At 49.2% G+C, this 121,896-nt stretch overlaps 4 protein-coding genes across 7 annotated transcripts in view; 1 reads left to right on the top strand and 3 right to left on the bottom strand.

Moving 5' to 3' along the window:
- Window positions 1-21,761: 21,761 nt before the first annotated feature.
- Window positions 21,762-35,423, bottom strand: RIBC2 (RIB43A domain with coiled-coils 2). Its single transcript, XM_087814026.1, has 7 exons — window positions 35,310-35,423; window positions 34,440-34,521; window positions 32,107-32,451; window positions 29,000-29,118; window positions 25,526-25,753; window positions 22,850-23,016; window positions 21,762-21,864 (listed from the first exon to the last, which is right to left on the bottom strand). Exons 1-7 carry the CDS (start codon window positions 35,421-35,423, stop codon window positions 21,783-21,785), a joined length of 1,137 nt encoding a protein of 378 aa, XP_087670152.1. The 3' UTR covers window positions 21,762-21,782.
- A 344-nt stretch (window positions 35,424-35,767) lies between these two features.
- On the top strand, window positions 35,768-84,008 carry SMC1B (structural maintenance of chromosomes 1B). Of its 2 annotated transcripts, XM_087814974.1 has the most exons (25): window positions 35,768-35,876; window positions 37,926-38,114; window positions 41,426-41,538; window positions 41,627-41,830; window positions 45,092-45,330; window positions 46,572-46,830; window positions 47,993-48,133; window positions 51,621-51,703; window positions 52,261-52,468; window positions 54,653-54,838; window positions 55,370-55,549; window positions 61,111-61,257; window positions 62,672-62,809; window positions 63,102-63,218; window positions 64,725-64,831; window positions 66,820-66,961; window positions 67,777-67,922; window positions 69,918-70,071; window positions 73,311-73,409; window positions 75,196-75,352; window positions 75,850-76,004; window positions 77,026-77,177; window positions 79,015-79,084; window positions 82,619-82,729; window positions 83,907-84,008. In XM_087814974.1, exons 1-25 carry the CDS (start codon window positions 35,768-35,770, stop codon window positions 84,006-84,008), a joined length of 3,708 nt encoding a protein of 1,235 aa, XP_087671100.1. The 2 variants fall into 2 exon arrangements, with proteins under 2 accessions (XP_087671100.1, XP_087671101.1); XM_087814975.1 differs by lacking the exons at window positions 77,026-77,177; window positions 79,015-79,084 and having other exon boundaries at window positions 75,850-76,008; window positions 82,623-82,729.
- Window positions 84,009-86,430: 2,422 nt separating this feature from the next.
- On the bottom strand, window positions 86,431-109,952 carry SIRAL2 (SIR2 antiphage like 2). 2 transcript variants are annotated; one of them, XM_087814973.1, is made up of 9 exons: window positions 109,884-109,952; window positions 98,285-98,340; window positions 97,323-97,572; window positions 94,391-94,612; window positions 91,880-92,008; window positions 90,433-90,739; window positions 88,721-88,783; window positions 87,857-87,934; window positions 86,431-86,875 (listed from the first exon to the last, which is right to left on the bottom strand). In XM_087814973.1, the coding sequence occupies exons 2-9, from the start codon at window positions 98,329-98,331 to the stop codon at window positions 86,856-86,858; spliced, it is 1,116 nt and encodes a 371-aa protein (XP_087671099.1). In that variant the 5' UTR covers window positions 98,332-98,340; window positions 109,884-109,952; the 3' UTR covers window positions 86,431-86,855. The 2 variants fall into 2 exon arrangements, with proteins under 2 accessions (XP_087671099.1, XP_087671098.1); XM_087814972.1 differs by having other exon boundaries at window positions 88,721-88,750; window positions 90,454-90,739.
- Window positions 109,953-118,444: 8,492 nt separating this feature from the next.
- UPK3A (uroplakin 3A) overlaps window positions 118,445-121,896 on the bottom strand; it is a 5,464-nt gene continuing 2,012 nt past the window's right edge. Inside the window, exons 4-6 of one of the 2 annotated variants that reach the window (XM_087814024.1) lie at window positions 120,984-121,066; window positions 120,130-120,262; window positions 118,445-118,604 (exon numbers count right to left, since the gene is read on the bottom strand). In XM_087814024.1, coding sequence (XP_087670150.1) covers window positions 118,445-118,604; window positions 120,130-120,262; window positions 120,984-121,066 — 376 coding nt within the window. The remainder of the gene's footprint in view (window positions 118,605-120,129; window positions 120,263-120,983; window positions 121,067-121,896) is intronic. The other variant, XM_087814025.1, reaches the window with a different exon arrangement.

The raw sequence follows: 121,896 nt of genomic DNA, 5'->3' as shown, positions 1-121,896 counted from the left end.
GGTTTCCCAGTTTATGGGGCTGACTTCATTATGGCCATGTTTTATGTGCTCTCAGGTTTCAGACCACCGAACGCCTCTAACTCCCTCTGGGATTTTGGGGGTGACGCAGGGCACAGGTTGGGTGGTCTGTGGGGCCACATCAGGCTGCTGGCTTCCTCTCCTCCCATTGGCTCCCCTCTGGGCCTCCGTGGGCCCTCCTCCCCTGGGCCTCAGGCGGCCAGGCTGTCCCGGCCTTGACTGTTCACCCATCTCTCTCCCCACTGGGTGGGCTGCCCTCTGTTCATCTCGGGGAGCCCCGCTCCAGGCTCGCCCGGAGAAAGTGCACATTTACCCTGAGTTCACCCACGTACAGCATAAGTAAGTGTGGGGAATGAATGGACAAGGCTGACTTGTATACCCGTCTAATCAGGGAGCCCAGCCTGCCCTGGGCCATGTGTTTGTCCCTCCACCAGTGGCCTGAGGCTCCGCAGCCGCCATCCCCTCCGGCCATGGACTCCATGCTCAGATGCAGGCTCAGCCGAGCTTGAGCTCGGCAAGCAGCATGCAGGGTGGCCCAGTCCTCCAACAGCCCGGGGGCAGGAACATTGTGCCCACTGGACCAGTGGACAAGGGCTCAGAAGGGCCAGGCCCGGTGTCCCCTTCCCCCTCTCTCCTGGCCCCACAGCTGCAGCTCCACCCACCAAAGCACCCGAGGTCAGACGGAAGACTCGCCGGTCCGCGTGGTTAACCCTCCTGACTTTGTAAAGGGTCTCAGCGGGGAGGGAGACGCGGACCAGGCGAGGCGCAGGGACTCTCCGGGCGAGCAGGCCACCGCTGGGGTGACTCAGTGGATCAGGGGGGCAGTGACCCCTCGACAAGAACCCGGACACCAGCCTGCAAGCTGACCTCAGCAGAGCTGCGCAGCCACGCCTGGGTTTCCAAAAGGATATTTTTGAGAATTCTTTTTTCTTTTATTAACCCTCGCCCGAGGATATTTTTCCATTGATTTTTAGAGAGAGAGGAAAGTGGGAACGAGGGAGGGAGGGAGAGAAAGAGAGAGAAAGAGAGAGGGAGGGAAACATCAATGTGAGAGCCACACATCAGTTGGTTGCCTCCCCAGGAACCCTGACCAGGGCCGGAGATCAAACCTGCAACTCAGGTACACGCCCCGGACTGGGAATCAAACCCGAGACACTTTGGTTGGAGGGCTGGTGCTCTGACCACTGAGCAACACCGGCCAGGGCTATTTTTGAAAATTCTATAAACCACATTTTAATCATATGAAAGGAAATCAAAACCAGAAGGGAAAGTGACAGTCCCACCACCCCACCATCAGGCTGGTTTTCCCATGTTGCCCTCTGGTTATGTTTACTTGCAAGGAGGACTTTTACACTAGTTCTGGTGGCGGAGGTACAACTGTGCACTTAGCTTTTTCACATCAGCATGATTTTATAAAAGGCAAAGACAGGTAAACTCTGTAGGAAACATTCCTTTTATACTTCTTAAGTTGGAGTAAGTAGCAGGTCATCACAGGTCAAAGGTCCCATAGCACCAAAGAGAAAAATGTGGATAAATTGCAAAAATCATATTTTTAAGGCCTCAAAAAGCTCTGGAAGCAATGAGGATTAGACTAGATTAAATCCTAGGATTGAGAGACTTTGAGGTGAGCTGACGCCCTCCAGCCAAGTGCTCGTTCTGAGGACTGAGGACTGGGCTGCTCCTGGCCGTGAGCCTCTGCCGGGGCAAAGAGAAGGCAGCAAGGATTCGTGTGATCACGTGGAAGTGCGGCAAGGAAACTTGAGGGGGTTTGAACGCACAGCCCACTTTTCCTGGTGGCACATTTGCTGATTCTGGTGCTGTTCAGGGACCTGGAGAGCCAAGAGGAGGTCTGAAAGGCAGAGTGGAGCTTAGGACACAAAAGACCAGCCTGGGAGGAGACCTCCCTCAAAAACACCACCAGTCTCCCCGCTCCACATATTTGCCAGGTGTTGAAGCTACTTGGACAGGAGGTGGGAGAGCCGGGCTGGAACCACTGGAAGACAAACCTGGCTCTCCTGTCATCTTTCAGGGCTGAGGAGACCAAGTCCCCCCAAGTTCTCAATAAAAAAGCTCAGAGGGCATTCCCTGGACACCTCAGAGACAAACAAGTAAGCCTAAAACTACACCAAGCTCCTTCCCAGCTCAATTTCTGGTTGGATTGAGGTGAAAGGCCCCTCATATTATTTATTCAATAGGGACAGTGTTGTATTTAGCTTTTTTTTTTTTTTTTTCCACTTAAGTAGGAGAATTTTTAGGAGGTGAGGAAGAACCATCTCCAGAGGGGAATAAAGTCACCCGGAGCCTCCTTATTGTTCATACACAATGTCCAGCACTCAATCAAAATTACTAGACATGCCTGGCCACGGATAGCTCAGCAGTTGAGTGTCAACCTAGGATCCAGGAGATCCGGGTTCAATTCCCAGTCAGGGCACATGCCCGGGTTGCAGGCTTGGTCCCCAGTAGGGGGCGTGCAAGAGGCAGTCGATCAATGACTCTCTCATCATTGATGTTTCTATCTCTCTCTCTCCCCCTCCTTTCCTCTCTCTGAAATCAATAAAGATACGTTTTTTTTAAAAAATTACTAAACATGAAAAGAGTGCAGGAAACGTGACGAGTAACAGAGAGAAAGATAGGAAGGATGCACAGCCACAGTCGACCCAGACACTGAAGTTGACTGACTGAGACTCTAAAATAACAATGACTCATACGTCAAAAGAAATAAAGGAAAGTGTCAGCAAAATAACGAAAGGTAGATTTTTTCCAACAGAACATTGGAATCTTTAGAGAAAAAGACCAAATGACTAAAGTGAGATCCCAGAGCTGAAAAATTTAGAGCTCAGTGGAAAGCTTTAGCAACAGATGGAGACACACAGAACATGAGAAAAATGAGCTCCAAGAGGGGTCAATAAAAAAAAATATGCATATTGAAACATAGGTGAAAAATAAAAATGGACAAAACCCAGAGGCCCAAAGGCCTATAGGACAAAGGCAAAAGGCCTAACGAACATATATGCAAGTCTAGCCTCAGAAAAAGAGGTGGAGGGGACAAAAGCAATACTCAGGTTATGGCCAAGAATTTTCCCCAAAACAATGAAAGACGCCAACCCACAGAATCAAGGAGCTCAATTGACCCCAAACAGGATAAACACTCGGAAAACCACGTTTTAAGCACAGAACAGCAGACTGTGGAAACAGAAACACAAAGAGAAATCTCACGAGCAGCTGGGGGTGGGAGTTAGGGTGAGGGAAATACAACATGTTCAAAGGAACCTTGACAAATCGGGGTGGGCAGAGGCGGGGCGGCGGGGGACACAGAACACCCTGTGCTGACCGCGGGGACACAAAGATGCCTCAGACATGGTCCCTCCCAAAGCAACTCACAGGCGAGGAATGAAATAGGCTCACAATTCAGTCTTCGCAGTTCACGCCACATGGACACACAGGGAGACAAGGAAACCCAGGGGAGAGGAGGCAGGCGACTCAGACAGACACACAGAATAGTCTCCCAGAGGGACCTTCCACCTGGAGTCCTCAGGAGCAGGTGGGAACCACCCAGGGAGGAGGCAAGGATGTTCCAGGCAGAAGCCTCCCCCGACCTCCAAGATACCACCTCACCCCACAGCCCGGGGCCTCCGGGGGGGAGGGTCCCTTTTCTTCAGGATCCCCCAGAACATCCCCAGGGAATCCGTCACCTCCAGTACATTCTGAAAGGGAAAGGGAGCAGCCACAGGCCCTGCCTGGGAACTCCACAGCCCCATGGCTCTCTTCTCCCCCACGCTGGGCTCCCTCGCTCCCTCCGAGCAAGGCAGCTCCTTGGATTTCAAGGTCGGGTCCCTGCTCTGAGTTCCAAAGGTTTATTTTGGAAGTGAAGGCAGCACAGCATCCTTTGCCTCGAGGCATGGGCCCTACTCCTGGGAGCCATCCACCTAACACCTCCAACTGTCAAACCGCCCCAAATCGTCCATTTAGCTGAGAGCCACTCAGCACCTAACGCCGTCGGACACTGAGCTAGGGACTGAAAATTAAGGAACAAACAGGTCGCAGGCCTGTCCTTGGGGAAGATACTTCGTGAGGAACATTGGGGCCAACCATGGGGTAGATGCCTTAGGATGCTCTTTTTCTTTTTTTTTTTTTTTAATGTATCTTTATTGATTTCAGAGAGAGCAAGGAAGAGGGAGAGAGAGATAAAAACATTGATGATGAGTGAGGGAGAGTCATTGATCGGCTGCCTCCTGCATGCCCCCTACTGGGGGTCGAGCCCCAACCAGGGCATGTGCCCTGAACTGCGATCTCCTGGATCCTAGGTCGATGCTCCACCGCTGAGCCACGCGGGCCGGGCAGGGGACGCTTTTTCTTTGTTCCCTCCCCACAGGGTTGGCTTTTAAGTAGGTTCAGCCAGCTCTTTTAACAACCTGCCCTGCTCCCAGTACTTGCTCCTTATTGGCGTAAAGAACTTCGGGCCCTGGCCATGCAGCTCAGTTGGTTTGAGCATCCAAGGTTTCGGGTTCCATCCCCGGTCAGGGCACATACAAGAGTCAGCCGAAGATGCATAAGTAAGTGGAACAACAGATCAGTGTTTCTCTCTCAGATCAATAAAAACAACAACAACATTGGAACCGAGACTACCCAAAATGCAGGAACCTACATTGGACGTATCCAATCTCATCATTTTATGCCTCATCTCAAACGAAGCCCGTTGTCCAGGTTTCAGCTGAGACAGTTTAGCGTCATGGTGGGGACGAATTCCAAGCAGGAGAACAACAGGCCCACGCTAAAAAAGAGAAAAGCACATGTGCCTATTAAGGATTACCATTACCTAAGCGAAACCGGGCCTGAAATCAAACCCGAGGCCTCCCCGGAGAACCCGTGTGCTTCTCACAGCAGGTCCTCGACGTGCCTGATCTGTCTCTGCGCATGAAAATCGCTTCAATAAAACCTCCCCGCGCACTCATGTTCCAGCAGGAGAGCATCTGTTGGCAATTCGGAGGTCTCATGACTTCATTCTGAAGCCAGGGGAAATTCAAAATATACTTTTCAAACTTTAATGGGAAAATGAAACAGCCCATAAAGATAGGAGATCTACTTCAGAGGGACAAGTACGAGTTTGTTCATAGTTACACAGAATTCGTGAGACGCGAGGACCGATCCAAAACAAACTGTTTTAAACACTGAAGTCACCACGGAGACTTAGGAGGGGCGGGGCTTCCCACTGACCCCCGGAGCTGGAGCAGGGCAGGGCCACACCCCTCTGAGGACCCCGGGTGACTGCTCCTCGATGGAGGTGTTTGGAAACGACCCAGGTCAGCGCCAGCCATTCCGCCCAGTACTGAAGCTTATCCTTCCAGCGACAGGCCCGGGCTTTCTTATTTGCACTAAGCGATCCCACACAGTCATCCTGAGCATGGGGCCAGGTAACAGTTTCCCCGGCGGGAAAGTGAGAGCTCTCCGGGTGTGACTCGGCCAGTTGCCTGTAAGACCGTGGTGTCCACACGGGTCTTTCTCAAAGGGTGACCTAGGGGCCGACCTCATCCGAACGCTGGGAGGGGCCGGGAATCTGCATTTTAAACTCGGTGGGTGACTCTTTTCGTTGTTGTCGTTGGTTAATCCTTACCTGAGGATATCTTTTCCCATTGATTTTCCGAGTGGAAAGAAGGGAGGGAGGCAGAGGGAGAGAGAAACATGGATGTGAGAGACAGCAATTGGGTGCCTCCTGCACATGCCCTGACCTAGGCCGCGAGTGAACCTGCAACCCAGGTACGCGTGCCCTTGACCGGAAATCGAACCCAAGACCCTCTGGCGTGCGGGCCGACGCCCTAACCACTGAGCCACACCGGCCAGGGCTTAATTTGACAATTTTGAGTGGAAAGTTGTCCATAAGGTAGACTGCATTTCCACGCCTTTAGAGCCCGAGTGTGAGCTCACTTCATTTGACGGATTCCCTTTGATGGTTTCCGGTCATTATGGGGACAGTGCGCAGGCCCGAGGCTTCAAGGACAGGACTGCATCTGCCTCCTCCCTCGGCACGCGGCACACGGCCCAGCCCAGGACAGACACGCAGAGGAGGTTTGCTGATTGACCCTCTCCAGGGAGCGAGACTCAGAAGATGAAGACCCAGGGAGAGAGGCTCCAGCACTCCAGGGCGGTGGCCTCTTCTCACTGAATCTGCTCCCCAAGCACTGGGCGTCTGAGCGAGGGCATCGAGACACCCAGAGAGAGAATTCCAGCCCGTGACCCCTGTGGCTGGCACGCCAGGAGATGCTGTCCCACCAGCAGGAGTCCTACCTGGATGGATGGGCTGGTGACAGTGACGTTAGGCATGACCCACCTGCCTGTGCCTTTGGATAAGTCTCCAAGCACGATTGCAGATTGCTCTATTTCTTCTTTCAATTCTCTCCCGCCCATTTCGAAGCCCTGGTCTTTGATGCACGCACATGTAGGACTGGCGCGTCCTGTCGATGGGCTTGCCCTCCTATCATTACATAATCTCTCTCCGTCTCTGTGACTTGCTTTGCTGTGAAGTCCACTTCACCCGATGTTGATAGATACACCGGCTCCCCCTTTTTTAATATTTGCACAGTCCTGTAGATCTTTTTCTATTCTTTTGATTTTTAATTGCCTTTGTCACTGTGAGTTTCTGGTAGGCAGCCGATAGTCGGGCCATATTTAAAATTTGTTCTGCCAATTTCTGTCTTTTAATTGTGTGTAAATGGTAAATGTAATGGTAAAATTCGATTTCATGTCATTGGTTCATTTATTTGGGCTTAAGTCTGCCGTTTTGTTTTTTGGGGTTTTTTTATCTGCACTGGAGGATTTTTTTTTTTTCTTCTCCATTGCTTTTCAGAGAGAGTGGAAGGGGGAGAGAGAGAGAGAGAGAGAGAAAGAGAAACGTCGTTGTGAGAGAGACACACCGACCGGTCGCCTCCCGCACGTGCCCCGACTGGGGCCAGGGATCGAGCCTGCAACCGAGGTACCTGCCCTTGGGTACGTCGAACCCGGAGCCCTTCAGTCTGCGGGCCGAAGCTCTAACCACTGAGCCAAACCAGCCAGGGCATTTTCTGTTTTGCTTTTTGTTTCTCCGTTTTCTCTTTCCTGTCATTCTGTGTGTTACTTGAACATTTTTTTAGAATCCCATTTTCAGTTATATAGTGTTTTGAATATATTGCTTTGTTTAATCACTGTAGTAGTTGCTCTAGGTACATACAGCATTATATGCACATAACTTACCCCGTTCTGTGGGTGCCGTTTCACCAGATAGAGTGAAGTATAGAAATCTTATCTCCCTTTAGGTTTCTCTGCTCTCTCCTATTTAGAATTGTCTTAAATATTTCCTCTACAGCACGACTGGTGTGGCTCAGTGGTTGAGTGTCAACCCATGAACCAGGAGGTCGCGGTTCGATGCCCGGTCAGGGCACAGGCCCAGGTTGCGGGCTCGATCCCCACCCAGTAGGAGGCGTGCAGGAGGCAGCCGATCCATGACTCTCTCTCATCATTGATGTTTCTCTCTCTCCTTCCCCCCTCCTCTCTAAAATCAATAAAAACATATTTTTTAAAAAATACTTCCTCTACATATATTTAAAACCACACCTGACAATGTTATACTTTTTGCTTTGAGTGTCAAACATAATTTAGAAGAAAAACATACCTTGCCCCATATTTTTACTTACTGTACTTTCCTGATTTACAAGCTTTCTTATTTTACCGTTTCCCTTCTGTTTAGAACATTTCCTTTAGCAATTTTAAAGGATAGGTCCACTGACAAAAATACCTCTTTCAACATTTTTTTCCTGTCTCTAGTTTTCGGGATTTTGGCTGAGGTGTGTCTCGATGTGGATCTCTTTGGGTTTATCACATTTAGAATTTGCTCAGCTTCTATAGGTTTATGTCTTTTGCCAAACGTGGGAAGTTCCAGTTATTATTTCAGCTCCACTCCCTTCCTCTCCTTCCAGAACTTGATATAACAAATATTAGATCTTCCGCGAGAGTCCCGCGGGCCCCGAGGCGCTCTGTTCACCTCCCCCCAGGCTATCGTATCTGGGTCGTTCACGTCCGGTCATTTCCACCGTTCTACCTCCTAGCGCACCGACGCTTCCCTTTTTCTCTCTTCCATTCCTGTGCTGAGACTTCCTATTTTTCCATTTGTCTCGAGCACATTCACAAGTGCTGGTCGAAGCGTTTGTGTCACGGGTGCTTCGAAATCTTCGCCTAACAGATAATCTCACATCTGTCGTCTCAAGGCCGAGATCCAGTTACTGTCGTATTTCACTCAGCTTGAGATCTTTCTGGTTCTCGGTCCGATGAGTGATTTTCAGCCGAAGCCGGGCTGTTCTCATATTACACAGGAGGTTCGGGTCTTATTTAAACCTTCTGTTCGGCTGCCTTCCCCCCCCACCATGGCCCTGCAGGGGTGAGGGGCCCTCCTCATTCCTGCGGGGGACACGGGCGTCCTGGCTTCCCACTCGGCTTTCACTGACACCCACGGAGGGGTGCTCCCCACTCCCACTGGGTGGGGGTGGGATCCTGGCTCCCCAAGAGGCCCCACTGAAGCCTCTCTGGCCGGGAGAGAGAGAAGAGCTTTGTTACTTCTCCATCTGGAGCCACTGGGTGGGGGAAGGGTGACCCGGCTCCGGCCAGGCCCAGCGAAGGTCCCGGCTCTACTAGGCCTCCTGTGGGGGAAGCGGGAGGGACGCCTGTGGCTGCCGAGTTGGGTCGAAGCCTAGACTCCCCGGGCGTCCCTGCTGACCCTCGGGAGAGGGGCCTCGGGCCGGGCTGGCAGGAGCGAGTGCCCGGCTGCCCCCCGGCCTCGCTGACACCGGCCCACAGGGACGCCTGGCCGGCCGGGTGTGGGCAGGCCCTGCTCCCGCGAGCAGCTGAACTAGGGCAGCTATTGTGTGAAAGTCTTCGGTCCTGCCAGGCCCTTTCCTGGTCCCTGGCTGCAGACAGCCGGCTCCTGTGGCTTTTGTCCCTCTCTGCCTGTCGGCGTGTCCAGCAGCCTCTTTTTCAGCTCCGAGACTGGGCCGCACGGGGCAAAAGAACCCCCAGGGGACGCCCCGCCAGTCCGCTCTGCGGGTCCCCAGGCCCCGAGTCAGCCCATCTGCTTCTCTCCACCTTCCAGAATCTTCTCACATTTGTTTTATATAAAGTGTTCAGTTTCCAGTTGTCCTTAGCGGGAGGAAGAGGGAAACGTAAATCTACCCCACCTTTCAGAAGCCGAAGAGTCTCTCTGTGCTTTTTTAATCTCACCAGAGGATATTTTTTCCATTGCTTTTCAGAGAGAGTGGAAGGGGGAAGAGAGAGACAGACGGACATCGATTGCTTGCCTCCGGCACGAGCCCCGATGGGACTGAGCCTCCAACTGAGGCCCATTCCCTTGGCCGGAATCTCACCCGGGACCCTTAGGTCAGCGGGCTGACGGTCTAACCACTGAGCCAAACCGGCCAGGGCTCTCTGTGCTATTTTTCAACTCCCGGTGAATCTATCACTATTTTGAAATTAAATGTTAAAAAGAAGTTCTGACATAGGCGTCTCACCAATTTGCTCAAATATCAGAATCCAAGAAAGATATTTACTGAGAGAAGAAGCCCATCCTTGGGTTCCAGTCAATGTGTTAAATTCCAAAGGCTGGGGGGGGGGGGGGGCGGCCGGCTGGCATCGCCAGAAGGGGGTTTATCGAGGCAGCGGGACCAGAACTGTAAGTCACCCCAGCGGCACCCGGAGAGATGGGGCTGGGCAGGCGACTTGGGACAGGCCGGTGGGGGGGGGGGGTGTCTCTGAAGATTATGAAGCACTTTTCAAATTAAAGGCATCGTTCCTGCTGACCCCGTGGGGTCCTCAACGCCTGGCTTTGATTCTGGGCAGTCGCAAACCTCGGAGGCACACATGTGGAATGCGGAGCGGGAGGGGTCCCTGGGGACCATCTGCCTGGCCCGCAGGAAGCGGGGCCACAGCCGCGCAGCTGGAGCCGGGCGGAGGGAGGCCTGGGGGAGGCCCGCCGCGGGGCGCAGCTGCAGAGAGGGAGCATCTGGAAAGCATCATGTGCTTCGACCAATCAGTGTTTAAAGGCCAAACAAAGCCACAGCGAGCACAGCCAGGCTGCGTTTTTTCCCCCGTCCAAGTGGAACGGCGCGTCTGGGTGTTTCATTTGCTGCCACGGGGCGGCCCCGGGGAGGGCACGGGCCTCTTGCAATCCAAGGACACCTTTACCCATCTTTAACTGCCAGAAAGTAGACTGATTTCATGAACACAGAAAGTCACAGCCGCCCAAGGAAAACCAGACGTGAATATTTCCATATTTCAATGTATCCCGTTCCTGAACCGGGCCCTGGGGTGCGTGCTGGGGGCTGGAACAAAAGCAAAACTAAGCCTCTATCCCAACCATCCGCCGGCTTGTGGAAGTTATGAAATGGCATAGATGCCAGACAGAAAAAGGTGCCCACCCCCACGCAGAGGCCATTCGACACGGTGACCACATCCTCTGTCTCAAAGCCACCCCTTCGTTGGGTCCCTTCGGTGACTCCACCCTCCCCGGCTCTCCTCCTGTCCCACCGGCCACAGTTTCCACCTGCTGTCCCTGAGCTGGGTTCCTGGGCGCTTGGTCCCGGATCTCTGCTCTCCTCCCCCCACCCCCTCTCCGGGACCCGTTCCTCCTCGCCTGTGGCCCCCCTCGCCATCTCTTTGTCTCCCTCCCAAATTCACAGCTCCAGCCAAGCCCTTCCCTGGACCCAGACACACACATCCAGCATCACGGAGGCGTTTCCAGCGTTCTCAGGACTCGGCCTGATCAAGCTGCAGGCGTGCTCTTAGGGGCTGAGTTGGATCCCCCCAAAGCCGTATGTTGAAGCCCTAACCCGGGGACCCCGGCATGCAGCTGTGTGTCTTTAAGGAGGCGATGAAGTTAAGATGACGTCATTAGGATGCACCTCAATCTAACCTGAGTGGTGTCCTCATCGGAAGAGAAGATTAGGCCCGGCAGGCGGGGTTGAGCGTCAACCCATGAACCTGGAGGTCACGGTTCAGTTCCCGTCAGGGCACACGCCTGGGTTGTGGGCTCGATCCCCGGGAGGGGGTGTGCAGGAGGCAGCCGATCCATGGCTCTCTCTCATCATTGATGTTTCTATCTCTCCCTCTCCCTTCCTCTCTCTGAAATCAATAAAAAATTTTTAAAAAGAAAAGAAGATTAGGACACGCAGAGGGATGACCATATGACGAGGCAGGAAGAAGACCGCCGTCTACAGGCCAAGGAGAGAGGCCTCAGAAGGAACCAGCCCTGCCGACACCTCGATCTTGGACTTCTGGCCTCCAGACAGTGAGACAATAAGTGTCTGTTGTTCAAGGCACCCAGGCTGTGGTCCTTTGTGAACAGCGCTGAGCAGGCACAATGCACACGCTTGCACCTCAGGCCTGGCTGGCTCGCTGTGCTTCCTGCCTGTGAAGGACACCACCCACCGAACTGGCCCCCAAGCCAGAAAGAAACTTGAGATTCACTCGCCTCCTCCCCATCACATCACCCACAGTCAGCCAGGGTCAGGTCTGGGTAACCGGGCTCCCAAACTGCACTTAAACATACTGGGTCCCCTCCACTTCTACAACCCCTAAACCGCCCCCCCCCCCCAAGGCTAGTTGACCACAAAACAGGCACGACTGTGGAGCTCGGTGTCTCTCGGGACCTGGAGCCCCGGCGAGCACACGCACACACACGGCCACAGACTGGTCATTTATTCTGTGGCGACAGGGGTGCCACCCAGGCGTTACTGCCTAGCCGTGACCACACACCAGGGCGCCACAGTGCTGTAGCATTGAGAAGCGGCACCAGGGACTCGGGCGCTAGGCCCAACTAACACTTTCTGCAGCCAGACAAGATAGTTACCCTGCAATTTCAGGGTGAAGGGTGTAGGGGTGTAGGAGGTCCCTGCGGTGGCTCCTCTCAACTCAGGAGGCCCTGGCCTGGGACTGACAGAATGCTGTCACCACGAGCCCGAGCACAGGCCCGTCAGGAAGCGGGAGACTGGGAGCGCTGTTCGCCAGACACCCCCACCCGCCACCCGGGCATTTCCTGGGCTGCTTTGCTGAGAACACAGCCTCTAGGTTTCTTAAATGAATGGAGTGTCCATAAGGTTTACGTTTCCACGCTTTTTCTCCCCAGGCCTCTACAGGGTCATTTCACACGTGCCCAGGACACCGGCAAACCAGGGGCACTGAGCAGGTATGAGAACAGGATAGACGAGTCCTGTCCTCCAGGAGCTTGCAGCCATCAGGCCCGGAAAGATGCTCTTTTAGTCTCAGCAAATACGAAGTTCACGGTCATGAATCACCCACAGAGCACACTTCCGAGGGAGCAGTTAGATGTTAAAATAAAATCCGCAGAATTTCGGGAGTGGATGACCCGCATGTGTCTCCTCCAGCTCTGACCTGGGCATCGTGTTCAACACAGAGCTGGAGCCCAAGGAGCCTGGTCTCCTGACGCCCCTGCTCTCAGTGCCCCCGCGCCCCTGCGGCTGCGGCTCCCTGTGAGTGGGCTCGCTTTTCTCATCTAGGATGTGTGGTGATGAAAACAGCACCCACAGCACACGGCGGACGGAGCCCGAAGGGAACGGCCCGCGGGCGTCGCTAGCATGGCACAGAGTGGGCATCCCAGAAACGCCCGTCACTGCTGTTCCTCAGAGGAGCGGAGGGGAACAGCACAGAACTTCTCGCCACACCACGAATACTAGGAGGTGTCCTTTCACCGGAGATTTATTTTAATTAGCGAGCGGCAGGAAAAGTTGACTCAGGAATGCCAGCGCTTGATGGTTTCCCCAGGTGGTAGGGAAAATATTAAATGACAAAATCAAACTCCCAAACGTTCTTACGGAAAAAAGAGAGAGGAGTCCTGCGAGCAGCTCTGTCTAAAAATAGCCAAGTGTATTTTTGTAGATGGTTCCCGAGCCGTGGAAGAAAATACTGCTTCCCCAAGTTTCCGTCCAGCTCTTTCTTGAATGGAGGTGGCCAGCCCTGGTGGAAGCGTCCAGCTCAGGGAGTGTCAGCCCCATAAACCCAGGCGCTGGGCACCGTGTCTGGTGCAGGGGGCCAGGCCTAATCATGCTCCAACCTTCCCATAAAATCCAACGGAGCCGCCCCACAGACCTTGCCTTCCTTACCTCGGACGGGCTTTTTTTGTAAGTCTGCATTTTAAAAATGAAAAGATGAGCTGGGCTCCACAAAGGAAGAGGCAGAATTTAGTGAAAGCGTTTTGCAAACGAATGGAGGGGGGGACCCTGAGCCCCCTGCAAGCGCCTAATTGGGACCAGGTTTCGGGGGGCGTCTGCAGGGAGCCAGCCACGTGGTCTCCGACTCCGGCCTCCCCATGGGATTCTTTCCTCCAGTTTCGACATGAACCCTCCCAACACCATGCAGAACCAATTACGCTCCGCCCGGCCCGCAGAGGAGGCCCCACTGCAGCCTCCAGCAGGGGTGGGTGCTGCCTCCGGGCGCCTCCTCTGCGCAGGGGGCCCCAGGGCCCACAGCCCTGTGATCCGCCCGCGCCCAGAGCCCAAGCCGGCCTTCCCAAAACAAAACTACACATCATTTATCACGAGGTCGCTGAAACGTCCGAGCCTTTCGTGGGTGTTCAACAAATGATCGGCCACGGAGTGGGAGCCGCGATGGGGTCAGCGATTGGAAAGGGTGGGGGTCCATTTACAGTAAATGAGTGGAGTGAGGACTTGCCCTCCCAGATATCAACTTACAGCTGCCCAAGGGCCTTTAGCGTGACTCTGACTCCATGGGGGAGGCTGTGTGGGACCTGAGTACCCAGCTTTCACGGAAGTCTGCATGGTGTCCATGCTGTCCTGACCTTGTGCCGGGCTCCGGGCCGCATGGTGACCTCAGTCTCCGCTCCAGGTGCTCACAGGCCAGGCGGAGGGGGCTCAGGTGTGCCCTGCAGGTCAGGGCAGAGAAAGAAAAGGTGCGACATGCACCCCCAGTGCTGGGGAGGGAGCACCAGGCTTCACACGGGGACCCTGCCCGGCGCCCCCGCTGACCCACTGTGGGACCCTGGGCCAGTGACTTAGCAGAATAGGGCCTCAGTGGCTCACCCACAGCAGGGCCTACCATAGTGGGGCTCACAGGTTGCTGTCAGGATTACGGGTAATGATGCGAGCATAGGACAGCGGGGCCTCAGAGGGCACTGGCCATCAAGATCCTACCAGAGTCTTCACCAGGGTGACAAAAACCACGCTGAGCCCCGGTTCCCTCAGCCCTTCGGGCGCCTCCGGGCAGACGGGTGGGGAGCTGTTTTAGGGAAGCGGGGGGGGATGCATTCACCCAGCAAATATTTATTTCCTGGCTGCCTTCTAAGAACAAAGTGGAAAGAAGCAAATGCATACAAATCTGTTCTTCATCAGAGCCCCTGAGGCTGCCCCAGGCAGGCCTCCCAGCACCACAGGGAGGCTGGCCCGGGCCCAAGCCTCCATCCCAGGTGAGGGGTGTGGGGCCCAGGGTGGTCTCTGCCCCCTCCCCTCCAAACCTGATTCCCGGGCACAGAGTCCAGGCAAAAGGCCGCTGTGTTTTGGAAAGGGGGTGAGGGAGAGCACGCAGCCTGCCAACCCACTGTCCGGCTGAGGCTCTGCCCACGACCCCATCCCGTGGCACCCGCCCAACCTTTGGCCTCCTCAAGCTCAAGGTTCTTCTCAAGCCGGCCCTGCCCCTCTCCGGTCCCCCCTTCTGGAAACTTTCCTTTCAGTCATTGCTAACAACGGGTCCTGAGACCCCCTGCGGCAGGGACTGCGTCTGAGTCATCTGTCTCCCTGTCTCAGGCCTTGCCCAGCACAGATGCCAGGGTCCTGCCACCCGACCATCAACTTCATTGCCAGGACGTGATGGACAGGAGGGAGGGGCACAGTCTCACCCAGAGTGTCCTGGTGTCGGGGCAGTTCCTGGAAGGCGCCCCCCCCCAATACTAAATCCTACCTATGAGTTTATATGGTTGTTATTTGCATTTTTCTTGGAAGGTGGAGAAACTGATGGATTTGGATTCCAATTCAGTTCCCAAAAAGGGCCACAGCCAAGTGGGGTCTGGGTTTTTCCAAAGAGCGCCGTGGCTGGAGGGGTGAGGAGCGGGCTGTGGGAAGTGGGTGAAGGAGGCTGCTGTGATGGCCCAGACACTGGAGGACCCCAAACCAGGACAGGTCCCGGGGGGCACAAGAACCAAATCAGAGAGAGAAGGGCCAGCACTTGATTGATGTGGGGGCGGCGGGGGGGCAGGGGGCCGGGGGAGATGGGGAATGACTCCCTGTCTCTGGCCCAGGACCAGGGGGCGCCTCTCGTCGCTGTGGAATCTGCAGAGAGAGGGCAGGTTTGGGGGAGATCATGAGTACAGTGTGGACGCCCCGAGTTCAAGGTGCCTGTGGGACACCGGGTGGACATTCCTGGCGGCAGGAAGAGGCGGCGCTCGGGGAGGGGGGCCGGCGGCCCATTGGGGCTGCGGGGCATTTCCTGCCCGGCGGTGGCCGCCACCCCGGCGGTGGCCGCCACTCCCGACGCCCGGAGAGAGCAGGCAGGAGCCCCCGGCCTTGCGACATCCCGGGGAGATTTATAGGCAAAGCGTCCTGTGTGTTTGTTTCTCAGCCCTGCCTTCCAAGAGGCAATCCAAAACCCCAAATTCTCATCCTAAGTGTAATTTCCAGTCATTTCCACCGACAACATGTGGTTCTTATTATCGAACGATACTCACCCAGATGTAGCATTAAACTCTTGGCTTCGCCGGGTAAAGAAAACAAGATAATCTGAAGGATTGCAGCAGCCCTCAGACATTTACGATTCCAAGAAATGGTTGCTGGATATTCCTCTGGAGATCCATTTTGCAGTGTTTCTGGGCGGAGGAAAGCCAGGCCCTTGGTAAATGTCATCTGAGCTTTCCATCGGGACGGTCCTAGGGCCTTAGGATGGTGAATTCCTTGGTGACAAAGACCTGGGCATCCCTCCCCACCGTCCCCAGACCCAACACACTTCCAGGCACACAGATGGTGCTCACTATGGGTCTGTTGACTGAGAGAAAAAAAAAAAAGCAGCTGAATGTCACGAGTCAGAACATGCTGGGTTTTCTCCTTTGACATTTCCTTCCAAAGGCTCTGCGGACGGAAAGGGGCCACGTGCTCACCTGATGAGCTCGGGGAGGCCTGCAGGCGGCCTCGAAAACTCAGAGACCTGAAGTAACCACATAGGATGGTCTGAAATGAAAACTTTCAAACTAAAAAGCAGTTTGCGGTGGGTAGTCATGTCCTAGGCCGGCATCTTCCCTGACAAAGGTCCGTCTTTACCCGAACTGAGCCTGTCTGTTGTCTTTTTGCATCTAGGATAACATATCCTTGGAATGTCAAAGTGATTTTCCTTTTTCGGGGCCCCGCAAAGCACAGGCACTGCTCTGCAGAGACCACAGATCCCCTCATTGTTACTGAGTGAAGTGTGGACTGTTAACTACCTGCTCCCCCCTAAGTAAAGAAGTGCAGGTTTCCCCGCTTCGCTCTCTCCCGCCCCCCTCATCCGTCACCTGTGGATTTCACGGAACCCCCTTACGTCTCCTCTTTTGATTGTGATGCATAAAACAAGGTGCAAAACCGCCGTTCTCCGGGGCATCACCTCAATCCGTTGAGATGCTGCTTCCCGGCAGCTGTACACAGTTTGGCTCAAAAAAAACTCACAAATATTCTTTGCAGGTTTGAATGTTCCCCAGTTTAACAGTTCCAAGGGCTTCTTACAGGCCGAGGTGGCCTCTGTGAGACAGAAATGGGAAAACACTGATATAGAACCAATGTTCTGAACTTCAACGGAGCGCGATCCTTGCCTCGGTCAGGTTTGATGCTGGTGGCTTGGAGCCCTTTCAGATGACATCACATCCCTGGTATCACGTCCTCCGCTCAAGAGTCCTGGGCAGCCCCAAATATGTGTTTTTACACATTAATAGCTAACCTTCTGAAGATCATCTTATATGCCAAGCACTTTAACAAATTATCTCATTTAATTCTCGTAACTCTGGAATGATAATGTACTTACTACCCCCATTTTATAGATGTGGGAACGGGGCCTCGGGAAACGTGGGTCATTTTTCCAAGGGCTCACAGCTGGTGAGAGGCAGGGCGGGGAGCCGGGTCTGGGGAATGTGGCCACGTCCCCGAGTCCTTCTGCGAGCCCAGGGTGAGCCAGGGGTGGGCGGGGATGGGCCCTCACATATACCCATCTACTTACTCCTTTCGGTAATCCTGAGAGACAGGTCAGTGTCATGATCCCATTTTATAGCTGGGAAAACAGCCTCAGAGACATAAAGTCCCGTCTGAAATTACGGGACTGGGATAAAGGGTTAGAGGCTGAGCCTGAGTCTGAGGGGCCCCGGACCCCTCTCTTCCCTCTGCAGCCCCTGGCTCCCACCATGAGGACCACACAGGCCCCGACAGACAAAGGGTCCCCAACAGTCTCACCCCTGGGACCCTCCAGGACCCTCCCAGGCCTTGGCGATAACCATGGCTGCACCAGGCATGGCTCAGGCAGCCCTGGAGAGGAGGCAAAGGGACTGGACCACGTGCAGCTAATTCCACGTGAAGGAAGCCCAGGTCCCAACACCGGTGCCCTCTTTCACCCCCCCTCCCCCCCCCCCACGCTGCTCATGTGCATGCGGCCACAGGAAGGAATTGAGAGGGATCCAATTCTGTCTTCTCCTGGGCTGGCCGGCCTAGTGGGTCTGAGCAAAGGTCAGGGAGGCCTGGGCTGACATTCGCCCTAGGGTGAGTTTTCCCCTGGCATCTCCTCAGTTCCTGGGGGATTCAGCCCCCTGGCTGAATGCCCTGAGTTTGTCTGAACCCAGGTGGACTAGCTCAGGCTATGAAACTCAAGCCCCACAGTTCATTCATCCAGTGCAACAAACATTTGTCATGCGCTGTTCAAGGTTCTGGGAATAGAGTTTAGAATATACTCTAGTGGCCGGAGAGGACCAGTGATAAATATACACATCAGGGGATAGAAGACAAGAAAGCTGGGAAGGGAGAGTGCTGTGGAGGGCGGAGGCCTCCCCTCCACAGGGAAGAGCCTCACTGAGATGGTAACTTTGGAGCCGAGTCCCTAAGGAAGTGATAGAGTCAATCACATGGTTATCTAACGAAAGAGCATTTTAAGCTGAGGGAGCAGCAAGTGCAAAGGCCCTGAGGCAGGGATGTGCTTGCAGTGCAGGGAAGGGAGTGTGATTGGAGCAGAGTGAGCAGGAGGAGAGGAGATCAGACAGCAGGGGACCAGGTCCCATGAGCCTTAAAGGCAACTGGCTTTACTCTGAGTGAGGGGAGCCTCGGGAGGGTTTGAGTGAAAGGACAGGCTGCCTGGCTTGCACTTTAACTCCGCCTCGTGGCACTGTGCTGAGAAAGAATGTGTGTGGACAGGGGGAGAAGCGGGGGCCCCGGTGAGGCAGCTAATGCAATAGCCCAGGCGGGCAATAATGGCTGGACAAGGGAGTAGCCACCGTGAAGGTGGAAAAAAGTGTTCGTTTCGTGTCTGTTGATGTCTAGCCAACAGGATCTGCCCAAGGATTGGATGTAGGACGTGAGAGAGCGAGAAAACCCAGGGGTGAATCTCAGCTTTCTGACCTGAGCAGTTGGAAGAGTGGGACTGCGGTTGACTGAGATGGAGGCGACTTTGGGGGAACAGGGACAGAAGGACACCCGGAGCTCTGTGCGGACACGTTGATTCTGACCGACGGTCCACATCCAAGCGGGGCCATCGAGGAGGCTTGATGCTGAGCTGGAATCCAGAAGGCCGCACTGAGAGCCGCACTGAGAGCCGCGACCATCTCCGCCACTGAGGCCTCCAGACACTACTTCCGGGCACCGTGGGGAGGTCAGTCTGTGGGGCCCGGGAGTCCACGCCCGGCTCCGCCTTTAACTGGCTCCGGTGCCTCGGGAAGGTGAGTTCTGCGCTTTTCCCCGGACGGTGTTGCTCAGTGGTTAGAGCATCAGCCCTCACACGGAGGGGCCGAGGTTTCGATTCCCAGTCAAGGGCATGCACCTGGCTTTCAGCTTCGATCCTGGGCCCCAGCTGGGGTGTGTGCGGGAGGCAACCAATCCATGTGTCTCTCACATCAGTGCATCTCCCTCTCCTTTCCTCTCCTTAAAATCAATAAAAACATATTTTAAAAAAACAGAGAGACCCACTGAGTCACAGGCCTTCCATCTGTCCACGTGCCCGTCCCTGCCTCCATCTGCGGGGGTGAGCAGTGCTGGGGTTGGCCTTCATTTGGGAACAGACCAGGACGGCAGACCCACCAGACACAGGGCGGCTGAAGCCGACTTTGCCAGCTCTGGGCAGAGGGGTGGCTAAGTTCCAAGATGGAGCGGCATGAACTTGGGGCCGGTTGGACAAGGGTGTGGGGTGCCGCCCGGGCCTTTGCTGGGTGGTGGGGGGGGGGGTTAAGCGCAGAGAAAGTCCCCACCTGGCAGCTTCTCACGGTCTTGCTCTTGCTTGGCTTCCCCCAGCTTCTTTCCACCATTGTCTTTCATCATCGGACACAGTACAGACGGTCGAGACATTGCCTCCTTTGAAAAATGTACTGTGGAGGCTCCACTCCACTCTCCCACCCCCACCACGTTCCCACCCGTGACCACGAGAGAAGCGTGGGCCCAGCCGCCTCACTGCCTGAGCACCCTGGGGCGGCTGTCACAGTGGGCTACGGGCCTCCTCTATCGGCCCAGCGAGACCGGAGGCACACGTGCCAACAGTGCGGCCAGGACCCGGGAGCCTGCAGAGGTGGCCCACGCGAGGCCGAGATGCCACCTGCTGGTGGACAGGGGCACCGGCAGGCGGTGACCGCTGGGCGCCTCTGGTTGCCGGTGGGTTAGGGCCCTCCCTTTGCTGCCGGCACAGGGATGGGGCGGGAGCACCTTTGTTTTTTCTGTGCATTCCTATGAGTCCGTAGGAGTGACCTCACGCTCCTTGGCAGTCAGCACCCACCGCCCCGTCCCAGCAGACACTGGCGGCGTAGTTTGGCTAATTCTAAAATTTCACGTATGCGGAACTGCAGTGTGCGCACGTCTGGGTTGGGTACGGTTTCTGATGTGGTTTCTGATTCCTGCGACGAGGCTGGCTCGGGGGGAGGGCGGTGGTGACGGGGACCAGCAGGGTTTTGGGCTCAGGTTATCTGCTCAGAAACCAGCTGTGCGACCTTCGGCAAGCCTGTGACTTCTCTCCGCTTCAGCCTCCTCTGCGAAACGAGGGCACGTAGCAACCACATTTCCTGTGCCGCTTGGTTCTAGGTGTCTCTCTTGTAAGCAGCATATATCTGGAATTTTTAAAAGCCAGTCTGGGCAGAGACAGGTAATGAGGCGAAGGTGAATCGTAGGAGCTAGGTAATGGGCATTTGGATGTGGACTTTACAACTCTTTCAGCTTTTCTGTATGTTTGAAATTTTTTGTAATAAATTGTAAAAGTGAAACAGGACAAAGCCCTCTGGTTGTGTGTGTCTGTGTGAAACCACAGCGGGCTGTTCAGAGAAAAGGACAGGGCTCCACACCTGGACGCCGGTTCTGCCTTCCAGCAGGGAAGTTGCTACAACCTGCCCAGCACCAGGCCTGGGGATGGTGGTTTTAGCCTCGGGGTTCCTTTCCCTGCCCCAGAACCATGGGGAACGTGTTGTGCTGCTGGCTGCCAGCAGAGAGCACACAGCCAGTATCCCAAGTTTTCGAGCCTGGCTTGTCTTTGGGAACCTCCTTTTATAACCAAGCAGACCGAGTGAAAGCCAGCCTCTCCGTGCTGGCCCTGCCACTCCAGGCATGTAGGTGCATCACTGACGACCGCAGCGGCCTCTGGGCTCTGTCTCCCCTCTCACCTGCGCCTGTGGGCTCCAGGTATGATTCCACCTCCCGCCCCTCTGCTTCTGCATCGGCTTATATGTGTCTCCCACGAGACGGCGGGGGCTGCTAGCAAAGCAGGCAGGTCTTGAGGGGCACTCACTGTGCCCTGGGTGAACCGACGTCACCTCCCATCTCCCACCTTGTCTCCCTGCCCAACGCGGGACAGTCTGTGTGGGCTGTCACTGTCCATCACCTGCGCTCCCCTGAGGTGGCTTGTGCAGCCCAGGCACCTGGATTACCCGGGAGGCAATGCGACCAGGTGCCCCTGGAACACGTGATAAAAATACCCACCGCGGGCTGCGGGAGGCTGGAATTAGTTCATCCCACCTGAAGCGTAGAGAACGGTGCCCTGCACACAGTTCAGGCTTGTGAGTGTCAGCTTTGCGGCAGCCGAGCCTGGAGTCCAATACACAGGCCCAGCCCGCGGCCTCTCTCTGGAATGGACCTCGGCAGGGCCGTCTGGCCACCCCCACATCCACAGCACCCACAGCTGCTCCAGAGACACACTCTGAGCCATGCTGAACAGAAACCACTGCTCCTCATAGGAATACACAGGAGAGGTTGAATGTCTCGTCCACGGTGGGAATGTGAAGGTACTTCTGGACCAACTGGTGGGTGTTTGTTAACCCTCCCCCGAGGGTATTCTTCCCACTGATTTTTAGGGGAAGGGAGGGAGGGAGACACATCGATTGGTGGCCTCCCCTATGCACCCTGACCAGGATCAAACTCGCAACCCAGGTATGCGCCCTGACCGGAACTCCAACCCACCACCTTTTGGTGTACAGGGCGACGTTCCAACAAACCAAGCCACCCGGCCAGGGCAGGTGCATTCTTTTAATAAATGTGACCCTTCAAGGTCACCGTGTTTTATGCATGAATGATTCAGGGGGAAGGAAGTGTCTTTCATTATCGACTTCTTGTATTAAACTGTGCGAAATAATCTTCAGTGGGAGTGTTTGAATAGACTTCTTCCTTCATAATTTTTTTCCTGATAATAAAAAGAGAAACACAATCAGCAAATGCCTGGCTTCCTAGTCTACATTTCTATGCAGAAAAGCGCCCGCACGTTTTATCGGTGCCATCCCCAGGGCGTGCTGGGCCCCCGCGGGCTCGGGGTGGACGGGGGCATGGCGTCACTGCAGAGCAGTCGGGCTGCAGACCCACGCAGGGAAAGGGGGGGCCTTTCAGAATCCCATCCCCACAGGCGTGACTGTGAAGACATCTGCTCATCCCGCCTGAGCTCTGTCACATCGCGTCCTTAAGTGCTCCTTTAGGCCCCAAAAGAAGTGACCGGGCGACGAGGGACCCGCTGGTAAACAGGAGTCAGATGTCTGACTGGAGAAAGTACGAGTGGGTCCTTTCTGAGTTCCAGCCACAAGCTTGATGGACGGACAGATACACAAGTAAATACTAATGTGGGTTCAGTGACATAGTCACCTGCTGACCTGCACCGCCTGCCTGTAGCTGGGACTCAGAAGCTCAGAGAGCCCTCCCTGCAGCGGGCGGCAGGCACCGTCCTCTCCGCCTCTCAGACCCCCCTGGGGCCCTCCCCTGAACTCCTCACCAGCATCCCTGTCTCAGCCGCTGGGGGCCCCCAGGGCCCAGGAGAGGATCCCCCAGGGAGGCGTGCTTACGGGATGCCAGCAGGATGGGGTCTCAGTCACCTGCTCTGTGTGGGACCGGTGGTTTCCAGGCCCTTAACTCCTGGCCTCCTAGCTCTGGGCCCTAGTGCCATGGGGGCCCCGGGCCCTTTGGGTGGGAAAGATCTGGGGGGGGGACAGAGAGCCAGGAGAGCACAGAGCCTGCTCCACGGGCCCCGCCGGTCAGCACCCCCACCATCCCTCCTGTCCCCCCTTGACCTAGCCTGGTCCCGGCGGCCTCTGCCTTCTCCAGGGCCCTGCCCAGCCCCTGCCCAGCCCTGCCCGGCCCCTGCCCGGCCCCCGCCCGGCCCCCGCCCGGCCCCGCCGACTCACCGCATCAGCTGCTCCTCGGCCAGGCTGCGGTTGCTGCCGTCCAGGGCTCTGCGCAGGTCCCGCTGCTGCCGCCGCTGCTCCCGCTCCAGCAGCAGAGCCGCACGGGCGCCCTGAGCCCTCTGCCGGGCCCAGGCCCTGTCCCGCTGTGACTCTTCCTCCTGGAGCCTCTGCAGGGAGCAGAGGTGACTCATCACCACCCGTCCCCACGGAGGCGCCCCGGGGAATGGGCTCGGAGAACCGGCCTTCACTCTCGGGTGGGGGAACCGAGGCTCGGGTGGGTGGGCAACGCCGTGCAGGAATCAGGGCAGGCCCACCCTACCGACCCAGGTGGCCCCGCTGGGAGGCCCCGGGCACCACCAGTGGGCAGGCTGCTGCTCCGGGCTGACCACCAGGACCACCTAGTCGCCTCTAGAACCTACGGAGGCTGCAGCCCCACCAGGGACCATGGGCTCATGATCTCGGGGGTGAATGTCTGCATCTCAGCTCATTTCTCGTTCCCTTCCAGACCCTTCTATAAAAACCACTGACTCCTAGGAGAGAAAAATGGATTAATGCGGCCCCGAGAGGTCAGCTGCTAACCATGGGCAGTGTCATCAGCCGTCCTGAGTGACTGTCAGCTCCGCTATCTCCACCCTCCCTTCCTATGTGGGCAGGAATGGGGGTTGGGAGGGGAGCCCCACGGGCTGCCACACTGACACGCCCACTCTCACCCCGCCCCCGCGAGCTTCTGTCCACGCCAAGCCTCAACTAGTGCCCTCAGCCCCCTGCTCTCCTGCTGCCAGGGGACGGCTCCAGCAAGTATCTCCTCCATGCATCGCTCTCGTGGGTGACAAGCAAGCTGCTATTTCTATGACCAGAAAAACAATTAAACAACGTTCCCGTGAGCCCATGTCCCCCACAAGCTACCACCCCGTTTCTCTGCACCCTTTACAGCAAAACACCGTGAGAGAGTTGTAAGCTTGTCTCCACTTCCTCCTGCTCGCTCGTGCTCTTCCCCCATCAGACAAGCTGTCACCTCCAGCCCTCGGCCACAGATGCTCCTCACGGAGTCCCAGCGTCCTGTCCGCAACCCAGCAAGGGTGTCTGACCCTGGGGTTCCACTCCTTCCAAAACGCTCCCCTCACTTGGCCTACACATCACAAAGGCTCCCTCTCTCCTACCCCTTAGCTGCTCCTTCTTGGGCCCCTTTGCTCTTTATAAATGGAGAGGGAGGGTCCCAGGACTCAGTCCTTGGATGTTGTCTCCTCTCTACGCTCATTCCCTGTGCGACCCACCCCGGTTCACCGCTTTAAATGCTCTCTCAGTGGTCATGACTCCACGTTTATGTCTCCAGCCCAGACCTCGCTCTGAGCTCCAGAAGATACATCCAGCTGCCCACTGGGCAGAAAATATCACTTGTCCCTGAGTAGCCACTTTCCTTCTTCCTAACGGAAGTCACTGCCTGGAGTAAACACTACGCTTCCAGGCTTCTTAAAGTCAGGGACCACACTGACTAAGTGCTGAACAATGAATGGCAGTGTCCTTAGAGGGTTCTCCCCTGATCCTTCCTCCTGCTCACTGGAGTGTATGTGTGATGGCAGGAGCTCAAGCAGCCACCCTGCAGCAGGAGGTGGGAGCCAGGTGCTGAGGATGGCAGAACTGAGTCGACCACGGGACTGCCGTATCAGCCTGCGCTGTTTTCCTAAGGATGCGTCTGCGTGCGAGATGAAATTCTACTTTAAGATACTGTTGTTTGGGGTTCAGCATGTTCAGGAAGCTGAATCCTAACAGACTTGGATGTCTAGTGGACACTGCACACTTAACATAACTCGAATTGCACTGATCCCCACTTCCCCTACCCACGTACTGCTCCAACAACCTTTCCCACCCCCATAAGTAACAACTCCATCCTCTGGTACTCAGGCCAGGGCCCGGAGTAACCCTTACCTTGTCTCTCATATGCATGCCCGACAGACCCTCCAACCACTCCTGTGGGCTCTGCCTTCAAAGTAGATCCAGAACCAACCACCTCTCAGCACCCTCGCCACCAGTGCCCCGGGCCCAGCAGCATCAGCTCTCACCAGGACTGTGCAACAGCCCCCCCTGCCCCCCAAGGATCTTCCTTCTACCCTCTCTTCCCTCTGGCATCCAACCTCAACACAGTGGCAAAAGGGATCCTGTCAAATGTAAGTCAGATGATGTCACTCCTCTGCTCCACACCCTCCAATGTCCTCCATCAGTCACAGAAAAAGCCAAACTCTTCCCGATGCCCACCAGGCCCTCGACCCTCCACCTCCCGGACTTCCTCCAGGCCCTCCCCTCACTTACTCTGGCCAGCAGGCTCCCTACTCTTCTCTGAACAGGTCAGATGGTCCTGCCTCACGGCCCTGGCCTTGCAGTCACCCTGCCTGGTTGTCCTTTCCCCAGGCGTTGGTGTGGCTCTCTCCCTCCCCCACTCAGGTCTCTGTTCCAATGTCACACTCCTCCATCCCCCGGTGACCCCCCTCTGCCCAGCACCCTCCATCTCCTTCCCCCAGCCTTACTTTTCTCCCTGGCACTCACCATCCGAGCTACATCACACGTGAACAAGATTAGCCAGCCTTTGTCACACACATACCCCCGAAACGTAAACCCCAAGAGCAGCTGTGACTAGATGCCCCCGCACAGGACAGAGGTGGGAAGGGAGGGGGCAGGCACCAGCTTCTCCTGCACTTGCTGCTTCTGCACCAGGCGGATCTCCTCCAGCTGCTCACGGGTCATGCCCTTCCAGCGGTCAGGGGCCACGCGGTGGGGCCCGAAGGAGCTGGCTGCCTGCTGAGGGTCTTCAGAGAGCAGGTCCCCGCGCAGCAGGCTGGAGATCTCGGCCAGGTTGTCCTCTTGTTCTTGCTTTTTCTCCAGACTTTTCCTTTCCGCCAACTCCGAGGCCTGGGCAGGGGCAGACATCAGGGGAGATGCTCCAAGTGACCCAGGGGGACAGGCCCAGGCCCGCAGATCTCCCTGGGGGTCCCTGCAGGGAGAATGGGCTAAAGGGCAGGGGACAGCGGGGCGGCAGACTTGGCAGGCAGGGCTGCAGGCTGTGCGCTGGGCTGAGGGGGTCGCCACCTGCTGGCTGTGTGCAGAGTAGCTTCAGATCTTCCCACCATTTGGCCAACGTGGAGAGGGGCCCCCCTGGCAAAGACATCATGGCCCCTTCGCTTGGCTCACTCACCCCGGGACAGGGCTCTATGCCCCTCCCTGTGGCCCTGGTCACCCTGATATGGCTGCAGGCCACAAAGAACACCCAACAGAGTGATTCGGGACCGTGGTGACTTCAAAGGTGAAAACACATTGTCACCACAGTGCTCCTGGCGCAGCCAGAGGCCGGGTACCAGTAACTTCCTGGTTCAAATCCCTGCTCAAGTGAGGGTGGTTCAGAGCAAATGGCCCCGGCCATGTGGCCTACGAGTCACCTCCCCTCTCTGGGCTGCAGTCGTTTCTCTGCCAAGTCAGGGATTGGATTAGACATTCATCGGTGTTACCAGTTCTCTTTAGTGATGGGCAGACAGGGCACTCGGCAAGGTGCCAGGCGCACCGCAGTGAGGTGGTAACTCAATGGCATCACATAAGTACATGGTTTGCACTGGACAGGCCAGGTTCAAACACTGGACTTGCAGGGTTTGGAAGCGCCATGTTTGAATTGGCCAAAGCAAATCAGATGAGTGCTTGGGTATCCCTAGGAAAGGCAATTCCCTCTGAGCCTGTTTCTTAATCAACTAAATTGGGTTAGTCATACCCCTCTGGTAGGGTGTTGAACACATTGACTAATGAGACCAGCTAGCTGTGGCTAGGGTTAAAAATAACAGCCACCGTTGATGAGTTCTGAAAACGTGCTCAAGGTTCCAACACGTGACGTGCATTTCCTAGTTTAATCCCACCACCTCACCAGCGAGTGTGATCGAATTACTGCTGGTCACGAAACAAGGCCAGTGCTCTTTCTGGGCACGTGGCAGAACTGTACCTCCCGCCTGCTGAGTGAGTGTGGCCCTGTGGCTGACTCTGGCCAATGCAGTGTGAGCAGAGGTAACTGGGACACTTCTGGAAGGACACAGTGGGTGGGTGGGGGGGATCGGGCACACGCCTGCTCTGTTGAGCTGCTAGGGGCCTCCAGCTGATGGCTGTTCTGTCCCAGGGCCTGGGCTCCAGAGCGAGGAGGAGGTGCGGAGCCCCTCCGCCCACTGAGATGGACATGGAGCATGGCGAATACCAACTGTGTATTTTAAGCCACTGAGAGTTGGGAGGTGCTTCCCATTCTCACTGGCACAGGTAGGTGTCATTATCCCCATTCTCCAGATGATAAAACTGAGGCACTTAAGTAGCTTTTCCAAGGCTACATACAGGAGCCTGGTCTTGCACCTGTGCAGTTGGGCTCTGATGCCTGCACACTGAACCCCAACACCACAACCACAATGTCTCTCTAGTGAAACAAGCACCCCTCATCGTGGAGAATCAGGGGCTCCCAAGTGTGTGTCTCCCCTGCTGAGTTTGCCTGAGCTGCTTGGAATTTTCTTTTGAGGACAGTCATCTAGACCCTTGTATTAATGTCCCAGGCTAATAAACAGAGCCTATTTATAGTCCGGAACAGAACCGATGGCTCTCCCCAGCATGGGGGACATTTATGAAGGAGCTGCCTCACTGCATCCACGTGGGCAGTTGGGGGACCGGAAAGGGCCGGCACATTGTAGGTGCTCACTAAAAACCGCGTGAATGAGTAAACAGATCGATGAATGCAGCAACACGTTTCGGCAAAAAGCATGCCAGTGCCCGGCAGGAAGGCTCAATGAGCACCTGCTGAACTGATAAATGAGGGAGTAAAGGAGCGGCTGGATGGCCAGACGACAGTGGACTAAGAATCAAGAGCTCCGTTCTGAACTAGGCTTACCAGGGGGATCACTCTCTAAGTCATATAAATGTCCAACCACCACGCCATACACCTGAAACTAACATAACATTGAATATCAACTACAATTGAAAAAATTTTTTTAAATTGTTTTACATTTTAAAAAGAGCCCCATCATGCCATTAATTTGCTTTAGGGCCTGGAGCAAAGGAACCTGCCCTCTCTGGGCCTCCTCTGCAAAAGGAAGGGCCAGGTGCTCTCCAAGACCTCTCGCAGCTGGCTGGCCGGTGACCTGGGCTCCAGGTGCCTCTGTGTTCTGCCCTTTGGCCTCCCCTCCGCATTCCTCTCCCTGCTGTTGAAAACCGACGTTCTCTCTGGTATCTGGTCCAGCATCTCCAGGATTTTTGATTGCACACCCCCATTAGCAGAACACACGTGAGCCTGTGTCTCCAATACAATTAGTTTACGACGTGGTACTGTTAGACCATAAAAATACCACGTGCTCTGTAACTCACACACGCGCGCGCACACACATACACGTGGGAATTAAAAATGACGATGTTAAGAATGCCAGTGAGCAGAGCTCCAGTGTCTTCTTCCTGCTCTGCAGTGGCCCATCGCACATGTTCTACTCTGCAGCCCACTGCTCTGGTCAACCAGCCCATCCAATCAATGAATCCAGGCTAAACTCCCTCCCCACCCAGGAAATATAACTGCATTTGAAAAGGAAACCTGGAGATGAACCTACTTTCCAAAAGGAACAGAGAGCTTGAGGCAACGTCAGCATGGGATGGGCGGGGAGGAGTGTTTGTGAGGAGTTGGGCGGAGTTGAGGGGGGAGAGAGCTGTCAGGAGACCCCCGAATTTGCACTAATCATGGTCACAGCGGCTCCCACTACTGAGTGCTGTGGACCTGCTCCTGTGAGGAACAACTCTGAGGGGTAGTAAAGAACCGAAATAAGACCTAGTATCAGGGCAGTGCTGGCTGGTATCTGTCTAGGTGAATGTCACTGTCCTCATACCAGAGAAGCACCTGAGGTTCAGAAAGGTGAACTGACCCCCCTGCCTCAGCTTGTGTAGCTGGGTTTTGCTTTCACACCCAGATTCAGAGCTCGGGAGCAGAGGCTAGAACTCAGCTGTTTCTGTGACTGGGCAGCCCTCCACCCTGCTCCCCTCCCGTTGGGGCTCAAGTTCATGATGTGGCCCAGTGAATGGGCTCAGCCCAGGACCAGGGGAGCCTGGGCATCTAGGGAAAGCGGCTGGGTGCTTGCCCCAACCCACAGCCCCAGGTTTTACCTGGATCTTGTTGAAATCTTCCACAGCTGCACACAACGCCTTTCTGGTGGCCCTCTCCAGGTTCTGTAAATGCTTGGCTGTCTCATCAAACTGCAGCCTGGTCTTCGTGTAGAGGTCCTCTGCGGGAAAGCAAACACTGTCACACCTGTGTGCCCACCCAGGGCTCCCTCCAGGCGCACAGAGAGCCCGAGTGTCTGTTCACACAGCTGCTTCTTATCCTGACTTCATCCACAGAATGGGGTGCCTCAGGCTGCTGGGAGACCTGGATGAGTTAATTCAGGTAAAGCTCTCACATCTGTGCCAGGGGCTGAGTGTCAGCAATCGCTGCTGTGGGTCAGTGACGTCCGCTGTGGGTCAGTAATGTCTGCTGTGGTCCTGGGACCGGGAGCAGTGACTCCTTGCCATCCATGACCTCTCAGGCCACTACATCCTTACAGTCAGGAAGGAATGATGGGAGCCCAGAAAACAGGGAGCTCTGCCACGGAACCAGATGGGGCTCCCCAGAGGAAGGGGGCGTCAGGTAACATACCACGGAGTGGCAGTAGCACTCTGCCAAGGAGAGGAGAGGGGGAAGGGGTGAAAAGTCAAGCATCCAAACTGCACAACATAAAGACTTGGAGTCAGACAGCCTCCCAGTCCAGCCTAGATGCCTCCTAGCTTTATTACTCAACCTTTCTAAGCCTCTGCCCTCACCTGTGAGGCAGGACAACTACTACTTTACAGGGTTGTTACACTAAAAAAAAAAAAAAAAGCCAGTAATCAGAAGGTTCTTCCTATGGTGTTTGTATCCGCAGGTCCCCCATCCATCCCCAAAAACAAAGGCCAATATACAGATGATGGCCTATAGAATCGTACACCTGAAACCTATATGCCTGAACTAATCAATGTTGCCCCGATAAATTCCACTTAAAAAGGAAAAAAAGACCCAACTCTTTAGTGGTGAATTCTGGCCTCTGCTCACCTTCAGCTTTGCCCCTCCCCTTGCATTGTTAGTCTGGTCATTGGTTTAACAGAGCTATCGAGAGCCTCAGGGGGGCCAGCCGCACACTCTGCTAGGAACCCGGGACGGAACCGAGCATCCCGGAGATGAGCCAGGTAACAAACAACATGGAAATAGACGCACTGCTGCAGGCTGGGCCCGTGCCTCAGAGGGAAAGGCAGCCAGAGGGGAAATGTGGGGAACACCTGACTTAGGCAGCTGGACGGTGAGGACCAAGAGCTTCCCCAGGAGGCAGTGACACTGAAGCGCAGTCCTGACGTGCTCACGAAGCTGGGTGGAGAGCAGGTGCAAAGGTCCGGAAGTGGGGAAGAACCAGTTGGGACCCTGAAGTGAAAGCAAGCCCGAGTGGCTGGGACACAGGGAGTGGGCTGAGGGGCACAAAGGGATATCGGAGGGTCGGGCAGTGGCCCCAGCATGCAGGCCTTGGAGGCTATGGGCAGACTCTGCACTTTATTCCGTATGTAACGAGAAGCCATTAGAGGGTTTAAGCTGGGGTAGAGGGAGTAGGAGTGACACTGTTCACCTTGACATTGTTTAGAAGGGAGCATTCTGAGTGCTATGTTGAGAATGGACCAGAGAGGGGCAAGAAAGAAAGGGGAAGACAACTGGAAAGCCCTTGGTGTGGTCCGTGCGGGTGAAAAAGGTGGGGGCTTGCTTCACAGTGGTGACAGTAGGGACGGGAGACGTGGACAGTCCGAAATATCTACAGGAGTTAAGAAGGGACAGGAGCTGAGGATGGCCTGGAGACCAGCCCTGAAGGACACACAAAGGAGGACCCCCAGGTTTCTGGCTTGACTAAGGGAAGGTGTCGCTGAGCGCAGGAGGAAGCTGGAGGGAGAAATGCAGGATTTGTTTCCAGGACATTGTGAGATGCCTGGTGAGATGCTGGCGAGGAGGGGGGAGGAGGGCAGTGCTCTCAGCCAGAGATGGAAAAGTAGAGCACCTGGGAGATGGGTGGGATTCTGAAAGCCCCATCAGTGATCATTTCAACAAATACTTACCTATGTGCGAAGAACTAAAGACAGCACAGTGAATAAGACACAGAATCTCCTGCCTTCATGGAGCTTAGGAGATGGTACGGGGAGGGATGGCAAATACGTAACCACATAGTACGTCACTGAGCAATGCTATGGGGGGAATGAAGCAGGGACAGGGAACGTGAGCCACGGAGGGGAAGGGTACAGGGCTGTGACTTGTAATAGTGGTCGGTGGAGGCCTTACTGGTAAGACAGAATTTTAGCAAAGACCTGAAGAAGGAGAGGGAACAACCATGCAAATATCTGGGGAAATGTGTTTCCAGGCAGCGGGAACTGTAGGTGCAAAGGCCCTGAGGCAGAAGTGAGCCTGACACACGTACATTCTAGGAACAGTGACAAAGTCAGGGTGGTGAGAATGGGATGAAGGAAGGACAGCATCGTAGGGGACAAGATCAGACTGAAAGCCTTGCTGGTCCTTGAAATAAATGTAGTTTTTACCGAGTGAAATGTAAAGCTATTGGAGGATTTTGAGCAAAGGAACCAGCTTCACTGGATCATTCTGTTTGCTGGGTTCAGAAGAGATGAGGTGAAAAGGGGACAAGGGCAGAAGCAGGGAGACCAGCAGAGGCTACTGCAATAATCCAGCTGAGAGAGCTGATAACTTAGTCCAGAGTGGTGATGGCAGAGGGAGTGAAAGGTACTTGAGATGTGGATGACCTCCTGTTGGACTGGATGTAGCATTTGAGAGAAAGAAAACAGTCAAGATGACTTGGAGCCAGGGCCTGGGCAACTACAAGAATGGAATTCCCTTTGATGGAGGTGGAAGGCCAGGTGTGGGGGGATCACAGTGTCCTATTGGACTTGTCCTGACACAGGCTGGACCCATGTGGTTCCCTTGGTCTCCCCAGCAGACTGTAAACACCCTAAAGGCAGGGACTGGTTCTGAGTGATGGGCCTCCACCACCCACTGGAGCCCAGACAGAGTGCAAGCTCAGAAAGTGTTTCCTGCATGACTGACGTGTGACTGGAGATGTTTAAATCCTGGGACACAGGTTCTGACGTTCCTCTCCTCCCACAGCCAAAGCAGCACAGAAAGCATTGAAATCAACGCGTGTGTTTTGTTTCATTACCTGCACATCTTTGGTTGGCCCGAGCATCCTTCCATTCCCTTTGCTGCTGCAAGGACCATTCTCTGCTTTGCTCCTGTTGGAATCTCTTCCTCTCGTGGAAGTTTAAATCCTCTCCCATGAACCTCTGCATCCCCGACACTGTGTTCCGAACGTCGCTGTCTGACTGCCGGGCTGGAAGGTCTTTCCACAGGGCTAGGGGGTCAGAAAGGTCAAATTCTCGACGGGTTTCTGGCCTCTGAAAGCTCTGCTGGAAGTCGCTGATGGCTTGGCAGAGGTTTTTCCTGTCTCTTCTATTCCGGTTTTCTAAGATGCATGAGGTTTTGTCATTGTGCCTCATTTCAGCAGCTACAAGAGGCAGAGGTTGTCCATAAGCTTAAGGTTCAGGGGGGAAAATAAATCTGATTCCATTTTAAAAAATAATTTTCAGTGATTCTAAAAGTAATACAACTCTCCAAAAAGGTAACATAACCATTAAAGAATCAGAATCCTAAATGTACAGAGCACACCTATAAATCAGTAAAAAAAACACCAACCCAACCAAAAATGGGCAAAGGATAGAAACAGGCAAATAAACTTGACTAATCAATAAACTTGTGAAAAGATGGTCAACCTTACAAATGATTAGAAACATCCAATAAATTGGCAAAATATTTAAAATGCTAATAATAGCACATATTCAGATGTGGGGAAAGGAGATTCCTCACTCACTGTTTGGGGGAATGTAACTCAGTACACTTAGCACTTTGGAAAGCAATTTGCCAATATCCTATAAAACTGAAAACATGCATATCCTATGACCTCACAAGTTAACTTCTAGGTATCCCCCACTCATGTACACAGGGACATAATGCAGAGGTAGTCACTGCAGCATTGTTTGCAATTATTAAAAAAAAACACAAAAAAAAAACAAAAAAAACCCTGGGAAAATAAGAATCAGTCATCAGTGCAGAAACAGATAAAGAAACTCTGCTTAATTCATATAACAAATTATCAGAAAATAAATAAAATGAATATTCTATATGTAGATCATGGATTAAATTTAAAAATGCAACACTGAGCCCTGGATGGGTGACTCCACTGGCTGGAACATAATCCTGTACACCTAAAGGTTGCCGGTTTCAGCTCCAGTAGGGGCACATACAGGAGGCAACTGATCAATGTTTCTCTCTCACATTGGCATTTCTCTCTCTCTCTCTGGAAAAAAAAAATCGATAAAAACATATCTTTGAGTAAGGATTTAAAAAATACATTTTTTAAAAAGTTGAAAAGGATCCATTCAATATTATACCATTTATGTAAAATTTTAAAACACACAAAAAACAATTTTAGACTGTCATGGATACATACATAAATGGTACACACACAAAAAGCTGGCCTGGGAATGGTTCACACCTCTGAAGAGGGAGGGAGGTGAAAATGGTAAGGGGGGGAATATACGTATATTTTCAAAAAGAATTCTTAAGTATACCTAAAGCCAATTTGGCAAAAAGTTAACATCTATCTAATCTAGTGGTGGGTCCGTACATATCTGTCACATCATTTTTGTAAGTTTGACTTATTTTTAAACTAAAAATATAAAAGGTAAAACATTTAGAAAACACAGAACAGGATAAAAAAGAAAATACACTTCACTCATAATTTAATCATGCCAACATTACCACCGCTAACATTTTGGCATATTTCCTTCCTTTTTATAAGCGTACCTATCATGTATTTTAAAACTTCACTGAAAACCCATTGTATAAAAAATTTGTACCCTGCTTTTTTCTATTTATTTTGAAACAGGAAAAAAATAACCAAATTTATTACAAATGTATATATAGGAGTTTTATAAGAATATGGCGCCCCCTGCTTTCTTCTATTATACAAATCCTTACCGTGCTTTAACAAAATAAGCTGAAATTGCTGCACATGATGTGGATTCTATTTGAAAAGTTTATCTAAAAGCTAGAGTACTATTATTTGAACCATGTCTAGTTCTCAGTCAGCTGGGGGGTGGGGGGTGAGCTGGGAGTTTGTGCATGTCATCTAGTGTGAAGAGAATGTTTGTGTTTAAGGTTTTTCATATCCAGTTTTGTGAGGGTTTTTTTTAGAAAACAGGAAAACATAAGTTTATCCTTAAAGTATATTTCTTAGAACTCACATAGAATTCAATAGCTGTTTTTCTTTTAACAGAGGAAGAATTGGGGCGTTGTTAATTGAGCACTAGGAATTGTGAAATTTTAAAAGGAGAAAGTAAAAACAACAAGCTCTTACATAGGTAAAGAAATAAGGACTGGAGTCTAAAGACACGCAGCCCTAGAGCCCTAGGTACGCATTTAGGAAATGCTTACCAAATGTTTCATGTCTGGCTTTTTCAGTTGCTTCTTTTATCTTCTGGTCACGAACCTGAATATCCCAGGCTTCTTTATCTCCCTGGAATAGAAAACGAGAGGAGATGAGTTAGAGCCAGATAATTTTATCCCGTTATTAACAATCCTACCTATCTATCCCTACCCCACTGTCAATGCACTCTTAGGTCCACACCATGTCTTTTCATACCTGAATGCCCTTGCTTACAGTTAGCTCTTCAACCTGTCCTCTTAACTTTCCGCAGAGCTCCCTTCCCCCTTCCCTTAGTTAACAGATACTCATCTGCACAACACTGCTTAGGCATCACCTCCTCCGGGAAGCCCTCTCTGATGTCCTCCTCCAGCCTGTCTGTGCTCCCCTCCTTCACTACATTTTAATGTGCCCATTTCAATGTCTGCCTCCTGCACTGGGCCGTAAAACCCTGAAGGTCAAGAACTGCTTAATTCATCTCCTGGGACCAGCTCAGGCTTGCGAAATGGACGGACTGGAAGGAACCCCTGGCAGCATAGAAAGTCTGTCTCAGATAGAGAACCACCCCCATGTAGTCTCTCTTTGGCCACAAACTCCAGACCAACTCACGCCCGCTGCAAGACTCCATTAGCTTGTCTGGCAAGTGAAAGGGGGTATAACTGTTCTGTTAAGGTCTCTCTCATCCTCAGCAAAGTCAATATATAGAGCTAGTTCACCCCCCCCCCCGCCCCCCGGAAACTCCTGGTGCCCTTTGCAGCTGTCCCTGGATCAAAAGTTTCATTCGAGGGGTTCATCTCCTCTTCTCTCCCGCGCCCGACCCCCCCCCAGGCCCCCTCCACGTTCCGGCCTGGCCCCTTTCCCGGTCGGGCCGAGGGTCTCACCCCGATGATCCTGTTCCTGGCGTTGAAGATCTGGTTCTGCCTGCACAGCTCCTGATGTCTCCTCCTGGTGACGCCCAAGTACTGCTCCGCGTCCTCGGGATGCACTATCTCCATGCCTGGGAATCCCCGAGAAATCCTAAGAGGCTTTGAAACACGCGAGATAAAAGAGAGGACAACAAAAAGACGACGAGCTGCGGGCCGAGCGAGGCCGGCTCCCTAGGCGGTGGGCGGGCTGGACGCGAGCCTGCTCCCCAGCTTTTCCGCGCCTCCTGCTTCCCGGGCGGCGCCGCCGAGCGCCGGGCGACTGGGTTTCCTCGGAAACGTAAACAGCCCGGTTGCTAAGGAACGGCGCCGAGCTGGCCGCGTTTTCGCTCCGCTCTCGCGAGAAGCCACGAAGCCCTTCCCGCGCTTTTCCCGCCGGCGTGTGAGGACGCGGCCGAGGCGCGGAGGACGCAGCCATGGGCCGCCTGGAGCTGCTGCTCGTGGAGAACTTCAAGTCGTGGCGGGGCCGCCAGGTCATCGGGCCTTTCAAGAGGTTCACCTGCATCATCGGCCCCAACGGCTCCGGTAACTGGGACCCCGCGCCCGCGCCTCATTTTGCCTGAGGGGACGTGAGGGCGGCCAAAGGGCCTGCACTCGGCCCCCGCTGCCCGCAGCCTCGGCCGCCTCCCGCCGGGTGCTCGGCGCCCGGGTCGACCCCGACCTCGCCCCGCCCCACCCCGGGGTTCCGCGGGCCCTCACCCCACCCCACCCCGGGGTTCCGCCGGCCCGCACCCCACCCCCACCCCACCCCGGAGTTCTGCGGGCCCTCACCCCACCCCACGCCGGGGTTCCGCGGGCCCTCGCGCCACCCCTGCCGCACCCCGGGGTTCCGCGGGCCCTCGCCTCACCCCCGCCCCACCCCGGGGTTCCGCGGGCCCTCACCCCCACCCCACCCCAGGGTTCCGCGGGCCCTCGCCCCACCCCCGCCCCACCCCGGGGTTCCGCGGGCCCTCACCCCCACCCCACCCCGGGGTTCCGCGGGCCCTCGCCCCACCCCCGCCCCACCCCGGGGTTCCGCGGGCCCTCACCCCCACCCCACCCCGGGGTTCCGCGGGCCCTCGCCCCACCCCACCCCGGGGTTCCGCGGGCCCTCGCGCCACCCCCGTCCCACCCCCACGTCCCGCCCACCCTCGCCTTTGCCCCGCTCCTCCTGCCCCAGGCTCTGCCGTCCGCCCTCGGCCCTCGTTGCCTCTGCAGCCCCTTCCCTTCCCCCCTAAGGACGCGGGGGGCGCGGGGCCGGGGCCGGGCCCACGCGGGAACATGGCGGCGGGGACGCAGGCCGCACGCTCCGTCCAAGCTCCCGGCGGGCACCGCGGCTGCCGGGCCCTCGGGGAGGCGCGCTGCCGCCTTTTCATAGATGAGGCCTTGCGGGGCGGCCGCCTCCGCCGCGGGGCCTCCCGGGAACGGCGGGCAGCGGGCCCCTCGGGTGCGTCCAGACCGTCCTCGGGCCCCGCGCCCCGGGTTCCCGTTCTGGGTCCGCGCTGACCGGGAACCGTCGCCTCAGTCACTGCGAGGCCGCCGCGGACGGCGCCCGCTCCGCGCGTGCTCCCGGCGCCGGGCCCGCGGCGTCGCCAAGGGGGGCTGGGGCGCGTGCGAAGGGCGCCCTCCTGCGCGGTAGCCTCCCTCGTGCGCGCCTCGTTCTGGCGTAAACACCCTTCTCCACTCGCGCCCTGGCGCCCGTGGGCGCCCGTCGGTCGGGCGGTGTCGCCCTGTGACCCGCGGGGCCCCCAGCGCCGCCCCGACGCGCCCTGCCGGGTCCTGGGCCCGCGCGGCCTCCGCTCTGTCCTCACGGTCCCAGGGCCCGGGGAAGTGGGCTTCTACGCGCTTTAAAACTGGTTTCAGAGCATCCTTATTGCTTGTAACGAGGTGGAAAGGACGCGCCGTGGTGGGACCGCCTCGCCCAAGGCGGCGGGGAAGGTGCCGTCCGAGCCCCGCGCGGGGCGAGCGAGTCCACGGCGGGGCCGCCCCGCGCTGCTGGAGGTTCCCCGAGCGGCGCCCACGCGTGCGCTGCCGAGGGGCCGAGGCTCAGCGTGCCCTTCCCCACCCGGGCCGGCGGTGGTCACCGCGACGCCCTCAGGAGACCGCCTCCTGCCGCACAGCGCAGCCGACCTTCCTCGCGCGGGGGCTCCGCGCCGACTCAGCCTCGCGACGGCCCCAGCCCCTCCGCCTCGCGCGTGGGCAAACCCTGGGTGTAGTTAGCCGTCGGTTAATACTTAGGAAACGAGGGCAGCTGGGATTAGAGGAGTTACGCGATTGGCCGCGGCATAATGCTTTAAAACGGGGGAGTGGGGTTTTAGATCCAGCGTTTAGACCCTTGAATTTAGACCGCTCACTACTCTGCGGTAGCTGCGTGGAAGGAGCCGCTGACCTGCGGGAAGCGTTCAGTCTCGCGTGTTTTGAATGCAGACGAGACAGTCCTGCTTCGACTTGTGTGTGGGCTGAGTTCCGCTTCCATCGGTAGCCTGTTTTCGTCTGGTTCTGGGCAAGGTTGTTTGTTGCTGTTGTTTTAATGATGAAGAATGAATAACTCCTCTGTCTCCTCTCCTTCCACCACCACCCGCTTTTTGTCCCCAGGAAAATCTAACGTAATGGATGCGCTTAGTTTTGTGATGGGAGAGAAAACAGCTAATTTAAGAGTGAAGCATATTCAAGAACTTATTCATGGAGCACATGTCGGAAAGCCCGTTTCGTCTTCTGCAAGTGTAAAAATTGTCTATGTGGAGGAAAGTGGAGAAGAGAAAACGTTTGCAAGGATTATTCGAGGTATATTTTTGTAGGTGTTTGCTTATGAGTCATTTGATTTTTCTGCAGTTAGGTCGATTACCTGTTTTGGCATAGTGAACTGGAGATGCTTTTTTCCCTCCTGGACGGCAGTTCTCAGAAGCAAGTAATATCACCTGTTTGATTCTCCACTGCGACTCTTCATTCAGACTTCTCCATTGTCGAATAGCATTTTTCTAACTGGTTATTAGGTTAAAATGAAAGAGAGAGCCCGCCTTAAAGACAGAGAAGTTATAAAAGTCTTTCCTGAGGTTCTTTATATATATTTATCGTGTTTTCTTAGTGACGAAGTAATTATATGCATATTTTTGATTTGTAAAGAAAGTTTTTTCTACCACCAAAAAGCAACTTCAGTGAAATATTTGAATTTGTAGTTTGTGATTTATTTATAAAATCTGTTTCCTGAGTAAACAAGATTGGGGTTGTTTATATATATGTTTTTCTACATGCTAGGAGTTTACAGAGCCTCTATAAAGTAGGTGTTTCTTGGTTTTGTTTTTTGTTGCTATTTTCATTCTGGCCCACTAGAGCATGGTTTGGTTTTAACACTCTAATGTATAAATACTCTTTTATTAATTTTCCCTAAATTCAATCACAGATAATTTTAGAAATGCTTATATTTATAAACTTGTACCTTAAGGCCTAATTTAAACATTTCACCACTTTATTACCTAGGTATCTTCATTGGTTTTTCTCACTTTCTTTCAATTCTTACTCAAAAGCCTCCCACCTCAGTAAGAATCCCTTAGCCTACTCTATTTATTTAATAAACCATCATAGGTTTATTTTTCCCATCTTTATTAAGGTATAATTGACAAAAATTTATATATATATTTAAGGTATACAACTTGATGGTTTAATATACATTGTGAAATAAGTGACACAACCAAATTAACGTATGTATCACCTCACCTGGTTACCATTTTCTTTTGTGTGTGTGTGTAAGGTAAGAACACCCTCTTAGCAAATTTGAGGTGTACGATACAGTATCATTAACTATAGTCACATTGCCATAGGTTAGATCTCCAGAACTTACCATCTCGCATAACTGAAACCTTGAACTCCCTGCCCATCTCCCCATTTTCCTCTCCCCCCAGCCCTGGCAATCACCATTCTACTCTCTGCTTCAGTAAGTTTTAACTATTTTATGTTTCATTTAGCATAATGTCCTCTAGGTACATCTGTGACATTGCAAATGGCAGGATTTCCTTTCTGTAGGTTGAATAATACTTCCGTGTGTTCTTATTTACCCACTGACAGACATTTAGGTTATTCCTTAGCTATTGTGAATACCACTTCAGTGACCATGGGAGTATACAGGTATCTTCAAGATACTGACTTTATTTTCTTTGAATATGTGCTCAGAAGGAATATGATCACAAGGCAGCTCTGTTTTTCATCTTGAATCTTCATACCGTGTTCCATAATGTCTACCATTCTACATTCCCACCAGCAATGTACAAAGTTCCCTTCACATCCTCACCAACACTTGCCTTTTGGCTTTTTTATTGTAATAGGTGTGAGTGATCTCTCATTGTAGTTTTGATTTGCATTTTCCTCATGTTTTCTGATATTGAGCACCTTTTCATATACCTCTTGGCCATTTGTATGGCATCTTTTGAGAAATATCTATTCAGGTTCTTTTCTCATTTTATATTGGGTTATAATATTTGGTGTTTTGCTGTTGAGTTGTATGAGTTCCTTATATATTTTGGTTATAAACCCTGTGCCAGATATATGGTTTGAAAATTTTTTGTCCCATTTCGCTGGGTTTTCTTTTACACTCTGTTGATTGTTTCCTTTGCTGTGCAGAAGTTTTTTATTTTGATGCAATTCCACTTACTTATTTTTGCTTTTGTTGCTCGTGCTTTTGATATATCCTAAAAATATTGACCAGAGCAAAGTCAAAAAGCCTTTCCCCTGTGTTTCCTTCCTGTAGTTTTACAGTTTCAGGTCTTACATTTAAATATTTAACCCACTTTGAGTGAATTTTCATATGTGGTATGAGATTACGGTCCAGTTTCATTTCATTTGCATGTAGATATCCAGTTTCCCCCACACTGTTCATTGAAGCGACCATCTTTTCCCCATTGTGTGTCTTGGTACCCTTGTTGAAGACCAGTTAATCTTAGATGCGTGGATTTCTTCCTGGACTATCCTGTTCCATTGCTCTATATGTCTGCTTTGATGCCAGTACCATACTGGCTTGATTACTGTAACTTTGTAATATATGTTCAAATCAGGAAGTGTGATGCCTCCAGCTTTGTTTTTTGTCCTTTGTCCTTGCCCATCTGTCTTAGTCCATTTGGGCTGCTATACCAAATACCACAGACTTAGTAGCTTATAAGAAATAAAGATTTGTTTTTCACAGTTTTGAAGGCAGGATGTCCAAGATCAGGGTACCAGTGTGGTCAGATGAGGGCTCTCTTCTAGGTTTCAGACTTTTCATTGAATTACATAGTGGAAGAGACAAGGAAACTCTGTGGGATCTCTTTTATAAGAGCACTTATACTAGCCCTGGCCAGTGTTGCTCAGTGGTTAGAGCATCAGCCTGAGCACCGAAGGGTCTTGGGTTCAATTCCAGTCAAGGGCACATTCTTGGGTTGTATGTTCAATCCCCAGCCTGTCGGGGCACGTTCAGGAGGCAGCCAGGTGATGTGTCTCTCACATGATGTCTCTCTCTGTCCTCCCCCCGCCGCCTCCCTAGGTTCATCCCCAGTCTTTGAAAAGAACCAATGGAAAAAGTACATCCTCGGCAGAGGATTAGCAACAGCAACAAAAAAGCACTTAAACTATTTGTGAGGGCTCTACCATCGGGACCTAATCACCTCCCAAAGGCCCTACCTGCTGATACTGTCACCTTTGGGGTTAGGATTTCAACATGAACTTAGGGGGACACAGATAATCAGATCATAGCACCATCCTATTTAAAACAGCAATGCCTGATTCCAGTACACAGAAGCTTTCATACCCCTTTCCCAACTCTTCTTAGCTCCTTGGCACTTACCACTTTCTTTCATGATATTTACTTTACTCACATATCTTGTTTTTGTCTGTGTCCAGTACTGGGATATAAGCTCATTGAGCTCAGACTTTTGTTGGTTTTGTTTACTGCTGTAGGATACTCCTTGGTATATAGGATATTTGCTGACTGACTAAATGCATTTATTAACGTGTAAATTATTGCACAACTGGGGCATTTCAGTAAGAAAAATAATTTTATAAAACTTTCAGCAGTTGTTGGTTTATGTCTGATATTTACATTTCCTATAACAGCCTTTATTTTACTTTAGGGGGGTGCTCAGAATTTCGTTTTGATGATAATCCTGTGAGTCGTTCCGCTTACATAGCAGAGCTGGAAAAGATAGGTATAATAGTCAAAGCACGGAACTGTCTAGTTTTTCAAGTAAGTGGCTGTAAAGTTTATTTGATTCATGATTTTGAAAGTACATCACTATATTTTACATGTTGGTGTGCTTTACTGTTTTTAAAAGGGAACTGTAGAGTTGATTTCAATGAAAAAACCCAAAGAAAGAACCCAGTTTTTTGAGGAAATCAGCAGCTCAGGAGAGCTTATAGGAGAATATGAGGAAAAGAAAAGAAAGTTACAGAAAGCCGAAGAAGATGCACAGTTTAATTTTAATAAGAGAAAAAACATAGCTGCAGAGCGCAAACATGCAAAATTAGAGAAAGATGAGGTAAGGTATCATGAAGATGTAACCAATTACGTGTTGGATACAAAAACTATCAGAATTTCTAGATACTGGCTTGGGGTTATTAGTGAGATTCTTTTAATAATATAAGACAAATAAAGCCCAATGTTCATTACAGATAAGCTTTTTGATGTTTTTCACCATTTGAGTTTTTTTCTCCCCAAACAGGTAGGTCAACCTGAACTACAAAAACTTTTTTCCCAACTAAAAATAAGCCTGATGGGTTTATACTGTATATGACGGAGGTTCTCAAATGTTGCTTCTTGTCCCCTTACACTCTTAAAAATTATTGGGGCCCTGGCTGGGTGGCTCAGTTGGTTGGAGCTGTTTTCCCATTAATCAAAAGGTTTGGGGTTCGATTCCCAGTCAGGGCACATACATAGTTTGCAGGCTTGGGATCCCTGTTTGGGGCGCATACAGGAGGCAACCAATCAATGTTTCTATCTCACACTGATGTTTCTTTCTCTCTTTCTCCCCCTTCCTCTTTCTCTAATCAGGTTTTTAAAAAAGCTCGTATCCTCAGATGAGGAAAGAAAAAAATTATTGGTGACAGCAAAGAGTTTCTGTTCATACGGGTTATATCTACCAATATTATTTATTATATTTGAAATTAAAACTGGAAAAATTTGAAAATAGGTTTTTGTAATCAACGTAAAAATAACAAATGCATTTCATGAAAACAAATAACATTTTTATGAAAAACAGTGCATTTTCTTTTTATTTGGGTGACATGAGTTGGTAGGATCATATAGGTTTCTATGATACGTGATCTGTATATTGCATTGTGTGCCCACCACCCAAAGTCAAATGATTTGTCACCATATATTTGGTCCCCTTTACCCGCTTCCCTCTGGAAACTGCCCTACTGTTGCCTGTGTCTGAGTTTCATTTTATATCCCACATATGAGTGAAATTATATGGTTCTTGACTTTTCCTTACTGACTTATTTCACTTGGCATAATAGTCTCAAAGTTCATCCATGTTGTTGCAAATGGCAGTATTTCTTTTCTTGTGGCTGAATAGTGTTCCATACTGTATGTATATGTACCACATCTTCTTTATCCAGTCCTCTGTCTAAGGACACTTTGATTGTTTCATGTCTTGGCCACCGTGAATAATGCTGCAGTGAACATAGGGGTGCATATATCATTGCAAATAAATGTTTTTAAGTATTAGATACTCAGAAGAGGAATTGCTGGGTCATATGGTAACTCTATTCTTAATTTTTTGAGGAACTGCCATACAGTTTCCATTCCCACCAGAAAACTATTTTTTCTAAAACTAAATAATTAGAAGTGTAACACTGTTCTACATTTTGTAATCTCCTTAATAGCTAGCTTAATAAAAGATATGAATTTTCACATCTGCTTCTGTATTAAATCTTATTTGTGTCAAGGCCTAGCAGCTACTCACCATTGGCTTCACACCATCAGTCAGTGCAGATATCAACACAATGAAAAAGGCAAATAAAGTCTTAGTATTATTATGAAAATACTTTTCACCTCAGGGACTCCCTAAAATGGTGCTGGGGACCCCCAGGAAGCCATGATCACAGTTAGCAAATGCTGTTCTGTGGTATTTTCTTGGTGCCCTTCACAGTGCCTAGTAGAGTGCCATGTATGGTTGATAATTATTTTTGTTTAGAATGATCTTTTTAAAATGCAAAGCAGATTCTTTCTCTTGCATAGAACTTTTCAGTGCACTGCTTCCCGCTGCACTAAGAGTCCATCTCCTACCCAGCCTTCTGATTGGGACTTATTCACCTCTCAAGCCTGAACTTCCTCTGCTCTCCTCCCACATTGACCTGCATTATTTATCGAACATCCCCATTCCATTCTACCCAGGAGCTCTGGCTCTTGCCTCTTTCTAATAGCTGTATGCCTGATTTTCGCATGGCTAATACTCTCTCATTCAAGTTTTCATTAAAAAGCTCTCTTCTTAGGCATTTGCTGTCCATGCCCGCACTCTGAATTAGCCCCTCCCTGGTACTATTGCATTACTCTAGTTTGTTTCTTTTCTAGCATATATTGCTCTGTGGTTCTTGTCTACTGCTTGTTTGCTCTCTGACTCCTCTTCGTCCCCCTCCCCCCATAGGGTAACCAGGTTGTAAACTTAGAAGGACAGGGGCTGCATCTGTCTTGTTCCTCAGTTCCCAGCACAAAGAACGGGGCCTGGCACACAGTAGGCGTCAAAAAGTATTTGAAGAAAGAAACGTGAGGTAGATGTCTTTTATTAGTGATTTTTTTCTGTTTTCTTAGTGTTTTTACATGTGTGTATATGTCCTTGGTTTTGTCAGTGAAATGGAGTGACATTAGTGAAAGTCATATTATAGTACTGACACTGAAGCAGCTTCTAGAAATGTGGGATTGCAGAACTTTGAACATTGTAAGGATGGACAGAATAGTCCAACTTCCTAATTATTTTTTACAACATCCTGGCAGGTGGCTGTTTACTTACTACAAGGAATACTTCATTGATTAGGAGCTTCCTTCTCAAGGCAGCCCATTCTTTTATTCCTTTATTAATAGTACAAATGCTAAGGAAATTCTTCCATTTCATGTGTAATTTAGAATGTTAGTAGTCCTATTTGTTCTATTAGAAAAATTACACCCTATAGCAGGAATTTTTCCTGGAATCATTGCATTTGAAGTTGCTAGGGATCTTACAAATCATATAACTGCCTTCAGTTTACAAATGAGGAAGCTGATGTCAGAAATGTCAGTGAACTTGCCACACACTGAGTGAAGACTGAAACGGGACAAGGCCCCAGGTTGGCAGGTGCCACTTCATTCTTACACACACCACTGAGTGCATGAATATAAAATCACTTGCTGGTTTCCTGTTTTTTTGTAAAAGTATATCCAGAAACCTTCTCCCAAAAATGCTACTTTTGGCAAGAATACTGTTTCTTGCCTGGCCAGGCGTGGCTCAGCAGTTGAGCATCGACCTAGGATCCAGGAAATCACGGTTTGATTCCCGGTCAGGGCACATGCCCGGGTTGCAGGCTCGATCCCCAGCAGGGGGCGTGCAGGAAGCAGTTGATCAATGACGATTCTCTCATCATTGATGTTTCTTTTCTCTCTCTTCCTCTCTCTCAAATCAATAAAGGTATATTTTTTAAAAAAAGAATACTGTTTCTTAATGACATAAAAATTTATTAGAGATCATTTGTTGGCACTATAGCTGAGTTTATGAAAAATCAAATATGCTTTCTTTTAACTATTGTTGAATTATATTGTTTTATAGGCAGAACGTTATCAGAGTCTCCTTGAAGAACTGAAAATAAACAAGATTCAACTGCAGCTTTTCAAACTATATCATAATGAGAAAAAAATTCGTTTCCTGACCACCGAGTTAGAGCATGTGAATAGGAATTTGAGTGCCACAAAGGAGTCTCTTTCTCATCATGAAAACATAGTGAAAGCCAAGAAAAAGGAACATGGAATGCTAACTAGACAGCTACAACAAACAGAAAAGGAATTAAAGTGAGCTTTTAAAAATAGTTATTAACAGTTGGATTTTACATAGATCAATAGAGAAAATAAAAATAAAAGTGACATTTTGAAAGTTTTTTTTTATATATATATACTTTTTACTTTGGAATACTTTCAAATATACAGAAAAATTGTAAAGCGAATACAGTGTTTCCATATTCCCCACACTTTCTCCTACTTACAGCTTACATTGTTAGTGTGAAACATTTGTCAGAATTACTGAAGCAATGTGGATACATTACTATTAACCAAAGTCCATACTTTATTAATATTTTCTTAGTTTTTGATCCAGAATGCCATATTTCATTTAGTCATTCATCTCCATAGACTCCTCTTGGCTGAGACAGCTTCTCAGACTGTCCTTGTTTTTGATGACCTTGACAGTTTTGAGGAGGATTGGTCAGGTTTCTTTTTTTTTTTTTTTTTTTTTTTGTAGAATGGTTCTCAATTGGGATTTGTCTGATAGTTTTCTCATGATTATACAGGGCTTCTGAATTTGGAGGAAGACAACCACAGCAGTAAAATGCCCTTTCACCACATCATATCAGGGATGTTATATGGTACATGTGTCTTGTACCATGATATCAACTTGACTTGACTGTTGATGTTGACCTTTTCTTGGTTATCTATAGCCTCTTACTCCAACAGTGAGAAAGCTGCCTTCCACAAAATGCCACTTGTTTGCATAATTGTATTAGAACTGTTCATCCATACCCTCCTAGGAAGCAACCTTATCAACTAGAGCATGATGCTTATGTACAATTTCTTTTGCTTTTAGCTTTACAGACTCCTCATTTCTAAAGTTACTTAGGTTAGCACCTTTTATGCCCACCCCTTCAGGAAGGTGGTTTAATACATCCATAATACAGTTAGGTTCTTTTGTCACTTTCTGAATTCCATCTAGGACGTCTGGGCCTCTTCTAAGTGATTTTTTTGCATTTGCATACATTAAAGTACACTCTTAGTGCTGTAAAGCTCTGTAGGTTTTGACAAATGTGTGGTGTCCTGTGTCCATCATTACAGTGTCATCCAGAGTATTTTACTACTCTTTAAAAAGTCCCCTCTACATCACCTCTTCAACCCTCCTAACTAGCAACAACTGATCTGCTTATAGTCTCTGAGAGTGAGTTTTTAGAATTTATTTTTAAATGTGTGAATTGGTCAAGAAATTCTTCCCTTTCTGTATCATGATGTTTAATTTCCTTTAAAGCAAACTTGATTTTTCTTTTTAGATCTGTTGAAGCACTTTTAAATCAGAAGAGGCCTCAATACATTAAAGCCAAGGAAAACACTTCTCACCATCTCAAGAAATTAGATGCGGCTAAGAAATCAGTGAAGGACAGTGAAAAACAATGTTCTAAACAGGAAGATGACATAAAGGCCCTGGAGACAGAGCTGGTTGATTTAGATAGCGCATGGAAAAGCTTTGAAAAGCAGATAGAGGAAGATGTCCTGCAGAAAGTGCGGGACATTCAACTAGAAGCCAGCCAGGTGAGAAAATCAGCATGTAGGGAATCTTTCCTTTCTAGTCTTTCAGCTTCTCCTTTTAATTAGAAAAAAGTTTGAAGAATGACCTCTCTTTCTGATCCTTTAAGAGATTGTCCTTACCCTAGCCAGTTTGGCTCAGTGGTTAGAGTGTCAGCCTGAAGGGTCTCAGGCTCCAACCCTGGATCCCCAGCCTAGTCAGGGGTCCTACGAGAGGCATCCAATCGAGGTGTCTCTCTCACATTGATATTTCTCTCTCTCCCTCCCTCCCCAGGCCCCCTTCTCTGTCTCACCCTTCCACTCTCTCTGAAAAAGCAATGGATAAAATATCCTCAGGTGAAGATTTAAAAACAGAGATTGTTCTCAGAATCTAAATTATGAGGATTTAAAATTTTCAGTCTATATATGGAGTCTAAATTTAACCTTTAGGCTATTTTTTCTTTCTAAGATTAAATGGCATAACATTTTTGAGTTTATTAAAGTCATAGAAAATACTTCAAGAAGATATATGTATCATTTTGTAATAAAAGGTAAATCTTATGTTTTTACAGCAATCATTTTTTTCTAACGAATATTATAAAAACTTAAAAATCAGATACATATGGCTTTGAAGAGACATGATCACTTAATTGACAGTAGGGAAATTGGTTACTTAATGTGATTTAAAATGTTAGGTGATGAATTAATATCCAATTTAGTATATAAGATTTAATTATAATAAGTCAATAGTAGATATCCAAAAACTTATAATTCAGTTTTTAAACATAACTAAGATTTTATCATTTATGTTTTTCATTAACTTTATAATAATATAACATTACAATATATATACTACAATTTTGTGATTATATAAATAGAAAAAGTACCTAATTTTCTCTGAGTTCCTCTTGCTTTTAGACTATTAATGAGGTTTAATCTGCTTTCTCTTTTAAGGATTTCTTAGAGACCTGGTAGATTTGATTTTTAATATCTTAGTGTATCTAAACAGTTTTAAGTAAAACATTTGTTTTGTGGTCACATTATCTTATCTGGAGGAGATGGTCAATTGTGATCTGATTTATGTAAAACATACTTTTGTTAAGATTAAATATTTGTTAGTAAAAGACATCATATAAAGAATGTCCTCTCGTGCCTTTCTGAGTTAGAATGTTTAATGCTCTTTATACAGCTGGATCGTTATAAAGAACTTAAGGAACAAGTGAGAAAGAAGGTGGCTATAATGACCCAGCAGCTGGAGAAACTGCAGTGGGAACAGAAGGCTGATAAGGAGAGATTGGCCTTTGAAAAGAGGAGGCATGGAGAGGTTCAGGTACTTGGTTTGTGCAGTCATGATTTACAGTTATTTTCAGTGAAATTTTATTACTTTTTTATATTAGCTTTTCAATATATAAGGGGATTTACATCAGGCATAAGCGATTTATAAAATAATTCTTGGTTACCTGTTACGCTGCTTAGTATCATGTAGGTGCTCTTTTAAGTCTAAGATACAGATAGTGCCTTCGTTCGTGCAGTCAGCAGTCATTTTCTGTGCATCTGTGTAGTGATAGGCATGGGCAGATGATACTGCCTCTGTTCTTCATGTATTACATAGTCCAGCGGGGTCAGGAAGAGGGTAGATAACGGGAAAACAAGTGTCCTGTAGAGGTGAATGCGAAATTTTTTTGAAACATTAAAGCTATTGCCCAAGAGGGGTATAATAGTTTGATGGGAAGCAGCCATCAAAATAGCATTATAATGGTCTGCTTTAGCGTAAGACAGACCTGGTCTCCAGGTGGCCTTGTTCTTTCCTGACCTGTGTAATCTTGGTACATAACTAAATTATTTAACTTGTCTGGACTCTGAATTCTTCGTTTGTACAGTGAGGTTAGGCATGTCTACCTCAGAGTGATGGGCAGGTCAAATAAGATGAAAGCAAGTGTGATACTATACCAAGCATCTGGTCTTTCTCCCTAACGCCTCACAGTGTGGTGTATGATAATCACATGAATAGAAAGGATGTTTTGTGGAGGAGGAAAACAAATGTCCCCTGGCCGGGCGGCTTAGCTGGTTGGAGTATTGTCCTGTACACCAAAAGGTTGCCAGTTTGATTCCCAGACAGGGCACATACCCAGGTGTGGGTTCAATCCTTGGTTGACTAGTGTATGAAAGGCAACCAATCGATGTTTCTCTCTCTCCCTCTCCCTTCCTCTCTTTCAAAAATCAATTTAAAAACGCAAAAAACTAACCCTTCCTCTCTAATATCAATGAGTATATCCTCAGGTGAGGATTTAAAAAAAAATTTTAAGAACAAATGTAGTAACATAGCAGTAATTAATTTTAAAGAACTTGTATAATTTGTATTGCATTATGAAATTGTACACTGATTTCTGCACATTCTCATTGCACACTTTGCCTCTGTGCATGCTGATTTTGAAAAACCTACTTACCTCTACATGTTAAATTCTATGGTTACCACACCACAAAGCCTTACCTCACCTGCCTTTTCTCCCCACTCTATCCAAAAAAACTGAAAATAATTTCTTCTGCACCTAATCACTCATTCTTAATCTATAGCTAAGGAATTTTATCACATTGAAGGAGGAGTACAAAGAATTGATACAGCTCCGCTAGACTTGGAGCTTCTTAAAGGCAGGATTCGTACGAGTGTCCATTGTAAACCTTGTACTTAGTACGTATCAGTAAGTGTTGGTTGAATTGCTGTTGTCTTTTGAATATGAAAACACTGATAGAAAAAATATATCCAGGCAGAGAGAGAGAGAGAAATCTGTACCCGTACTCAGTGTCCCATAGGACTGGTGACTCTTCCCAGACAGGAGGGGCTGTAACTTTCCACAGACACCAAGATGGCAGGTGCTGGGCAGTGCTTGGTTTTCCAGACAACTAGCATGATCAGCTGGCATCTCAAATGCAGAATGCCTGCTACCAAGGCACTCTGATTTTTCCCCGTTACATGTTCAGCGGAGCACCCTGTCCCTGACACGCCTCCTGTGAGACAATGACCCTTCCTTTCACATTTCCTGCAGCAAAGCCTCTTCTGCAACCTAAGCCATATCCAAAGTTTGTTCCAGGCTCTTTGCATAACAGAGGATGATTCCTAAGAGACCCACCTGGCATGTGAAGTAATGGCCACAAAGGAGCCCACCTGGCATGACACAAGCCTTGGGAGTGGCCAGAGTAAAGGCAGAAGCAGGTTTTCCAGTTGACTAAACTTTGTATTCTTCATTAAGTAATCTTGTTTTTTCCCTCTTTGCAAGAAATTCTTAAGTGAGATATTAAAATTTCAATATGGGGGCTCTAATTTCAAAATGTTTGAGTTCTAGAGAAAAATGAATGTGTCTTGCTTATTTTTAAAACTCTGGCACCTGGCATAGATGTTTCTCGGTGAATTTGTGGGATACATGAGTACAGTGAGATAAGTATTGTCGTGAAATATGTTTGTTCCTTTCCACTTGAAAACTTTGGTGTTTATTCTCTTTCTTGGTGTGGAAGATTTGTGTTCTTTACCTTTGTACACTTCTGTCTTTAGATTACTTGGTAACAGAGTAAGGCAAATCAACCTTGCTGTCGTGGGCAGTGTGAATTAGGGAACAGGTTAAAGACGTGAAACAGGACTACTACTGTCCTTGGATTTGATGACAAGGTGAACGGAGCAAGACTTTTGGGAAGCCCTTCTCCCAGAAGCCTCTAGTTGCCTTATCTATCTTATACTATTATAACACTAAGTTACTCTGCCGGAGTTATGTATTTAATTGTCTGTCTCTTCCCCAGGACCTTGGTCCTTGAGAGCAGGGACTCTCTCCTGTTCTTTGTATCTCTACTTCCCAGCACGTGGTAGCCAGCGAATAAATATTGATTGCATGAGTAGTTTGCAGCATAGGGAATAGTCAGTGATATCAGTTGAGGTGGGGGGGGGGGAGCAGATGGGTACTTGAAGCAGGCAAAGCAGCACAATGATTTCAGAAACCTTTAAGTTTTGTTTTTGATTATTTATTTATATTTAAAATAGGGGGACTACTCTGTAAAGTACATGATTTTCTAACAACTTTGCTGTACATCTGAAACTAGTACAGAGTAATATTGAATGTAAACTGTAATTGATAAATTTTTAAAAACGATTCATCATGTATAACAAAGCACAGGTAGATTTGTATTAAAGCTGAAGTCCCAGAAGAAATGATTGATATTCTTGTGAAATACTGAATTTATATTCTATCAAACCACATCTTTTCATTTATGAATTAACTTTATAATGCAGGATGGTATTTGTCTTAATTGCTCTTGGTCAGAGAGGGGACACCTTGTTTTTATTTTCCTGGTATTTTCTAAATTTTAGTTAATTAAGATGCACGTTCAAGGTTAGATTCTATTCATTATTCCATTGTTTTTTTCTTTCTCTATGGACGACCTATTTACTCCATCTCAGTTTGGTACTAATTAAAAATTTTTAACTAAAAAGTTTCAGATATGTGAAAAATAAAAGAACTGTGTATAGATATTTGAAAATAACCCCCTTGGAGTTTGACTTTACCAGAGTAAACTTTGTGGAGATCGGATATCTAGTGAAGGGTGGAGCCAGGATTTGAACCCCAATTCTTGTAACCTCAAAGCTCTGTACCATCCTGTCTTTTCACAATTAAAATTTGCTCTTATGACTATTTTCATATGGTTCTATTTGATATATTTCAAATTCTGAACAACAGGATAGTACAGTAAGTTCTAAGCATATAGTGAAAAATAATCAATTTTATTTGTTTGGAGTTGATGCAACTGATTTTAGGTTTCATTTCCTAATTTAGGAAAATCTAAAACAAATAAAAGAACAAATAGAAGATCATAAGAAGCGAATAGAGAAGTTGGAGGAGTATACAAAAACATGCATGTGGGTATTGTTAAAAAAGGTTTTGCAGCTGTCTTATATTTCAAGGGTCTGGTTTATTTGTAGTATATTCATCAAATAAATGCATTCATTGTATCATAATGTTTTCACTCTTCCATTGTTTATAATAAAAATTATACTTAAGCAAAAAATGAAATTTTTAAGTTTTGAAAATATAAATGTTTATCAATGGTGAAATGTAAAACTCTCATTTGGTATTGATATTTTAAAATAGAAGTTATGTCATGAAAGCTAGTACAAGCTAAGCATTCTAGCACTAAGAATTTTTGAAGCTGACATTTACCTATTTTGCTCTGGTTATGGTGATCCACCCGTTTTCAGTATCCAGAAATACGTATCTTTTGAATCAACAAAGAACGATCAAAATCTCTTTTGCCCAAGTTTGGTGCTAGGTTTATTTTACTGCATTTTTCATTATTTAAAATTGATAGAGCACTATTCCATTCCCCTGCAGTGCCAGGCCTGAGTATATTGTATCTTGTAATACCTAAATTTTGTTTTTAGTTTTTGCTATGCAATTAATTGTTATTATTATTTAGGGAATGCTTGAAAGAGAAAAAACAGCAAGAGGAGGCACTAGTGGATGAAATTGAAAAAACAAAATCAAGAATTTCTGAAGTTAATGAAGAGATGGCTCTGATCAGAAGTGAGCTGCAGAATGCTGGACTTGATAACCATGAGGGAAAGCGTCAGCAAAAGAGAGCAGAGGTTCTGGAGCACCTTAAGAGACTTTACCCAGATTCTGTGGTAATTAGTTTAAACAAAAATGCTGAGCCTTCGTATTTGGGATTGAAAATGTTATCGTCATTTGAAAGCAAAATTATTTCAGAAATCTTTAAGTTTTGTGGTTGACTATTTATATTTAAAATATATTAAGTAATTAGGGTAAAAATGTAAATAACTTCCAGTCGTTATCTATACATAAGTAACTATTGGAGAAGAACATTGACATGAACACGTTTCTAGAAAGTCCAAGTTATGGCCAGTATCCAAAGGACTTGGATGCCATGAAGTAGTTTCCCTCCCCAAAACACACAGCCTCAAACTTCATATTCTTCATGGTTTCAATTTTTTAAATTATATTTTCAGTAGACATTATTGGTAAACTTTTGTAACAGTGAACTTTTATCCTCTAAGTCTCACCTGCATCCAGTTTTGCTAGTATATTTAATGAGCTCAGATACAGCAATGTCTAACCTGTTGCTTAGGGTATCAGCCTCACCGAATTATTTCCTTTGGCATTGGGTTCTGGCTTCTTACTCTCATCACGCGAACCAGCGTTCGCTGCATGGTCCTTATTTTATGGATGGTGGCCTGTTTTCAGCATTTGACACCGTAAACCACTTGAGCGGTTTTGAAGCCCCTGCCCATTGGCTTCTGTGATACCAGCTCATGATTCCCCTCTCTGGCCACCCCTGCTCCTCCTGCCTTTCTCACTCTCCGGTGTTGCTCTTGACTTAGACAGTGCTGAAGGACTAAGTCTTTGCTGCAGAGCCCTTCCCCAGTACCAGCCAAAGTACTAGTTAAAAATCACAAAACAAAGAGAGGTAGTTCAACAACCAAACAAGGAAAAGGGCTCCTATGTCTCATGCTGTAAACTTCAGAAAATGGTAATAGTCCAGGATATTTTTTTAAAAGATTGAAGTATAGCCTTTAAAGCATTTATTTTTTTATTGAATTTATTGGGGTTATATTGGTCAATAAAATTATATAGGTTTCAAGTGTACAATTCTACAGTACGTCATCTGCACATGGCATTGTGCACTCACCACACAAAGTCTAGTCTCCTTTCATCACCGTTTATCCCCCTTTTCCCCTCTTTCACCTGCCCCCACCCCCTTTCCCTCTGGTAATCACCATACTGTTGTCTATGTCCATGAGGTGTATTATTTTGTTTATTTAATCCCTTCATATATTTCACCAGCCCCTCAGCCCTCCTCCCCTCTGATAGCCATCAATCTGTTCTCTGTCTCTGTGAGTCTGCTTCTACTTTGTTTAATTTGTTCATTAGATTCCAGATATAAGGGAAAGCATATGGTATCTGTCTTTCTCTTACTGGCTTCACTTAGCATAGTACCCTCTAGGTCAGGGACTTTGAACAGGTAGGTGTGCTGCAAGAATTTTTAAAACATGCAGATAAGGGGGCCACTCAGATCACAGGTGAAAAGAGAAGAAAAAAACAAAGAGCAGGATAATAAACATTAACAACAATCATGATCTATCATAAAGAAATTAATATTCCTGAAGAAGAACTGAGCAAATGAAAAGAGCCTAAGACAAAATTGAATCTTCAGGTAGTCTAGGGAGCATTGATACAGTATGGTTGACGTTCTGACATTTTTAAGAAAACTTGAATCTCAGTCTAATAAAGTCTTGACCATTCTTCAGATCTCAAATAGCACTTCTTTGTGGGAAGCCTTCCCTGACGCCTCAGGTCAGCCAGTCCCTGTAATATGCCCTCAGCACTCTGTGCTCTACCACAGTGTCTGCTGTCTGTTTTATACGTGTGTGATTATTGGTTATTTATTTTTTCCTACTAGACTGATGTCTCTGATAGGTCAGAAGGTATCTGTTGAGTCCAGTAATGTTTACCCAGTGTTTAGCTCAGTGCCTGCATGTACTGGTGAAATGAGGGGTCCTCATAGATTCTTATTTAGTAAATAAGGGGATGAGCGAATGCTACTTAATTACTGTAGCTTTGTAAAAATATTTTAATACCATGGTAAGGTTAGTCCCTCCTTGTTACTCTTTTCTTAAATGAAATGTGACACATAAATGGATATTTCATAATAAAACGTGTCCATTTGAGTGAAGCTGTTAAATTCTGATGTTTATTATATAAAATTAGTTCTTAGTTACACTAGGAAACAGTGAGCTATATGCTCCTCACAGATGCATTTCTTATTCTCTCCTTTTTTGGAACCTGCCAAGTTGGGAAGACTGCTTGACCTGTGTCATCCCATTCATAAGAAGTACCAGCTGGCTGTTACCAAGCTCTTTGGCCGGTACATAGTCGCCATTGTTGTAACCTCTGAAAAGGTAGCAAGAGACTGTATTCGATTTCTGAAGGAAGAAAGAGCTGAACCTGAGACATTCCTTGCTCTGGATTACCTTGATGTAAGAAATTTATGTTTAGTATTTAGTAGTGATAAAATCGTGTCTTTTAAAGTATGTCTTTACTGCCTAAAAGTGTGGTAGTGATTGAAAAAAATCACAGCTTGGATGCCAGTCAGTCATTCACTCAGATGGCTGCTGTTAATGTATCGGCAGCCCAAGAATAATATCAGTGGGTGGTGTCTTTTTCAACTTCATATAATTTCTTCCATATCTAGTTTTGCCATAATTCTACCTTGATGATTTTAAGGACGTTGTTCTAGCCTACTAGACAGCAATGTTTTTATTCAATAGCAAAGTGTAGGAGATGGATAAGACATGTGGTATGTTGGTGAAGTGCCAGCCCAGAGTCTCAGTGTAAATACGTGGTTCAGTAAATACACATCAGACTTGGTGGAGCAGGCTAATCTTGAGCCTTGGGGGTATGTATTGAGAGGCCTTGGAGTATCCAGAGTCTAAATTCCTGAGGCAGGAACTGAGTATTTGTTTTTTTTATTTTAGTGTATCTAATAAGTATTTTTTTAAACCTTTTAGATCAAGCCAATTAATGAGAGGTTACGGGAGATTAAAGGCTGTAAAATGGTGATTGATGTTGTAAAGACTCAGTTTCCTCAGCTGAAGAAAGTAATTCAGTTTGTGTGTGGAAATGGCCTTGTCTGTGAGACTGTGGAGGAAGCCAGGCATATTGCATTCGATGGACCTGAGCGACGGAAAGTAAGACGCTTAGATCATACTCTTGGGTAATCTGAAGCAATATTTATAAGACTAACACGTTATACATACAAATATCTGTATATGCTTTCATATGACTCTTACTAAGGAAAACTGACATAGAACCTAAGATGGTTATGGCTTCAGTAGTTTTTATAATGTTCAGTTGAGTTTTCAAAAAATTAACTTCTGTAGTATTTCCCAATATCATAAATTATATTTTGGAAATTAGATTTATTGTAATGTCTTCAAAGAAGTTAATTTATTTTTTTTACTTATATGCAATAAATGTTCTCACTGGATCTCAGTATGTCCTGCATTTACATGCATTTTTGAGGATCAGGAAAAATTTTAGGTGCTTATTTTACATCCTGGGTTAATTCTTCCCTAGCTTAATGGAGGTACTACCTCCTTTTCCACATTCAAGGTTTTAACACATTTGAAGTTACAGAAATGGCACAATTGAAAATGAGATTAGTAAATATTTATCTCTCAAGTGAATCATTTTTATTTTAAAAATAAGTATTGTTTTAGTCTCAGTTCAATAGAGTTTCTATTTAGTTAAGCAATGTTTCATTTCTTAGATTATCTGACATAGTTGTTTTTTTTTAAAACTACATCTGTGATGAAGTTTACATAGTGCCTAAGGTCATAAGCCATGAAGCAAAGCCAGTGATGCTACTTAGGAATTAATTATATGACTTTTTAGGCAAGTTTCTAAACCTCTAATTTTAGTTTTCTCATCTAAAATTGGGGAAATAATAGTACCTATCTCATAGAGTTATAAGGGTTAAACTAAGTAATAACATGCAAAATACTAATAGTGCCTAGCAAATAACTCTCAAAAAGAGGTAGTCATTTTTTTATTTACTAGTCAATTAAAATATTTGATCTGGAATGTCCAGAATTGCAAATTAACACAAAACAGGCTATTATGAAAAATAGTAATTTTCAGTTTTAAATTTATTGTCTAACATGATTAACTTCTCATATATTTTAGTACTTCTGTTAGTAATAATCCTAATGATAATACAGTCACAGTCTTAGGAATCAGTGTCACTCATTTCTACATACTAAATCTCAGCAGGTATAATAAGTGAGCTACTAAGAGATCTCCCTTATTTTGCTACCTAATTAAATGTGTTAAAATTTATTTTTGTATATTTGTAAAATATATTTTGTAAAAGTGATTTTTGAAGATGTGTAAGGTCATTTTAAAGAAGTCACATGAAGACTTTATTCCCTCTTTCAGTCAACAGATATTAATGGTTTATCTGTTCACAGCAAGATGCCACCCCTTTTAGGCTAGAACTTGTTCTTACCGTTATTTCAAAATTTTAATAAGCTTTGTCATTTGTGTCTTAAGTATATTACAGAGACTATCTTCTCCCTACTACTGTTATGCCACTTAAGAAACTTTCTCTGTGCTTTAGGATGCATAAAACCTTTGAATAGATGTCACATTTTCACAGATGTCTGTCTTCAATTTGTGCTTTTGGTTTTCCATGGATTTACATCTTTTCATTGACTTAATATCATGTTTCAGAATTTTCTTTATGCAAACACTGTAAGCGACATTACAAAATGCTGTTTTGGTTAGTTTCTAAACAATATACAGTATATATAAACTACATAATATAAATTATATTAATTCTAACTATCATTTGGTTATCAGGATTTTTATAACTCAATTTTTAAATATTTTAAAAATTTATGTAACAAAATTTTAAAATCTGGAATCTCTTTAAATACATGTGATTATTCTATCCATTCCCCTTACACCAGAGAAACAACAATTATTGGTTTCCTCTTCCCATAGACTGCTGGTTGGTTGTTACTCTAAATCAAACGTATATAGAAAGATCTACCTAAAACAGACCCAGAAAAATGTCATTAACTAGCTGGATAATTTGTGAAAAGACCACTTTTTTCAAAAATCACACACATTAAACAAGAGAGAATAAAAATACAGGGTTCAGAAAGCTGGAAAAACTGGGTACCATCTGGAATAAAATATAAATATAGTTCAATCTAAACTTCACACCTTATGCCAGATTACTTTCCAGATGGATTAGAAAAGTAAGTGTAAAAATGAAACTATAAGGGTACTAAGAAAAACCACAGGAAATTTTTTCTAAATCGTAGAGATAGTAAGGCCTTTGCAATATGATAAAAATCCCAAAATCTATGTAAAAGATGGGTAAATTCGTATAAACATAAAAGATTTCTGCATAGCAAAAACCGTCATAAGTAAAATCAAAAGACATGGCAATCAGGGAAAATATTTGCAACTCATAGTAAAGATCAGATTTTTTTACAAATCAGTCAGAAAAAGAACAAAAATAGCTGTGGCCGGTGTGGCTCAGTGGCTAGAGCGTCAGCCCATGAACTTGAAGGGTCCTGGGTTCGATTCCGCCCAAGGGCACGAACCTCATTTGCAGACTCGATCCCCTGGCACTGGTCGGGTGCGTGCGGGAGGCAACCACTCAATGTGTCTCTCTCACATCGATGTTTCTCTTCCCTCCCTCCCTTCTACTCTCTCTCAAAATTAATGAAAAAAATATCCTCAAGTGAGGATAACAAAAAACAAACAAAAAATTTACTTTTCTTCACTTTTTAAAATGGTATCATTTTTATATTTTAATTTTAATCTGGAATTTACTTCGATGTGCATTGTTAGATATAAGTATTAGCTTTCCCCCCTAAATGGTTAATTACCTGTCTTAACATCATATTGAATAATTTTTCTTTTCCCTACTTACTTGAGGTCAGTGATTTCTCATAATAGTCAGAGCTATTAATTATACTTTGTTCTTTTTACACCTAGTATAATTTCTTGTCTTAATTATTTGTAGCTATCTTAGTATATATTTATTGTAATTTTTATTATAATCTACAAAGTAATCTAACTTTAGAAAATAGTTGAGATACATATACACTATAAATAAATTAGTAGAATATTAGCCCTCAGGCACTATAAAACCAGCATGTCTAAAACTAAAGTTACGTTTTTCTTTCTAAATCTTGGTTTCTGTCCTGTATTTCTTCGGTTTAATCCTTGGTACCACTATTCTAATCAAATTAGATTCTGGCTTTTCCCCCAAGTATTTCCTCTATATTGCCCAGGCTTTTCTGATTGCACCTCCTAAATATTTCCCAAGTCGTACTCTTCTCTTCATCCCAGGTATTGTTGGCTGGTTTCGTGCATCACCTCTGGCTTTGCTTGCACCAGTCCATTTTCCAAACCATTGCCAGAGTGGCCTGTCTAAAGCTGTTAACCATTCAGCTCTAATCCTCTCAGCCCCTTCTGCCAGCCCCATCCGCCCTCAGTTGCACTGGATCCCCTATACTCCCCAGGATGGCACACAGCTCTGAGATATGCCTGTCTACTCGCCTCATGTCTAAGTTATTCCTTCACTCTCACCTTACTTTCTAGGAATCCCAAATCCTTTGTGTTCACTCTTTCCCCATTCCGTCCCTGTGAAGCTTGCACACATATGCATAATCTGTTTTATGCATCCATATCCTGCTGCCAGCACTTCACCACTGCCCCTTCCCTGGCTACCTCCTCCATACCTGCGTCAGGAACTGCAGTTGCCTGCTTCATGTCCCTCTCCCTTTCTTACTAACAGAACCTTGATCGTAATTGTGTAACAGTCTAGGAGGGGCCGTTGGATGTAAATGACAGTCATCCAGTAGACTTGCCAGCAAGGTTTCTTAAGGGCCCTTTTACTTTTCTTCTTTCTTGAAACAGACAAAATAGCTGGAATTCTATGAGTCATTTTGGACGACAAAATGACTGAAGACAGTCATATAATAGACACTGGCACACGTTACTAGTGATAGTGTACAGGCAAAGGAAGCTTTATTGAGACAACTTAAAAGCCAAGAAACAGTGAAACCTACGTGGCTCCTCAGTTTTCATTCCATAGATGTGTGTTTGTGCCAGGCAAAGATAGCACAAGTAGAAAGTGTTCCAGGAGAGGGAAGCTGCCCCTCATACCATGTTACATTTTTATGGGGAAGTCAGAAGAATAAGCTGAATATGTAACAGTGGACTTCCTGGTCAGGAACACTGCGTTCCAGACCAGGAGCCGCAGGAGTTCAGTTCCTGTGCCGCTCCTATGCTCCCAGTAGAGATCCAGTGTTCTTCCAAAAAGCTAGTTTAGACCCAAGGAGCAAACTGGTTGCTAAGCTAACCATTGGGAGGGAAGGGAATCCTCAAGGCCTTCCAGAAAATAAAAAGCCTGTCTCCCTTGAGTAATCCAAGTACTAAGGATGGAAGAACCATATTATAAGAGTCTGGGTTAACTATGGAACCACCATACAAACCCTGGAATGCTTCTGTAATTGTGAGAGAGAAATAAACCACTTTTTTCTGTTAAATGTAACTAATTTAATTGTGATAAGATATGATGAAAGCCTTCACCTCCTCAGGAAGCCTTCTGTGGACCTCCGGGCAGTGTTAGAACCTCCCAGTTTATACGTACAGATACCCTGAATATGCTTCTCTATTCTCATGACTTTATATGGTGATGATGTGTTTTTTTGTTGTTTTTCTTAATCCTCACCTGAGGATATTTTTTCCATTGCTTTTCAGAGTGAAAGGGAGAGAGAGAGAGAAACACCAATGTGAGAGAGAGACATCGGTTGATTGCCTCCCACACACACCCTGACCATTGGGGCCCGCAACCAAGGTACGTGCCTTTGGCTGGAATCAAACCATTGACCCTTCAGCCCTTGGGACAACGCTCTCACCATTGAGCCAAACCGGCTAGGGCTGTAATGATGTGTTTATATGTCTCTCTTTTCTGCTAACATAACTCCCTGAGGGTCAGTACCTGTATTTCACTCCCGTTGTTACTCCTGTCCCCAGTATGAAATGTCTCAGATGCAGCAGTCACGCAGGGAACATCTGACTGAAGGAATCAATGAGATGCCTCTTTGTTGGCTTTTTTTTAAAAATCAGCTCATGTTCATGGTTTTAGTCCTCAACAGGTAGTCTCCTGCTTTGATTAGAAACATTTGCAAAACATTGAGAACTGCTTTTATTTATTCCATAAAGCATATGCATACTCAGGACTACAAGCTGTTTTTTATACCCTTAACTTCATTTAAATTTTTGTTCTTGGTCCCAGTTCATATACATTTTGGAGAATGTGATATTTTTTGGTATCCTAAAGTTGCTAAGACAGTTTTCATAATAAGTCATTGGCATGTGATGTCAAATTCTTCAAAATACAACATTATATAATGCAAACTATTTGATATTAAATACAAATATCCTTGGTTTTTTATTCTCAATATTGAATATGTTTGGAACTAATATACAATTTATTTTGAACCTTTTTAATTTCTAATTGGTTGCCTAGAATTGCTTTGGGCCTTAGCAAGACAGGGTCTTGTATTTGTGGTTTATTGGTTGGTGTCTTTCATATGCTAGAGATTTTATTATGTGGTTTTTCTTGCCTACAAATTCTCAGCTGTAGGAATTGCCTTATTATGTCCTATTTTTATCTTCTTTATGTAATTTTTCTGAGGTAAAATATTTTTTAATTTTACAGACAGTATCTCTTGATGGAACATTATTTTTAAAATCTGGGGTGATCTCTGGAGGTTCAAGTGACTTAAAATACAAGGCTCGATGCTGGGATGAGAAAGAATTAAAGAATTTAAGAGACAGAAGAACCTATCTAATGCAAGAATTAAAGGTAAATTCCTGTTGTAAAAGTTGTAGGCCTGGCCAGGCATGGCTCAGCGGTTGATCGTCGACCTAGGATCCAGGCGATCAGAGTTTTCCATTCCTGGCCAGGGCACATGCCCGGGTTGTGGGCTCGATCAATGACTCTCTCATCATTGATGTTTCTATCTCTCTCTCTCCCTCTCCTTTCCTCTCTCTGAAATCAATAAAGATTTTTTTTTTTTAAACTCCAAGAAGTCTTTAAAAAAAAAAGTTGTAGAATACTTGTGTTTTTTAAACTAATTTGCCCCGTATTATAACATACAAAAATAAATTCCAGATACATTAACCCACTTGAATGTAAAAAATTTTTAAATGAGGGTAAGAGCCATTGTATATATTTTCTTAAAGTTTAAAATGAAGACTAAGTTTTATACTGTCAAAGGATTTTTTTACAAATTGACATGAAAAAAGACATTAGAATAGAAACATCCAGTCAAAGGATAGGATTAAGCAGTTCAGAGAAAGAAGAAATCCATATGGCTAATAAACATGAAAATGCTCAGTATAGAATATAGTACTCGGGGATACTGATTAAATTAAGATTATTTCATACCTATCAATGAACTTGGAAAAAATGTACGTGCTGGTGGAGATATAAAGAAACATGAGATCATACATTATTTATAGAAATGTGAATTGTTACAACCTTTGGGAAAGCAATGGGTACCAGCTATTAACATGAATACCTCTGACCCATCGCTCTCACCCTGGGGAATCTGTTGCATGGGAACACAAATATGTGTTGCAGCATTGTTTTTTGTGGCAAAACTCTGGAAACAAAGTGAATACCCCTCATTCAGGGAGTAGTGAAATAATGTGGTAGTCTTACTCTGGAATAATATGCAGCTATTAAAAATTAATTTAGAGCTTTAGTAGTTGACTTTTGTGAGCAACTGAATGAGAAGAAAGAGGCAGAAAAGTATGTTCAATATGGTTCTAAATTTGCAAAACAAGACTGAAAAAACATATATATATATGTTCACATAAGGGGTTGGAGTAAAAATACAGAAGAACACATACTAGGGAATTAGTTTAGTTGGGTAAGAGGGTAGGTGAAGGGAGAAGGCAGCAGGTGAGGCCAACAGGAAGACAAGGGAGCACTGAGAGCGAGGCAGCACGTGTCCCACGGTCCCGTTTATATGCCTCGAGGAACACGCACTCCTTGTTCCTCCATTTTTGTGCCTGTCTTCTCTTAGGAAGTGTGTGAGTTTTTTGAGGGTGCTATATGGCATCTTGGTTACTCCACATGGCTTATGTACTTAATTGCCCAGGAGGGAAAGTGGAATGTGGATGTGGCTATCTATAAAAAGTCAGTGAATTGTGACTATGAAAGTACTTTTTCTGTTGTAAAATGTCCTCATCGTATTTCTCTTCTTCTTTAGGATTTAATGAAGATGCTTCGCAAGGAAGCAGATTTGAAACAAATCCAGACTCTGGTACAAGGAACTCATACACGACTCAAATATTCGCAGAGTGAACTAGAGAGAATGAAAAAGAAGCACCTTGCTGCTCTTTACCAGGTAATACAGAGTTACATAAAACTTTACGGAAATTAGAACCAGGACGTAGAATTTCAGGAGTTACATGTATATAGCACCATGTAATTATTATACTTTACTCCATGATTGAGGGTTATACTCTAGTCCTTTAGTTACTTTATTTTTATGGTTGCTAATCTTATACAGTTGTACCTGAATTTACTTTCATGGGTTCCCTTTTTATTCTAAAAGATACCCATCATGTTTTTGTCTTCACTATATAAAGCTAAAATATCCATGTTAAAAAAGAATTTGTTTCCTCTTTTGTAATTAGGAACAATCTCAGCTACAAAGTGAACTACTAAATATTGACTCTCAATGTTCTATGTTGAATGAAGGAATCAAAGTGCGGCAACAAAGAATTGAAGAAGTTCAAGAAAAGATAGATAAGGTCATGAATGACACATTTATTATTACGTGGCATGTAGAATATAATTCTAGACCAGATACCAGATTTAGGGCTTCTTGAATATGTACTAGGTTTTATTGGTTTGCCAGATTAGTTTTCTTGTGTCTTCTGAGAACCACTGTTGCTCATCTCAGGAGACAATGACCAGGGCACAGTTACTCTCTTCTGCTCTCCAACCTTTTCCTGCTCATTGTACAAGTTACAGCCTTTCTCTTTATCCCACTGCCCAGGAAAGAACTTTGTCATTTGTGTTATCTTTTAAGGTTACTTATTCAGCCCGACCAGGTGGCTTAGTGGGTTAGAGCATCGTCCCATGTATTAAAGGTTGCAGGTTTGATACCCGGTCGGGGCGTGTATGGGAAGCAACCGATCAATGTTTCTCTCTTACATTGATGTTTCTCTCTCTTTCTCCTTTTCTCCCTTCTTCTCTCTCTAAAAATAAATAAAACATATCCTTGAGTGAGGATTTTAAAAAAAAACAAAAAAAACAGATTAAGTATTTGCTTAGTAATTATTTCTGGAACACTTACTATATTTGCCAGACACAGTGCTTTGCTCTGAGGAAACAAAGATTCAGTCATCTAGCCTCTGCTTATAAAGTGACAGGACCTTTCTGGTTTAACTCATTTCCCTGTTGCTTATCTTTAATTCTTAGAAAGTTGTTTGTCACTCCATCACTCAGTAACTTTCACCCATTGCTTTTAGTTCTGCCTTTTATTACATGAGTTGAAACCACACTTATGTAGCTCCTTAATTATCTCCTTTCCAGGTTCGGACCAGTTCTGGTAGCTGTCCTCTAGGTGCTCTGTTGTGTGTCAGTGCCCAGAACAAAGCATAAAGTCAAAATACTGTCTGACAGTACAGAGTACATGGGACACGACACACAGAACTGCACTTATGTAAATTGTAGTTCACTGTTGCATCAACCATATTCATAGTTAATTTATATTCAGCTAAAATCTGAAAGTTTTAAACATGTCCAGCTGCGAAAATAGGTCTTTTTATCCTATAATTATACATAAATGCAGGGCTTTAAAAATATTGAAGTTAAATGTCATTTTGTTGGATTTGACTCCTTCCAGTTTTTCTAAATCTTTTTGAGTCTTAATTCTCTGCTCTAGTCCTTTTGGCTTTATACTGCCTAAGACACTGTGGCATTACTCATATAGAGGATATTTTACTTATGTAAAATGTATTTTGGTGTGGCTAATGTAATTGAAATGTTTTTAATTTTAAACACTTAATGAAGCCAAAACAATTAAACCAGTTTTGCACATTCTTATTTAATTCCTAGAATAAGAAATTTTAAATAGGTGGGTATAGTTTCTGGAGTTAAAGAGCAAAGAAGCACTGGCCCCTCAGAGTACAGTAATCCTTGTTGGGACTGGGTTTTGGCCTAATCCAGGAAAACGGTGAAGGGGAAAACTTAGATTTAAGCATTGTCTGTATACTTTATTAAAATTAATTATTAAATCAATTGTTTAAAAGGTTGAAGATGATATTTTCCAACACTTCTGTGAAGAAATTGGTGTGGAAAATATTCGTGAATTTGAGAAAAAACATGTTAAACAGCAACAAGAAATTGATCAAAAAAGGTATTTTTATTTAAAAGTGTTGGTAAGCAATGTATACCCATACAAATATAACTATCATTTCATAATTTAAGGGAATTATGCCTGAGGTAGTCTTTATTTTGGTTTATCAAGAAATAGCTAGTAAACATTCATATTATTATAAAGAGATCTAAATCTTTTGCTGAGTTAATCCCTTTATCATTATAAAATGCCCCTCTTTATCCCTGCCATAGTCCTTGTTGTGAAGTCTACTTGAACTTCAGGAGATTTTCTGTGTGAAGAATCCTGCCTGTCACTTTTTACTGAGCTTCTCATGAAATGAACCTGGAATTCTGATTGAGATTGCAGTGGATTTATAGGTTTATTTGGGGCAAACATCTTCAGCATATTAAGTCCTCTCACTAGAACATAGACTGTCTCTTCCTTTATTCTGATCATCATTTTTTTCATTATAACTTTAAAGATTTTTTCCGTAGAACTATGTATGTTCTTATTCAGTTAATTCCTAGATACTAGTTTTTTTTCTTATGAATATCTGTTTTTATGATTTTTTTTAGTTGTCTTGTACTGATGTAGAAAATAGTATCAAGTTTTAGATAGATCTAACATCTAATAATCTCCTAAAATTTACCACTTTTAGTAGCTTATCCATTATGTATCCTAGGATGCCTCTGCCATCCAATTGGAGATGTAGATAGAACAGGCAGTGGATGTACAAGTTAGGAGTTGCTGGGAGAGGTCCAGCCTGGAAGTATAAATGTAGGGATTATTGGCATACGGAGGGTACTTAAAAGTCATGTGACTAGATACGATCAGCAAGGGAATGAATGTAGATAGAAAAGAGATCCCAGGTGATGTTAACAAATTGAACAGATGAGAAGGAACCATTAAAAGAGAGGAAAGCCAGAGTAGTGTGGAGTCCCAAAGCCAAGTAAAGAAGTGTGTTACTCGTACACAGTCTGTATGTCTTCCTCCTGTAGCAGAAATAAACTCCTCAAGAGTTTGTTCTTAACCAGCCCTACAGGCAAAATGCTGCCCCTGTGTAACATGTCATGCTGGCTCCATCATTTCCTAAGTGGGCAGCCTTGGGCAAGATACTTACCTGTCTGTGCTTTGGTCTGTCTGTAAAATAGGAACCAGTGGTATGACCTGCCTCAGAAAGTCATACAGCTTAAGTGAGTTTATTCATGTAAAAGATTTATACCAGTGCCTGGGTATAGTGATCTGTCAGCAAATGGCACTCTTCGTTTTTATCATTACTGTTGTTTTTGTTGTTGTCTTTGTATCAGTAGCATCTAGCACAGTATCTGATACAAGTCATGCTAAAATGTTTCTTGAACAAATGACTGTTAGCAGGGTGTTTGAGGGAGAGGGTGGAAAGGATGAGCTACAGTTGGTACTGGAATTCTTTAGAGGAGTTTATGAAGCTGGCAAAGTAAGGAAGTGCATAAGGAAGGAACATGTTCTTGAATTCCAAGCTTGGTTGTTTGTGAGTGAATAGCTATTTTAAATGACTGACTAAATAAGAATAATTACAAAATTGTAACTTAAAGAAAAAGAGGGGAGGAAACCTATATAAAAGAGTTAAGAAACATATCATATGCAACGTATGGCTGCTGATTCAAACAAGCCAGTTGTAAAAGTAGTGAGACTCAGGAAAGTTGCCAATCATAGCAATTTGATATGTAGGGAATTATCATTTTTATCTATAATAGTGTACGGTTATGTATTAAAAGTCACTTCACTTTCAGAGATACATAGTAAAATAGTTACAGATGGAATTACTGAGCCCTAAACTCGCTTCAGATAACCCAGAGAGGGGAGTAGTGGTGAAGGGGGTGACAGGTGAAGCAGGACTAGCCATGAATTGATGCTTATAAGGTTGGGTGGCAGCCATATGGAGATTCAGTATAGTACTGCTCCTGCTTCTGTATTTGATGAAGTTTTCCATAATCAGTGGATTGAAGGACTGTGTTTACCACTTGTAATGCTTGACTTTGTTACACTAGATTAGAATTTGAAAAACAAAAAACCAGGCTCAATATTCAACTAGAATATAGTCGCAATCAGCTGAAGAAGAAGCTAAGTAAGATCAACACACTGAAAGAAACTCTCCAGAAAGGTGGCGAAGACATCGATAACCTGAAGAAGGTAATTAACAAGGAAGTGTCTAGTCATTGAGGTGACAACTCCCCTCACTGAATACGCCTTTGTTGGGCTTCTGAGTGTTATGGGGCGGAGGGCAGATTTGAGAAATAACTTGAAGTAAAACAGGCACAGCTTCACAAATTATTAGATGTTGAAGTGGGAGAGGAGGTGGAGGGGAGATGCCATAGATGACTGACCCTAACTTGGGCAGTTGGTGGGCAGGAGGAGCAGGTTAAGGAGAGAAAATTCTGGACCTGTAAGGCTTGAATTGTCATGTGACATCTAGATAGCAGTTTCCATTTGGTAATTAAAGAGCACATAGATGACAGGGAAGGCTAGGCTTGGCTGTGGGGGTAAACTGAAACGTGTGAGAGGCTGAGACTCTCAGGCAGAGGGGAAGGCAGTGAAGAGCAGTGGAGCCAGGATGGGATTCAGGGTGGTCACATAGGTGACCAAGAGAGCCAGAGAGGTGATAGCCTAGAAGCCCCAGAGTGTCTGGAAGGAGGAAGTGATGAAAGTAAAATTTATTTAGTTAGAAAAGTAAAGTTTATGTCTGTCTAGTTTGCTAAGTAATAGGTCATAGTAGCAAGAACATTCTCACTGGAGAAAGGGAACAGAAGTCAGGTGGCAGCAAAGTAGGGCCAAATCCAAGGTGGACAAAGACAGTTGGTGGCCGCCAGTTTCCAAGGGCCACACTCCGTGAGGGATGAGGCGTATGGCAGAGTATAACTGGTTTGGTTTTGTTGATAAGAAAGTGAGCTATTGACATGATTGATGTAAAAGATAGAAAAGCTACAGTGCACATCATCTCCACTCAGGCCGAAGAAAATTGTCTGCAAGTTGTGGATGAACTCATGACAAAGAGGCAGCAACTTCAGGACACATTTGCCACTCAGAATTCCAGCGTTGAGAAAGTCCACGCTCAAACTGAAGAGGAGCGGAAGAAATTGTTGGCTGTTGATAGGTAATTAAGAAGTTTATCAGTTTGAAAGGCCATAACCAGAGTTTTAAAGATGTTTACCGTGAATTTGACGTTTATTATAGGAAGCTTTATTGTTTGGATATGTGTCCTTTGTTGCTTTTGGTCCCACATCACACCTTTCAAACATTCTAATCTAGGGCAAAACCAGGAGAGATGCTTAGCTGTGAGTAGTGCTTTCTGGCAGATGGAAACATGGACCTGAGTAAGGATTCCCTTACCCTGCATTCCTCTTGACATAGGTACTTTCCTGGTACAGTCTCCCTCTAGTCTCTGTGTGACAGAGCATAGCAGGTGAGGGCTATGACTACATGGCTGCGTGTCCCATCTCTGCTACTTAAATACTGTGCCCTCGTTTCCTCATCAGTAAAATGGGGAGAATAGTTGGAAGGACTAGAGGAGTCACTGTTGCTGTGGCTCTCAGAACAGTACCTGACACCTGATAAGCACGTGTATTTCCCATGATGATGACGGTAACACTTGGGCTCTGTTGGCTTTGTTGCACCAACACGACATCAGCTCTCCTGTGTGACTGACACAACCGTAAGTGATCAGATGAAATGTGCTCTGCTTCTGCTCAACTGCTTGGCATTTCATAATTTTCCTTACTGTTCAAAGATCTTCAGTGTTTCAAGTGTCGATGAAAGAACATCCAGCCTAAGAAGAAGTCTTATAAGAGTTTGTTTGAGCCAAACTATCGACAATTGCCAGGAAGCAAAATCTCAACAGATTGAGAAAAATGCTCAAGAATAGCAGTTTTATAGCTTATTTTATACATACAATCAGAAGGAGACGCAAGAGGGTTACATAAAATTCATTGGAGGTAGATTAAGGGGGCGGGAGAAAGCAAAGCAGGGAAGTATCTGAGATGAATAAAAAGTGAGATGGAGAGACACATACTTTTACATTGGTGGGTACAGGGCAGTTATGCAACACGTACAGCACAGAGGTGGTGTGCAGGAATGAGAACAGCGAGGGGCTCTGTGGTCTCCGCTCTGGGGGTAGGCTGTACTGCCCTGAGGGGTCTGGAAAGGGGATTACCCTGACATTCTAAGGGTCTGTTATCTTAGATGCAAAACCACAACAGGCAGGCTCGCTTAAAGTAGAGATTGACCCTTGTCAGGGAAGCTACAGGCTTAGGCAGCAACCACCCACAGTGACTCACTTTGAGTTAGGGTGGTTCCTATGTGGTTACTTTCAGGCCTCCCCTGAGCTTGTCAGGTTTAGTGTGTGGACCCTTTTTGTCCACACAGGATACACCCAGAAAGTTTTTTGTCTAAGAGTCTGGAATGCAATGAAAGTTTGTTTACTCTTGATTTCTTTTTAAGTTTAAACAGAACCACATTTTTGTTTGTTGCCTTGTTCTTAAACTATATAATTCTTATTTTCTGGTTCTGTTTCTAGGTTCTCTTTCAAATCATACATTGTTTCAGCTGGTACATTCCCAAGCCCTCATTTAAGACAGGCACTACATTGGCGGTGGTGGGAGTGAAACGTTCAGGCTGTTGGGTGGGCAGTGACCTATGGGCAAGAGATTCCCTGGGTTGAGGTACATTTAGGGAGAGGTACAGCTTGACTGGGGTGCTGAGCTCAGTACATACACAGGTGACATATTAAAGGTTTGTACACCTGAAGCCTGTGTAATTGTATTAACCAACATCATCCCATTAAATTCAAATAAATAAATAGAAATGCAGCTTGAAAAATTGTACAGATTTAAAGTTAAAGCAAGCAGGAAAGAACAGTATTGTTTTCTGATTGAAGGAAGCTGGCTCATTGTTGAATAATTCTCCCTTGGATTAACTAAGGACTTTCAGGAGTGTTCAGGCTTCCATTACAAGCATCAGTGAGGTCACTTGAGAACGTATAGCGCTCATAAGAAAAAGTAATTTCATGTAAGTTTATAGCACATTTTTCTTCTTTGGTGCAATTTTACATAATGAGTAAAATATCATCACTTTTTCATATCTGTGTTTACAGGGAAGTGGGAAAATGCCAAAAAGAAGTTGTGATCATTCAGTCTTCTCTGGAACAGAAACGCCTAGAGAAGCATAATATGCTGCTTGATTGCAAAGTTCAGGACATTGAAATAGTTCTTCTCTCGGGGTCACTGGATGACATCATTGAAGTAGAGGTATTCTGGCCAGTGATTTTAAAATGAGAGCAGTTGTGTCAAACTTAATGTAATGCCCTTTGCTGCTTAGTGAAATCCCAGCTCTGCGGATCCTTCCCTATGTTCTAAAGCCCCTTAGAGGCAGAGAAGATGCCAGCTCCTCAGACAGAAAAGAGCCAGTCGATCATGACTCCCAAGGACCAGGAATGCTGTGCAGTCCTCTTCTCTCTCTCGCTCATCCAGGCCCCTTTAGCCCACAGGATGGACCAGAGTCTCTTACCTGTATAGAGATATCTAAGAGACACCAGAGAGTTAAAGCTGTTGGGAGCTTGGATATGGGGAGGTGCCATGGGACTGCAGGCAGCGTGCAAGCCCACTGGCATTGGCAGTTCCCTGCACTCTGGAACATTGCATGTGCTGTGTGGAGGGGTCTTACTCCTCACCTTCACCAACTCAAGGTGGTTCTCATAAGAAGCACCTCTCTGAGTCATGCAGGTGGTGAGAGGGCAGGGGAGGCAAGAATGGACCCCCAGGGAATCAGAAGATAAAACCAAGGTCAACTAATGGGCATTTCTGTTGGCCTTTTTTCTTTCTCACTGCATTTGTTTCACTCAGTGCTCATTAGGTTCATTGGAAGTCTACACCCTTAGCTCTGTCTCTCATGTTAGGAAGGATATGAATGTACAGTTCAGAAAGAATATCTTAGTATCACCTAATCCAGAAGATGCTGGAAATAGCTATTGTTTTGCCTCTTAACGTCATCTCTGAGTTACTGTATTAGTGAGCTGCTTCTCTGTGTTCCGCCTTCCACATGCCTCTGCCCTCCTGCTCTGCCCTCATTCAGAAATCCGTTCGGTTCCATACAGTTTTCACTCCAGAAGAGGCCCTCAGTCCTTGGGAATCTTCAGAATGAAGCATCTATAAAACCATACTTCTCTTGCTAATATTGACCACTTCTTATAGCATAATTCTGATGTGATAATACACTCAGTCTTTTTCTCTATTTTAGCAGAGATCACATTCTAGACAGGAGGTAAGGAAAGGAGAAAGCAGTTTCTGGCCACAAATGACATAAACCCACTTCAGATGGCTTTGAGGGGAGGGGAGTAAGTGGGAAGGACTGGAAGGGAGGTGGTCTCATGCACGACAGCCCAGGAATTGAACTCATTCTGGCTCAGCATATGTTGGCTTTATTCTCTCAGTCAGCCTCCCCCATAAGGCTGCAGCTGTAACCACGAGCTTTGACCAGAGGGAAAGAGCTCTTTCCTGACCTCTCAGGAAAATCCTGGGGAGGAACTCGCTGGTTTGGGCCATGTGTCCGCTCCTCCGGGTACAGAGAGAAGGGCTGGGTCTGTAACAGCAGAAGTGGATGGGAGCAGACAAGCCATACTTCCTGTACTATGGGAAGTGATAGAAAGCCTGTTTAAAGGCAGTTCATTTTAGAAGAGGTTTGTTACAGACAGGAGAGGAGGAAGCAGTCTTGGTGACTGGCATCAAAGCCTGTGTTGTTGGTCCTAGTCTCTTTCAGTTGGCAAACCTCTGGAGGTACTCTTCACCCTGCCCACCAGGAATGTGGAATTTACTGCTTTATTAGCTTGAAAGACTTTCGTATTGGGGGGAGGGAATTTCAAAGCAGGTATGAGGACCTTAAGCTGGACTAATACTGAATTATCTAAAAAGAAAAAGGGGTCATTTTGTTCCATTTGTGCTGGTCAAGCCACAAATGGAGTATTGCATCCACTTGTTAAAGCAGGATGCTTTTTAAGAGTAACATGAAGGGTAGTGAAGAGGCCCAGAACATGCCATGCTGAGCAGAGAAGGCTTGGAGACATGATCACCCTCCTCCAATGGAGACAATCTTACCACAGGAGCGGAATCATGCTGGGGCCGGGGTGGAGGCCACAGAGTCAGGCCTCTGCTGCTGGGGAACACTTCCTGCTAGAAAGATGGCGGCCGTCATGGTGAGACCCTGATTGGAATTTTGTCAGCACATCTAGTTGTGGCCATGTAATGGGGACACTATGCAAGATATTCTATAGAATCCAGAATAGAAAAGGCACACGGCATGAACTCTCTCCAGAGGGCTGAACAGATCACTGGGTAGAAGTAATTACAACAGGTGTTATAGGAATAATTGTCTTACAACAGGTGTGAGGTAGAACCTGAGATTTCCCTTCCACTAGAGGCATTCAGAGAGTAAGTTACCTGCACCTTCCAGGGTTCTCACAGAAGATTCTTACGTGGGGAGACCATACCAGATCACTGGTTCCCAAATTACCTTGTGAGCATAAAGCATCTGGGATCTTGTTGCCTAGGAGTCTGCAGTTCTCACAGCTCCTAGGTGAGGCTCACTGTGGCTGGCCCTCTGACCAGGGTTTGAGAAGCAGGTCACCAGATGATTCATGGAAGTTTAATACAAAGTGTGATGTCAAATTACATAAACAGAATCAAGAGGTTTAGGGATTTGGCATTGCATTTTGTATTCAACTTCATCTTCTATGTGATCTGTTTTAACATATGTTCCTAAAGTAGTTTCACTTGTTTTTCAGAGACTATCTAGAAAGAAATGGTGACAGTGTTTTTTCTCTCTTAATTTGTGAATCTTGGTGTTTGGCATCAGCATTATACTGACAGCCCGCCTCCAGCTGACTGCGTGCCCATTTATGTTGTCCGTCTGCTCCTTCCTTCCTTCCTTCAGAGAGTAGTACATGTTGAAACTGAAATGTGTGTTGCCAGTGATTGCACTATGCAATCACAGTGAACACTGCCCACACTCCTCCTTCACATTCCACTTGGGAAGAGATAGGCGCACACACAGAATGGTAAGCAAAAGGTTCCTGTGTTGGGCTGTGATACAGGCTAAAGAAAGGGGAAAGCAGAAAGAATCAGGTGCCTTGGTCGAGGGCAGTTTGCAGTCTTAGATGGAGAGGCCGTCGGCCTGAGCAAAGGTAGGCGGTAAGTAGACGAGGTGAGTGGCGAAATGATGCAGACATCTCGGGGACGGTTGTCCCAGCAGAGGGCAGTGTGCCGGCCCTGGGTGGCTGTGTGCCAGTCCGTGCCATTGGAGCAGAGTGAGTGCAGGGGAGTCTGGCACAGAGGGCTGGATGGCTGGGGCCGGGCCTTCATGGCCTTGCAGGCCAACGTAAAGATTTCACCTTTGAATCTGAGTGAGGTGACAGTCAACTGCAGGGTTGGAGCAGACGGATGAGCAGAGACAACCATTTTCAGATAACAAGGAAAGGGCTTCCTGTGTTTTTCAGCTGGGAACTGAAGCAGAAAGTACCCAGGCAACGATGGACATATATGAAAAAGAAGAGGCCATTGAGATAGACTACAGCCCTCTAGGAGAGGATTGGAAGGTAATTAGGTTCCTATTCATGACTAATTTGCAGTGTATTGAGTAATTAAGTAATGTAGAGTAAGTTCTAGTCCATAGAGAATAAGTGCTGGGGAAAGTAGACTCCCTAATGGTTTATGAAGAAGTAGTGTAGATGGGTTACGTTTTTAAACATTCGTATCAGCATTTCCCACTGAGTGTTTTGTAGGACACTAGTACCATGAAATGTCTTGACAAAGAAGAAAGGTTTCTGTGGTCACTAGTTTTTTGAAAAGGCTACCCCCTTCTTGGAGATTCACAATGAACATCAGAGTATTTGAAAAGTCCTGCAGCAGACAAAAGTAGCCAACAAATCCAGCATCCTGAATCTGCTAGCAGTGTCCCAGTGCAGTACCTTAGTGGGTGACATCCTTCCCAGCTGCAGAGCACAGACCTGGGTCCAGGTGGTGGTCTCTAATTCAGCAGCTTGATCCCTGTTTCTCAGTCGTCCCTACAGGCGTGCAATCTTTGTGTTTGTCCTGAGGCTGCTTCTCTTAGGAGGACAGTGATTGCAGCCACTCCTTGGTTTTCCAGCCACAACCACAACCCTCAGGGAAGAGAGACCTTTTGCAGTGGTGCTGTTCTCACCATTAAGGAAGCCTGGCCTACAAAGCTCCAGCAGCTGGCCCCTCATCACAGTGGCCTGAGTTTGAACACCTGTTCATCCCTGACCAGTCACTGTTGGGTGGGCTGGGCTTAGTCTTAGACCCAGCAGGCCCACCACTCACCTCACCCCCCAGGTGCATGGGACCCATGAGAGAGAAAGGTCAGCGTGGGTTCTGTTAGGCAGGAGGTAACAGTGAATGCAGGGGCCAAGTAGCAATGGACACCATGACTTCTCATCTCATGTGCTCCTAATTAGTATGTTCTGTCGCAGTGGTTGGGCTCCATGATGGTGGTTGTGTTGTCTTTAGGCAATGGGAGAGAAACTTTTGTCTTTCTATAGTCTCTCTAGTGCTTCTGTATTTAGAAAGGCCTTCCCACCTCATTACCAAGTCAATGTATGGTTTTCTTTTGTTTGCCTTTACCTATTTAACTCATCTGAAACTGATTTTAGTATATGCTATGAGGTAGAATCTGTTTCTAAAAAGGTACCCAAGTTAAGCAATTTACTCAACATTTCTCAAATAATTTTCCCAATAAATTAAAATGTTACCTTGATCACATATTAATTACCCCCCTCTGGGAGGTCAAGACAATTTTCCTGGGAGGTGACGCCCCCACCCCTTCTCCCTTTCCTCCTCTCTCAAGTTAGTGCTATTTCTCGTTCAGCTTTCCGCTTTCCTGGTAACCTCCAGGTGGGTTGGATGTCTCTTCCCTGCCCCACGGTGCCTGTGCTTGCCTGTTAAGAGGATTTCAACGCTGCTATAGATACTAGAGTGTATGTCTTACTTCCCTGTGAGCTCTTGAAGGCAAAGACAGGACAGTTTTTATCGTTGAATTTTTGGTGTCTCATAGTAGATGGTCAGTATTTTTAATGAAAGAGTAAAATGAAGGTGATATATGAATTGTTGCTTTTTAGCCAGATTAAGATATGGAGAGAGGTAAAGCACATTCCAAGAGAGCAGCGTCTGTTACACTAACTAAAGCCATGAAAGGGCACAGCCCACTCAGGAAGCCACAAACAGTGCCCCTGACTGCATCAGACAGGAGTGGGCAGAATGGGAGGGAGGGAGGCAGGACCAGAGCCCTCAGGGCTCTGTGCCTGATCCCTTAGCAAGTTGGATCTAAAAGGAATGCCAATCATCGCTGTTCTTTGCCAATAATAGGCTCTAGAATCTGATAAAGAGGTGGAGGCCCACCTTAGACTCCTTCTGCAACAAGTAGCATCGCAAGAAGAGATCCTGTTGAAGACAGCAGCCCCCAACCTGAGAGCCGTGGAGAACCTGAAGACTGTCCGAGACAAGTTTCAGGAGTCCACAGATGGTGACACTGGGTTTTAGTCATTAGCAAGCTCATACTCATGGGTGTTTGGGGTTTGATTTCTATAACATTTATCAGCAACCCCCCTGGATTGTACATTTGTTTTTACTATGTGTATTTTTTTCTCTGTTGTCTTATACTAATGTGTACTTCTAATACTGAATCACTAATTGGTTCCCTTTTGAAAGGTATTCTGCTTTAATTTAAAAACAAGTTTATTGGTTATTTTTTAACAGATAATATATTTTTATTAGCATAGTAGGCATATTAGATGCTGTATTAGAACTTGTCATTATTTAAAAATCGCCCTACCAGAAAGAAAAAGGGCTCATCAGTTGTAAGCCATATTCATGGAGTCAATGGTAATTGAGTTATTTTCCATGTAGATTTTACTCAAGACAACCAAGCTCAAAATCCAATTTAAAAAATAATTTATGCTTTAAAGTTGAAGAGAAGTCCCTCAGTGGTCTCTAAAATAAACAACATTGATTCTCTCTTAGCTTTTGAGGCCAGCAGAAAGGAGGCCAGAATGTGTAGGCAAGAGTTTGAACAGGTGAAAAAAAGGAGATATGATCTTTTCAGCCAGTGTTTTGAGCACATCTCGGTCTCAATTGATCAAATCTACAAGAAGCTCTGCAGAAACAACAGTGCCCAAGTATGTATTTTTTACCCCAAAACATTAATAGGAACTTTGTGTTATTGGTGGTGCTTTTTGCTGGTGGGAAACAAATACCCACCACGTTATTTGAGTGACCCACTGACGGGACAGAATCAGTTGATGAAGACTGGTTATCACAATGGCCTGTTCTAGATCCCACCCACTCTGTCATCGGCCAGCCGGGAAGAGGCTAGATCTCTCCAGTCGTGTCTTCATGTGCAAAATGAGTGGGTTCAATCATTTGTTTTCCAAGTTCTCTTCAGCTCTGGAATTCTGTTGCCTGGTACTAATTTGATTTTCTAGAACTGCCATGGTCTCTGCAGTGAAGGTGAGGTGAGGTAGAGGATCTTGGTAAGTGGTTGAGTTGATCTGGGGTCTGTGGAGGTGACCTGAGTAACAAAGGAGAGAAAGGAACAAAAGGCCGGGTTCAAGCCTAGATATGTTCACTCTAATGATAGTCTCTGCAAATACTGTGGAGTTGAATATGGGATAAAGATGCAGATTGGGTCTTACGTATCTTTCACTCTTTCTCACGGTGTTCCTTTATCACTGAGAGATGATCCTGGAGCAGATACTTAGAATTTCAACCAGAAAAAATTCACTCAGTTTCAGTAAAGTAGGATTAAAAAGGACCTATTAACTCTGAGGGCAGGATTCATCTCTGTGTCTTCAGTACATGGCCCAAAATAGGGTGCTCAATGAATGGCTGACGAATGGACCAGTGAGTGAACTGAAGACTTTTTTTAAGACTGTGGCATGTGCTGCTGTGGTTTGAATGGCAGTCTGGTGGAAGGCCTGATCCTTCATGTACGTTAGAATGCGCCCCCCCCCCCAAGACAACCCCTGTGGTCTGTGATTGCATGTAGAGCTAAATATATTATTTACAGGCATTGATATTTTCCCTTCAAAATGGGGGAAAACCTAACCAATAAGATATGTTACAGTTAAGCCCTGTTGCAAATCCAAGTTAAAATATACTAATTGCTTTTCTGATTTTGCTAAATAACATGTGTTTCAGGCATTTCTTAGCCCAGAGAACCCAGAAGAGCCTTACTTGGAGGGAATTGGCTATAACTGTGTGGCCCCAGGCAAACGGTTCATGCCAATGGACAACTTGTCCGGGGGAGAGAAATGTGTGGCAGCTTTGGCTCTCCTGTTCGCTGTGCACAGGTACAGTCACAGTGAGCTGTGGGATTTTGCGTCAGGGCAGAAACCAAGTGGACTCCTACAGAACCCTGCGAATCACTTGTCTTTATTTGTGTTGAGCAGTTTGTGAACACAAAACTCTTTTCTTCAGCCAGGCAGTTCAGGTGATGTTTTACGTGTACAGCAACTTAGACAAAAATCTAAGAGAATTCAGTTTTTGACAGATTCTTATTAAGTTTCTGTTAGTAGCTACTAATATTTTAGCTTTATAGAAAAGAAATAAAAATATTTGGAGTGGCCAGATGTGACATCAAAATTGCAAGAAAAACAATAACAAACCCAAATCAAACAAAAACACCCAACTTGTATATTATTTACCTCGTCCATGTTCAGAGATATGTTTAGTAAAGAATGTTAAAGTATTTCTTCTGAGAAAAATATTCCACCCTTGTTTCCACTGATGATGGTGGCACTGTTTGTAAAATAATCAAGAAAAATTCACTAATCATGAAGGCAGTTAACTCCAACATCCAGAGCACTGGCTGAAGATCTCATGTGTAGATGATACTGCCTCTGTTCTTGTGGTCAGGAAGACAACATGAAAGTCCTACAGCTGACGTTTACTGGTCTCAGGAAGGGACAGGAATGGGCCATTACAGCAAAGAAAGAAACACCATTAATGCAGGGGGACTTTGGGAAAGCAGGGCAGGGATCTAAACGTGAGCCTGTGTTGAGTAAATCATACCAGAGAAAATGATTCTTAGGTGTCACCTCACCCACTTACTCAACAGATAACGCATTAAATATTTACCGTGTCCAGTGGTGGTTAGGCATTGGAGAGAGAGCAGAGAACAAAACCAAACCCCTGTCTCAAAGACACTTCATTCTAGGCAGGGAAGACAGATGCTAAATAAGGTTTATTACCAAATGAATTCTCTAATGTGGAAATTGTGACAAAATGACAGTGCTGTAGAGAGAAAAAGTGGGGAATGGAGATAGTAAGTAGTAGAGAAGGGTTTGCAGTATTAAAGAGGGTCATCGGGAAGGCCTCTTTGAGAAGGTAACAATTGAGCAAAGATATGAAGGAATTAAGGGAGCAAGGATGTTTAGACATGAAGATCAGCAAGTGCAAAGGCCCTGGGGCCACAGTGAGCCTGGCATCTGTCAAGAGGGGATTGTGTGCAGCAGTGGCAGGCAGGAGTTAGGGAACTACTGTTGGACCAGGGTGAGAGCAGAAGGGTCAGAGACAGGCATGGAGTATGAAGGAGTCAGGATGACTCCATGGGTTTTGGCCAAATCAGCTGGAATGATAAGAGCTGCCATTAATTGAAGAGGGGGAGACCAGAGGAGGGAATAGGGTTGGAGGAACAGGTGAGTTTGATTTTGGATGAGTTGGAATTGCTGAGTAAGCTGCTGAGTATGTGAGGTGAGAGTTCAAGGGAGAGATCAGGACTCGTGATCACAAGTGTGGGAGCCACCCTCCCCACCCCGTGGATGTTATTTACAACCTTGGGGTCAGGTGAAATCAGCAAGGGAGCTCATTAGAAAGAGGGAGTGCTCTGAGCACTGAGCCCCAAGGGCACCAGTCTTCAATAGAGAGACAGGAAGTTGATGGGCAACTGGGAAGGAGCAGTGAGTAAAGGGGGTAGTAGACCCAGACCACCCCAGGTACCACCTGCAAAGGTCACGTGGGATACGGACTGAGAATTGATCCCTGGATTTAGCAGCATGCAGCTCATTGATGACCTAGACAAAAACATCCAAAAGGATGTATCTTTCTTATCTGAATATGGGGAGTCCTCTCCTCCAAGTCTTTTGTAAAACAAATGGGAAGTTGTGACTCACTTGTCCTTTTTTCTAGTTTTCGGCCTGCTCCATTCTTTGTCCTGGATGAAGTGGATGCAGCCCTGGACAATACTAACATTGGCAAAGTGAGTTTCTTTCTGCTTTTAATTTCCAACAGAATGCCTGTAATTCTTGGACCCTGAGCAAAAATAGTTTGATAATTGTTGGTTAAAAATCAAATCTAAGTTAAATATCTACAAACAAGATGGTTCAGGGTAGTTTCATTCAAGGTTTAGGGAAGCCTCAGAGTTGTTGGGGAATCTACATGAGTCGAGTGAAGATTGTGGTGCTGGGTCCCCAGAATGGCTCCTGGATAACTGGCTTCTCTCCTGATCTAGATTTTGGGATGTTAGGGTCACTAATAGGCCCTGTGGCAAACAGGACCAAGTTAGTTGTTCAATAAAGTCCAAAAATAACATAAAATTTCAGAGGAATTAAAAGTTCAAAAGTGTGCCCCCCTCCTATTTATTAAAATATATCCAATTACTGCACTTCTGTGTGATGTTTTCAGTATTTGAGACAATGAGGGAACTAAGGAAACAGTTGAACTCTTGAGAGTTCAGTTTCAGGTCAGCTTTAAAGGTCAGTGCCTAGATGTACAAAGCCACCTGGAAGGGGCTCTCAGGCCACACAGCTTGACTTTTTGACATGAGAATGGTGTCAGCCATGGAAGTATGACCAAAGGACAGAGGCAAACAACAGCAGGACCCATCACTGCCCAGGGAGGGATAGCTCTAGCTCTGGCCTGCAGGGTCCTGATGTCATAATCCTCCTGGTTCAGATTCCAGGCACGTCCATCTTCCAGGGATGACTGGGCTTTGCACTTACAGCCACTTAGCAGGAGGCTGCTCTGGCCACTGGTAGATGTTTCTCATTCATTTGTAAATTGGCGTCCTCGCTTACACCTTAGTCTCGTGAGTCTGGTTAAGGAGTCCCCCTTTGAGAGATGCACTCTTTGGGGTGCCATTCAGGTTCTGAGTCTCTGAAGCTGACCTCCTCCCTAATTTCTTTTTTTTTTTTTTTAATATGTATAATTTTTATTTTTGTTTGAAGTATTACAGATGTCCCTTTTTCTCCCCAATGACCCGTCCCCCCCCCCGTTCCTTCCCCCTCCCCAGTCCCTCTCCCCACCATTGTCCGCGTCCTTGGGTTGTGCATATATGCATATAAATTCTTTGGTTACTCTCTCCCCCTCCACCCTCTCTCCCCCCTCCCTCTGACATTTCGTCAGACTCAACTATGCTTCCATGTCATTGAATCTATTCTGCTCGTCAATTTATTAAGTTCTTTAGATTCCACGTATAAGCGAGATCATGTGATATTTTTCTTTCACTGCCTGGCTTATTTCACTTAGCATGATATTCCCCAGGACCATCCATACTGTCCCAAAGGGTACGAGATTCTTCTTCTTTACAGCTGCGTAGTATTCCACAGTGTAAATGTGCCACAGCTTTTTAATCCACTCATCTACTGATGGGCACTTGGGCTGTTTCCAGACCTTAGCTATTGTAAACTGCACTGCTATGACTCCTCCCTAATTTCTACTTGGAGTCTCATGTGAAAGGCTTGGGAGAGCCCAGACGTTCAGAGATGCCATCTGAGGTACCTTCTAATGGCATAATGTTGCCTCTCAGTATTTCCCAAGGTGCATTCATCTAACCCGTGCCTCTCTGGGGGCCTGCTCTCTGAGCATATCAGCGTACGTGGGAACAGGACCACTCCAGACCTACAAACTTAGTCCCCCTGAACCTTGTGGAGGACAGGCAAGAGCCACATCCTGTGACCTGCCAACTTTAGGGTAGAGAATGCAGAGAACAGGAGCACCTTGTTTCCTGAGTGTCACCCAGTCTGCGTCAGCTAACTGCGCTCCTCTAATTGCACTCCAAGTGCCTTCCTCTAATTGCGCCCCTCTAAGTGCCCTCCTCTAATTGCGCCCCTCTAAGTGCCCTCCTCTAACTGTGCCCCTCTAAGTGCCTTCCTCTAATTGCGCCCCTCTAAGTGCCTTCCTCTAATTGCGCCCCTCTAAGTGCCCTCCTCTAACTGCGCCCCCCTAAGTGCCCTCCTCTAATTGCGCCCCTCTAAGTGCCCTCCTCTAACTGCGCCCCTCTAAGTGCCCTCCTCTAACTGCGCCCCTCTAAGTGCCCTCCTCTAACTGCACCCCTCTAAGTGCCTTCCTCTAATTGCGCCCCTCTAAGTGCCTTCCTCTAATTGCACTCCTCTAAGTGCCCTCCTCTAACTGCGCCCCACTAACTGCCTTCCTCTAACTGCGCCCCTCTAAGTGCCTTCCTCTAATTGCACCCCTCTAAGTGCCCTCCTCTAACTGCGCCCCTCTAACTGCCTTCCTCTAACTGCACCCTGGGCCCGACCCATTTGATTCATTTGGGCTCTTTGTATCCCATATTCTGTTAGAGGGTAGTGGGCATCTTATCTCAGTCAACTGCATCTTTTCTCAGTGGCATTTAGGATGTCTTCCACATCTTCTAGGAAAATTTAGATGTTTGTATTAATGGCATCTCCAGGTACTAGGTCTTACTTAAGACTCTTCTATCGTTGTCTATCCTGTGTATTAAAAGCCTCTTCACTTCCAGTTGCCCTCTGAGATCTGTGTTCCTGGCTCTCCATTGCTGTACTGTGTGAGCAGTTGTGTAGCATGAGCAACTATGAAGCAGCTCCACTCCTGCTTGTGATCAGGGTGCCCAGCATTCATCCCAGGTAGCTCTCCAAGCAAAATGCATGCCTTCTGTCCGTGCACCTACCTCCTCTCCCAGTGCAGTCAGCATCGCAGGACTTCAGTCCTGCATCAGTCACCACTGTTGCCTCTAATGCTGGAGTTCCTCCTATGAACTCCGCCTCAGTCAACAGCAGTTTCCCTCCTCACATCACTCAGCTCTGCTCGTGACTCAGTGCTCACCTGAAGCTTCCCATTCCTGCTCCCAGCACTGTCCTTAGTACCTCGGGTGCCTTCGGACCCAGTACATTGGAGAAGACACATTCTAGGCCCAGGGAGGTCCAGGGCGTTGGCGAGTGTCTTACTGACTGTGGCTCGAACCCAAGTTCTTCATGGTTCTCCAGGTTCTGAGATTTGTTCACTAAGACCCATTTCCATCCAGACTGTGTTCTGTTCATCTCATTCCTGGAGTTGAGTTGACTTTCCTGAGGAAACCACTGAGTTCACCTCTAACCAAATGACCAGATTATGGACACGTCATTGCCATATTGGCCCCGTTTTCAGGCTTTGAGTTGGCAAAATAGGAAGTTGGAAGTTTAATTACCAGTCCTTCACCCTCGTAAAGTATCTGAGTGGTCGTTTTAACTTGTTACGAAGGCTGACTGCATATTTACAGCATAGTGTAAAGTAGAGCTTTATCCTTAAAACTACTCTTGTAGTTTCAGATCTTAGATTTAATGAGGTTTTTATTTTTCCTAACCTCTTATTTTAGAATCTGAGCTATTTCTATTTCTGTGGTTGTAGTAGGTTTACTGACCAGAAGCACCAGGAAGGCAAGAAAGTGCCCATCACCTAAAATGGGCAGACTGAGACCTGCAGGATCCCTGTCCTCAGAGCCCAGCAATGAGGCCTTTCCTTGCTGGTGAAATGGGTGCTTTTTCTTTCCTCCCAGGTAGCAAGTTACATCAAAGAGCAGACTCAAGAGCAGTTTCAGATGATCATCATTTCCCTGAAGGAGGAGTTCTATGCCAAGGCGGATGCCCTGATTGGCATCTACCCAGAGGTGAAGATGGGGGAGGGGACAGTAAGACCACCTTCCGGTTCTTCCCGGAGACTGTAGATACTGATTGATTTCTGCAATTGATTTCTATAGGCTTAAATTATTTTTTAATCAAATAAGATTTAGAAGTAACTCCTCAACTATTTCCCTGTCCAGCACAGAGATTTTAGATATGAAAAAGCCAATTGAAAACCGCAGAGCATGTTTTTGTAAAACAATAGTACATATTAACTACACAGAGTAAACTAAGACTGTAATTCCCATTTTTGTAATGTTTGAACACTTTAGGCAAAAACAAATGCATTGTGGTGGAACTAACAAGGAGCCATTTCTCTTCCAAAAATACCAGAGGGAGAAACAAACAGCTCCAGTTGTGTAGTGACTTTCAGCGTGAACGTGCCTGTCTTCAGCCGTTCAACATACTCGTTGTGATCGTCCCATTTTTGGACGATGAGTTGCTAAGATAAAAATAATTTCCCTTCCTGTGCCTACAAATTGTTTGAGAATCACTGAGATGTGCTGCAGTAGAGAAATGAAAACTCTCACTCCACACTGGGGAGGAAAACAGTCTTCTCTCCTTCTTGGGGTCTCTGGCCAGGCCTATAAATCAGGCTGGCGAGACAGGTTAGCGAGAGAAACACAAACAGGAGCTTAAGAACCGAGCGTCGCCCTGAGTAACCCCGGGGAGGGGGGGTGGCTAGAACCTGGGCTCCTCTCCCATCGTGGGCTGAAACGGGGGAGGGGGTGGGGGGGCGTGATGGGCAGGCAGCCAGGAAAAGGGTGGGAAACAAGTCAGGTTTGCTCTGCAGATTCAAATTCATAACAAATAAGGGTAGAGAAGTGTCATCTTTTACATAAATGTAAATTTCCTTTAGAAAAAGAAAACTTGTGCCTAGTTTTCAGAGCTTTTCCTGCATCTGCTGGTTCTCAGTAGCTCAAAACAGTCCATACACCAAAGAGCCCCACCAGGGCGCGGCACATCCTGGGGCCCTGTACCAGGTAATACAGAAATAAGCAAACAAAGCTGATGTAAATGCAGGCAGAAGAGGCCTTTTTAGGTGGCTACGGCGAGCTTCCTTTTTAAATGCAAATCCAGATTCACTACTGGCTCTTATTTTATGCTTAGTAACCTCTTTCCTTCGTAGAAGGACTGACTTAACTGCCTGCTCTCCCGTTTCAGCATGACGACTACATGTTCAGCCGAGTTCTGACCCTAGATCTTTCTCAGTATCCAGACACTGAAGGCCAAGAAACCGGCAGGAGACAGCAAGAGCCCCGTTAGGGTCCAGAGTGCCCGGAGCAGCTGCCAGCTGTCAGAGCAGATGACAGACAGTCGTCAGTGTCATCACTGTTTAGTTCTGACTCCAATGTTCAAACAGCTGTGGGATAACAAACTTCTGGGGCAAGCAAGACAGCCGTGTGCCATTTAAGAGAAAGCTTAACCGCTACGAGCCAAAGGTGCTGTTGCTCACTTCCCACAGGCAGAGATTCCTGTGAGTTAGTTTTGAACAATTAAAAAAAAAAAAAGTACAATTTATACCATAGTTTTAAGTTCTGTGTTGAAAGCCAGCCAGAAAAATGCTGAATTCCGCATCATCTTTACTCTGGTCCTGCCTTCTCCACTCTAGTCACCTTCAAAGGATACTCTTGGTTTCTGAATATTCTAGTCATAGGGTGTTGAACCTGCGTTTGAGAAGTTATTGCAGAGGAACTGATGTCAGTATGAAAATATCAATAAAAAAGGTTATTTCAAATGTCTCCAATCTACAATTTTATAAACAAAATTTTAAGGTTGAACTGAATTACATCTGCTTCAGAGCAGTCCACGTTTTTCTAAATGTGATTTGTTAGAAAGGCAACGAACACGGGCTTCCCCAAGTGACAACTGACTTCTCCACTAAGTCCACTGTCACAGGTGGGAAGAGAGTGGCAGAACTGTCGACAGTACTTCATTTCCATCGCGGGACAGCCAGGACGTGTCTTATTTGAGGCAGCTTTGGGCCAGTGCTAACCAGGAGTAGCCGCCTCAGGTAACAGACTCGCGTTTGAACAGCCCTCGTTGCAGGTAAACAGACGCACTGCCCAGGAAGGGCAGTCAGCCCTGCCTCCCGCCCCAGCGGCTCGTCTCTGAACTGCAGAAGCCCCTCTGTCTGCCCTTTGTTCTGTTTCATCTCAGCCACCAACCTTCCTGCCTTGAAGCACATCCCTTAACACTGTCATGTCCTTTCAGTGCCACCTGAGCTCAGTGTCCCCATCATCTCCTCTGGGCTGTCCTTGTCCTCACTCTCAGAACTTGGACCCAGATGGTCAGTAAGGAGCATCCCAGCGTTCCTGAAACCACCCTGCTGTGCAACAGTGAAAGCCGGCGATAGGAAACCAGGGGTGGGAACACCGCGCCCAAAAAACCACCTGTGGCTGACACACCACAGGGTTAAGATCTACACAAATGTTATAGTAACTGCAGCACTTTCTCTCGCAACCACCCAGAAGCTGGCTGGTGAAGCGGGCTCAGCGGGTGCGGTGGTGGAAGGGGGTGGTCCAGGCGGTGTAGGCTGGGCAGGCTCGCGGTGGTGCATTTGCTGTGACCTGTCACCCAGCACGGGGAGGTCAGCAAACAGCCAAGAGGCTCTTACACCTGTGTTACTGTTTAAAATGCCACCATGTAAAAATGGAAGAGCACTGCAGCGCCCCCTAGCAAACGGCCAGGCTCTGTCCTGTCCCCGACCCGGGGTCAGCAGGAACAGCCTACGTAAGCCAAGCAGATATGCGCAGTGCTCCTCGGTCAGCCACGCTGGAGGGAGCCTGCGTGTTAAACCCCGCATCACGGCAGAACTGACAGTAGACAGGTCCACTCTGAACAGCAAGGCCTCTGCCCCCGCGCGGCTCTCGGCTGGCCCCGAGCTGGCTCTGCGGCACGTTCCAGGTTCCCTCCTGTTCCCTGTCATTCCCTGTGTTGTGATGTTGCCACGCCCCGTGTCTGCCCAACTTTCCCTCCGGTATCCACCCCCCGATCCCACTTTGTGAGTCTTTAAAAAAACTACGTTTGCTTTTCAAAAACGAAGCACATGGAAGTAATCACTTGATTTCACAATTGAGTGGCAACCGATGGTAAAAACTCTCACCAAGTAAATCAAAGCCTTGGCAGAGCGAAAGTTGAGCAGAGTTGAAGTTAAAATTTCATGACCAGAGTAGCATGAAAGATTTGTTTCTCATGCTTCACAAAGACGACAAGATCCGAGCAGGTGAGCTCAGCCCTCTCCACGCCCCACCCGCTCCTGTTCTTTATGCCTGTGGGGAGCTCCTGCGCCCTCCATGGGGAGTGTCACGGTGCCTGGAAGAAATGTCACATCAAAGTTGGCAGCCTCTAAAATGGGAACCAAGCAGGGCCTTTGCCATGGTCACAGAGCAACCCCCCCCCCCCAACACACAAGCACAGCAGGCAGCCGCTGCCCCCATTTGGCGCATGTACGACACTGGAGGCAACCTGCCGATGGTCCTCACGCATTGATGTCGTGTGCCCCCCCCCCACATGACTTCCCGAGAAGACCTGCCGTTCTTTCAAACTAGTTGTGAACGTTTCGGAATCCCACAGCCCTGCTGACCTCGTCCTTTGAAAAGACCACTCTCACCAGGTTCAATACCGCAAGTACTCTTTACTATTTAACAACATAACAAACATACGTTGAAAGTTTTTACTATAGTAACATGTTTCCGCATAAAAATTAGAAAATTTAAAAGTCTAGTTTCTTATTTTCTCTTTGGCAACTACTGTTGCTTGTACAGTCTTCACTCCCCTTTATTAGAAAAACCCACCTTGACAGAGAGGGCGTGTCAAGTGGGGGTCGGAACCCCAGGCATCCTAACCCCCCTGCCGACGGGGCCCCTGAGGTAGTTGTCCACCAGTCCTCACGGAGGATACCGAGGTGTGCGCTTTGCCCCCAGTAGACACACCGTGGGACTGTCACCCGGCCTCTGCAGCCACACACCCCAGGGCTCTCCTAGGGAAGGTGACGGTTTAGCAGCGAGAGGTCTGTGTAGAGTCCTCGGGACATTCCTCATCGCTTGGGGACGGCACTGTGGTCACAGAAGGTTGGTTCTCAAGTTGCAGGTTTTATTGGTTTTAAAGATTTCAAGACGCTCCAGCATCATCTGTTTAAACAAAAAGAAAGGACACCAAGATGTTAAGGTTCAGCTTGGAAAGGTATATGCCACAGGATTTCTACTTTGGAAAACCTTTAGTTTTTTCTATGTGCTAAAGACTCGGAAATGCCTCCATAATGGAAAGAGTAGCCACTGCCCAGACGTGGCTTTGTGGGTTGTAAACACCCATCAGGGGACACTAGGGATTGTGAGGCCTGTGGAAATCGCCACCGGTCAACGTGGGTGCTCCTCCCTCTCGGGGCGGTTTCAGCACAAGGAACAGCCTGTCCAAGTGCAGACGTGAATGAGACCTGGCCTGCAGGCGCCCAGAGCCAGCTGGCTGCCTGGGAGTCCTGTGGTTGGCGCGCAGTGAGGGAGTCTGCTCCCCGGCTTTCAGACAGCCCGCAGCCAGGCTGAGTGCTCGTTTCCCACGTCCCGCAACCTCGGAGACAACACGGGCGACTCGGGGAGCGAGACGAGGGAGGGAGGGGAGGAGGGGCCCCTCCCAGCCCCAGCTTCACCCTGGGAGCCAGAGGAGGCAGGACCGTGAGGAGCCGGGCTGCCCTCCTGGAGTCAGTACAGGGCGCATACTGAATAACTGAAGTCAACCTCCAGTCGTAGAGGCGACAAAAATCAAAGGGTTTAGACTGGTTTTCCCTGGAGACTAAGGTGACATAAGTCAGGACACTGGTCACCCTTGGGGGTGGGGGGTGACTGAAAAGGGGGGCGGTTCCCAATAACATTGTGCACCTGCAACTGGATGCACTCCGTGGGTGTTCACCTTGTGGGAATTCACCGCTGACCTTACCCGTCCTCTATGTATTTTTTTTCAGTGACGTTAAAGAAACGGAAGTGTTCAGAAGTGGGTCCCTTGGGGCAGATGGAATGACATGCGTCACGTCGCTCCTGGAGAGCGGCTAGGGTGGTGCCTGCGATGCCCACAGCCAGGCAAGCCTGCAGAAGCGCGCAGAGGAAGAGCTCCGCGGGTACCTGACTGTCGGGGCCGCTTCGAAACTTCGGCTCCGTTCTCTGCCAGCTTCCTCTTCGCACAGTCCTGGCACGCGCTCCCTGGAACACGGAGACGGGGTGAGGCGGCTGCCCTGGGCTCCCCCCAGCCGGCTGAGCCCAGGAGCCAGGTGGTGTCATGTTAATGCTTCGGGTCTGGGGAAAGCTACTGTAACCACCGGGCGCCTTCACGCGGAGACAGGCAGAAATGGGGAGCTGAGCACAACCGCCATGATTCCTGAACGGAAGCCCACCCGCTCAGGAGGGTCACTCTGGACCACTGAGCCCAGCAGCAGGGGGACCGGGTGGCACACGGAGGCCCCGGTCCACGGCTGAGCCCCCTCTGATCCACAACCCGACCAGAGTGGAGGCCGGTGTCAGGTTCACCCAAGGGGGACACTGGTAGCCACCGAGCTCAGCCACTATCTTAGTTCAGAAACAGGCAGAGTGGAGCCCAACAGAAAGAGAATTTGTATTTCAACCAGGTAGTAAACAGTAAATAGAAAATTTTATATGAAAGCTCAGAACCTTCATAATTAAAACTTGAGGGGGTGGGTCAGTTACCACGTCTCAGCCTGACTGCGTAACAAACAGAACCTCGTCCTGAGGCCGTTACTCCCGGCTGTGGGACAGGAGCCATCCTCGGGCCTGTGTCCCGGGGGAAGGGAGGCTCCTTAGCCCCTTCCCTGTGACAGGCCCTCACGTGGGCACTGCTGCCACCTCTGGTGGAGCTGTGTTCACATGGCCAAATGTTCAGCGTGAGGACACATCTACGATTTTACAGACAGCAGGAAGACAACGGAATGTGCAGGCAAAAACCAGTCTGATAAAACTCGAGCTCTGCCTTACCCAGGGTGGTGCTGTCCATTCGATCGGCATCTGGGAAGAAAGGAAAGCAGTCAGCGGGCAGAGCTGCGTGCACCCCCCAGCTGGCAGTGGAGGTGGCGGCGAGGCTGCTGCCTGGCATGACCGTGGGTGGTCCTGGGCCAATTGGTTAGTACCCATTCCTCCCCACCTCCCAAGGGCTACATGTGCAGCACCTGGGCCAGCCTGGCGCACGGAGCACAGCGTGGCACCAGCTATCACCTGGCATTGCTGGAATGCTACCCTCTCCAGCCAGGAGAGGCACCTCACAAGTGTAAGTACAAATGTCCCTGCAGACAGATTACAAGGTCTGGACAGAGAGTGTGGGGGCAGGGGGACAGGAAGGTGCTCAGCGGCACGCTCCGGGCCAAGCTCACGCGGGTTTACACCAGGTCTGGTGCCCCAGGTGCCTGCACGTGTGGCGGCAAGAGGTGGCCGTCCAGGCAGAGGGGAGGGGAACTCCGTCCCTCTCCAGAGCCACCATACAGGCCTGCTCGGGACGCCCTGAACGGGACGGCTCACACTGCTCAGGCCAGGACCCACCCAGCTCCGAAGTACCCGGCACCGGCCAGCACGTCGTTCACCTCCGAGCTCATCTACAAATCAACTGCTGGCTGCGGTGGACCCTGTGACTAAACGTGGAATGAGGTCACGGATGTCAGGGTCACGGCCGCCTGAGAGCACAGCTCCCTGCTCCTCAGTAAGAACCGACTGCTGCTCAAATCACACTTTTGTTCACGGAAATGCCCCACGTCGGTCCATTCTGCTAATTATTTATGAAGATGACTCGGGGGACACCAAGGCACTGTGTCAGCCGTGCGTCCGTCCATCGCCCACCCCCTCAGCGTCTCTAGCCTTCGCGTTCACAGCTGGTGGCACCCAGCGCCCACCTCCGTGGTGCACCCGATGCTGCCATGCACGTGCCTGGGTTTCCTGTTACCACCAAATGAAAGTCACAGACTTTTCCAGCTCCGCCATCCATGATCTATGACACAAGCTCAGCCACTAGCTGCCTGATGTTAAGGTGACTGATTTAAGAGTTGCTTGTGATCTCGGTCACTCCCGGCAGGTGAACAGCACCCAGACGAAGGGCCAAGGAGAATTGCTGAATGGCGGGCGGCCCTCAGCCGAGCACGGAGAAGGTGTGATGTGTCCCTGCCATTTAGTGACAGGATGAAGGTGTGAACTATCTGCAGGACTCAGGCTTCCGGCGTCGGCCCGGGAAGCCCTGGCAGTTCCTGTCTCCATTCGCTAACCTGAAGCGTGGCGTCTGGACCGGAACCGCTATGTGCCGCGCCACGCACAGCCCTCAGCTTTGCCGACAACACTGTCACACTGACCCTCCATGTTCAAAGGACACAGGGACATTTTTGGAAAATAACTAAACTGGTGAATGTAACGGTATATAAAATAAGACCTCGCCCGGCCGGGCGTGGCTCAGCGGTTGAGCGTCGATCTAGGATCCAGGCAATCGGGGTTTGATTCCCCGTCAGGGCACATGCCCGGGTTGCGGGCTCGATCAATGACTCTCCTCACTGATGTTTCTATCTCTCTCTCTCCCTCTCCTGAAATCAATAAAGATATATTTTTTAAAATAAATAAAAAATAAGACCTCTATTTTATTTTATGACGTGAATTATATCTAAAAAACAAAAAAGAAAGGAAGAACCTGGAGGCACCCTGTGGGTTTTGGGCACGGAGAAGTGAGGGCTGCGTACCTGGACTCCGCTGCCTGCAGATCTGCGTGGCCAGGTCCTGCACATAGCCCGGGAAGTGGTCGAAGCAGGCGCCATAGGACACGACCTTGATGCCGTGCAGCAGCATGTCGGCCTGCTGCTTGAAGAAGTGGTCCTCGCTCTCCTTCAGCACCACCATGTAGTGCTCCAGGTCCACCTTGTTCGGCACCGAGTACAAGAAGAGCGCCTGGAAAATCTGGTCCCGCAGGGTCTCCCCGCAGCCCACGAACAGGAAGGACTTGGTGCGGTACAGGTTCTGGAGCACCTCCTGTGGGTGAGGGACAGCTGAGCTGCACAGGTGCGGGGCGCAGGCGGCCCACCCACAGCCGCAGTTCTACTCGTCCTGCTCCTGGCGGCCTTTCCCAGAGCCACACGGGCGCCGTCAGGCAGCGCCTCCCTCTCCAGGCCAGGGGCCCACCCTGCCCACCATTCTTGAGCTGAGTGTCCACTCAACTCAGATCTTCTAGAACCAAGCACAATTTCCAAACATAAAATAAGGAAATGAAACATTTCTGTTCAGAGCTACACAAGCCACACTCTGGAATTAACATGTTTCCATGGACCACTGACAGGAACTTTTGGGGACTGGAGGCTGATATCGGGGAAATAGCGTTCTGGGGAGCAAGGGCAGCAGAACTGAGGAGGAAACAATGGCAGTGGCCCAGGGGAGTGGGCACAGGGGGGGCAAAGATTACGTGGGTCACTCAGGCCTGCAGTTCCAACACCCCCACGTCTCAGAGGAGAAATATCAGCTCAGAGATGTCTCAGGACCCAGGACACCTCACTGATGCAGCCGGAGAGCCTCAGCCCAGCCAGCCACATGCCGCACCTGCCCTGTCCCACAGGCCCAGGCCAGCACCGAGGGACCGCACCTGACCCCAGGCTCCCAGCGACGCAGGGACACCCCGTGGCTTCTCAGCGCTGTAACAAAGGACTTTATGAAAAGCGGGAGACAGGTCCACACTCCACTTCATCTCTGGCATCAAGAAAGCCTCACAGAGAATCAAATTTTAAAACTGGGTTTTGAAAGCTAGAGAGAGTGCCAAGTAGAGAGAGGAGAGAATTTGAACAGGAAGACACCTGAATGAACACGGGAACAGCAGCACAGAGCACAGGCCCGCACATCACTCAGAAGAACCTCAGCTGCGTCCCTGAGCAGGGTCCCGGGATGGCGGGCGGCATGGAGTCAGCTTGGACCCCTGCTACGAGGAGTCCTGCACCAAACGTTTACTGAGCACCATGCGAAATGCCTGTGCCAGGCCTGGGACACAGCGCAGGACATGAGCACAGGTCCGTCCCTGCAGCCATGCAGACCCGAGGGCAGGAATGCCTGAGGCCAGGAAGGCACACAGACTGCTGCCACCAGAGCCCCCAGGGGGATAAGCCGTGCCAAACCAGGCGGCCATACCATCACTTCTGGGTCTTGAGTGACGTCCTTGTATCCCGACGGATCCAGGACCATCCCGCAGGGGTCTGTGTACAAGCCATGGATGTGCAGAACACCGTACCTGATGAGTCCTCTCGCCCACTGAAGGACCTGCCAAAGACCCAGCCCAAGAAAAGACGCTTGGAGTTACTGAAAAGGTAGGAAAGAGAAGTATCTAAACTGATTCGTGGTTTTTCAAACCGACCTTGGAAAGAATGAGATGTTTGCATCGATAATTGTACCTTTGAAACCTGAGAGTAACTCAGCTGTGAGCTGTGAGCAATTATTCTTGTCAGGTCACATCAACAAGAACGTGAGAGACAGGTGTGTCCTCGACACCTGAGGTTACAGCAGGCTGCTGAGACTGACCTCTGTAGAGGGGTCAGGAGGACCTTCATTCCTACGGTACCTGTTACATCTCAACTCCTGCTAGGTATATAATGTTTATATACCCAAAAAAGTTCACGCAAAAATAATGTATCAGTAGCCCCACAGTGATTTCTGTTCAGGATTCAGAACAAAGGTCCTTAAAAAGATGTGCATTGTCTACATTCCATTTTATGCCTCAGCAGGCAGTGCTGACAGATGGACAGACAGACAGCAACAGCTCTAACAGAGCAAGCAGGTGAGCAGCTACATGTCTGCCACATGCATGTATTTCCAGAGACGACATTTACAACAGTGAACAAGCCTCCCAGGTGGGACCAGGTCTCTTGGACACGGCAGGCGTTCTGCTCAGAGAGGGAGTGACGACACCAGGAGGCCTGCGCAGTACAGTGCTCTATGAGGGGCTGCCAGCGGAAGCTCCCCTGGGCGAGCCAAGCCCTCAGGCTGACTCGGCCTGAGTGAGCCTCCATCTCTGGCTCCCTGTGTGCACAGCGGGCTGAGGCCTTCCCTCACGAGGTGACCCGGACGACAGCAGCAGCATTAGTTCACAGTCATGACATAAAATCTCTAAGCAGACACATAAAGGACACGGACGTGACAGAAAAAAATAGTCACTAAAATAAAACTACGTTGAACCTTAGTAATAAGATAAATAAAAACGTAAAATGTTCACCTATCCTATGGGTGAAACATACTCTGTTTTGTTTTTGAGTAGCAGCAAGTGTTGGCAAGATACAGGAAATGGACCCAGGCGTCCGTCAGACGCTTTGTGGGTTAGGTTCCAGATCACGCAAGAAAAAGCGAGCACCGCCATGAAGCGAGCCACCGTCTTTGCTGGTGAGGGCCCTGCTGCCTCCAGGTGGTAAAAAACCCGACCCTGTGAAGGCAGTGAGAGGTCGGCCGACACCCACAGCAGCTGGTGAGACTACAAACTGATAACCTTTCTGGAAAACAATTTGGTGACTTACATCACCTGTCTTTAGTCACACCCTTGACTCTGAATCTCTTCTAGGAATTTGTGCTAAAGAAAAACAGACACAGAAGGGTAAGGATTTTTGCTGCAGCATTATTTATAAGATGAAAATATGCCAACAACAGAGAGGAAGGGTAACAGCCATACTTTATTTAGTTTTACAATGACACTGTCCTTTAAAATCAGGCTTTTAAAACCAGAGTAATGGAGTCAGGTCAAGATGGCAGAGCGATAAACACTGCGCCTGCCACCTCCCGTGACCACATCTAAACTGCAACTAACTGACACAGCAAGCGACCTAGAGAACCACCTGCAGACTCGCCAGACGGAGCTCCGACAACCGAGACGTAAAGCAGCAGCCACGTGCGATCAAAGCCCCAGATAATATATCAGAGGTAAAAAGTTAGTTATAAAATAAAACAGCTAATGACAGAAAAAGGCTCAGAATATAATATTCAGGAAAAAAAGTCAGGGTAATAAGTTTTTATATATTGCAATCCCAATTTGTGGGGTTTTTAAAGCAAATTAGCCCTGGCTGGTTTTGCTCATGGTTAGAGTGTCGGCCCTCATACTGGAGAGTCCCGGGTTCGATTCCTGCTAAGGGCATGCACCTTGGGTGCAGGCTCATCCCCGGCCCCAGTTGGGGAGCCTGCAGGAGGCAACCACTCGATGTCTCTCCCTCATAGATGTCTCTCTCTCCCCCGCCCCCTCCCTTCCACTCTCTGAAAAGCAATGGAAAAAATATCCTCAGGTGGGGATTAAAAAAAAAAGTGAATTAACCAAAATTCACAGCACTAGGACTGGCTGGTTTTGCTTCCCTCAGCTATTTCCTACAATGACCACGGTGAATAAATGCAGAGGAAAACCCCTGCAGATCAGCAGGACAGAACGCAGGAGCCCTGAGAGGAGTCCCAGGAAGTGGGGCATCACCCTCCACTCAAGTTGCCTGCGAAAGAGGCTGGCACCTGGTCCCAGACAAGCTAGGGTCATGTTTCTCTGCGGAGGGGGGAGAGCGCTGACACACCTTTCACAGTGACTCCCGCTGCAGAGAGCAGCTGTTCCACGCCCACAGCACCGCGGACGCTCACAGGGCCTCCTCCACACGCCTCCCGCCCATGGACCCTCGCCCATACCTTGGTCTTGTCCTTCAAATCCAAGGACTCCATGGGCCTGTTCTGCTGCTGCCCGAAGATCTCCAGCAGGTTGTCGTAGTTGGTGGTCAGCACCAGCGTGCCCCTCTCCATCAGGCTGAGGATGGACTGCAGCACCTGCGGGTGCTGGAGGTGCTGCTCCAGGTTGTCGAAGATCTCCATCAGGCAGTCCTGGAAGAAGTTGGGCTTGGTGTCGCCTGTGCGCTGTGGAAAGGTGGACCGAGAGTTACAAAAATGTCACCTCTCAACAACGTGAGCACCTACCCAGGCAACACTGGGTGCTGGGCGGACGGAGGGACAGAGGGAGGGAGGAAACCCCTGCCCTCACAGTGTTTATTCAGCTCTATACGAGGGAGACAATGTACAAACGTGTGATGTGTCAATGGTGCTAAATGCTTTGGGCAAAGTGAAGCAGAGAGAGGGGGACAGGCACTGCCAGGCAAAGGGTGGCACTGCCAGGCAAAGGGTGGATGGGTCGCAGGCACGGGACAGGGGGGCTCTGACAAGGGCGTCTGGCAGGGAGGGGCCTCTGGGGGGGGTGTTCCCAGCAGCGGGAAGAACAAGCACCATGGCAGAGGCGGCAGCACAGGTGGGTCCAAGGTGAGCAGGGCGCCCTCCTGCCAGACATGAGTGAGGGGCCGTGTCAGCAGGTGAGGTCGGAGGTGACCTGGGACCAGGTCGCGTGGGGCCTCGAAGGCAAGGTAAAGATTTTCCCTGAGAGCTGCAAACGACAGGGTTTCTCTCCGCTGTAGTCTAGGAAATGGTGTCTCAACGGCTCCCTAAATTAGGAGAGACCGGCACACACTGGAGAGCTTCACAGGATGAGGGAGCACTGGGCGGGCGACGGGCGGGCTGTGCATCCACACAGAACCCCTCTGCCCACCCTCTGCCTCAGTGTGTCCCTCAGAATTCACCCTTCTGTCCCTGCCCTCTGTCCCAAGTTGCCATTCGTCCCGTGGCTCTGGGCGCTCCCTTTTCTGACACCCTCCCCAATTCCAAAACCCTTCCACCGGCTCCCAATGGTTCTGTCATCAGTAAGTCCCACACCTCTGTCCTCACTCCTTCCCTAAGTGAAAATAGGCTCTCACACTCCCTGGATTGGGGGGGCGCCTGGACACTGTCAACTCTCCCCAGCTGTACTTGTGTCAGCTTGTGCTTGTTTTCAGGTTCACTGAGGGACCCTTACTGCTCCGTGGCCTCGACACACCTCCCCCTCTCCTCCGAGGAGCGGGTCCCAGCTAGGCCATCACACCCACGGCCACATCCCAAACCTCACCATTACCCAGAGCCGGACCCTTTCCAGAAGCTCTGCTCCAACCTCTCCTCCCACCTGCCCAGCTCCGGCGCCTGCAGGCTCCCAGGACCACTCCAAACCCATCCGGACCTGCAGGCGACGGACCTGCTCCCACAGACCTTGTCTCTCCACTGACTCCCCACCTGCTGAACACGGCGGGGGAAACACAACGTTCTGACCGGCGGCACTTTAACTCTTTTTTTGTGGAAGTTTTCAAAAATACACAAAAGTAAAGAGAAAAGTAGACTAAAGCTCCAAATACTCATCTCCTCGATTAAACAGGTAGCAGCCCGTCTGGCCTCTCCTCGAATGAATGCCCTCATCCGAACGGGCCCTTGGTCTGCCCAGCAGTCCCAGCACCCCTCTGGTCCACTGACTCGTCCCCCTTCTCCGGACAGGGCCCAGCACACTGTCTAAAAAGGACCAGGGAGGAGCCTCTCCAGGCTTCGAGGCCAGTCTCTTGCTACTACCCAGGCTCTGCGCTGCAGCATGAAAACACATGGGCATGACTGTGTGCCCAGAGCCTCACACACGGGGCGCAGCAGGCGGGCGGGGCCACCCGCCCTGCGATGCTCGCTGCCCCTCAGCACAGAACACCCACATTCAGCACAGCCACCGGCTGGGAGCCCTCCCCTAGACCCTGGTAAAGTTGGGTGTGGCCACGTGTCACACTGGCCAGTGATGAGAACAGACGTGGTCCACAGGACTTCCATGGCAGCCCCTTCCCGCTCGCTGGGGTCATGTACAGCAGGCGTGGGGCCCCGCCTTGGAGCACACACTGCGAGCTGGATGGTGAGGATGGTGCAGCGAGAAAAAGGAGCCGGGGCCACCACGCTCTCCCAGCGCTGCCTACAGATCTCTGTGTGAGAAACAAGACGTAATCGTACGTAGGCCAGCGGCCAAGGGTCTCTCTTCACAGCAGCCTAAGCTGTCCTGCCTCCTGATGACTTTTCATGCTTCCTCCTGCTAATCTTCCAGCATCTCCTGGCCCCAGTTCCCAAACCTCACCATCACCCATGATGGCTGTGCTTCCTCAGTGTACAGGAGTGACGAGAGGAACCTGCCCAAGCCCCGCATTGCCTGGTTCCCCAGTGTCTGCACCTGTGCTGCAGCAACCTGCTCGGTGAGGACCTGGCTCTGCAGCTGTGTGGGGTGCCCACTCCCGCACCGCCCCGGACTCCAGTGGTGTTCTGCAGCACCTGTGCCTCTCCTCTCCCAGGTCACCTCCACCTGCAGACACAGAAACTACACTCCTCCCATCGTAGTGTCTCTAGGAACCACTGTCATCTGAGGCAATGGGGCAGGTCAGCCTGGACCAAGGAAACCCTTCACTAAGTGACAGGAAACCACAGGCTCATCCCCAGCACAGCCTGAGGACATGCCCTCCCTGACAGTCTCAGTCAGGCTCCAGGCAACACGGCTGTTGTTTTAGGAGCCCCACTCTGTCCCCAGTATTGCTGTTTAAAGAGACGAGATTCTGATGGATTTTAAGATCTCTGGCTCCTCAGCCCAAGTTGGCTGAGAAAGACACATAGGCTCATAGAAATTAACTGGGGGAGTTACAGAGTCACCAGCCTGCCCCAGAGCAAGTCACCCCGGTGACCCCTGAGCAAGTCTTACCGGTGACATCTTCCGGATCAAATCATGGGCAACAACCAGCAGGTCGCGGTCCTTCACCTTCCTGCGGAACTGGGCCACGTCCCCAGGGTGCAGCACATCCAGCTGCTCCGCTGCCTCAATGACGGCTTCCAGGCAGCCACGCCAGGAGCAGAGCGCAGGGATCCCCGGGGCCACCGCCGCACTGACGCCCGTCCCAATCACCAGGAGCAGCTCCTGCGGCTGTTTCTGGATGAGGCTTTTTAAAAACTTTCTGCGTAAAAACAGGGAGGGAGAGACCGCAAGTCAGCACGGAAATGCTGCAGCCCCACTGAAAGCAGTCTGCAGGGGAGGCCGGAAAGGGCACGGTCTAGACGGCCTGAGCCACACACACGTTCTCCCGACTCGCTGCTGGAAGACGAAGCCTCGCTGTCTTTCCTGTCTATTCTATGTGCTCTACCTTCATTCCACAAAGGGCTTGGGGACAGGGCGTCTTGCTCACGAGTCCCCCGCGGAGTTAAGCACTTGCACATGTAAGTGGTACCTATCTCTGAACAAAAAGCTCAGCTATTTTAATCCTTTGAAGCTGCAAAGGGCCTGTGAACAACTATGATGACATGATCCCTGCTTCCTGAGACACATAAAATTCTGGCAAACTGCTGGTTTTCTGCCACTTATCAATCTCAAAACACTCGGAGAGGTGCCTCCCACCTCGAACCCTTTATAACAAGCCCGCGGTCCAGTCAGGAAATTCTCCCCTGTGAAGCATGGCCTCCTAGTCCCAAACGGGACCCTCTGACCACACGCTGCTGGGGTGGTCACCTCCCTTCTGGAGGGTTTCTGATGTTGAAGCCAGGGGCCACGCAGCCCCTGTGACTCCGTCCTGACCCTGGTTCCCACCTCATTCCCACCCTTGCAGGTGCTGAGTAACAAGGAGACTGGCAGACGCGACAAACCTGCCCAAGGGTGGAGTTCACTTCACTTACCTGGACTTCTGTTCACTTCTGTTTGTTTTCTTTTCTAGGGAATCCATCTGTGAATCCTAAAGAGAAAAGTTAGTCAGAAGTGACTTCTATTCCCAGATAAAAGCTCTCATTAATACCCTGGAAGGTAGCGAAGGCTGGCATTAAATCAGAGGTCCTGGGTGTCCACTCAGACCGGACACTTGAAAAACGGCAGCACAAAACATCCATCAGCGTCTGCCACGCCACTGTCCCTGACCCGGCTGCCTCAGCCCGGCGGAGGCTCAGACCCAGGCTCTCCGCCCTCTGCTCCGGACAGGAAACAAAGGGAAGCAGGCGCTCGAGGTCCAGATGCTGCGACGGCCTCAGGACCGTTCCAGAAGAGCTCCCAGACGACGTGAGCGCAAACCACTCACCACAAAGGAAGAAATGGCCAAGGCCCAACACAGCAGGGGAGGTGTGCGTGCTGGCCAGGGCACTGAGCACTGTCTCTGAGCTGGCTCGTGACACTTCTCAGCAAGTGTTCCCAGATGTCAGGCCTCCCCTCGGCCATACTGAAAGCCAGTCCAAAGACATCATCAATCAAAGGTCAAGCCCTCGCCGGTGGCTCAGTTGGTTGGAGCGTCATCCGCACACCAAAAGGTTGTGGGCACACACCTAGATTGCAGGTTCAATCCCCGCTCAGGGCGCTTTAGGGAGGCAACCGATCAATGTTTCTTTCGCACATTGATGTGTCTGTCTGTCTGTCTCTATGCCTTCCTCTCTCTCTAAAATCAAAAAACATATCCTTGGGTGAGTATTAAAAAAAAAAGTCAAAGGCTAGTTCTTCACTTAACACAGAACAGGGACCTAACCCAGCTAGGTCTCTACTGCCAACCTATCTCCACATGCTACCATTTTCCAGAATCACATTCCCCCAATTCCAGAACTATTTATTGGAAACAAGAACATATACAGGAAAAGTTTAAAAAGCCCCTGACCCTTCTACATGAGCAACAGCTGTTATTAACACTTATATATTAACATTGATATATACCCTCCACACACTGCACTTTAACTTTTGCACTCCTTTTTTTAAATTGATTTTTTAGAGAGAGGAAGGGAGAGAAACATCACTGATGAGAGTCATGGATCGGCTGCCTCCTGCACGCCCCCCGCTGGGGATAGAGCCCAAAACCTGGGCATGTGCCCTGACCGGGAATCGAACCACGATCTCCTGGATCCTAGGTCGATGCCACGCCGGCAGGGCAACTTCACTCCTTGAGACCCCGGTTCACATCCTACTTTTTTCATGCATTAGAACAAAAGCATTTCCCGTATGTTGTGAAAATGATTCTATCTTACTGAAATGCCATCACTCACTCACTCTATATCCCTAATACAGGACGTTACCATAACACTCTGACAACCATCTTTGTGCATGAAGTTTTTTATCTTTTGAAGTGATTTATTTAGGAGAGGCTTCTGAGAAGCAGGATTGCTGAGTTAAAGAATGTGAGCCTTGTGAAATATTTCAGCACATGCTGCCAGACTGCTTCCCAGACAGCGGATGGCAGAGGACATGAGCGCCTCTTTCCAGTATCCTAACCAGCACTGATTGAAAACCATGTTTCTAGATGTGTAATCTTCTTTCCCTCAATTAGAATCAGGTCACCTAAAATAATTTTCCAAGGTCAGGGAGTACAGCTTCATCAGTTTCAGAGCAAGTGGGATCCTACGAATGTCCCCTGAAAATGTCTACACTTTGTCACTAGGTGCCACCCTAGGGAAAGGACTTGGCTTCCGTCAATCCCCCAGAGATGTCTGCGACTTTCCCCCATCTGTGAAGAGACCACGGTCCCCAGGCGATGAACAGGTGAAAACATGGTTCACAGAAGCCTGTCACCTGCCCCTGGGACAGCAGCATCAGGGCAGGCGCTCGGCCTAACCCACCCTCCTTCCCACCGGGAGTTACTATCAGTTACCAAAGGTCAAATTAGTTTGGGTGTTTTTTTTAACCTACTAGGTATTTTCTAAGGAAAGTAACAAACACTGTGGTTTTCCACTGTATGAGTACCCTTGGGACCAACCCTGAGATTTCAATGATAACCTAACTATTCACCAACCCTCAGTTTAACAAGTATAAAATATAAATTCTTGAGATCCAAGATGGTGGCAGACTGGAGGCTACCCTGCTGCTCTCCCGGGACCAAACTGGAATGACAACTAAAATAGAGAAAAACCACCCTGAATAATCAACTGCAACTGAAGACGAGCTGGAGAGCACCCTCTAACCAAGAAGGAAAAGTGGAGACCACATAGAGACGGGTAGGAAGTGTGAGGTGCGAGGGGCTGGCTGCGCTCCCACAGGCAGCAGCTGAAGGTCCGGAGGGAGATCTCAGCTGTGGGGGGTTCCTACTGAGGACTCTGAGACCTAAACCCCAGGCTGGGCTTCCAGACCTAAGACAGGTGCCCACATAACATCTGGCTGTGAAAAGCAGCCGGGTGTCTGTCTGCCAGGGAGAGACAGCTGGAAATGCAGGCACCCTCTAAAAGGGCCAACGCAAAGTTTCATGTGCAGCCACTAACCCTCGGCTCCAGCAGAGGGAGGGCAGAGTGGGCTCGAGCTGTGTGAGGAGAATCCAGAGGGGCTGGCTGGGGGAATAGAGCTCAGAGGGCACCCATGTGGACCCTTGTGCTGAGTCATTCCCCCAGACTGCAGAGAATCTTTCTCAGGCAGTCATTTACTTTCCACGCAGATTTTGCCGGGGGGGGGGGGGGGCAATTGTCCACTCTGCTGGAAAATCTCTGGCCCCACCCCACGGAGTTTCTACAGCCTGAGGTTCCTTAAGAGACTGATAACAATCAGCCCCCACCCTGTGGAGTTTCTACAGCCTGAGGCTCCTTAAGAGACTGAGTAACAGCCTCTGGGTGCTATGAGTCTTTTCCTGATCTGCTTCTGGACCCAGGGCTTAGAAAAGCAGACCTTGGTGCATATTTTGCTCCTGCCCAAACATAGCCAGCCCTGGCAGAGGAAACCAGAAGCTATGGAGTGTGGAAAACTTCAAACAGGGTTCTCAAGTCCAGTCATAAACAGTATCTCACATTGGCCTGCACCAGAGACCATCCAAAAGACTGGGAGTCCTAGTAGGTCTACCTAATACATAGAAACAAATTCAAAAACGCAGCCAAAATGAGGAGACAAAAAAACAAGTCCCAAGTGAAAGAACAAAAGAATTCTCCAGAAAAAGAGCTAAATGAAATGGAGATAAGCAATCTATCAGATACAGAGTTCAGAATACTGATCATAAGGATGCTCAACAGCATGAAAAGAGATGTAGAAACTATGAAGGAAATGAAGACTGTCATAGCAGAAATAAAAAAACACTGGAAGGAAGGAACAGCAGACTAGGGGAAGCTGAGGATCACATCAGCAAATGAGAAGACGGTAGAAAAAAATCAATCAGAGATTAAAAAGAAAAAACAATTTAAAAACGGACAGTTTAAGGGAGCGGTGGGACAACATGAGACGCAACAATATTTGCATCATAGGAGTGCCAGATGATGTAGAAAGTAAGCGAAGGTTAGAGAACCTGTTTGAAGAAATAATGGCAGAAAACTTCCCTAAACTGGTGAGGGAAAAAGTCACACAAGTTCAGGAGGCACAGTGAGTCCCAAGTAAGAAGAACCCAAAGAGGCCCAGGCCCAGAGACGTCGTCATTAAAATGCCAAAAATTCAAGACAAAGGAAGAATCTTAAAGGCAGCAAGAGAAAAGCAAATTGTTACCTACAAAGGAGCTCCCATAAGTTTGTCAGCTGATTTCTCATCAGAAACTCTACAGCCAGAAGGGAATGGCATGAAGTATTCAAGGTAATGCAAAACAAGGATGTGAAACCAAGGCTACTCTATCCAGCAAGGTTATCATTCAAAATAGATGGTGAAATAAAGAGCTTTCCAGACAAAAAAAGGCTAAAAGAATTTATCACCACCAAACCAGCATTGCAAGAAATGTTAAAGGGACTGCTGTAATAATAATAAGAAATAGAGAAACAGGCATACAGAATTAAAATGGCAATAGATAAGTACCTATCAATAATAACCTTAACTATAAATGGATTAAATATCCCTGTCAAAAGACATAGAGTAGCTGAGTGGATAAGAAAACAAGACCCAAATAGTTGCTGTCTATAAGAGACCCACCTTAGAACAAGACTCACACAGGCTGGAAGAAAAAACTTCTGAAGGAACTTAAAGGAGAGATCGACAGTAATACAGTCATAGTAGGGGACTTTAACACCTCACTGACTTTACAGGATAGATCTTCCAAGAAGGAAACAGTGACTCTAAGTAACACACTAGCTCAGATGGATTTAATTGACATTTACAGAACATTTCACCCCAAAACTGCACAGTATACATTCAAGTGCACATGGGACCTTCTCAAAGACAGACCACATGTTAGGACACAAAACACGTCTCTACAAGTTAAAGAAGACTGAAATCATATCAAGCATCTTCTTGGACATTTACACCATGGAATACTATGCTGCTGTAAAAATGAAGGATCCCTTGCCCTTGGAGACAGTATAGTGGGACCTGGAGAGTATTATGCTAAGTGAACTAAGCCAATCAGAGAAAGACGAGTACCACATGATCTCACTCATATGTGGAATCTAATGAACAAAATAAATCGATGAACAAAATAATTCCTGAGACATAGAAACATGGAACTGATGAATCTCAGAGGGAAGGCAGGAGTGGGTGGGTGGAGACTAACCTAAGAATTTATATGCATATATGCATAACTCATGGATACAAACAATAGTGGGGTGAAGGCCTGGGGGGAAGGGATCAATGGGGGAAAAGGGGACATTTGTAATACTTCCAACAATAAAGATACATATATGTGTGTGTGTGTGTGTTATATATATCTACAAATTCTTGCTAACTGACCAAGTTCTGAAATCTCAAGAATATGAATGGTGCTCTGGATGGTCAAATTGCTGAGCCAAAGAGCGTAGACTGTGACCAGTCAATGTGCCCCCTCCCCCAAATACACACACACCCTTCCTTAACCTCCCATGCAGGACAGAGCTCAAAGAGTCATTCCTATTCAACCCTCCTTTTTTAAATTAAACTGATTGGGGTAACATTGGTCAGGGCACATGCAGGAGGCCACCGATTGATGTTTCTCTCTCTCTCCCTCTCAAAAAAAATCAATAAAAACATATTCTCGGGTGAGGATTTAAAAAATTAAAGGATAAAAATCTATCTCTAGTTCTTCCAAATCCCCATATATGCAGGGATATAGTGACAAATTGAAACACTAAACATTGCATTTACACATCAGCAAAAAAAGTGTGAACAACTTAAACTTTTAGGGGCTGCACTTAACTTCATATTAAGCAATTTCAAAGTTTCCCAAAAGGACAAGTTCTCACTCTGACTACTGAACACCCCACAGCAGGTGAGCTGCACCCTGGGTTTGCTGATGGGCCAAGTGCTCAACCTCTTTCTGGGCCTGAGCTCGGAGGTCTGGCGCTGGCTCAGCGCTTCAAGCAGAATCAAGCAGGATCAAAGGGGCCAGCATGGAAGCACCCAGCTATGCTAAAACCCTACACAGTAACTCTGTGATGAGCTGCATAGCTGCCCATATTTAGACATCTACAGTTTGTTGCCATACGACGTGCTTAAAGGCATGACCTCACTTCCTATTCTTCCAGCAGAGCCACATCTAGCCAGATCCTAGAAAGTGCTCCAAATCTCTCCTTGTTCTTACACCAAGGGCAGGCGGGAGACAGCCAGAGCAATGAGTGCCGGATGGATCCTAGGAGTTCGGGAAGCACATCAGGCTGGCGGTGTGCCCCCATCCCCAGCAGTTTTTCCAGGCCAATCAGAGTTCAGATAATAGTAACAAAAGCCTTCAGAGACTTCTAGAAGCTGCATCTTTGGTTTCCCTGGTGATCATGTCGTCACCAAAGTTTGCAGGCCCGAAGCCAAGTCATCATAGCAACCCGTTTTTTTCCAAGGACCTACCGGCATTCTCTGACAGCACAATCAGGCCCCACCCAACTCAGAATGAGCAGTTCCTGCCTGTGTTATCAAAAGCCACAAACAAGTCTTAAAAGAATGTTTTCTGCTTAAAATGTGAGATTAGGCGTATTTTATGGACTAGCTTCACAGTAGCCAGAGACTGCCTTCTTATTTGAACCACCCCCCTCCAGCACTAAATAAATGCTCGTCAAACTGAGTCCCAATGCAAAAGAGTGAACTACAAACACCAAACCTGTCATTTACTGCTGGCAAAACACCCCCACTCCCTAACCCTGCTGTGTCAGACTGTTAATGACCACCCCCCACCATCCTACCCCTGTATAGTCCCTTGCATAACCACCCACACCCTTTTATAGTCCTTCACCCCCAGACTCTAGGCTCAGCCATGTGACTTCTTTGGCCAACGGGATACCAGCAAGCAAGCAAAGCCTTTGACAAGCGCTCTTACACTGGAGCCTGCCCCCTTGGAACGCTGACTTGTGAAGCCCAGTGTCGCCTCCTGGGAGGGTGACCAGTGATGAGTCAAAGCACATGGAGCTGACAACCCAGTGCCATCCGCCCAACCCTACCCGGGACTACCCAGTGCCAGTCAAGGAGGAAGCTGACCACAGCGGCAGGAGCGACCCCACATGGCCAGCCAGAGACAGACCTGCTGAGCCACGCCCAGGCCCAGGTCTACAGGATGGCGGGTGTCTGAAGCACTCACTGCCTCCACCCTCTCGACAGCCGTGAAGATGAGGAGGAAGAAGAGAAAAGTGTCAGGACAAAGGTAACCCACTAAGAAACAACAGGTAAATGTGCTACTCGCAGGAGGCTGAAACCTGGAAAAACCAGTTTTAAGTGTAATCCATGTGACCAGTATGGCTCCTAAGGAATGGAGTGTCCTTAAAGGAGGCCAAACCCATCAACGGTGCTGACCACACCTGGCAGGTCTGGACGCCGGGAGCCCCAGAGCACGCACTTCCTAGCGCCTCCCGACACTGCAGGCCCCTCACACCACCCCCTCCATCGCTCTGGCTGATTCCCACAGATGGCCCTTTCCAAGGCAGTCTGGTTCCTGTGTAGACTTGGGAGGAGCCACAGAAACAGAAACCACTGGGCAGCAAGAGTGACTTTTCAAGTGCATCTGATCAGCACACTTCCGACCACAAACCACTCACCTGTGATGTGGTTCGTGTGGGGGAGGGGTTGATTAGCATGACTAGGTTCCCCTGAGCTGGAAACAGGTGCGCTTAGACCAGGAGTGAGCTTCCAGATCCGCCCGGATGGCAGCACCTCCCCGGGAAGCAGCACTGGCCCGACGGTGGAGAGAGCATGGGGTCTGGAGAAAGGGACACCGCCACTTACAGCCAGGGACCTTTCTGAGCCTCAGCTTCCAAGTCTGTCCAGTGGAAATCCCACCACCCACATCACTGGCTGCGCTGCCGGGCAGAATTCAGAGTGGAATATAAGATGCTGACCTGTTACTACGAACCACCTCAGCAGCCAGCGGCCCGCCCTCAGCTGCAGCTGGCTTCCGGTTCACCTTTTCCCAGGCAGACCCGGACTACATACCAACTTAACCGCCTGTGGGGAGGAGGAGGGGTGGAATTAGGTGGAAGAGGGGATGGGGGGATAAATAATGATGGGGGAAAAAGTTTAAAAAATATTTTAACCACAGTTCTGGTAAAATGTAACCCCAGCCATCACTACTAAGGGATCTTTGGAACAAACCGTTTCCTTCAATTTACAGAAAACACAAAACCTTAATTTGAACACATGCTACTTAACCGATCACTTTTATTCAGTCAAAATGAATTATGATGGGGAAAATGTTTATTTTGTAACAATCAAAGTGCGCTCATTTGCTTCTTGAAACCAGTGCCTCCAGAGAGCTGCTTGGGTGTCAATTCTCAAACCAAGAAAATAACCCCCCCAACGAAAAAACATTTTAAACAGCAGCATTAATTGCCGTCACTTGGTGCCCTTCTTAGAGCCAGGGGAAAGCACTGATCATTTTGCCTGATCCTCTCCCTCAATCTTCTCGATAACCCTATGAAGTGACTGCTGTTGTTGCCACCACTTGCCTGCCTGAGGCTGGCACTCAGCCCCTTCCAGAGGCCAGCCGCCACAGCAAACACCGTCCCGCACGTTTTCTCCAACATCAGTGCAGCTCAGGGTGGCAAACAAACATACCTGGCATTTTACTAGGAACCCCGCCAGCCGCTAAATCATTGACTGCGTTACAGTTTGTCCATCAGCTGTGACACGTCGCATAATCCAAATAGACATGTCCCTTAGCAATAAGCTAATAATTACCATGATTACAGAGGCCAGCACTTACCATCCCACAGGAAACGAGAGATGCTCCAGGAAGTAAACCTCCAACTCAACATAAAGGGAGAGAGTCCTGCAGCTGGAGGGATCTAAAGGTTACTCAATGCCAAGCACCTTCATTTTATAGAGGGAAACACTGAGACTCTGAGAGGCAGTGACTTGGCCAATGTCCCCCAGGACTTGAAGGCCAGCTGTCAGCTCACTCCTGGCTCCTGTTCCATCACCTGGCCACCATCCTGACCATTCATTCCCTGGTCCACTGTGACTCCAAAACCTCGCCTGAGGCCCTAATTTCTACCATGTTAACCACCAAATCTTTAACCATAGTTCCGGGAACACTTAACCTTTACAAGTAACAAGCCTCGCAGTCTGGCTGACCTGCAGTCTCACCTACTGTCTCCAAAACCCTGGAGTACAGCATGGGAAGATGTCAGAGGCTGCAGGAGAAGCCTCAGGCAAAACCACCAGCCCTGGACAGTGCTCAGTTTGGTGTTTGCTGTTTATCACACGGCCTTAGCAGGGAACAAATGAAGGCTAAGCGGGAATTCAGGAGGACGGCATGCTCCTGGCAGGAGACACCTCAGGCTCCTGGGGGAAAGAAGTGGGATCTTGCTGAAAGAGCCCACTCCTTGTACTACTTAATATGGGGGTAAGTTACAACCTCGGAGCCTGTTTCCTTTATTTGTACAAATGGAATAATACCTTCACCTCATAGGATGCCTGGAAACACAAAAAGGGTGACATTTAAAAGAATAAAGCTGAGAATAGCCTGCTTCCCACCAAACCTTTTGTATGTGATTAAGTACATTTAAAAATTCAATTCTTCGGTTACGCTAGTCATATTGTAGATGCCTGAAAGCCACCTGGAGGGCGTACTGGAGAGCAAAGACCCAGCACACTGCATCTCACAGCAGCTCTCTGGGGAGCGCTGTCCTGGTCTCCCTCTCCCTCACCTGGTCCAGACTTTGACAGACACCCTGTGGACGTGTCTTCCTAAGTCTCTGATCCGTACCCTGACACTGCTTCAGGTCCTCCAAGCTGTCCCACTGCCGAGAGCCACCCTGATTCTTGCTTCAGCCCTTCTGGTCCCACACTGTCTCCAGTGACACTTCAGATGCAACACATCTGAACGTTTCTGTGTTTCAAGGGCTTCCCACTTCCTTTAGGACCCCCAGCCCAGCTGCGACACCCTCGAGATCTTGTTGCATTTCTGAGCATCAGCCTCTCATCCTGCCCCAGTGCACCTCCTGTGTGGGTGTTAGGCTCACTATGACACCCGTACAGTCACTCTGAGTAGGCCACCCTGAGTAGGCAAAAAGATGAAACCTCACAAAAGAGAAAAAGCCCCCAGTGTCAATCCCCAGGCAGAACACTGCAGGCTCAGGCACGAAAAGCTGCCACTGGTCTCCTGGGTCTAGACCTTGAGAAGCTTAGCCATGCTTGAGGCAGCCAGGGCCCCCACCCTGCCCAGGTCGCCGCCATCTTTCACGTGGTCTTGCTCCCTCCAACAATTCTCCCGCATCCCAGGCAGTGATTGTCCAAAAACACGAAAACCACCTTCACTCCCCTCCTAAACCCTTCCATGGCCTCCCTTCACCTGCCAAATCTCCTCCAGGCCTCCGGAAGGTTTCAGGCTCTGGTCTTGCCTCCCCTCGCCTGCCCCTTTCCTGCCACTCCCACCTCAAACCCTGCCCTCTGCCAGACTTCCCACTTTCTCCCACTGTGGTCTCCTCTCCTGGGAACGCTGCCCCCACCCACTCCACTGACCAGCTCCTCCCTCCCTTCCGGTCTAAGCTGGATCTTCTCTGACTCAAGGCAATGGTAGAAGCCGTAATTCAAGAAAGGGTCAGGGGCATGGGGGCCTCAGGAACAAAGCTGGATGCTCCCATTCAAGAGCCCCTCTAATGCCACCCAGAGAACCTTTTCCCTTACAGGAGGCCACATGTCTCCAGCGTCCCCAGCGCCTCCCCCCCCCCCCCCCCAATGAATCTATGCTCTATGCTCCCGCCATACTTCTTGGTTCCCAAAACCCCGTGTGCTTCGTAGCAGCCTCCCAGCCCTTTCATGCTGCCCCCTATGCCCGGAATGACCCTGGCAAGCTTCTCTTCAACCTCAACCTTCAAGAATCAGCTCTCCTGTTACCTGCCACTTCCTCCAAGAAGCCCTCCTCAACACCCCTTCCTGGGAATCCGACCCCCACCCCGCTGAGTTCCAAGTCATCACACTGTCGTCACCCTGTAAAAACTACCTCCTCGCTGCTTCCTCACCCCCCCTCCAAAGAGGCCCCGAGCGCAGGGGCTGAACTGCCCGTAGGCCCAGCGCCAATCTGCAGAAACTCTCAGGCATTCAAAACAATGTGAGTTCCGGGAGTGAAGAAACGGAGCAAAGACCACCTCCCAGCACCCTCCCTTGCCCCAAGCCGTGCCCCCCCCCCCCCCCGGGGCATCGGATCCGACTCCAGGCTCTCCGCTCTCCGGGGGGCCAGGCGAGGGCACCGACCTGCGTGAAAAGTTAAACGCCGCCCGGGCTCGGCCTCCGTCGGAGCAGCGAACGGGCGCCAGGGGCGCGGGCGGCCTGCTGGGTCCCCGGCTGCGCGCCCCCTTTCGGTCCATCGGGACTCTGCAGGCCCGGGGACACGACCGGCGCCCGCGGCCCGGCCCTCAGGCGGGAGGAGCCCCGTGGGGGGCGCAGCCGGCGGGACCCGGGGCGAGGGAGCCTGGGGAAGTCCCGGGCCCCGGCGTCTCTTCAGGGGGTTCCTGGAACCCGGGGTCCTGAGGGGTCCGGGCCCCGAAGCGGTGGGAGGTCGCGTGGGGACTTCGGAGTCTCGGGAAGACCCCGAAGGGTTTCGGGGCTCGAGAGTCCTCAGAGCGGCCGGGGACCCCGAAGGGGCCAGGGGCCGGGGAGCGCTCCGAGGGGGCCTCGGGGACCTCGGGGGCTGGGGTCCCCGGGGGGAACGGGGGCGGCACTGTTGGGAGCCGAGGTCTGCCGGGGTCGTGGGGGCGGCCGGGATCCCGAGAGGGCAGGGGGCCGGGCAGGCCCTCAGGGTCCGCGGGGGCCCCGCCCGGGCCCTCACCCGGCCCCCCCAGCCGCGCGGGCCCTCACCCGGCCCCCCAGCCGCGCGGGCCCTCACCCGGCCCCCCAGCCGCGCGGGCCCTCACCCGGCCCCCCCAGCCGCGCGGGCCCTCACCCGGCCCCCCCAGCCGCGCGGGCCCTCACCCGGCCCCCCCAGCCGCGCGGGCCCTCACCCGGCCCCCCAGCCGCGCGGGCCCTCACCTGCGGCGCCGCGGCCGAGATGCCGGTCCACACGCGCGCTCCCGCCGCCTCCAGCTCCGCGCTCCCGCTCCTGGTCCCGGCGGCCGCGGCCGCTCTCGCTGCGCGGCGGGCGGGGGCTGCGCGCGCACCCGGAGCCGGAGCGGACGCCGCGCGCCGCTCGCCGCGACTCCCACCGCGGCCGGCCGGCCGGGGCGCCGCCGCAAAGCCTTCCCCCGCGCGCCCGCCCTCGCGCGCGAAGGTTCCGCCCCGAAAGCAACGGTCCTGCGGGGGGCGGAGCCAGGGCTGGCGCGGCGGCCCCGCCCCCACGGGAGGCCCCGCCCCCTCGGAACGTCCGGCGCAGGTGCGTCTCGGCGCGAGGAGACGCCCGGCTCCCCCACCTGCGTCTGAGCCCCGTCTGCGCCCCGCTCGCCGCGCAAATCGGGGTCCTCACCTGCCGAGCGGGGCGGGCGCGCCTCGCAGGGACGGGGCGAGCGCTCAGGGGCGCCCCGGAGCGCCCCTCTGCAGCACCCCTGCACCGCACCCGAGCACCCGAGCTGGCCTCCGGCCCCCAAACACGCCCTGCTTCCCAGAGACCCACGCCCCCCCGAACCTCCAGTCCCCCGCCCGCCGCGCGCTCTTCCCTCCAGAGTTCCTACCACTCCCCCGCTGACCTTCACGCGCTGTCTTGCCCACCAAGCCCACCCCTGGGTGCCCAGATGCGAGGACGGGGCGGTCGGGAGGACTAAAGGAGGTGGGCTTGGCACAGTTCCCTAGGGACCATATTATCCTCGTGGCCTCCGCCCCCTTCCTGGGCCACTAGAAGCCTTGCCCGTCCCTGGACAGCTCTTCCTGTTCAGGGTCAAAAGCCACCTCCTCCCTGCAGCCTTCCAGGACCTGCCCTCCTGCCCTGCCCAAGCCAGCCAGAGGTCACGATTGTTTCCTCCCCTTCAAACATTTATTTCCACCTGGATTGTAAACTGGCTGTTGACAACACCCTCCCCCAGGAAGCCTCCCGTTGTGAGGGAGTGTCAGCAGCCTGGGAACTTTGGGGGGCCTTGAACAAGCAGGACGTGGGCTTCCTACGTGATGCCTGGCTCTCACCTGAGCACTTGCACCTGTTCCTTCCTTTCGTCCTCGGAACCACCCTGTGAGGAAGGCACCGTCCTCATTCCACTGTGGCGGGAGGAAGCTGAGGCCCTGCAAGGTGGCCCAGGGAGTCCCAGGCCCCAGCCCACACGTTTACCACCACTGCATACAGTTCACCATCCCCTGGGTGCAGGATTGAAACGCAGTACCGATTAGTTCATGATCACCTGCTCCTGTGCTGGGTGACGGGCACCCAGCCCTGCAGGAGACATGGACCTTGAAAAGCGGGGGCCCTGCAGGGTAGGTGCTGTCAGAGGCCAGACCCAAGGTGCAGTGGGGCCCGTGTGGGCATCCCAGGGTGGTGGAGCTGGAATAGTCGTCAGTCCAGCCCCAGCACAGGCTGGAAGGCTCAGCCCCTCCACCCAAAAGCTCAGCCCAGCAGCGGTAGGAGGACAAGGCCAGCAGAAGGGACGCCTTAGGGACAATGCCCCCCTCCCCCACACCCAAGTGAGACGCCGCTTCTCTCGAGTGGTGGAAAATTACCGAGAGGCACAGGCACTGCCACTGGCCGCCTTGAGCATTCTCAGAGTAGATAAGGGGCTGGCGTGGCAGGTTGGCAAGGGGCCCGCAGGGTGCTGGTGTGCGGGGGTGTGTCACACGTTGCCGAATGCTGCAGGTTGTAGGCGACCGTGTCCCAGCCTCCGCCCAGCCAGCAGGAGCACGTCTGTTTCCGCATGTGCTGAACGAAGGGGTAAATATGTGTGTGCTGCCCAGTGAGACACGTGTGTGTGGAAGGACATGCTTGTGTGTGCGCGCAAGCACGTACACCACTGTTTATTGAGCACCTACTATGTGCTACTCTTCGTGTGCACATCTTGCTTCCTCCTCACACCCCCGCAACAGGTGTTATTCTCCTTTAACAGATGGAAAAACAGAGGACTTACCATAAGGAGGCCAAGCTGGAAAGTGGCACTGGCATTGCTGGCAGCGGTTGTGTAGCTACAGAAGGGGCTTTACATTGTCAGAAAAGAGAGAAGGGACAGAGTCACATGGGGGGGGGCAGTTGCTCCAAAGAGTGAGCAGAAAGACACCAGGGGCCAGCGGACAAGCCATCCATCCTGGAGGGGAAGGTCCTTGTGGCTGTTGCGTGGAGAGACCCACGTCAGGATCCACAGACACTCTGCACTGGTGCGAAGGCGCCTGCCTGCCCTGGAGCCTTGGACCACACTCTCCATGCATAACACACCACACAGCTCACACCGCGTATATCCCCTCCTTGCACATTCATGCTGCAGACAGGCTAATGGAAAAGAGGTAATTAAGCCTGTTGTACACACACACCCCCCACATCAGTTTCCTGCAGATCTCCAGTGTCGCTCTGCCGCTGGGCAGGCTGCTCAAAGGGCTGCGATGCCAGAGCTGGGCAGCAGGTGGGGTGAGTGGGGCTGGCCCACGGCTTTGTCCCCAGGAGAAGGGAGGAGGGCAGCCTGGCCAGTGCACCTTGGAAAAGTCTCTTGGGCCCTCCTTCCCCAGTATTGGGTCGCCCCCCCCCCCACGCACCCCGGCCCTGCTCCGGCTCAGGCCTCCTCACCAGGGCCTGGAAGTTTGCAGCAGGCTGCTCTGAGGTCTCCACTCACCAATCCATGTCCACCCCCCCACCCCATACCCCCAGCCATGCTACGGCCAGGGGCCAGGCAGCAGCAACCACTGTGCCAGCAGCTGAGGCCACGGGAGGAAAACAAGTCCCCGCCTCCGTGGGGAAACTGAGGCTAAACGCTCCCGGGGGGGGGGAGCGGGTGATGAGGCTGTAAAGTGACAGAGAGTTGGGTGAGGGACAGACACCTGTGACAGTAAAAGGGCAAGACGCAGACGGGGGGAAATTTACAAAACATATATCTGACTAAGAACCCAATCTAGAATACAGAAAGAAGTCATACATCGACACTGAGAAGGCAAGCAACCCAATTTTTTAAAAACTGGCCAAAAGATTTGAACACACGTTTCATCAAAGATATGTGGGTGGCAAATAAGGACCTGAGAAGATGCCCAACATTATTCGTCTTGGGGAAATGCACATCGAAACGGCAGTGAGCTAACCAGCACGCAGCACTGGAACGGCCAGAATTGAAGCGACGGGCCATCCCCAGCGCTGACATGTGTGGAGACTCACTGCACCCGCACGTGCTGCTGGCGGGAAGGTGGAGTGGCCCAGCCCCTACGGGAAGGGCTGAAGCAGCCCTGGCTGGCTGGGCTCAGTGGACAGAGCGTCCGCCTGCGGGCCGAAAGGTCCCGGGTTTGATTCCGGCCAAGGGCACGTGCCTCGGTTGCAGGGTCCATGCCCAGTGTGTGCGGGAGGCAACCAATCGGTGTGTCTCTCTCACATCTCTTTCTCCCTCCCTTCCACTCTCTCAAAAAGCAACGGAAACCATATCTTTGGCTGAGGGTTGAAAAGGAAGGGCTAAAATAAAAAACAGTGGTAACACCAAGTGCTGGAGAGGATGCCGGAGAACTGGATCGCCCCTACACCGCCGGTGGGAATGTAGAGTGATTCCCAGCCAGGAAACAGTTTGGCAATTTCTTTTCAAAGTAAACAAGTGTACTGGGCAAAGCCAGCAATAGCATTCTTGGGTAATTATCCCAGAAAAGTGAAAATCATGTTCATATGAAAACCTTACACAACTGTTTGTAAAAGCTGAATTCATAGTAGCCCCAAAGTGGAAACAACCCGGATGTCCCTCGGTAGGTGAATGGTTACAGCGTGGGACGTTTCTGTCGTGGAATATTACTCACCCATGAAAAGGAGGAGACTGCTCATACGTGCAGCACTCGGATGGGCCTCAAGGAAATTATTCAGAGGTTACATGCTGTGTGATTTCATTTCTGAAACATTTTGAAATAATGAAATTGTAGAGATGGAGAGCAGATCCGTGGTTGCCTGCGATTAGGGGCTGGGGGAGGGGTGGGGGTGGCTATAAAGGGACCCCAGTAAGGAGCCTTGTTGGTGGCCCAGTTCTGTACTTGATTGTGGTGGTGACACAGATCTACACGGGTGATAAAACTGCGTGGACTCACACACACACGGAGTGCTTGTAAAACTGGGGAGACGGGGGTGGGTGGTGAAGGCACAATGCCATATACAGATGATGTTAGAGAATTGCACACCTGACAGTTTATTAACCAGTGTCACCCCAATAAATCCAATTTTTAAAAAATCCCAGGGAAACAGGAATAAGCTCTGTTGAGTGTACCAATATTAACTTCCTGGTTTGTTTTGGTTTTGCTGTTGTTGTCGCTAATATTCACCCCAGGATATTTTTTCCATAGATTTTTTAAAGAGAGTGGAAGGGAGGGAGGGAGGGGAGAGAGAGAAGAAAAGGCATCAATGGGAGACACATCGGTTGGTCGCCTCCCACACCCGTCCCAGCTGGAGCTGGCGATCGTACCTGCAACCCAGATCCGTGCCCTTGACTGGGAGTCGAACCCGAGACCCTTCAGTGCTCGGGCGGAAGCTCTAACCCCTGAACCACCCCGGCCAGGGCGGCTGCCTGGCTTTAATAGAATGAAGCTATAGTCATAAGATGTTAACATTACGGAGGCCCGGAGAAGGCTACACGAAACTCTCTGTACATTTTCTGCAACTTCCTGCGAATCTATAATTATTTCAAAATAAAGGTGTGGGTGTTTTTTTTCTCTTTTTTTTAAAAATGTTTTTTTAAATTTATTTTAGAGAGAGAGGAAGGGAGCGGGCTAGAGAGAAACACCGATCGGCTGCCTCCTGCACATGCCCCACGGGGGACAGAACCTGCAACCCCAGACATGTGCCCTGACTGGGAATCGAACCTGCGACTAAAGGTGTTTTTTATTTTTATTTTTTAAATATGCCTTTATTGATTTCAGAGAGAGGAAAGGAGAGGGAGAGAGAGAGAGAACCATCAATGATGAGAGTCATTGATCGGCTGCCTCCTGCACGCCCCCGACTGGGGATCGAGCCCGCAACCCGGGCATGTGCCCTGACTGGGAATCGAACCCCAATCGCCTGAATCCTGGGTCAATGCTCAACCGCTGAGCCACGCCTGGCCGGGCTAAAGGTGTTTTTTAAATGATACAATCACCTTGGGAAACAATTTGGCAGTTTCTTTAAAAATGAGTCATACACACACCATGCAATCCAGTCATTTCCACACCGAGGTACTATTTGGGAAAGCCCCAAACTGGAAACCACCCACCACATGCTGCACACATGAGGTTGGGGAGTACAGAGAGGTCACTTCCCTGCCCCAAGTCACACAGCAGGTCTAGGTGACTGGCTGCTGAGTCATGCCGGTCGGGAGGGAAGGAAGGGGTCCCCGGTGCAGGTGGAGCGCTCAGCTCTGCAGGCCCTGCCTGCTCAGCCGTGGGGACGAGGGTCCCTTAGCACCTGAGAAGTGGGCTAGAGAAACAGCTTCTGTGCCTATTTGTAACCAGACGTTTCTGTGAAGCCTGAGTCCAGCCAGAGCCCACGAACCAGCCCAGCATCTCCGGCCCACCCCCACCCGCCAGCTTGGCTCACTCTGTGAAGACTGGGTAGAGCTGGATGGAAGTTGGCGAAGGCCTGTGCCCCCTCCCCTCCCCCACCGCCCCGAATCCAGTCACCCGCTGAACGATGCGGCACCCTCTCCCTGGGCTGCGCTGAGAGGGAGCCACAGTGGCAGGAACCAGTGGAAGGAGGGGCTGTCTGGTCTGCAAAAGTGCGGGGTTGGGTTTAGGGACACCAAGTAGCACCGTCACCGTCTCAGGGACAGCGACATGCTGGGACAGAGGAAGAAAGCAAACGACAGAGACAACGGGGTCACCCAGGGAGCTGGGGTAAGGGTCGGCTTCCGCTGAGTTCTTCCTGCCTCTCTGTCGTCCCCTGTTCCGGCCCCAAAGCTGAAGGGGCTCTGTCCTTTGCCTTCTGATCACGCCTGGCCGATCAGAAGCCGCACTGGGGTGCGCTGGCTGCCCCAGGACCGCCAAGGCTGGGCCAACAGCTTCGCCGGTGACAAACACACAAAACCGGAGTCCTCATCAGACTCAGACAGCAAAGGAAGGCGAACAAAGATGCCCGCTCCCTGCCTTCCTCGCCCCGCGGGCTGACACTGAAACCAATGACGATGCCACAGAGAAGGGGACACCCTGCTGCTGAGCCGCAGGAAGCAACAGGCTTGTGGCAGCAGCTCTCAGGCCTCATGAGCCCCCATATCCTGGGGGGATCTCAGGACCTTCAGCCAGGACCAGAGCAGCTGCGGGGAAGCCACGGCCAAGAAGCCGATGTGGTACGTGCAAGGGCCCCGGGGCACCTCCTGGGAGCTGCTCCCCTGCAGCGACAACAAACCGGAAAATCTCAGGGTCCTGCAACACGAGGTTTGTTTCCTGTTTGCGTCTGAGTGGCATCGGCTCTGCTCCCCGCGGCTTCTTCATGCAGGGCCCCAGGCGGGCAGAGCGGCCCCCAGCGGGGGGTGTTCTCATGCTACAGGGATAAGAGCAACGCAGCCGCCCACCGGCTCCGGTAGAGCTGCTCACAGGTGGCCCCAGCGTGTCCCAGAAGTGGCCCCAGGGTGTCCCAGCGAGCAGAGCAAGTGAGGGGCAGTGAACCTCTGGGGTAACAGTGCGTCCGCCCCACCCTGGTTTCTCCAAGTCTGATGTCTGCAGCCCCTTCCTCCCACGGAGCTGCAGGCCTGGGTACCCACCGCCTACACCACAGGCCGCTCACCTCTCACTCACCCCAGGGCCCTGGCTCCTCCAACAGACCTATTTGTCCCCTTTGGGGTTGAGGGCACCTGGAAGTCACGCCGGACTCCTTCCTCCCCTTGGCACACGCTGAGGCGAGAGGTGGGGGCAGGTCCCACAGAAAAGGGCCCGCCCTTTAACCTGCCCTCCAGCTCAGTGTAGACACTGCCCTAGACAATCGCAGCTGAGAGCCCGGTGGGGCGGCTGTGATGCCGGCAGGAGCAGTCGGGAGGGTTGACGGGCTGGGCTCCATTGGCCTGACATGTCCCGAGTAGGTGCACGTCCACCTACTTCCTTTTCAGTGAGGAAAACGTTTATTTTGGAACTAAATAAACGTTGGAGGCACAACATGGAGAAAGTTCTAAATGCCACTGACTTGTTCCCCTTAAATGGTTAATTTTATGTCATGGGAATCTCATCTCCATTTAAAAAATTAAACAAATACGGGCATGTTATGAAAGAGCCCGCAAACTTGCATAGTTTTTAGCCAGGGCAGACTTCCAGGAAGCGTTGCTCCCCACACACTGCTGGGGTCTCCGGAGAAGGCTGACCCATTGCCCTAGAGGAGGCAGGGCTCCGGGAGGGTGCCCAGGGTTGGGGGAAGAGGAATCCCCGGTGCCCCCAGGCCAGCCTCCTGGGGCCTAGATATTGGTCTGGAGCACCCAGGAGGTGGTCTGGGGCACTCCCAGGCCGGCACCCTCCTGGGAGGAGCACCCACCACACCCACCACTCCCTCCTGTTTCCTCCCCCAGGGACTCGCTCCCCTGGGCTCCTGCAGCTCCCACCACCCTGACTGACCCACAACTGCTTCTCCAGACCCCTCCCAGCCCTTAGGCTCCTTCCCAGGCCTCTGCCGCCTGCCTTTGCAGCTTAGGGCTCCCTCTTGTACATGTGCGCCCCCGGAGCACCCCCAGGGCCCCGGAGCGCCCGCCAGCCTGCTGGGCTGTTCCTGCTCTAACCACGCTCCTCTGACACACCTCTCCCTTCACGATGGGAACCGGGCACATCTGCAAGAGGGAAGCGGCCTTGCTACCTGGCTCAGAAGACAGAACTGCGGCATCTGAGCAGAGACCCGGGACGGGAGAGTCCCTTCACCCCCAAGTGAACTTGTCACCCTCCTCTGTGTCCTGCAGCCTTTTCCGCCCTCCCACTGGGACCCGAGAGCTGTGAAGGAGCCCAGGCTCGCATGGCCTTGAAACTAACCTTTTACATCGGCCCATTTCACAGATGAGGACGCTGAGCCCAGAGAGGAAGGGGTGACTGCGGAGGTGACAAGGTGAGTTTACCGGCAGAGCTGTCCCCGGGACTCATTTCAGTTCCCAGGCTCCCAGTGCCTCTCAGCCAGCAAACCCCAGACCACATCCAATGACCACCCACAGTCCGTCTCGCAGGACCCCTAACGCTCACCCGAGGCGATCACAGAGGGGCTCACTTTCCCGTTTCACAGGTGAGGCCAGACGGCCAGGTGTCCCACAGCCTGGACTTTCTCGGCCCTCACCACCTCGCTTTGGGCGAAAATCAATCCCCTGGCCCCACCCTCTAGGGGCACAATCCGTGCCCGCAACACACATGGACTCATTCATTCGCGTCTCACTCATTCTGTAAATCTTTATTGAACTCAAATTCTTGGGTGGGTTTTATCAAAAGTGTTCCTGCAGTTGGACCAATGGGACCTGTTTCACTGTGGGTGGGGTCAGGTGGGTCAGGGTGTGACCAAGACCCAAGGTGAGGAGGACGGGTGCCGGGGCTCAGTCCTGGAGCTTGCTGGCGTACACCTCGGCCCTGTCCAGCTGTAGCCCACGGTTCACAGCCGCGTAGGAAGGCTCCGAGGTCCCCAGGGGCTTAGGGACGGCCTCCTGTGTGATCTGGGAGTCGTGCGTGGTTTCCCCATCAGCACCGCCCATGTCCCTGCCCGAGAGGGTGAGAGAGCCACGGTTAGGGGCGCAGAGCAAGCCCAAGCCCCGTGAGCTGGTCAGGGGCCTTTCCACTTGGACGTTGCTCCCACAGATGCTGTCTCAGGCATCCACTCAACAGACCCATCTTTCCAGAGCACATACTGTGTGCCACATCCTGGGGTAAGAAGTGTCACCCTTTTGGAACTATGTGAACAATCCACAGGTTTCACTGTGAGCTGAACACTTGGAGGCTGTTGCCCTTTGTCCCTAAAGAGCTAAGATTGCACAGGGAGACAGGCCACAGCAACCACCAGACAGAATGGACAAATCCTGGTGGGAGCCACAGGAGGGCTTCCTGGAGGAGGGGGCAGTCAATCTGGCCCTAAAGGAAAAGAGCTGGGGCATAGAAGGGCATTTCGGGCTGGGAAATGACTGGGGAGTATCTGGGGCAATAGTGAGAAGCTCTGTGCAACTGAAGCCAGAGATGACAAGGGGAACAAATGGAAGAACTGCGCTAAAATCAGATACCGGGCGGATTAGGGTGTTGCCCAAAGGAAGGGAGGGACATCACCAGGTCCCAACTACTCTCAGGCTAATCTCATCTGTTATTTGAGGTTTTATCCACTTAAATGTCAGAAGGCAACTTGATTTCCAAGCTCTCAGCCCCCTCCCTGTACACCCCCCCCCATGTCTTTTCCTGCCCGGCTGATTTCTAACTGTCCACTCTTCCAAGCTTTCCCACCTGCTTCCCCGCTCTCACGGGGACAGGCACCCTCTGGGGCTCCCTCTAGCTGAGAAGCACACTGCATGTGGCTATTCCATCCATCCCGGTCTTGATGACAGTTTGCTCCTGCTGTTCCTTCCTCCAGGAAGCCCACCCTAATGCCCCAGGCAGAATCTGCCCGGTCGTCCTCCAGATTCCCACGACACCTGCGGGTGCCTTGATTCACCCCCTGCTCACTCCTCCGGGGATACTGGGTTGTGTGCAGGCCTGTGCTCCCACCAGGCAGCCCTGAGAGCTGCTCCAGACACCCTGTGGAGACCTGAGTCCTGACCCAAATAGACACAGATCAGAGCTGTGAGTGAAGTCAGGAGCCTGGGGCTCTGGTCCCACCTGTGTTTTAATTGGCCGTATGACCCTGAGCCACCCTTCTCTCCCTCGGGCCTCAGTTTCCCCATCTGTACTGCCTGCAGTTGGGTGAATTACAATGACAAGAGCTACTGCTTGTTTAGTGCCTGGGCGCCACCCTGAAGACTAGGGGTTATTTCACTTGATTCACAATATATAATACTAATATTTATTAGTATCTCCATTCTCCAGAAAAGGAGCTGGAGGCTCAGGAGGGTACGATACTTGCCCAAGGACCTGCCATCTGCCCACAAGCCCCTCCCTACCCAGCTGACGGTGACCTTGGATGCCCCAGGACCCAGAGTGGAGGCAGCTCCCTTGCCTGCTGGGCTCTCCCCTGCCCCAGAGGACCCCCCCTGGGAGTGTGCCAGTGTGTCCCCGAGGCCCACCTCCAGCTGGTGGTACTCACACAAGGCTCAGGACGATGGCCCCGGCGAAGCCCAGGAGCAAGAAGAAGGGCAGGGAGCCCAGGATGGATGTGATGACAATCATGCCGCCGCTCCGCCGGCCTGGCCACGTGTCAATCGTCTGGTACGGGGTGACTGGCGGGACACAGGCCCATGACTCCCCAGACACTGCACCCTCAGCCCTCTCCCAGGACGCACAGGGTCTTCCCAGGCCTGGTGGCTGCAGGTCCCAGAGACAAAGCGGGGACCTAGTTCTGCGACCGTCTCCCCTGGCCTCTGGGTGCTTGTCCCCACATCCCAATTCCCAACTTTCTCTTGAGCGTGGCTGGTCTCTTCCTCTTTTCACTGTCTTTTTGCATAATTTTAAATTATACACCGACTCGTCTCTGGTGAGACGGATGGGATACAGATTACAAACTAGTAAAATAAAGGTGAAGCAAAGGGCCCTGCCCTGGTCTGGCGGAGCCAGGTGGGCCAGGGCTCCCCCTCTGCTCTGGCCAGTGTCAAACAATGTGCAGTCCTGTCCTGGCCAGTTGCTCAGTGATTAGAGCATCGGCCTGTGGACCAAAAGGTCCCAGGTTCAATCCCTGGTCCTGGTGGGAGCACATGTGGGAGGCAACCAATCAATGTGTTTCTCTCACATCAATGTTTCTCTCTCTCCCCCTCTTCTCTACCTTCCACTCTCTCTAAAAGTCAATAGAAAAAATATCCTCGGGTAAGGATTTTTTTAAAAAGAATGCGTTTTCCTCATAAGCCAATGGCCCGCTTGTGTCTGGGGAGCAGTTTCAGAGTGACAGCCCGAGTCTGCTTTCCCAGGTTCCCTTGAGGACCACCCCCACCCACCCCCGCCACTCACGCCGGCTGGTTCGGATGGGGTCCGACCACAGCGTCTGGTCCTGTACCAAGCCTGTGGACATATTGACTAGGACATACTTGAACCTGGAAGGAGAGGGACTGAGGATGACTTCCGTCCATCCTGTGAGCGCCTGGCCACAGGGAGGTGGGAGGGATTAGGGTAGCCGGGGTTGGGGACAGAGCAGGGACTTCTGGATGGAAATCTAGGTGGCCACAGGGCGGTGCTGGACTTCACATCAGCACTTTTACCACCCGTCACGGCCAGGACGCTTTCCCCAGCTCAGATGCCACCTCCTCCAGGAAGCCTTCAGCCTCAGTGGCCCTCTTCTAGGCTCTCCCTCCGGGAGCCCCTCTGTTTCTCTACTATGCACATGACACATGTAGTGTGTCTGCTGAGCATTGACCCATCTGTCCTTCATGCATTTTTGCCTTCCACTACTCCCAGCCTGGTCCTTGCCCCACAAAAAAGACTTAAAAAATAATAATAGCCGGGCCGGCATGGCTCAGTGATTGAGCATCGACCTATGACCGGTCATGGTTTGATTCCGGTAAGGGCACATGCCCGGGTTGCAGGCTCCTCGATCCCCAGCAGGGGGCGTGCAGGAGGCAGCCGATCAATGACAACTCTCATCATTGATGTTTCAACTCTCTCTCTCCGCCTTCCTCTCTCTGAAATCAATAAAAACATATATTTTTTAAAAGTCTAACATTTATTACTAAAAAAAAAAAAAAAAAAAAAAAAGAATTTTAAGCCAAGTGGGGGCCTCTGAGCACAGGGCCCTGTGCACAGTCACACGACCCGGAAGCCCTTCATGGGACCTGAGACTGTCTTGGCACATAGTAGGCTCTTGAGACACGTGGCCTCTCCCACTTTCACCAGCTCAGGCTCTTCCCAAGTCCGGTCTGGGGCACAA

The sequence above is a fragment of the Miniopterus natalensis genome, chromosome 2 (genome assembly GCF_054644295.1).
Source record: "Miniopterus natalensis isolate mMinNat1 chromosome 2, mMinNat1.hap1, whole genome shotgun sequence".
Taxonomy (NCBI): domain Eukaryota; kingdom Metazoa; phylum Chordata; class Mammalia; order Chiroptera; family Miniopteridae; genus Miniopterus; species Miniopterus natalensis.
Note: the sequence above shows the minus strand (reverse complement) of the source record. Positions and strands in the feature narration are given on the sequence as shown.

Coding starts and splice junctions, on each gene's coding strand:
- SMC1B (XM_087814974.1), top strand. CDS start 35,768: ATGGGCCGCCTGGAGCTGCTGCTCGTGGAGAACTTCAAGTCGTGGCGG. Junction 41,539..41,626: donor GGAACTGTCTAGTTTTTCAA/GTAAGTGGCTGT, acceptor TGTTTTTAAAAG/GGAACTGTAGAGTTGATTTC. Junction 45,331..46,571: donor CAAACAGAAAAGGAATTAAA/GTGAGCTTTTAA, acceptor TTTTCTTTTTAG/ATCTGTTGAAGCACTTTTAA.
- RIBC2 (XM_087814026.1), bottom strand. CDS start 35,423: ATGGAGATAGTGCATCCCGAGGACGCGGAGCAGTACTTGGGCGTCACC. Junction 34,522..35,309: donor CCAGGAACAGGATCATCGGG/GTGAGACCCTCG, acceptor TTTCTATTCCAG/GGAGATAAAGAAGCCTGGGA. Junction 23,017..25,525: donor AGCAAGTGCAGGAGAAGCTG/GTGCCTGCCCCC, acceptor TGCTCCCTGCAG/AGGCTCCAGGAGGAAGAGTC.
- SIRAL2 (XM_087814973.1), bottom strand. CDS start 98,331: ATGGATTCCCTAGAAAAGAAAACAAACAGAAGTGAACAGAAGTCCAG. Junction 90,740..91,879: donor CTCAAGACCCAGAAGTGATG/GTATGGCCGCCT, acceptor CCTCACCCACAG/GAGGTGCTCCAGAACCTGTA. Junction 87,935..88,720: donor AATGGACAGCACCACCCTGG/GTAAGGCAGAGC, acceptor TCCGTGTTCCAG/GGAGCGCGTGCCAGGACTGT.